The following is a 140,976-nucleotide window of genomic DNA, read 5'->3' on the forward strand; positions in this document are numbered from 1 at the left end:
AAACTGTTAGCTAACCCCTGTGTCTTCTACCAGACCCAGATTGATCGATACATTGATCTGATTCGCTCTCGGGTGGAGGAGACCATGGCCAAGTAAGACCCCCCCCCCCGTCTGTGATTGGTTAGGAAAGCTGTCTCTCGCTTTGGATTGGTTGGGAGGCGCATGTCTCCCCAGTGATTGGTTAGGAGACTTGTAAATTGATTGGTAATTGATTAGATCTTTTTTTAGTATTCTTGGATTATATGGTTGCTAACATTCTGCTCCTTTGTGTTCCTCATCTCCTCCAGGCTTCAAGACAAGCTCCCAGGGGCCATAAAGCGCACTAAAGCAGAGTGATTCCTCATCCCTCCACCTATCCCCCCCCCATCCTCTCCTCTTGCACTCCTCTCGTCCATCCCCCATTCCTCCCCATGCTTGTGAAACAGCAGAATATAATACTAGTGATCAACCCATCCACCACTTGAATCCTGTCAACCACCAGAACCAGTCTGAACCTGTTTGAACCGGTGTAACTCTGTCTGTAACTAGCCAGTATAGTATAGAGTGCAGCTCACCTGTCTGTCATAGCAGCTCAGCACTACTGTCTCCCTGATTACCTCTGTCTGTCTATATGTATGTCTGTGTGTCTGTGTCTGTCTACCTGTCTGTGTGTGTCTCTCGTCTGTTTACCTGTCTGCCCGCCTGCCTAGTCTCTGCCAGCTGCTACCTGGATGGTGTGTATGTACCGAGTGTGAATACTGTTACAGACATGGGCCCTGTTCAAGCAATGTACACATGCTCCCTCCCCTCCTCTCCTCTGATGTAATGTGACTGGGTGGGTGTTAGCCTGTGCTACCACACATCTGCTACCTGTCCTGTCCTCACACCATTACCCGGAGGATTGAGGGAGGAACGGATGCAGTTGTAGAGCATGTGAACTGGGCCCTGTGTGTGCGTGTCAACGTTTCAAGTGACCGGGCTACTGGGCCCGGGAGGTTCCCCTACCGTTGCGCCTCTCAAAGCAAACGTTTGTACTCATCTGTTTAGTGTCTGTGTGTGGAGGAAAAACAAACAAAAACAAACGCAAAAAAAATGACAACCAATCTGTTGTGGTAGTTTAGTTGTAGTTTGTAAAAAATTGTCTTGGAAATAACGATCATTTTTAATTTATATGTATGAGAGATGAACCCTTGTGGTCGTTCTGTTGATTTGAGGTGGAGCTTCTGTGCACTGAGGGTTTGGAAAACAGCTCATCAACTTGAAATAAAAGAGAAGGAAACCATGAGAACTGTCTCTTTTCCCCCTTTTTCTCTCCTCTCTTCCCTCCGTTTACCTTCTCTCCTCTCCCCCCCACCCCATCTCTACCTTCCCCGCTCTCTCCTCTCTTCCCCTCCTCTACCATCTCTCCTCTTTCCCCGCTCTCTCCTCTACCATCTCTCCTCTCTTCCCCTCCTCTACCATCTCTCCTCTTTCCCCCCTCTATACCTTCCCCTCCCTCTTCTACCTTGCCCTCTCTACCGTCCTCTCCCTCTACCCTCTACCTTCCTCTGCCTCTATCCTCTCTGCCTCCCTTTCTACGACTCATACATTCCCCCTCTCTCCCTACCATCAGTCTCTCCTTTCTCTACCTTCCCACTTTCTCTCTTCCCCTCCTCTACCTTCTCTCCTCTCTTCCCCCCCTCTCTACCTTCCACTCTCCTCCCTCTCCTCTATACCTTCTCTTCCCCTCTACCTTCTCTCCTCTCTTTCCCCCCTCTACCTTCCCCTTTCCTCTCTACCTTCCCCTCTCTCTCCTCTACCTTCCTCTCCCTCTATCCTCTCTGCCTCCCGTTCTATGAGTAAACCCATGTCCTCCTTGCCTCCCATGCACCCACCCCCCCTTCCTTTCCTCTCCCTATCTTTTCCCCCAACCCCCTTCTCTCCCACCTGTGTCTCGCTCTCAGCACAGCGTAAAATGAAGGGTCAAAAGGGCATAGTGTTTCGGTGGTAAGTCAGGGAACGTTCTGTACCTGGGAACGATCTGTAACGTGTCACGGTGCACAAGCACCACATCTCAGATATCAGGCACGCGTCAACAATGTCTCAACCATGGTATCACAGACCGTAATGTAGCATCAGTGTCTTGTTCAGTGCGAACAATTTTAGACAAGTGTGGATGAGTTCACAGCCCCGACACACACACACACACACACAGCTGGGCGTGTGCACGTGTGTGCAGCACAGGTTGTGAGATGAATGAAGGTTCCTTCTTTAGCTTCACACACGTATGCGGTACACACGTAGTTATTTACACAGTAGCCATGGTGTAATAAAAATGAATGACGAAAGACCAATACAACTTGGACATTAGAAGTGCGAAGGTGCAGATGACGCGACGACATGGTCAAAATGAAATGGCACCGGCCTCTGCTTTCATTCTGAAATGTATCAACACTAGGGCCCAAGACTTTGTGTGATTAACATTGTATAAGGAGGTGGTAAGTTCTGTCCGAAGACAAGATACAAATGAATGATGCAGACTCGGCTGGCAGCTGTAGAAAACTGTTCACGCACAGAAAACACGCACAGACCAAGGCGCATACACACAGCTAGCTTAACTTCAGGGAGGCACCATGGGGGACGTTTCAGCATTACAGACATCCCAACCTGCAGAGACTCATTTCAGGGAGGTGGCTGAGCGGTTAGGGAAGCGGGCTAGTAATCTGAAGGTTGCCAGTTCGATTCCCGGCCGTGGGAAATGACGTTGTGTCCTTGGGCAAGGCACTTCACCCTACTTGCCTCGGGGGGAATGTCCCTGTACTTACTGTAAGTCGCTCTGGATAAGAGCGTCTGCTAAATTACTAAATGTAATTGCCTCATGCCCTCAGAGACACATCCAGACAGTCATACAGGCACACACATACACACACTCAATGACACCCACCACACACACATACATGCAGGGCAAGTGGTGAGGGGGGCTGAGAGGAGTTCATCATGGACTGGGTCAGACGTGAACGTTTAATCCATGACTCAGCAGAATCTCAGGAGCAGGAAATGGATAACTAGGCAGAGACTGATTAGCAGAACAAACACTGGTTCAATCCCCAGTCCACACCCTTGGCTCTGCTCTGACAGTGTATAGCTTCTATACTTCCTAACAGCCATTTCCTGTTTCCTGTCCATCAACTCCTCTATTTCCTGATGGTCATTTCCTATTTCCTGTCTGTTGGTTGCTCTATCGGGGGAGGGGGGGGGGGGGGGGGGTAGAGGGGCCTGAGAAGAAGGAGATAGGGAAGGGAGGGGGTAAAAAGAGGACCCTCACCGGATTAGTAGTTTATCAGATCCATTTGTCCAATAACAACTTCTTCAGTTAACACCTAATCACAGCCTTACTGCCTGGTTACTTCCTGGTTACTGCCTGGTTGCTGCCTGGCAGCCTGGTTATGGCCTTACTGTCTGATTACAGGCTGGTTACTGCCTGACAGCCTTGTTTCTGCCTTACTGCCTGGAAACAGCCTGGTTAATGCCTTATTGCCTGCTCAAAGTCGTACTGCATGTTCACAGCCTTACCGCCTGTTCCATCTAGTGCAAACCTGGGCATTGTACGGCCCGCGGGCCACAGCCGGCCAACGGGCTGTCCCAGTCCGGCCCGCATGAGGAAAATCAAAAACTAAAAATAAATAAATGTGTTGAGCGGTAGTAAATCTGTAGTCGTGAAAGACTGCAGTGATCAGGCGATTTACATATGTGCGCTTACGCAACCTCACCGACAGGAGAGTTAGCTGTTGGTTAGCCCTCGAAAATGTCCGCGCACGGTAAAAAACGACAGGTTGATAGAATGTAGAGTTGGACATAGACATGGACTTCTAAGTATCTGTCAACATTGGGGGGGACGAAATCTGCTGGGGAGTCCGAGGTTCCCCCCCTGAAAACTTGTTACGTTTAGTTATGATTAAATTTGTAATGATAATTTCGGACAGCATGCGTGGTTGCCTGTCGTAGCGTAGCACATTTATATTTTATTTATAATTTTATATCAATATATTGGGGAGTACATTTTGACCAGATTTGAATATTGGGGTGATGGCACACTGGATTTCTCACTGAACAAAATGAAGTGAAAAAAAGCATGTTTTGCTTTTTGTATAAAGTTGATCAATTGCATGGGCCTATCTTTAACATAGGCTAGGGCCTATACTGCAAAACAACTTTTCAGTGTTTGTGAAGATTAACTAGGTTCAAATTAAATTAAACACAGATGTAATGATTGTTTTTGTTTTTACTGTTCATTACTTAAGGTCTTTTCCTATTTGATACACCACAATTTCATAGCTATTTACAGAATATCCTTATACTTCTGATAACCAGTAGCACCTAATCAACATATACTTTGCTTTTTACAATGGGAAAAAAATGAATAGTGTGCAGAATTAAGTTCAAGTTATCGTTGATGCGGCCCTCCAACACATTTCAGGTTTCTCATGTGACCCCTTGTAAAAATTAATTGCCCACCCCTGATCTAGTGGGAACACAGCCTTACCACCTTATGTCTTACCACCTGGTTACCGCCTGTTTCGGATCCTAGTTGCCACTGACAGATAGGCTACACTGTAGCACGTTATCAGACATGAACTCTCTCACGCGAAGGTCTCCATGGTGAGACATGGTCTGGCCATGTCCTATTGGACCAAGACGGAGGCGACCCACGATTGCGGGCTGCATACTAAGCAGTCCAGCGCCAGCGCTACATGATCATAAAGCATGTCTGGGACCGGACCGGACTTGGGCTCGGTACCGAGATTAGCATGTCAATGAGGTCTCCTCTGAGCCTCGCTGTTCCCGCCATGCTGGCACAGCCGGTAAATCCTCCACAGGATTTAACACCGCGGAGGTGCTAATGACCACTAACCCTGGCACGTGAGCTGAAGTTGTGGAGAGAGCTCAGTTTTGTATTTGAGTTTTTATTTATGCGTCTATATGTTTGTTTGCGTGTATAATATCCTGCTAAAGATGCCAGGATCTCCGTAATTATAGCACTAAGGTTTAAACTTAAGGCTTATATGAATCAAAATTGAGGACGAGCAAGTAACAGAGGGCTCCAACACTGTCCCCCAACCACCTCAGCTGCAAACGCACACATGACCACTCGCCCCAGCGGGCCCGCGGTGTCGGAGGCTGGGGTCCGTCCCATACATGACCCAGTACGACGGACGCTTGACAACCATTAACCGCTCCATGAATGATTGCACGGTCGGATTGGTTTTATCTCCATGTCGTAACACCGTGACACTAAAATAAGTTGTCAGGCTCCGCGAGGAAAAACTATTCAGGTGGAACATTAACTTCAAAGCTGACAACAAGATTTGGAGTCGATGCGCTCCGGGTCTCCGCGCGGTATCCACACTCAGCCATACAAAGACCACCACAACGTTCCCGGAGCTTCTCAAGATTTAGGACAACTTCTACTACTACTCGGTGTAACGGCGTCCAGTGTCTTTCGCCGGTATGGGGTTTGCGGACCTCCTGAATGACGTTGGCGGGTTCGGACGGTTTCAGTGGCTCCACGTCACGCTGATCTCGATTCCCGGTCTGCTGATGGCTAGCCAGAACCTCCTCAACAACTTCACGGCGGGAACGCCGTCGCATCACTGTACCATCCCGAACAGAACTTCCATCGCGAGCACTCACAACATCTCCCTCGAGGACGTGGATGAGAGTCAACTGCTGCGCGTCTTCATCCCGACCGACGCTGGCGGGAACAGACTGGACAAGTGTACGCGGTACGTGGAGGCGCAGTGGCATCTCCTCGAGGGGAACGCGAGCACACCGGTAACGTTCGCTAATGGAACGGAGCCCGAGACGGAGTTGTGCCTGGACGGGTGGACGTACGACCGGACGGAGTTCCTCTCCACCATCGTGACAGAGGTGAGCAATTGGGGCTGCGCGCACTATGGAGAGGGTAAATGTCTTTGCGCGTGGCGCACTTTTGGCACGGATACGTTAGTAATGTGTATACCGTGATGAAACCCTCATAAAATGAGTGATTTAGTGGTGTAGGTGATAGAGAAGATGATGAGGATGAGGATGATGATGTGTGTATTTGTGTGTGTGTGCTTGTCCGTGCACGTGCATGGATTTGCTTGCATGAGCATGCTGTGTGTTTGCGTATGTGTCTGTGGTGTCGGTGTGTGGGTGCATATCTATATGGTGTGTGCATGTGTGTGAATACGTGTGTTTATGGTGTGTATGTGTATATGGTGTGTGTATGCATGTGTTTATGGTGTGTGTGTGCTCCACAGTGGGACTTGGTATGTACGTTGCGCCCTCTGAAGCAGATGAGTCAGACCGTCTACATGGGCGGAGTCCTGACAGGAGCCATTATTTTCGGAGGGCTGTCGGACAGGTGAGTAACCTTTGACCTCTCACCCCTGACCTCTCACTTCCAACTTGTCACTCCTGACCTCTCACCCCTGACCTCTCGCCTCCAATCTATCACCCTTGACCTTTCACCCTCTCTCAGGGTTCAAGTTCAAGTCTTTTATTGTCAGATGCACAGAACAACAAAAGGTCGGACTGGGCACTGAAATTCTTAGGACAAGACAACGCAAAGCAACCTGGCATAACATACATAGCATGACATATAATTACTTAGAACATAAATTACATCTTTGATAAGCTCAAATATAATAAACCTCCTAAATATACAAAATAATATACAATATACAATACAGCATACTAAACCTCATAGTAACCTATACATAAGAAATAAAGTACGTGTTCAAGGTACTTTATCGCCAATAAAGTAAGTGTTCAAGGTTGAACACGTACTTTATTGGCGATAAAGTACTGCCTCGAGTACCTTATTGCTTTTATAATACGGTTGCCAGCGAAATTATAAATAGTAACTAGAAAAGGCATTTCCTGCTGAAAATGCGTTGGAATGCTGAAATCTGAAATTATTTTTTTTAAATGGCTGAAAATACAGAAATGAGAAAATACCCGCAAGCTGAAATGAATGTCAAGAAATGTGTAAGTCACACAAAAGAGGCAGTGTGGAAACTGAACTGCATCATCTAACAACGCTAAGAGCTGAAATACAATGCGGGAGAAGCTGAAAGCTGAACTGTTAAACAGAAGAAGAAGTAGGCCTAGGCTAGCTAGTCATAAAAAAAATATTATTGTCTTATCAGCTGAAATTATAGTTGGGATAGTAATAGCAGTAGCAGATGTGTGCATTGAGTGCGTTTACTCGGCTTTTTTAGTAGGATTCAATGTTTTGATGGAATGAAACATACAGCAGTATGCAAATGTATGTATGCAAAAGTACAGCAAATGTAAACAGGCGTACTGTAAACACCTGTACACCGTACAGTACTTTATGCTCAATAAAGCACACCCCGTGACTCACTCAACCAATCAGAATGCTTGATTTCAACCACCCGTATTATAATAACCTTATAAACCTAAACTAACCTAAAGAAGGTTCTGGTCAGGGTTCTGGTTCTCAAGGGTTCTGTTCAGGTTTGTGGGTCAGGGTTCTGGTTCTGCAGGGTACTGGTCAGAGTACTGGTCAGGGTTCTGGTCAGGGTTCTATAGGGTTCTGGTCTGGGTTCTGGATCTGGGTTCTGGTCAGGGTTCTATAGGGTACTGGTCAGGGTCCTAGTCAGGGTTCTGGTTCTAGTCAGGGTTCTACAGAGTTCTGGTCAGGTTTCTGGTCAGTGCTGGTGCTGGTGGACAGAGCAGCTGACAGGAGGATTAACATTCCTCAGAGAACACAGTTCTGTTTGTTGTTTCACTGTTTGAGACTTTCACAGCTTCACTCTGGGAGACCCTACTTGTGAGCACGCAAACAAGCCAGCTAGCAAGCTGTGTATGTGTGTGTATTAGAAGCAAGTGTGTGTGTGTGTGTGTTAGGAGTGTATGTGTGTGTGCAGGTGTGGACACGTGCACTCCAAGCCCCCTGCTCCCAGTGTGACAGAGGGACTCCGCTGTTTACGTAGAAAGCTTTTTATTTTGTTGTGCAGGCCAAGGTCCACAAAGCAGACAGACTGAGACTAGCATCCAGGTCCACACAGCAGAAAGACTGGAACTATAGAATTACTACAGTAGAACTACATCATATAAAAGCATAATGCTAAAGTGCTACCATAGCATTACTACAGTCTTCCACAGTGCTGAATTACTACATTTAAACTATAGAATTACCTCAGTAAAACGTAATACTAGTAGTACGAAATACTACAGTACACTAGAGAATAGGATCAGTATAACAACAGTATAGAATACATAAATGACTACATTACTACCATGAAATTATTAAAGAACAACTAGAGCATAGAATACTACAGTCCAACTACATTATAGAATAACTACAGTACAACTACATTGTATACAGGACAGCTGAAGTATTGAATAACTAAAGAAGTTAAGTACTTCTAGTGAGCGATCTCATGTAATGTCATTGTTTCTTTCCGTTGTGTATGGTAATGTGTCTATGTGCGTGCGTGACTGGGCGTACCTGCGTGTGTGCGTATGTGTGTGACTGTGTGTGAGTGCGTGTGTGTGTGTGTGTGCAGGTTTGGTCGTAAGGCTCTGCTGGTGTGGTCCTACTTCCAGCTGGCTGTGCTGGGTTCCTGCACGGCCCTGTCCCCCTCTTACGTGGCCTTCTGCACCTTCCGCTTCCTCGCCGGCATGGCCGTGTCGGGGATCATCCTCAACGCTGTCTCCCTCAGTGGGTCCCTCGAACACACACTCCCACACACACTCTCTCTCTAACCCCCCCCCCCCCACACACACACACACACACACACACACTACCCACCTAAACACACACACCTCACACCTAAACACACATACACGTACACACGCCATCTCGTTTAAACTCTCACAGACCTGACTCTAACCCCCCCTCCCCCCCCCCCTCTCCACCCCTCTCCACCCACCCACCCCCTCCCTGACCCCCCTCTGTGTGTGTGTGTTTCCAGAGGTGGAGTGGATCCCCACCAAGTCTCGGACGGTGGTGGGCACCCTGACCTCCTTCTTCTTCACGTTCGGTCAGATGCTGCTGGCAGGGATCGCCCACAGTCTCAGAGACTGGCGCCACCTGCAGATTGCCGTCTGCGCACCGTTCATCCTGTTCTTCCTCTACAGCTGGTGAGCAGCACACAAACACACACGCACACACACACAAACACAGTCAGTGAATACACACCCACACACACAGACAGTTTATACACACGCTCACACAGACACACACACGTGTGTACAGAGACACGCACACACACGGCGTATGCACACACTCACACAGACACACACATTGGGTACACACTCTCACGCACACACACACACAGTGTGGATTCTGTTTTGTGACAAAAAAGTGTCAAAGCAGTGTTCCTGCAGAAATATTCTGTGTGCATTAGTCCAATGCATCCATGTCCACCTTCACTTCCCCTCTGACCCGCACATCACTAACACACACATTAATAAAAACACATGCATATATACACAAACTACTGTCACAAACACTCAGACCAATGTATGATCTAACAATAATATCTGACCATCTCTGTGTTCCTGTGCTGTCCTCTTGTTGGCTATCTGCTCTCGTACTGTCCTCCTATGGGCTGTGTGTTCCTTTGCTGTCCTCCTATTGGCTGCGCGTTCCTGTGCTATCCTCCTACTGGCTGTGTGTTCCTGTGCTGTCCTCCTATTGGCTGTGTGTTCCTGTGCTGTCCTCCTGTTTGCTGCATGTTCCTGTGCTGTCTCCCTACTGGCTGTGTGTTCCTGTGCTGTCCTGCTATTGGCTGGCAGGTGGTTCTATGAGTCGGCCCGTTGGCTGGTTCTGAACCGGAGGACCAAGGAGGCTGTGAGTCTGCTGCATCGTGTGGCTCGCACCAACGGCAAGCCAGAGATGGTCGACAAGATCACCGTAGCGGTGTGTGTGTGCCGCATTTGATGTGCTGCGTGTGTGTGCGGTGTGTGTGGTGTGTGCTGTGTGAGATATGTCTGTTTGCACCACGTGTAGCAAGTACTGTAGGTATCAATCATACTGAATGCATGTGTGTGTGTGTGTGTGTGTGTGTGCATGGGCGTGTATGTGTGTGTTTGTGTAGGTGGTGGAGTCTCACATGCACAAGGAGATCCAGTGCAGTAAGTCTGTGTACACGGCCTACAACCTGGTGAAGACGCGGGTCATGAGGAGAGTCTCTATCTGCCTCATGGTTGTCTGGTGAGGAATGATGAATGAAGTATGTGTTCTGTTTGTGGTCCCTATATAATCTAAATAAGGTCTATATTTGGTCTATAAGTGGACTGTATGAGGTATGTATGTGGTATGTATGTGATGTGCCAAGTCTATATGTTTTGAAGTCTCTGTATCTACATCTTGTCTATAACTGGTCTCCCTCTGGTCTGTACGTAGTCTGTAATTGGCCCCTCTCTGGACTCTCTAGGTTCTCCACCAGCTTTGCCTACTATGGCATTGCCATGGACCTGCAGAAGTTTGGTCTGAACATCTACCTCATGCAAATAATCTTTGGGTTTGTCGACTTCCCTGCAAAGTTGGTGGCACTGGGCATGCTCACTTACCTCGGCCGGAGGGTCACCCAGGCCACCTGCCTCATTGTGTCCGGGCTTATCATCTTTGCTAACATCTTTGTCCCTTCAGGTCTGACACAACATACACACAAACAGATACATTAAATCAAATCAAACTTTATTTATATAGCGCATTTTCACACCAGAATGCAACACCATGCGCTTCACAGAAGGGAAGGGGGGGGGGGAGTGGGGGGGATGGAATACAAACTGCAAATATGGACTTTTCGACAGGTAGGCAAACGCCTTTGTAAGCAGAGATTTGTTAAAACATTTGTTGACCGAGACCTCGTCCAAAGTCCATATTTGGTTTCTTATATAATACAACAATAATCTGGCAGAAAAACGAAAAAGCAGACGCCATGTTGTCAACATCTCCAAGGCAACCGCTTGTTGCTAGGTCCGTAAAACTGTTTGCAGACCTTTCAAAAGTCTGCAAACGGTTTTCGCTGACTTTTTAGAACTTCTCTGGACCAATAAGAACAGCGTATTGGTCTAATTATAATAATAGTATGGAAGAAACACTTATGTTTCACACTAATTTTCCAGAGGGAAGAAAAAATAAAATAAAAAAAATCGACAATCTCTCCTGGAGTATGTGAAGTGACAATATATTACAAAGAACACACAAAGCATGAATGAATACTACATCATAGGAAACAAAAATTAAAATATAAATTAACATACATTTCAAAACTCACTTAGCATTTAAAAGTAACCAACTGGAAAATATTGGATTAACGAGAGGCCTATATACTTACCTGAAAACACCATAGGACACAAACAGACATTTAACATCAAGCTTGTAAAGCTAGTTCTGCAGCATAGGTAAAGAGCTATTGGAGATGCTACTGCCTTGTAAAGCCCAGTCAGCAGCAATAGTAAAGAGACAGTACAGACCACAAAGTATCTATCCATGCTGCTGGATTTGAGAGATAGAGACCCTCACACACACACAAACACACACACAGAGACAGACACACAAAGATTGAGAGAAACACACACAAACATTCACATGTATACACACACACACAGACACGTACACAGACACAGGCGTGTGTATTAGTTGTAATGGCTGCCGTGTGTATTGCTGCCTTCTCAGACATGCAGACCGTGAGGACCACACTAGCCTGTCTGGGGAAGGCCTTCACCTCATCTTCCTTCACCTGTGTTTACCTCTTTACTGGAGAACTCTACCCTACTGTCATCAGGTAACCCTCCTCTCCCCTCCGCTCCTCTCCTCCCTCCCCCAAATGTCAACCTCCCCACCATCTCCTCCCCTTCTCCCCCCCTCCTCTCTACCCGCAGACAGACGGGGATGGGTTTCACCTCCACCATGTCCCGGCTGGGCAGCATGGCGGCCCCGGCCGTGCTCATCCTGGACGAGGTCCTCCCCGCCCTGCCCGGCATGGTGTACGGGGGCGCCGCCCTAGTGGCTGGGGTGTTTGCCTGCTTCCTGCCCGAGACGCTTGACGTGCCGCTGCCAGACACCATCGAGGACGTGGAGGAGAAGTGGTGAGGTTGCTGGGGGTCGCTGTGGGGTCGCCGTGGGGTCACCGAGGAGTCGCTGGGGTCACTGAGGTTACTGGGGACTGGGAGGAGAGGGAGGGTTTTGCTCCACAAGGCTTGATATGGCTTCATTACCTTGCTGTGTTTAAATAAGACCAATTGTGTGTGGGTGGGAATGTTTGCATGTTTGTGTGTGTGTTTGTGTGCTTGTGTGTGTGTGCAGGGGAAAGAGTCCGTCAGAGCAGAAGAAGCAGGAGCTCAAGGAGAGCATGGCGTTGCAGGATCTGAAGGAGACGCCCGGAGTTGAAGAGGATTCTGGAAAGGCTGCAGGCCTAAATGCTCTCTGACCAACTGATGCTCTGACTGCCTGTTTTACCGCCTGTTCATCCACTGTCTGGCTGATCTATGCGAGACATGTGGCCTGGGTTTTATGACATTCTATCATATTGTCATATAATAAACTAATACAGTACTGGACTGGGACTGGATAGACTAGAACAGTACACAGTAGATAGACAGACAGCCAGTATCACATGCAGGTAGGTAGACGGACAGACAGACGGACAGACAGACGGGCAATAGCACAGACAGATAGATGTGATAGATAGATAGATAGATAGATAGATAGATAGATAGATAGATAGATACATACATACATACATACATAAACTGCAGATGTTTTCATAATCACATTTTTAAGGTACACAAATATATGTGACCTAACATGAATCATTTTGCATGTGTTCACAACTATGAACTGAACTTATTTTCTGTCACATTGTCTAACATAGGGTCAAATTATATTATATACAGTATGTGATTATAACTGGAAGTTGTAATCATGCATATATTACTGATCAGTTATGAGTGCCAGTGTCTAAATGAACTGTCCGTTAAAAGCTTCATTTGTTACTGTGAACTGTTATATTAAACTCACTGAAAAAAACTGTGTAGGCTAAATTGTTATTTTTGATATTTAGGATACTTTTCTGGTACCTTACAACCCTCAACCGCATTACCTTTTAACCTTATAACCTTATAATACTTAGAACACTAGTATTTCACTAGTTTAAACAAGTAGATTGAGTATATTGGTCTTCTTGCTGGCTGTGTAGCTGTGTGGGAGTCAGGTGGCTGAGCGTTTAGGGAATCAGGCTAGTAATCTGAAGGTTGCCACTTCGATTCCCGGCCGTGTCAAATGACGTTGTGTCCTTGGGCAAGGCACTTCACCCTACTTGCCTCGGGGGGAATGTCCCTGTACTTACTGTAAGTTGCTCTGGATACGAGCGTCTGCTAAATGACTAAATGGAAATGTATCCTGCGCCCTCCTGCCCAATCAATGCATTGCACTGAGTCACAGTAATCATGTCATAAGCCAATCCCCAGTTTTTTCTCCAGTGACTGCAATCATATATTCATTTAGCAATCACATTAATTTTGTAGAAATCTTTATCCAAATTGACATACACTCGAATTCGACCCTGGCAACCTCCATCCCCAGAACCCCACGGAAGGAAGCTATTATAGCTAATAAACTGAATCTAATCTACATGTTTTCGCTAGAAGTATCTCTAAATTCTTTTGTGTTTCTGTACTTATTATTAATAATGAGTTTTTTATTTACTTAAAAAAGGAATACAATACAAATACGTTGATGCTGATGGTGACCCTACGTGACATGGCCAATTTCTTACTATCTTCTCCGCGAGGTAAAACACCGACTGATTCGGTGAGCTCCCGGAAGGATATTATTAGATATACTGTTATTTAGACTTGTGCCGTGCCCCGAAGTTGTACCCAGCCCGCACACCCGCCTCCTTCCCAGAACACACCTGTTCAACTGGTTAGACAGGTGAACCGCATGGACTTGTGATATCACAACCAGCCAGGTGAGACTGAAACGCAGTTTCACGTTAACAAAACAACGCTGACGCACAGCAGAACAGTAGTCGCCTATACGGTCTATACCCGGCTTCACGAATATCTCAGAACTCCCTCCACTACCGTGGTCATCACTCGTACGCCGATACACCCCGGCAACCGACAAGGTAAACATCTGATTTACTAATGAAAAGTTTTTCGTGGGTATAAATGTAAAAGTGAAACAATTGTATTTTCGTTGTTATTCTTATATTGATCACACTGTGTGTAATTGTTTGTTTTGGAGATTGATGTTTATTACTTACCTTGTTCATGCTACTTACTTGCTCATGTGACCTACTATCAGTGTGTTTCAACCTTTGAACACCTTAAGCAGCGCATGCAGTGATTCTTTATGTCACTAAACTGCTGGTTGGATCCCAGTTTCGGTTTAATATTTTCTAAGTCTAATTTGGTGCCAAACCGTCTCGGGTAGCGTTATTTATTTGTCATATGATTCACCCCTACAGGACTACATTATCTGTGTGTTCAAATTCAAGTTTATTGTCAAACATATCAAGTTTCATGAAATGCATGATTGAGCTATGAGGTTAGAGAACAGACCGGTTCTGATGTAGGACTTAATGTCTTATAATACCTTGGGGTGTGTGTCCATGGTGGTGTGTTTGTGTGTGCGTGTTGATATGTGTGTGTGCCCCCTCAGATGTCCTCAGAGTTATATACGGACCTGCCGGTCCCAGTGCCTAAACCTCGCAACCGGTACAAACGCTGTGGAATCACTGTACAGACTTCCACTGACAGGTCAGACTCTCCTTCTCTCCCTTCTATAGTCCTCTTTTTCTCTCCTCTCCCTTCTCCTCTCCTTTCCTTTTCTCTCTCCTTTTCTCCTTTTCTCTCTCCTCTCCTCAACCTTCTCCTCTACTCTCATTTCCTTTCCTCTTCTCTCCCTTTCTCCTTTCTCCCTTTCTCCTCTCCTCAGCCCTACAGGTGTGTGTTGTTCTTCCTTTGCAGTGCTGTCCCGTCCTCAGAGATGGACAATTCTGCATCCTCCCCTGGACGTCACAGCAACGGTGAGTCAGGATGCTTATTGCCATGGCTGCAGTACCTGCAGTTACAGCTGACATCAGAGGCTGGTGTTATGTATGAGGACATGATTCCGTGTTTTTTATTGTGTAATATTGGAATTGTTGACATGGTGCTATCCTGCTTGGCTGCAAGGTTGAACATACAGTCATATGAATACAGGAAGTGCACGCTTGTGCTGTTCATGTACAATAGTCAAGCTTGGCTGTGGCTCTAACCTGTACTAAGTAGTTGTCAACTGTACACACCTGTCACCTGTCACCCAGGTAGTGAATGACTGGCTGATCTGGTATTCAGACAGGGAGACGGGCAGACAAGATAGGCAGACAGACAGACAGGCAGACAGACAGGCAGGCAGGCAGACAGGCAGGCAGGCAGGCAGGCAGACAGATGTGTTTTGTTTCACTCCTAGCCTCTAGCCTTTTAGCCTCTAGCCTTAACCGTAACCCCAGCTTTAAGCTTTAGCTGTCATCTTTAGTGAAACATTCCTACATGTGTAAATACAATCTTTATGGTTCTATCACGCCAGCACATGACGTTCCTTCACTAAATGTTCCCTCTTGTTACTGAAAACTGGTTTGGAAGAATGTACAGGCGATTCAGGCACATGTACTTTGACACTGTGAACATCTTTGTCCTGCACATGCACATACTGAGACATGACAAGAGCAATTACCTGTCAAAGCTAATTTTTTGTCTATCGCGCTCTACATCTTTGTGTCTCTTTCTCTTTCTTTGTCTATCTCTTTGTCTGTCTTTTTTTTTGCTTTTTCCTCGCTCCTTTTCACTCTTTCTTTCTTTCTTTCTTTCTTATTGTCTTTCTTTCTGTCTTTCACGCTCTCCTTCCCTCCCTCTCTATTTCTCTCTTTGTCTCTGTCCCTCTCCCTCTTTTCTCTCCTCCGCGGATGCAGCTGTTATCCTCCAGACAGCCAGGAGTTTTGACGAGGCGAAACCCGCCCCCCCCACCTCCCCGCCCCCTAGCCCAGAGGCGGAGCTTGACCCCTATGTGAGGGTGGTGCCTAACTGGGGCGACGGCTCTGGGTCCGGGTCCCTGTCGTCTGGGGGGGAGGAGGACTGCCCCACAGCCCCCTACACCCCCCCACGTCCCCTGCCCCCCTGCCCTGGGGAGGGGAACACTGAGCTGCAGAGGAACAGCAGGTAGGGACACAGCTGTCTGGTGTGTGTGTGTACGGTGTGTGTATGTCTCTGGATTGTTTGTTTGTGTTTGTGTACGATGCGTGTGTGGTGTTTGTGTATATTGTGTCTGTGTGAGTGTATGGTATGTTGGTGTGTCTCTCTATTGTGTGTGTGTGTGTGTGTGGATGGTGCGTGCATGTGGATGGTGCGGGTGTGTGTGTTAACGCTACCCTGTGTGTGTTGCAGCTCTGCCGAAGTGCATGTTAGTTCTATTCCCTGTAGAGAAGCCCCGCCCCCTCCCCTGAACCGGGCACATTCCACGTCCAGAGCCCTGAAACAGAAAGCCCCACGGTACACACACACACCACACACACACATACACCCCTACACTATACACTATACACACACAGTCCACCTCCAGACCCCTGCAATAAAGAGCCCCACACTACACACACACCAACACTAGACACACACCTACACTAGACACACACGCACTCCACCTCCAAAAGTCACACACACACACACGTGCACACACCATACACACACTCCACCTCCAGCATACTCACACACACACACCATACACGTACACCATACACACAACCACACACCTGCACATACGCAACTCACACCCACCGTTGCACCCCAACCCCATCTGGATGTAGTAGAGGTGGTTGGGTGACTGCTGTCCTGTCTGAGACTTGGTCTGCTGTGTTCTCAGAGCTGCCACCATCCGCGTCAGCCGCAGGAAGCAGCGGGGGGCCGGGGGGGCCGGGGGGCCGGCTGACCCCACGAGGAAGGAGAGCGTGGTGTCTCGCTCCAGCTGGCTGGACGTCTGGAAGGGTCGCAAGTAGGTACCGACATCACTGATGATGTCACTTCCTTCACTAACCCTGTCCCTGACCCCTGAACCCTGTCTCTGAAGGCACAATGTCGTGTGGGCCAGCCTGGACGGACAGCTGATGTCTCTGTGGAAGAAACGCAACGTGAGTCAACTCTGTTAGTACTCTTGTATCACTCTGATAGTATCTCAGTGGTACTTCAGTAGTACTCTGGTAGTACTCTCATTATACTCCAGTAGTTCTCTCATTATACTCCAGTAGTACTCTGGTAGTAATTGTTTTCTAGTTACACTCCAGTAATACCCTGGTAATTATCTCTTAGTTCTATGGTAGTACTTTGACAGTAATTGTATTCAGGTGGTACACCAGTAATACTCTGATAGTAATTGTACCCTGTATCTCTCTGCAGGACAAGTTCTCGGATGTGGTGTTCCATGTGTCCAGCGTGACCACGGTTAAGAAGCAGGAGAAGAGGCGCTTCTCGGTGTACTTCAAGAAGAAGCACTTTGAGTTCATGGCCCACAGCGACGGTGAGGAGAGCAGCCGCTGCCCCGGCACACGGCTCACAGCTGCTCTCCTCCCGCCTCCCTCCTGGAGACGACGGGGGGGGGGGAGAGACTTGCCACTTATCTCCTCTCCTGTGCTCCCCCTTCCTCTCCTGTCCTGTCGTGACTTCTCCTCTCCTCCCGACAGTGGTGCAGGAGGGCTGGGTGGCATCCCTGCTGGCGTCCCGGGGTCGTGACCCCCCCGCCCCCCCAGAGCAGCAGGGTCACCTGACCATGAAGGACCCTCGGAGCCGCGTCTACGCTGCCGTGTACCAGCACCGCCTCTGGATCTACAACAACAAGGAGGTGTGCGTGTGATCTGAGGATAATCGTGTGTGTGTGATCTGAGGATAATCGTGCGTGTGTGTGTGTTTCTGATCAGAGGATGATCTTGTGTTGGACCTGAGGATGATGTGTGCGTGACCTAAGGATGACGTTGTGTGTGTGAAATGAGGATGATGTTATCTGCGTGTGGTCTGAGGATGACGTTGTGTGTGCAGGACTTCCAGCTGGGTGTAGGTATGACCTATGTCTCCATGGAGGTGGCGTCAGTCAAGCCGACAGGACGTCACAGCTGCAGTCTTATCACCCCATACAAGACCTTCAAGTACGGACCTGGAACTTCTCTCTACCGCTATCTCTCTAGCTGTCAACCTCTCTCTACCTCTTTACCTCTCTACCCCTTTCTTTCTCCATCTACCTCTCTTCTTCCCTACTCCCTCCCTCTATCCCCTTCTCCCTTTCTCCTTCTATCTCACCTTCTCTCCCCCCTCCTCTTTCCGTCCCTCCTCTCTATATCTCTTTGCCAAATTTGAATGGTTTCATAAAGTAAACAACCTTTATAACAGCCAGCCTAATGCTGCGCTATTGCAGTGTTGCCCCAGGCTCTTTTACGACGTGCTTGACGGCTGTTGTTTTGCCTGTTGCTCGTCATGTTTTCAATGAGTCCAAAAGCCGGCTAAAGAGATCATCCTTTATTCCAGGGATTGGTGCAAACCAAACATCCATAAAAATAAAAACCATTTGCCCTTCCGGGGTCAACACCTCCCACTACCTGTCTCCCCCTGGCTCATATAGCCGAGCCAAACAGCGCCACCCAGTGTACAGCCTTAACCATTGCACCACAATACAATTAGATATTTGGCTCTTACAACCTTAATAGACTTTACTTACGACATCCAACCAGCAAACCTGGTCCTTTCCATCAGACCAAGTCTCTGGACAGGAAGTCACCTAAAGTCCTCTTCCTGTCTAGCTTCTCGGCGGACTCGTCGAGAGACCTGGCTGTGTGGGTGGACTGCCTGGGGAAGGTGATCCGCAGTGCGCTCTCCTGCAGCCAGGTGGCGCTACAGCTATGGGCCAGCCCCTGGAACAAGGTGTGTGCCGACTGTGGCAGTGCCAGCCCAGAGTGGGCCTCCGTCAACTTGCTGGCTGTCATCTGTGAAGAGTGTGCCGGTAGGGGGCGTACCGACTGGTTTATTTCGTTACTAACTGGTTATGTGGTTGATGTGTGGTTATCTAGCTGGCTAAATGGTTATCTGGTTAGCTAACTTGTTAGCTGGTTAACTGTCTGGTTAGTGAACTGGGTAGCTGGTGAACTATTTTGTTAGCTAGCTGGTTAACTGGTTAGCTAACTGGTTAGCTAGTTGGTTGACTATCTGACGGGTGTGTGTGTGTTTCTCAGGTCAACACAGGTCTCTGGGTATCGGTCTCTCCAAGGTGAGGAGTCTGAAGTTGGACAGCAAGGTCTGGACCGACCCTCTCATACAGGTGAGACAGGAAGGTCTCACACACATCATCTGCTCCACCACACTCCTCACCTGCCACACACACACCTCACTTGCTCTCCCACACACTTTACACACCTCACCGGCTCCCACACACACACACACCTCACCTGCTTCCACACACACACCACACACACACACACCTCACCTGCTCCCACACACACATCACACACACACCTCACCTGTTCACTCGGTAAGGATCAACATGATGACCCCCCCCTCTCTCTCTCGCCCCCCCAGTTGTTTGTTCTCCACGGTAACCAGGCGAGCGGGGATGTGTGGGGTCACAATGTCCCGGCAGCAGAGCAGATCCTGCCTGACTGCTCGTTACAGCAGAGGTCAGAGTTCATACAAGCCAAGTACCGCCGGGGGCGCTACCGACGCCTGCACCCGCTAGCCTCCAACCAGACCCTCCTCTACGAGGTCAGACTGGGGGAGGGGGGTGTTTGGGGAAGGGCGTTCAGGTGGGGGTGGTATGTCCCTGCTCCACAGTGGTTGTGTGAAGTGGTGTGTGTTTGAGGTGTTGTGTGTGATGTGTGTGTGTCCTCTCCTCCAGAGGTGGTGTGAGATGGTATATTTGTGTGTGTGACGTGTGTTCTCTCCCTTCCAGAGGCTGTGTGAGGTGGTGTGTGGTCCTGATGTGGTGGAGACCCTCTCCCTGCTGTGTTCTGGGGCCCGGGTCCACACTGGCTCCGCCTCCGTCGCCTCCCCCCTGGCACGGGCTGAGAGGGCGGGGCAGGCCCTGCAGACTGAGCTCCTCCGACACAACGAGTACACAGGTACACACAAAAACACATTTGCACACTAGTACACAGTTCAAGTTCAAGTCTTTTATTGTCAGATGCACAGAACAACACAGGGTCAGACTGGGCACTGAAATTCTTAGGACAAGACAACGCAAAGCAACCTGGCATAACATAACATATAAGTACACAGAACATAGATTACATCTATGATAAGCTAAAATATAGTAAACCTCCTAATATACAAATAAGACACAGGTACACACACACCACCTCACACACATGCACAGACACACATGCGCAGACACACATAAACGCACAGTGTGAGCTGATTTCACTGAAATCTCTGTTGTCATGGCATCTTATCTTCCAGAGTACCCAGCCTATCAGCACGAGAAGCTCAGGAGTGACCCCGCCTCTGACCCCGCCTCCACTCCAGGTACGCTCCACCTGAGACGCCATCATTCCCCACAGAGACACAAACTGACACTGTCGGTGTGACACAAAGTTGACGAGAACGCTATGACTGAAATGTTTTGGGTTGTCGTCGACTAAAACTAGGCTCCAACTATGAAGGCAGGGCTTGAAATGAACTTTTGAACTTGTTAGCATTAGTGCACCGAACTTATAAAATATTGGAGCACCCACTGAAAATGTTCATATTGACTTTTCAGCTCTTCAAACTTTTAGCGCGAGTTAGCTCCCTGTCACGTGACAACGTAGCGCAGTGACAATGGAGTGATTGACGGTTAATTTTAACCAATGTAAAATTTGCAATAAAGTTAAGAACGTAAAGATGAAGTTTAACTGGTTATGTAACGTTGGATAGAACGGTAGACCGTTCACTGGATCAGCTCACAGCAGGCACATACTGTGCAGTAGGCTAATAAGCGAGCGTTTTGTAAAGAAATTAAAACGGGTCGCTGAAATATCTGCTCAAATTAACACTGTGTGTGTGCGTGCGTGTGCGTGTGTGGGGGTCAGATGGCTGAGCGGTTAGGGAGTCGGGCTAGTAATCAGAAGGTTGTTGGTTCGATTCCCAGCCATGCCAAATGACGTTGTGTCCTTGGGCAAGGCACTTCACCCTACTTGCCTCGGGGGAATGTCCCTGTACTTACTGTAAGTCGCTCTGGATAAGAGCGTCTGCTAAATGACTAAATGTAATGTAAATTTGTGTGCAGGGGAGGAGGAGCTGCATGGGAAGCTGGAGGAGGACCGGTTCTTGTTCTCCCAGGAGAACGACGATGCAGCCTGCGACGTTCTGGACCTGAGAGAGGTCGTCTCTGTGTTCGACCGCTCTGCCGGGTATGGCACGCACGCACACACACATATACAGAACACACACACAGACTGTCACTGTGTTGTGATAGAGGTTGTTGGTTTGAATCCCGCAGGTCCAACCATGAGTTTGAGATTGTGACCCTGACAGACAAGCTGCTGTGCAGCGCAGACATACGAGAGACACTGGTGGCTCACCTCACACACATCCTCAAGGTACGCCTGTCTGTCTGCCTGTCTGTGTGTCTGCCTGTCTGTGTGTCTGCCTGCGTCTGTCTGTGTGTATCTGCCTGTCTGCAGAGTGCAAATTATACAATGACAATCGGGGGGGTCAACTTCTTCTCCAGGGCGTAACTTTTCCTAGTAGGAACGATATATCGACCCCCCCCCTACCTGTTTTGGGGGGGTCCAAGTCATAATTAGGGGGGTCAAACCCCCCTAACCCACCCGTAATCCGCACCCTGTCTGTCTGTCTGTATGCCTGCCTTTTTTTGTTAAAAAGTTACAAACTTGTTGAAACTAGAGAGGGTCCCATTTCTGTAACCTCAACTTTCCTACACTTTTAGCTATGGTACTAATGCTGAGGGCTCGCTGATATTGCTGTCTGTCTTACTAGCACGTTGTATCTATGGGTCGTTGCTAATGTGTGCTGACGTGACGCTCGTAAACTGTGCAACGGAATGGAAAATTGTTTATATAGTGTAAAAACATTGTTTATATAGTGTAAAAACTAAGGGACGAGTTAGGGTGGGAAAATAAATAATAAATATGTACATGTTATATATATGTGACATAACATAGTGTGTGCCTTGCTGACCCAAGCACACCCAATTACTAAACCAAGGCAGCAAACGATTTACTAAAACAACTTTCAGCTCAACTGTAAATGGCTATGTGACATAAGAATCTCATATTCAAATTATTCACCAAAGGAAATGCCAGTGCCTAGTTGCTTTTATGACAGGATTTGGTCTTAATAAAATGCATGAGTGATATATTATATTAAATAGTGTACATACATTGGAAACTACCATGTCTCGTTGCTTTGTGGGAATTTTTTTTTGTTGGAAATCTGTCCTTCTGTCAGTGTAAATAACTAGTTATAGGAACCCCTCCAGAAAAGTACTAATTGTGTGTGTATGTGTGTAAATGTGTGTGCGTGGCTGTATATATGCTTGTGTGTGGCTGTGTGAATGCATGCGTATTTGGTGTACGTGTGTGTGCGCAGGTGGTGCTCCCGGGCCCAGTAGAGGAGGCTGATCTGGGGGGCCTGAAGGCCGTGGCGAGGGTCTCCCTCCGGGAGGAGGGGGGCGACCGCCATCACAACGAGGTGTGGGTGGGGCTACAGAGGGGAGGGGTCATCCTCTACTGCTCCGACGCCCAGAGACACCGAGAAAGACTGGCCCTCACCTCACACATGCGCTACAGTAAGACACACACACACACAAACTACAGTACTTACCACACATACACACACACACTACAGTACGGACCACACACACACGTAAGACACACACACACTGACACAGAGCAGTATGTTGTGTAACTGTGTGTCTCCTCTCCAGATATGTCCTCTGAGACCACCATAGAGCTGCAGACGGAACTCAGGTTAGTAGGTGACACGTGACCCTGGTCACGTGACCCTGTCATAAACGGCATACAGGGTAGGACCTGAGCCTCTCCTCTCTCCCTTTTAGGACCCTCTCTCTGCGGTTCGAGGGAGAGCACAGCTGCCAGTCGTGGTTTGAGGGGCTGGCACAGGCGTCCGTACCCGCGGAGGAGGGCAGGGATGCGGCCCGGCTGCCCTCGGCCACCCTGGGCAGGGTTCCCCCTGCGGTGGAGCGCTGTATCTCACACATCACCCTGCACGGTGAGAAGGGGAGAAGTTACACTATTTCTGCGTTTTGACTACAAGAAAGGCACATTTTAAAGTCACATTTATTATTATTATTTATTAAATGATATATAAGTGCGAGAAGTCCGTTCATGGCTAGGTACCTACTGTTGCTAACTCGAAGGTGGTGTATATTGTGTTCTCAATTATGGTTTGGTCTGCATTTCCATTCAAAATCTAAGAATGGGACTGCATTATTTCTGCTGTGTCACAATCTCACATTGTAAATACCCAGCCACTCTCAATACCATTTTCACATCTGTTTGGTAGTTTCTACATTCCTTCAAATATTTAGCTTTCTGGCTAGCTCCATTTTTGCACACAACTACAGCTAATTCTGCAACTGGGACTGCTCTCATGTCAAATGATTAGCCGCGGTTAGCCTAGCCTAGTAAGTTTCTCAATGCTTGGCATTTCATTCTTCTCCCCCATTCTCTCTCCTTCCTTCCCCTCTCTCATCTCAGGTCTGAAGGTGGAGGGCGTGTACCGGCGCTGTGGCGTGGCCACTAAGGTGAAACGATTGGTGGAGGCCCTGTGCGCGTCGCCGGGCTCCGCCCCCTTGGAGACAGACGAGCAGGGCGTGCTGGACGCGGCCTCCGCCCTCAAGATGTACGTCCGCCAGCAGGAGGCGCTCATCCCCCCCCAGCACACACAGCTGTGGGTGGAGGCTGCAGGTGAGGCTGGGGTAGAGGGAGGCTAGGGAAGGGTGGGTTGGAGGTTGGGGGGGGAAGGCTGGGAGGAGGGTGGGGGAGGTTAGAGCCCCGCCTTCTCTCTATCTCACCACTCTACTTGTGTGTGTGTGTGTGTGTGTGTGTAGCTGAACCAGTGGAGGCTGTGAGGCTGGCTTCATACAGGAAGCTCCTGAAGCAACTTCCTACAGATAATAGAGCCACCCTCAACACGCTGTGCGGACACTTCTACATGTAAGAACACACAATAATACACACATGATCATACACACATCAGTTCACACACACACACACACAGACATCAAACACATACAAAAAAACACCTCAAACATTACACACACACACACCTTCAAGACATCTTTCCATGCCTCCCCTCTCTCCTCCCCTCTCCAGAGTACAGCTGTACAGTGGGGATAACAAGATGACGGCTCAGAGCTTGGCTGTGGTGTTTGTTCCCACTCTGTTCCCCGACCAGCTGAGCCTGAACCAGGCCTCCAACTCCAACATGGTCCGACTCACCCGCGAGCTCATCATACACCACACACTGCTGTTCATGGTACGCTCTCTCTCACACACGCATTATATACACACACATCCTACACCATACACTGGTGTTCATGGTAAGCTCTCTCCTACACACACACACAGCCACACACTATCAGGGAAAAAAAACTAAGATCTGTCGCTTTTAAGTTGTCACCACCAGACTCATACTAACATACTAACCACCAATAACCATAACCACCAAGCTGTTGGGCTCCAAGGCTGTAGAACGCTGTTTGGTACCAAGGATCTACAACATAGCGTTTGGCACTAAGGTTCTAGGACACTGCGCTTAGTACCAAGGTTCTAGAGCACGTTTGGTATGCTCCAATCACACGTGTTCCTCCATTTCTCCCTGTCAAGAGTGTTCTGCTGGCTGGCCTGGAGTTAGACTGACCCTCGCGGGCGACCCCTAATCTCTAACCCCCGCAGGTAACCCCTTAACCTCTAACCTCCTAGTTCCCCTCAAGGCTGTATACCTGGCTGGCTGAAAGCTTACCTGGCTCACTACTGATCTTGCTGGCTGACTGGCTACCTGCTTACCTAACTGGCTGATTGCTCACCTGGCTGACTGCTTACAGAGGCTGGCTTGCTAGCTGTTTACCTAGCTGTGACCCCGTCTCTCTGGCTGCAGGGCACCAATGTGGAGGAATGTGAAGAACAGATCACCGTTCTCTGACATCTTTCCACCTCCACCCTCCTCTTCCTCACCTCACCACTTAGCTATGGGCTGGGAAGAAAAAGAACTCTACATTTTAAGCTCACGTTTATTATAACATGTGTATAGTGTATGTAATACAACATATTCGACTTTTTTAAACTTTATTATACAAACTTGCTCGGATCTATACAAATGTGTTCATAATCATGTGTTGTGTTAAAAAAAATAAAGCCAAATAAATCAGAGGTACTGGTTGGATTCACTGCTTCTGGTTCATCACTGGAGGGAGGGGCCCAGACTAGGATATCACACTTGACCATGGCAGGAACAGAAGTAATACGTATAATAATAATAATGTTACATAAGAATAATGTTGAAAGAACATAGTATCTTATAATGGTAGTAGTAATATTAATTATAAGAACGGCAGCAATACTAGGAGAGGCTGGAAATGGAGAAACTAAACATCCGACACGTCCTAAATTTACAAGCGGGGTTTTGTGGAAGATGGGGTGTGCAGGAGGAGCTCTCAGTACTTGGGCCTCTTCACACTGACCCTGAGGAGAGAGGGAGAGAACACCAGACATCAGCATAGAACCAGACTGGGACTACAACAACCATACTGCTAGATCTACTCCCTCCCATCACATCCCTGGAGGAGATGGAGGGATAAGAGGGGCAGGTGGAAGAGATGGAGGGACGAGAGATGGAGGGATGAGAGGGGCAGGAGGAGGAGGGATGAGAGGGGCAGGAGGAGGAGAGATGGAGGGATGAGAGGGGCAGGAGGAAGAGATGGAGGGATGAGAGGGGCAGGAGGAGGAGAGATGGAGGGATGAGGGGCAGGAGGAGGATGGAGGGATGAGAGAGGAGCAGGAGGAGGAAAGAGGAGGGATGATAGGGGTAGGAGGAGGAGAGATGAGAGGGGCAGGAGGAGGAAAGAGGAGGGATGATAGGGGTAGGAGGAGGAGAGATGAGAGGGGCAGGAGGAGGAGAGATGGAAGGATGAGCGAGGGGCAGGAGGAAGCAGGAAGGATGAGAGGGGCAGGAAGAGGAGAGATGGAGGGATGAGAGGGGCAGGAGGAGGAGATGTAGGGATGAGAAAGGGGCAGGAGGAGGCATGAAGAGGGGAGATGGAGAGATGAGAGAGGTAGGAGAAGAGGAACTTACCCGTCAGCCTCCATCTTCTTCCTCTTCTCGATGATCTGTGAAGGAAGAGGCACATGGTGAGCTCACATCCTCCAAGACCTCTACGTATGACATCACATCCTGTGAGGGAGCCCAGAGTGACATCACATCCTGGTGTACTCACTGCGCTGATCTTCTTCCACTGGCGGTCCAGCTCTGCTTTCTCATTGGTCTCTTTGAAGCGCCGCGTTTTTCTCCCCTCGGACATTTTAATGCCGTACTGGAACGCCGCTCTGCACACACACACACACACACACACTCTTATTACTGCAGTTTGACACATAATCTTAGGAGGGTGCATTACTTGGGCAGGGCCTCTTTGTTGTTAACACAGTTGGTGTGTGTGTGTGTGTTTGTATAGTGTGTCAAGAATGTGTGTGTGTGTTTGTATTACTTGGGCAGGGCCTCCTTGTTGTTCATGTAGTCGCTATACTCCTCCTGAGTATCAAAGTCCCAGCGCCCGAGAGGACCCTTCTTGTTACCCTGGAAACACAAACACACACAGCCAATGAACACACTGAACTGTGCGACGGGGGGGGGGGGGGGGAGGGGCCTTGGATGATCTTTGGCATTGTATGGTGCATTGTGGGACGTGTAGTCAGACCTGGTCCATTTTGGTGTAGTCCACTTCCTCGTCACTGTCCACTGCCAGGTCATCCATGCTGGAGGGGAGGGGGGGGGGGGGGGGGGGGAGAAGGGAGAGACCAGAGAAGAGGACATGGTAGAGAACAGAGATCCCAGATGTTAAATTCTCAGTAACAATGTGAAATTTCTATATGGACCAGAAGGTCCTAGGGTTCTAGCAGGGACGGATTCTAACGGGGTCCAGTTCTAGGGAGCTAGAAAGGTCTGGTGCTAGTGTTCTAGCAGGCTGAGACGTACGTTGCAGGGTAACACTCTGCGTAGCTGTTGGACATCCCAAAGAAATCTCCCAGTTGCTGCTTCTCCTCACGACGACTACCTGCAGTGGAGACGAGTCAAGGAGAACCAACACTCTACACACACACACACACACACGCCAACCAACACACACAAACTCTCCCTGGACAGAGGGATTGGCCAATGAGCATTGAGAAGGATATGTCTCCTCGGCCTGCCATTGGGCAGTGGTTCCAGCAAACTTCTCATTGATCAGCTTGATCTGGTCCTTGATAGACACTGGGGCTGTAAACGGGAACACACACAGGGAGAGGGGTCAGGGAGAGGTCAAGGAGGGTTAGGGGACGAGGTACGGTTAAAGACGAAGAGGGGTTTACCTGGCTCGATCTCCAGGGCCTGCAGACAGACAGACACACACACACAAACAAACACAGAGATGACAACATTAGTCACTCCATGGTCGAAAGCTCGTCAGAGGGCTAGGACCATGTGATCAGGTATCAACAGTAACGGCGCCAGAGGCGGCGCGCGGTCATGTGATCCGGCGTCAGCGCTCGTGAACCGACCTCGTCGTCAGCCCTGGGCTTCTCAAAGTAGCTGTGTCGCCTCTTCTCCTCCTCCCGCTCCCTCTCTCGCTCCCTCTCCCGGTCCCTCTCTCGCTCCCTCTCCCGGTGGCGGTCCTTCTCCTTGTCCCTCACAGCCTTGGACGTGGAGGGGATGTAGTCGCCGATGTCCTCGAAGATGCTGAGGAACGCGGGGGGGAACCGAGGGTTAGTTCCGTACCAAACCCTTTTCCTGCACTTGGTTGGATTCATGTGGTCTACTTTCTAGACAGTACATTTGAGTACAATCTGGGATTATATTTATATATCGTGTGTGTAAAAATCCTTTTACAGACACATCGTAACTCGTGTTGGGGTTTTGTTTGTCGTTTCTATTTTTGTGATCACGATGATGATCCGATGTTCGATAGCGAAACGTCATCGGTAGGTGTGCCTCTTGATTTAGTCCAGGAGGGAAGGGATTACACGGGAGCGGAAGGGCAAACGTTTTTACTACTGCGCAATCTCTAGTCAATGGTGGTACGGAATACGAATCCTTCAAAGTTGGATTTATCATTTTTCATAAATTCAATCAAAGGTGAATCGCTGGAGGAGGAGAGAGGAGGCCAAGAGGAGGAGAGAGATTCACCCAATCAGGGGTCTGGAACATGCAGGATTAGGAAAGAAGGTGCGCGTCTGAGCTGGTCTCACCTGATGTCTGCTTCCGGAGCCTTCTTCTCATCCAGCTTGCCTGTTCACACACACACAAACACAGAAAGAGAGGTCAACACTTCACACACACACTAGGTATATATACTAGGTACAGTATTCTGCAGGTAAACACATACAGTTAGGTCCATAAGTATTTGGACATTGACACAATTTTCATCATTTTGGCTCTGTATACCACCACAATGGATTTGAAATGAAACAATCAAGATGTGCTTTAAGTGCAGACTTTCAGCTTTAATTTCAGGGTATTTACATCCAAATCAGGTGAACGGTGTAGGAATTACAACACATTTTATATGTGCCCCCCCCCTTTTTAAGGGACCAAAAATAATTGGACAAACTAACATAATCATAAATCTAATTGTCACTTTTAATACTTGTTTGCAAATCCTTTGCAGTCAATGACAGCCTGAAGTCTGGAACCCATAGACATCACCAGACGCTGGGTTTCGTCCCTGGTGATGCTCTGCCAGGCCTCTACTGCAACTGTCTTCAGTTCCTGCTTGTTCTTGGGGCATTTTCCCTTCAGTTTTGTCTTTAGCAAGTGAAATGCATGCTCAATTGGATTTAGGTCAGGTGATTGACTTGGCCATTGCAGAACATTCCACTTCTTTGCCTTAAAAAACTCTTTGGTTGCTTTCGCAGTATGCTTCGGGTCATTGTCCATCTGCACTGTGAAGCGCCGTCCTATGAGTTCTGAAGCATTTGGCTGAATCTGAGCAGATAATATTGCCAGAAACACTTCAGAATTCATCCTACTGCTTTTGTCAGCAGTCACATCATCGATAAATACAAGGGAACCAGTTCCATTGGCAGCCATACATGCCCACGCCATAACACTACCTCCACCATGCTTCACTGATGAGGTGGTATGCTTTGGATCATGAGCAGTTCCTTCCCTTCTCCATACTCTTCTCTTCCCATCATTCTGGTACAAGTTGATCTTGGTCTCATCTGTCCATAGGATGTTGTTCCAGAACTGTACAGGCTCTTTTAGATGTTTTTTGGCAAACTCTAATCTGGTCTTCCTGTTTTTGAGACTCACCAATGGTTTACATCTTGTGGTGAACCCTCTGTATTTACTCTGGTGAAGACTTCTCTTAATTGTTGACTTTGACACAGATACGCCTACCTCCTGGAGTGTTCTTGATCTGGACAACTGTTGTGAAGGGGTTTTTCTCCACCACAGTTGTTTTCCGTGGTCTTCCGGGTCTTTTGGTGTTGCTGAGCTCACCAGTGCGTTCTTTCTTTTTAAGACTGTACCAAACAGTTGATTTGGCCACACCTAATGTTTTTGCTATCTCTCTGATAGGTTTGTTTTGATTTTTCAGCCTAACGATGGCTTGCTTCACTGATGGTGACAGCTCTTTGGACTTCATATTGAGAGTTGACAGCAACAGATTCCAAACACAAATATCATACTTGAAATTAACTCTAGACCTTTTATCTGCTCCTTGTCAATGAAATAACGAACTCCCTTTATGAGGGAATAACATACACCTGGCCATGGAACAGCTGAGCAGCCAATTGTCCAATTACTTTTGGTCCCTTAAAAAGGGGGGGGCCACATATAAAATGTATTGTAATTCCTACACCGTTCACCTGATTTGGATGTAAATACCCTGAAATTAAAGCTGAAAGTCTGCACTTAAAGCACATCTTGATTGTTTCATTTCAAATCCATTGTGGTGGTATACAGAGCCAAAATGATGAAAATTGTGTCAATGTCCAAATACTTATGGACCTAACTGTATAAATGTATGCTGAGGCCTGCAGTAGTGCGCGTGACCAGAAGCACGCACACATACACACACACACACACACACACACACACACACACACAGGCCTACCCTTCTCCTTCCTCTTCATCTTCTTGTTGCGTGTTCCCTGGCGCAGGTAGGACAGGATCTGGGTCAGCTTGCTGATCACAATGTCATTGGTGGTGAGGGTGGTCTGGGCCTGGGGGGGTTACACACACACACACACACACACACACACACTTGAAGACAGACTCTAGTGAGAGGTGCGTGTACCTCCATGGTAGGGCATTCAGCCTTGCTGCGTATGAGCGTGGTGGGGATGTGTGTGTTTACCTCCATGGTAGGACAGTCAGCCTTGCTGCGGATGAGCGTGGTGGGGATGTCAGTGTCCGCGTACTCGTCCTCCAGGTCGACCACGTAGGCCATGCGGCCGGGCAGGAAGAGCTCGTTACGCTCCGTCTGGCGCCCCTTGAACAGGATACGGTAGATGTTCCTTCCTGTGGGGAGCGACGGCAGCCGGCGTTAGCCACAAGCTTACCAGTGAGTGTCAGCCACATGCCTGCTAAGTGGCTAGCATTAGCCACATGCTAACCAATAAGCGTTAGCCACATGCCTGCTCACACAGCTAGGGTTAGCGACATGCTAGTCAGGCCAGTTCTCTGGAACATCACTAACGTAAGTAGGTTTAGCTATATGCTAACAGCAGGAGAGCATCTGGCCGGCTCAACATGGCGGCGGCCCTGGAGACCTGTGGCTCACTCACCCATACGAGTCTTGAACTCAATCTTTTCCTCCGGCTCCACCTCTCTCCTGGGGGGGGGGGGGGGGGGGTGATGTTAGCTCAGGGGTTAGAGTGTAGTGGAAAAATGAATTTTAGAGAGAGAGACAGACATGGGAGAGACACATACAGAGTGAGGGGAGAGACAAATAGAGAGGGGGACAGAGAAAGGGAGAAAAAGAGACAAACAGAGATATAAAGAGAGAGAGACTAGACAGACGTACTTGACTTCTTTCTGGACTTTCTCGATCAAGTCCTCCTCTTCCTTCTCCTTGCTGGTGATCTCAGCTCGCACCTGGAGACACACACACACACACACACACACACACATCAGTATCGTGCCTAAAGCAAGGAAGTCAGTGTTGCATTTGTCAAGTGGACGGTCATTTTGAACAATGAAATTCTTAGGTCACATGGCAAGCAACAGCTACGTAGTACATTAAAAAGAGTCCAAATAAGGGCAAGAAAACCTAAAATAGCAATAAACACCAGCAGCACTTCCAGAGCCAGGAAGAAGACCGTGTTCAAGCACTACGTTATATTTGAGTGATTTTGTTTGTGTTCCCCTGAGGCGTCTGGGGGGACAGAGAGGACAGACTGGCCTAGATGATATTTATACTCTTCAGAACAGAAGGAGGAGGAGAAGGACAAGGAGGAGAGGGAGGGGAAGGAGGTGAGGAGAGTAGGGCATCTAGAACCACCATATTTCACCATCTTCAGTCTATCAAGGCGTTAGCCAGTGGGAGCTGGCTGGCCATCTCTGCTCCATGATGACACCATTCAGGAGGAGAGGAGGGAGAGGGGGAAGAGGGAGAGGGGAGGACAAGAGGGCAGGAGACGCTTTTCCACCGCATGGTACTGGCTCCACTCAACTCTTTCAGGACCAAGTATTTTAGTTTTCCACTGCAGAACTGTACACCCTCAATGTAGCTGGTCGTCTTAGCGATGTCGCATGAAACGGACGTGACTTCATCGTTCTGTACCCGACACCGCTGGATCCTTTGGTCGGCAACCAAACAGAGAACGTCCGCACCTCCTCAATTGACCACGTGTAGTTTTGCGAGTTGCTATTTAAATCGAGTAGTAGGCGGTAGTCAGTGGGAGCTAGCTTGCCATCTCTGCTTCACAGGTATGAACATGGATCACACCAACACTATCTTGCATTTGTAGAGGACTGGCCGAGTGGACTTCAAGAGAAGGGAGGAGGGGAGAAGAGGAGGAAGGGAGGAGGGGAGACGAAAGCACGAGAAAAGGAGGAGGGGAGAGGAGGAGAGAGAAAATGAGGCGGGAGGAGAGCAGGGCTCGGAGTCTGACCGTCTCACCTTCTGCAGCAGGGCAAAATCCAGCCCCTTCACCAAGTGAGTGTGCTCCATGTCACCTCCCAAGAACTTGGACTCCTGGATGAGTTGGCGCCTCTTCTCTGCAGCCGAGTGGTCGGCCTCGGCTGTGGGGCCCACGGCTCGGTAGTTTGCCGTGGTGCTGATCAGCTCCGTCTCCTCGTAGTCCTTGTTGACGCCGTCGCGGCGCTCGCGGGCACGGTCGCGGTACTTCTCCGCCAGCTCGCGCTCCCGCTCAATCTCCTGCTGCCGCAGCTTGGCATAGTAGCTGGGGGAGAGAGGTCAGGGCTGAAAGGTCAGGACTTGAGGGGTCATACAGATATTTAGGTGTGTCGTTGTTCCTCACAGTTTCAGATAGGAAAAATATAACCCTTCATGAATATTCATGCCTGGCTGGAACGGCACCGTGGTAACAGTGCTGAAAGCTCACCTTTTCTTCTTCCTCCTGCGAGCAGCTGGATCCTCATCCTCATTGTAGTCCCGTGGCATTCTGGGAAAAACATGGAGGTTAGCCCCTGGAAATAACAACAACTGACACCAGATATAACGGATTTTCATAATCATCATCATCATCCTTGGCGTAGCCAACAGCCACACCGCTTAGCCCAACTGAGTTTTTCTACATGTCCCAATTCGGCAGTTGAACATAATTTGCACAGTAAGGAGAAGGTTGATGAATGCGCCATCCAAGAATAACTTTGAGAAACATCTGGCCCCCTTATGACACATTTTCAATTGCTGCTCGTCATCACCATCACTCACTCATGGTGTCTGGACTTGGAGGGTGGTGCTGAGGACGGCGCGGAGCGAGGGGTCATCAACAGCTTACGGAAGTCGTCATTGGTCAGCTTGGACCTGGTGGTGACGGGGGAAGATATTCAGGTCACTCAGAACATAAATACAGAAGACAACACAGCTAGACCAGCTTACACGACCGCTGCTGTTCAAATAAAAAGACAGACAGAAAGATGGAAAGAAACACTCGTCTTACTGCATCGCGGAGCGGTGGTCCTCCACCTCATGGTTGTCGGGGGCTAGGGGGTTGGAGTAGGCTTCGGCTGCGAGGGAGACACGGGCGTTAGCACATGAAGCCATGGAGACGCTGCACTAGACTGTCTCAGCACAAACTGCTAGAAGTACAGTCAATAGCTGTGCTATAGCTACATAACTCTCTACAGAGTTAAAAACTAGGTTGCTTCAACCCTAGGTTGAATATATCGCCATGATCTACATAGCTTCAACCGTCCCTCTGCGCTTGATCTAGTTAGCACTAGCTGGTTAGCTTTCAGACAGCTTGTATGATAACGTTAGAGCTCTAACTAATGCAAATGCCGAATATGATGTACTTACTTTCTCGTTCCGGCATTTTGATGCAGATGTGGGTCACACTCCCTAGAAGAGTGTACGATAAATGATCATTCAAATTTATAAACACACGAGCATTAATCTATCGCGTTCTTCCTTGTTGTCTACGACGAGGTTGCTGTGAATTCGCTTCGGAAGAACGGAAGTGACAGTCCCTTGTAATCAACAGTCGAACGACTGGTTGGCTACTCGATCACTCTATTGGTAGAGTCTAGTGTTTCCTTATTAGTGATTGGATCAAAATGCATGTCAATCTTAACCGTAGATTGCAATTGGCTACATGATCTGGGCTTCTTTGGCTGTGATTTGCTAATATCCTAAAGTAGGAGGGTCTAATCACGTCGACACAAAAATCATCATGGCTGCTGCGGTGGTACGGGGTATCGGCTCTAACCTTGCCAAAAACCTTCGCGAAATTCGTCTGCATTTGTGCCAGACTTCACCTGCAAGTCAAGGAGCTCGGTAATGTCTCAACGCACACTCAACAAACATGTTAGCTACAGGTATTAGGTGCTGATTGAGGGAATTGTTAACTACCGATTACTACTACTAGCTTGTGAAGGAGGTATTGTCAAGCTTATCTGTGTGATTATGTTTGCTTGCCAACATGTAGAAGCTTTAGGTAAGCATGTACTGTTTCACGAGGTACAACACAAGAACTGAGTCTACATCGAGGTTCAGTAGTGAGATAGAGAAATATCCTGTGTAGTTTAGCATCAGTACAGCTCACAGAATAGCAAAGGCACGCCACAATTGCATGCTATACTAACACTGGCCTATAGAGGGCGAATCTATTCTGACTCCTTAAGCCAGCATGTTTTAGATCAGTGGTTCTCAACCCTGTTCATCAGGGATGGGAACCACTGTTTTAAATGTTTCCCTAACCGATATAGGTCTGCAACAGTCTTGGTTATCGTTGCAAGATACTTTTAGCTAGCTTTAGTGTAACTTGAATCTAACTGTAGCGCACTGTCCTTCTCTCCGCAGGGACTTCGTGGAGCAGCACTATGTAGCCCTGAAATCAGCGAACCCCGGTTTTCCCATCCTCATCCGAGAATGCTCTGGAGTCCAGCCCAAACTTTGGGCCAGATACGGTGCGGCGCGACTCATTATCACAACCTCATTATAACAATAAAACTGTTAAACAACTTCAGTACGAGCACCGAAGGTATCCCTGACGCGTTGTCTTGTTTTGCAGACTTCGGGAAGGAGACCAGTGTGGGGTTGGATAATATGACGGTGGACCAGGTTGCTTCAGTGCTGCAGACCGTTGTCAAGGTGTAGAAGCTAACCAGAGAGAAGAGATCTAATGTAAATGGCCTGTATGAAACTAATATTGACCCAGTTTTTGTTGTTCTAAATAAACGTGATCATTATTCCTGATTGTATCAATCAGAGTGCTTTTTTATGTCCTGTTCTTTACCCATGTTTTAGTTTTGTGTTGGTTTCTTAGTTGTATATTATGGTGCTAAATCTATGAATGTTTCATGCCTTAATGTTAAAAGGGCCTGCTTTAACTACAGACTACTGTATGGCCGATCACCCCGTGAGGAACCACACATTAGGATAGGAGACCAGACTGACACCAATTTTTATTCAACACAATAAAACAAGTAGAAATGACAAAAGGAGAATTGTTCAGTTTCAGGAGGATAATGAACAAATGGGTTCGTAACATGAAACTCAAAGTATACATTAGAGATGGGGGGGTGGGGAGGGGTGATCTCTGAGGAGTCACAAAGCCAAGACTGGAAGTGCATCAGTTGGAAATGTCACACTTCAGCTGTAGTAGGTAGACAAGACATTGTTGGGACAAACGTCAGGGTTTCAGCAGTCAAAAAAAAGACATTTAACAAAGTTGTCGTTAATGACTCAGCCCCATCTCTTCGTGTGTGTGTCTGTGCGCGCACTAAAACAGTAAAGTAAGGAGCTCAACGTTAGGGTCTGTGAGGTGCATAGATAAAATACCGGAGTACAAAAATCCCTTTCCTAATTCATGAGCAGGTTCACAGCTTTGAGAAAGTACAGCAAAGAACTCATCAGAACACAGATAACAGCTGTATCAACTGTATCAGCTGAGCAGGTAGAGAGGAACACATTATGTGAAGATGTGGTTCCCGCTGGTCACATTTACTCCAGAAGAATCAACCGGAACAGACCCAACACTGATGTGTCATCATTTCCCTTTGGATTATCATCACCTGTCCAGTTTAGCAAATATATCATTTCAAGATAAGCTCCACCTCTAAAATTCTTTAAAACTTAAAATGTAAAACTAAAGAGGGTAAAACGTAACAACGCCATGTTCCCAGAAATGTGGGATCTGAACCCTGCTTAAGACATAGGGCTCCCCCTGGTGGTGGGCTGAAGGCACTGCACTGGTGGGGTTGAGCGTAAGATGGTTGTGAAGATCCTGAGCTCCGTCAGTTTGAACTAGGACGTCCTGGAAAGCTCTCCTGCAGAAGAAAGACAACATCGGTCTCAACATTAATGGGTACAACTCGACATCAATGGACAGTTCATTTATGTTCCTTTCAATGTTGCGATGTTGTTATGCTACTTTTCACCATCTAGTTTCACGTGTGCTTCGAGAGCTTCAGAAGAATAGATAGCTATTCTTTACTGTCCTTTCCCAAGCAAATGTGTGGACACAGTCTGTACAGAGCCTCACAAACACATATATTACATAAATACAACATACTAATATAACTGTAGCACCTTTTCGGATGCAAGTTACAGAAGTGTTTTGTTTAATGAGTAATATTTTATCTTGCTATGCTGCACTGCTCAGTTGTAGAGATGAATATGTTATTATTGTAACCTATAGGAGCAAGATGCAGATACGTAGTCTGTTACATAACCTGGGTACAGCTCAATGGTAGAGCATTCGCCTGCATACATGGCGAATGAAACCAAATTCTGATTCTGATATAAAGGCATCCCAGGTTCAAATCCCCCCCGTATGTTGCTTTGAACAAAAGTGTCTCTTAAGTGAATACGTTATCATTATGATATTGCTCTGCACAGAAATGTGTTCAGAGCAACAGCAAACTCACCACAGTTTCACCACACGATGGCCTTCTTGGTCTTCTTCTGAAACAGGAAGCAGCATGTTAGGTTGACCTGCTGGTCTCTCACAAACTCCTCAGTACGTCCGACAGGGAAAAAAGCCTTAAACAGCTCGACACCATCACTGACAACAGTGTTCAACTACGCTAACCCTCGGAAACGATCGTTGCTCTTGGTCGAAAGAGTTGAAGTCTGATTTATTCAGCTTTGGTGCTGATGAAAAAGTAACTAAAATGTTTTATAAAAAGCCTTAAGGATGGAGGGGGGGGGCAGAGCTCACCTTCCCAGCAGGGGGCGCTGGAGGAGCAACAGGAGCCGCCTTCTCCTGCTTCTGTTTGTTCTTCTCTGTTAAAAAGATCCCAACACGTTAGACTTGCTCAAAGAGATGTGCTATAGTTTAGTTTAAAGACACCAAACTAACTGAACCCTGAATATACACCAACCCCAACCATAGACACACCAACCCTAACCACAGACACACCAACCCCAACCACAGACACACCAACCCTAACCACAGACACACCAACCCCAACCATAGACACACCAACCCTAACCACAGACACACCAACCCTAACCGCAGACACACCAACCCTAACCACAGACACACCAACCGTAACCACAGACGCACCAACCCTAACCACAGACACACCAACCCTAACCACAGACACACCAAACCTAACCACATAAACAAATGTATTCTGGATGACTCACTCTTCTTCTTGGCTTTCTCTGGTGTGATGCTCTGTTCTTGGACAGGTGAGGTCACTTCCTGCTGATTTTCTTTTTCAGCTTTAGCCGCCACCGACGTCTTCTTCTTCTTTTTCTTCTTCTTCTCTTGAAGAGCTGGAGTAAAGATGACCTCCTCTGGCGTTTCCTCTTCCACCGGCTCCACAAGAAGCTTCTTCTTGTTCTTCTTCTTCTTGTTTTTCTTCTCTAGGACAGGGGCCGGGGTTTGTTTCACAGTGTTCTTCTTCTCTTTCTCTGCGTTCTTCTTTTTCTTCTTCTTGGGGGTCTCTTCCTGGTCCTCCGGGGTCTGGGGGGGTGGGGGTTCCTTTGCGGGGGGCTCCTCAATGGCAACAGACTCCCTCTGCCTCTTCTTGGCTTTCTTGCTCTGTTTTGGGGTGACCTTCGTCTGAACGCTCTCCTCTTCCTCCTTTTCTTCTGCAGCCTCCTCCTGCACCTCCTCCTCTCCCTTCTTTGTCTTCTTGTTCTTTTTGTTCCTCCTCCTCCTCTTTATAGCGTTGGAGGAGAGCAGCAGGATGGTCCGGCCAGCAGGGGCAGCCTCCTCAGTCTCGCCTTCGCCATCTGGGAAACCAGTCACACCAGAGGAAACAGTCAGTCAGAGAAAATACAGGCAGTCAGACAAAAAAACAGCCAGTCAAAGAAAAGTCAGTCAGAGAAAGAAGTAAGTCAGACAAAATGGTGAGAGAGTAATAAGAGTATTGCCTGTACTCTCACCCACAAAAAAAGTTATCTTTACCTTTCTCTCCCTCTCTCTCTTTCTCTCAAACACACCACACAGTGCATACCTTCTGGTTCATCTGCTGGCTCCTTGGTGTCCAGCTGGACCTCTGTCTCTTCACTGCCCTCTAGAGGAGCTGATTGTTCCTCCTCCACCTCCTCCTCCACCTCCACCTTTTTCTTTCTCTTCTTCTTGTCCTTCTTGCCTGGGGTGTCAGCAGCATCTCTGCTCCTCTTCTTCTTCCCCCCCGCGCCGGGTGTGGCTGGGGGCATGTCGGGGTCAGAGGGCGGGGCTACCTCCTCCTCTACTTCTGGGACAGCAGCAGCAGCTACACACACACACACGCACAATAACTCCTCTCCTCCTTCTCCCAGCTGATTGGTGGAAAATATACGAGGCTTCTCTCCTTCAACCTCCCCATCCAATGAGTATTGGGGGGGGGAGGCGGAGCTAGCATGGTGTTACCTGTGGGGGCGGCAGGTGTGTCGTTCTTGTCCTCTGGAGTGGTCGATGTCACTATCTGATCCTCGGCCTTTAGGTTGCCAGCTAATACAGTCTCTCCACTCTGCAACCAGGCGACAGCATAGTATAACATATCACTCTGTACTAGAATATATGTACTACATAATACATAACTCTGTACTATAATATCTGTACTAGATAGTATACTGTATAACTCTGTGCCAGAACACCTGTACTAGAGGGTACATAACTCAGTACTGAAATATGTGTACTTGATAGTGTATTACCCTGTACTAGAATACCTGTAATCGTGTATAACTCTGTACTAGACCGTACTAGATAATATAGAAATCTGACCAAGAACTGTACTACAAAACCTGTACTAGATAGTATACAACCCTGGACTCTAATTGGTGGAGGATCTTACCTGAGACTCCTCCTCTTCCTGTACAGGAGCTGGAGAAGAGAGAAGGAGGATAGAGAGAAGAGAAGGACGAGGATGGCGAGAAAGAGAGAAGGAAGAAGAGAAGGATGGAGAGAAGAAAGCAGAGGAGAAGCATAGAAAAGAAGTTAGTATAATTTAGAGAAGGGGACACTGCAGTGTGGGATGTGAACTACAGAATCACCTACCCTCTGGGGGAGGGGCTTCAGCATCATCATCCTTGGGTTCCTCCGGTGTGGGTGGGGCCAGAGCAGCTTCTTCCGTCTGTGATTGGACGGATGGGAACATATCAGAATGAACACCCAATAGTAGAGCAATGCACACAATGTCACAGTCTTTAAACTCCATCTCCCATACTGCACCTCTTCTGGACTGTCCTCTTCCTCTGCGTCTTTCTCCTGGCCTGCAGGGGGAGGGGCCTGGGTGTCGCTGACAGGTGTCTCAGAGGCAGCGGTTTCCGTGGCGACCTTGGGGGGTTCTGAGGTTGACTCTGGGTTCTGGTAAAGAGGCAGGACAGAGAGGTGAACACACACCAATGGTTGAATATATCAAGGTTGAGACAAAGAATGCAGAAGTTTGGATTACATGGGACCATCTAGTGTCTCCATTCATCTTCCTACTTCCTGTCTACCATCACCTTCCTGCTTCCTGTCTAAATACAACTTCCTACTTCCTGTCAACCTTCACCTTCCTGCCTAAATTAATCTTCATATTCCCTGTCTATGTTCTTCTTCCTGTTTCCTGTATGCTTCCTGTTTGCTTGAATCTGGACCTGAGTCTAACTGCGAGAAACTAACCTTGACTGGTTCGTCCTCCTCACTCTCGTCACTGGAGCTGGAGGCCTTCTTGGCTGAAGCAGGGGCCTTGAGCTGAGCCTTGGCCAGGATGGGGGTGGCCGGGGTCTTCTTGGGGGGGGCCTCGTCCTCAGAGGAGTCTGAGCTGCTCTCCTTCTGGGTGGGAGCTGAGGCAGGAGGGGGCGCTTTGGCTGGTGTTTTCTGAGGGGGTGGAAAAACACTTAATACCTATTCAGAGTTACTGTTAGTGTCACCCTAATCTAGGACTAGGTCTAATCTGGGACTAGGTCTAATCTGGGACTAGGCCTAATCTGGGACTAGGAGCCCTGAGGCCTTGCGTGTCTCTGGGACTGTGGTCAGGCCAGAGCGAGGTTGAACAACAACCAACAACACCTAAATCCACTTAGAGGCCAAAGTTAGCTAATCTTGCCTTCCACCTGGCTACCAGGCTATCAGGTAGTCAAAGCAGGGGTCAGATGGCTGAGCGGTTAGGGAATCGGGCTATTAATCAGAAGGTTGTCGGTTTGATTCCCGACCATGCAAAATTTCGTTGTGTCCTTGGGCAAGGCACTTCACCCTACTTGCCCCAGGGAGAATGTCCCTGTACTTACTGTAAGTCGCTCTGGATAAGAGCTACCGTATTTTTGGGACTATAAGGCGCACTTAAAAGCCTTTAATTTTCTCAAAACACGACAGTGCGCCTTGTAATCCGGAGCGCTTATTTTTGGATTAATTCTGGTTGTGCTTACTGACCTCGAAGCGATTTTGTGTGGTACACGGCGCTCTGTCAAAATGTTTTAGTACGACTTTGGTAAATTACAAAGCCGCACCATTTGCAGCATTACGGCTACCGTAGTCAGGAGCGTCGCGGAGTAATACATTCTGTGCTTCACGCTAACGTTTGATTTAGCGGTATCAGTTTTTTTTTAACGTGTTACAACTAAACAAGGTTGGGAGTTATTGTGAATACGCTCATTAACGTTTGAACAATGTTGAGAGTTATTGTGAACACGTTTAATAAAGTTTGACTGACTGTTTTGTTTAGCGTAATGCGCCTTATAGTCCGGTGCGCTTTATATATGAAAAAAGATCGAAAATTGATCATTCATTGACAGTGTGCCTTATAATCCAGTGCGCCCTGTACTGCGGAAAATACGGTAAATGTAAATGTAAAGCAGGTCCCATGTCAGTGTCCATAATCTGCAAAGGCTCATGGGTAATCAACGTTTCTCGTCCTTCATATATGGACCCTGGGGCCAGACCCACCCCAGAGTATGAACGCCTAAGCCAGTGGGGACCCAGGTCATGTCGACTTTGTCCAAACAACCCTGGAACCCTCACGGCCCAGTGGGTCAGAACAAAGCGTGACAGAACCGCCGGTCCAGAACACACACACGGCCGGAGCAGCCAGGAAACCAGAGAGACCCAGCAATGCTGAGGTCTAGACACACATTAGCACAGTGACTGGGCATCAGATATGTCACTCCGTGACTGTAGGCCTACTCACACACGCATGCACTCAAACACACTCTCAGGCGCGCGCACACACACAGAGATGTGAAGATACGTTATGATTATTCAGTCCACTTTTTCAACCCCACCAGCAGACCAGTTTAAACCAGTTAACCTATGATGGAGGGTTAGTGTGTGTGCGTGTGAGTATGTGTGTTTGTGTATCTGTGCGTGTCTTCACCTGTGGTGGAGGAATGTCTTCTTCACTCTCTGACTCACTCTCACTGTCTGAATTCGGGGCAGGTTTAGAGGCTGGGGCAGGTTTAGAGGCTGGGGCAGTGGATGCTGGGCTGGGGACAGCTGGGGTCACAGCTGCCGCCTGTTAGAAACAGCGAGAGAGGGAGAGAGAAAGAGAGAGAGAGTAGGAAAGAGAGTGTGAAAGAGAGAGAGGGAGAGATTTTTTTTTTGAAAGAGATAAGTTTTATAGAGCTCTAAAAATAAGACATGGTTTGGTTAAGCTCCCCCCCACTCGACCAATCCCGGATCTAGCACAACTTTCTGGGCTGTCCTCTTTACCTGGGTTAGCGGAAGCTCCTCCTCGCTCTCTGATTCGCTGTCTCCATCGGAATTATGTGCTGGTTTGTCAGGGGTAGTGGCGAGGGCGGGGCCAGGCTCTGTCTTGTCTGCTTCTGTGTCCTGAATGGCTGCTTTCTGTGACGGACAGGTGGCGGGACAGAGAGAGGTCAACAAGTAGGACTGACCGGAACCTTCTAATCACGTCTGTCTCTACCGCACCGTCATCCTCACTTCTAACCAACTAGCAACCTCTCTCCCAATCTCCGTCTGCCTCTTCCTCCTCATCTTCCTCCGCCTTTACCTCCCCCTCCTCCTTCACCTCCTCTTCTTCCTCTTCCTCCTCTTCCTCCTCTGGGGGTGCCGTCTTCAGGGGGGTGTCAGTGGCGCTGGGCTGCTCAGCAGGGGGGGGCAGGAGATCTGGGGGACACCAGCATCAGATTACAACCTAGACCACAACCCATACAGAAACCACACCCCCCAACCCATACAGAACACAGACCCCAACCTATACAGAACCTAGACCACAACCCATACAGAAACCACACCCCCCAACCCATACAATCAGTCAATCAATCCATTTTTATTTATAAAGCACATTTAAAAGTAACAGCTGTTAGCCAAAGTGCTGTACAATTGTGAATAATTAGAACACACACAACAGGACACAAAACACAATCACAGACAGTGCACAAACATTTGAACATCATATGTTGATGCAGTTTTCATGTTCAGTGGGAAAATTATTCCAAATCTGTGGAGAAGGCTCAATCTCCCATCTGTTTGAGACTTGTCCTTGGAACAGTTAACCGAAGACTACTGGTTGATCGGAGGTCTTGTGATGTATTTCGATGGAATGAAAAAAGATCCGAAATATAGGGAGGAGCCAAGTTATGCAGACCCTTATAAACAAAGATGAATGCCTTAAACTGAATACGGTATTCAGAGCCAGGGTTACCTGTAACTGGTTTGGCATCTAACTCTTCTTCTTTGGTCTGCTGCAGACACAGGTTGTCTTCTTCTGTGGTGGGGGAGGGGTCGGCCTTGATGCCCTTCTTCAGCGTGGTGGAGTCCACCTCGGCCTCTTGCTTAGCTACCTGGCCTAGTGCTGAGATCCTGGAGGACACACACACACACAGGCACGCACACGTGCAAACACATACACACACAGTATGAACAATAGCCTTATTGCAACATGGTCATGACACAAGAAAGTAACTTTAAAGGTAATTTATTTAATTGAATCTATCTTTTATTTGCATTGTTGTTTTGAATATGACTGGTATTGAAGTTGTTTAATGTACAGGTTTAAGCTCATACTTGGTCCAGGCTGAGTAGATATCGTGTAGAGAGAGGAACTCATCTGGGCTCTCCGACTGTAGGGGGGCAAAAACATCTCAACGACTGCCATACTGACAAATCTAGTTAAAATATTGCATTGCATTCATTTAGCAGACGCTTTGATCGAGAGCAACATACTTGCATGTGGGTTTACATATACTTACATATACTACATAATACAGTTTGTGTGTCCATGTTTTCGCCTGAAAAACAACTCAAAAGCAAGGGGCCTAAGAGGGTCGGAGACATGCAGCCATGTGTCCCTCTGTTACATAATGTTCTTTACATGCTAGCAACCAGGACACTGGCCCAACACGCGTCCCGTTCACACAGAACCCAACCGACAAACCGACCTTTCTCTTCTGCGTTTAATTTACATCTCACCTGCAATTAATTAAAGGTATAACACGATTTGACGTCCGAGATTGCATAACATGACAGATGTCGACTTAGCATATAGGGGATTGCAACGCACGTTGCAGCCTTATTATATTGAGCTATATTTAAGTATTTTTCTGCGTTCCACGGGAAAATCTTTACAAACGCTGAAGAGATAGTTTAATCCAACTATTTACCTGAGCAACATGCTTCTTCAGTCCTTTTGCAGCTTTCTGATAACCGTTCTCCTTTAAATGCTGATAAATTAGGTAAAGCAAGGCACTATCGGACGCATCCGATTCCATTGAAGTCATCGTCTTAGAATAGAACGATTTCTCTACCAAATACTTGTAATGTAATGAGTTTACTAAACGGATAAACAAGGTATTACTTCATCCTCGCATAGACGTCTGCATGAATGAATCGACAACGCCCCCTTATTTCTCTCTCTCTCTCTCTCTCTCTCTCTCTCTCTCTCTCTCTCTCTCTCTCTCTCTCTCTCTCTCTCTTTGCATGCTGGGACAAGTAGTTTCATGACTCAGCTGAATAAAACAGAAAAAATGTATTTCATGTTCAAACACTGTACTTAATATAAAACATCGTTGCACATGATATACTTTCTGTATGTAGTGAGTGCCTTATGCACGTCCAATACTCACTATGTCGAATGAACATTTTATGCCAAACACGTTATTGGGTGTGCTTTGCCTTCGGCAAGGGCACAACCTTTGTTCTCTCACATATATATTATTGGGTGTGCTCAAGCCTTCTGCGAGAGCACAACCTTTGTTCTCTCACATATATATTACTATTATTATTCTTTTTGTTCCAAAAACTCAGTCAATATTTGGCCTACATAGACAACCTAGGTGTCAAAAGTTTCGTCTTGGTAGCGATTGAGTTGCTTCTATTGGGATTTACGTTCCGTTGCATGGTTTAGGCTCAAGTTACGTTTTTGTGGCGAAAAGTGAAGCTAACGGTGGCTAATTTGCTAGCCACAGTCACTGACGTTACTAAAGTCACTACGTCACGAAAACACGCGTGACTACCTGTAGCAGAACATTCGTTTCGCATCTGTTAACTTGGGGGATAGCTAGGCTAACTATAGCTTTACTGCAAGGCAGCTGCAGAAACGCCACAAGCAAAGAGGCCAGGGTGATAACTATTTACTCATTTTACTTTGTGATGTGAAACACAATTGTGAAATGTAATGTACAATATTATCTGATATTATTAAGGAAGTAGGCCCACATCTACTTTCGGAAACGGTAGTCTACTATTTCACTGAAGCATTAGCATCATGACATTAGCCTCTGTTGCCCGGGCAACACATACTACAGTGGTCTATGATGCATCTGTTTTCAATCGTTAAAATAAACATTCCTCACAAATACATTTTCGTTGTAGGATTTATTATGACATTAGATTACAAGTAAACGATTTGTGGGTGAAATTATCATTACCTGTGGTTTCAAACCAGTGTAGCTCACTGCAACGCTGTAGCCTACGAGAGACACTACAAAAACATCTAGCTACACAGCTGTTCAGGAAGTCAAACGGCGACAGAACATGTTCGGCACTCCCCTTACTTAAATCAAAAGTCTATCTAACTACTAACCTGAACTTCATTGCCACAGCCTAAACGTTGTCAATCTGTTCATGAAAATAATTAATTTCAGCTTAAACCGTACAACGGAACGTTAAATCCAATTCAACCAACGCAATCGCTACGAAGACGAACACAGCAGTAGTCTAGTACTGTACCGTAGTAGTACAATTTACCGGGGCAGCTTCTCCACACAGGGCTATATCGCATTTTGCGTTGTTACTGACAATGATCGCTACAAGTGAGCTTTTTATGAATGAGCGATTTTCCACTAAATAAATGTCAAGCTTATTTATGTTTTGGGGGGCATATTTTCAGTTAGCAGATGGTACTGTTTGAATCGCGATTCCATCTTCTACTGCCGGGTAACGTCGTAGAATAATCTTCAAAGGGGGTTCTTTATTAATGAATGAATGCAATGAGTAGGCTAAATGCCTGAAAATATCATGAGAAGGGAAAAACTTAAAATGACGTTTAAGTCATAGAGATTAGGTCAATTTTTACACCGGTCTGCCAAATGTATTCGTTTTGATTCAACGATGAGGCTGCCTCTTGCAGGGGAAATGAGAAGACATCTATTTCATTCTACACTTCACTCGTATTTTCAGTTGTAAATGAGCAGCAAAAAAAAATGCTTTTAAATCTATGTAATCTTTATAAATAATAAGTATGCATTTTTATATAAAATATACAGAAATATCAGTTGTAAAAATGTAATTCAAAAACGGACCCCTGTGCAACCGACGCAAGCAAGCACACCCTACAATTTCCCCAGAAATTGTACCCTCTCTAGTTGTTCTCGCATCTTGATTTCCTGGAACGGCCAAAGGAGGGCACTATGCACCACCGTGTAGGTTGGGCTGAAGCAACCCTGCCACTGTTGTTTGAAATGAGGGGGGAAGGGCCAGACAGGCAGGCAGGCCGGCAGGCAGGCAGACCGGCAGTCAGACAAGCAGTCAGACAAGCAGACAGACTGACAGATGAGCAAGCATGCAGACAGAAAGACAGACAGACATACATACAGGCAGGCACAAAGTCAGGCAGACAGGTGCTGTGTCCTGGTTCTGTGCAGCTGTGTAATGTGATCTACGGTGTTTCCAACCAACATGGCGCCAGCTACATTCCCCACATAGCTCTCACACACATGCAGCTCCAGCCACGGCCATGCTAACTGACCTGGGGGGTCGCCCCTGGGGTCATGGCCTCACCCAACCACCTCTACTACACTGGAGCAGGCTGTGCGTGTGTGTGTGTCTGGGGAGGAGGGGGGGGGGATTGCAAAGCTCATAAAGGACACTGATGATGTAAGGTATAATCATGTTTTTACTTATATATACCCATTTTACAAATACATGTATACATTGCCATCTACGTACACATATGCATATGTATGTATGGACAGAGAGGGAGAGGGATGAGAGGAGAAAGAGAGAGGGGGATGAGGGGGCTCCTCTCTTTCACTAACCCTGGAGGAGGGGATCCCTCGCTGAATTGGTCCTCCCAAGGTCTAGTGAGTTTTTATGGGAGTTTTTCCTTGTCTTCCTTGAGGGTTTAGGTTGGTTGAGGGGCAGTTCTATGGGCGTATGTGAAGCCCTCTGTGACATTGCTCGTAAAAAGGGTTATACAAATCATTGATTTGTCATTTGATCATTTGATTCTAATTCAAATTTTGATTTGATGAGAGGAGAGAGAGAGAGGAAAAGAGAGGAGAGGAGAGAGGGAGGCCAGGAGACTGTATCTTTCAGCAGGCCAGGAGACTGTATCTTTTCAGCAGGCCAGGACAGTGTAGGCTGCAGGACATTATGTAATTCCGGTAGAAAAGCCAACAAGCTGCTTTGAGACAGCCACACATTCCTTCATACACACACACACACACACACACAAATCTGATATATAATAAGTGTTCTATTCAGCCTCCCCTGTGAGGGAGTCACGATGCCCTCTGCATTCTGCACAGCACAAAGCCTGAAGGACCAGGCAGACAGGAAGAGGGGGAGGGAGGGAGGCATGCAGGCTGACTGACAGACAGACAGACAAACAGACAGATACATAGATATACAGACAGACAGAGATAGATAGATAGATAGGCAGGGAGGCAGAGAGACAGGGAGACAAGAAACCGGGTAGGCAGACCAACAGCTCCAAACAATTATTTTACAAACACAAGAGAGAGGGAAAGTATGTTTGTGTATGTGTGTGTGAGAGAGTCTATGTGTGTGTGTGTTTGTGTATGAGTCTATGTGTTTGAGAGATAGAGAGTATGTGTTTGTGAGTGTGTGTGTGTATGTGTGTCTGACAGGGTTCAATGTTGCATGTGAACGAGCCCGTCTCAGTAGAAGTGTATTTTCTGAAGCAGACAGGAAGTTGATGTCTCATCCACCTAGCTACAACTAATGAGTCACATCTGGCATCCCTCCTCCTGCTGTCTGCCTATGGCTCTCCATATCTTTCTCTCTACCCCCCCCCCCCCCCAATATCTCTCCATACCTGCCTCTTTCTCTCTCTGTCCTTCTCTCTATTCTTACCTCTCATCCATCTCTCCATGGCCTCTTTCTCTTCCTTCCCTCTGTTCATCTCTCTCTTTCTCTCTTCTCCCTTCTTCTCTCAATGGGTGTTCAGGCGTCCATACTGAATAAAATCACACATCAGATCTACTTCTGCCCTCATCCGAATGTTACCGACAAACAATCGATCCTAATATCAACAAGATGACTTTAGTCATACTACTGTAATAAAGTAACAAAGTTAACCCCTAAATGAACAATCATGGAGGTAATCTCGAGCCTTGGATTCTCTCGGGCCAAGATGCACCTTGCCTCGCGGCACCGAAAGGGTGCTCTCCGGTTACACGGTGTTGGGATGAGTCCACGAGAGACCCGGGCGGGGTTAGGACTTCACGAGTAGGAAGACGAAATCAATCGTTTTGGACAAACGTTGAGACAAATGCGTACATGTCTTGCGTAATATAAACAGTGTGATTTACATTTGGGAAGTGCAATTTGCGCGCGCGTGGCGCACGGTGATGGTATGCCACGTCCTAAAATGTTGCAACTTTCTGGGAAGTTGAACTGCACTCTGATAAAGAGCGAGATGTGGCTGCGTACATGCGACGCTCATATCCTTCGTGTGTAGCTTAGCAAGACTATTAGAGGAAAGTCTGTTTGTGATGCGAACACACGAGAATGTGAAGAGAAGAATGAGCCTGTGTGTAGGGTCGAACAGACGGGGTTAAATTCCCCCGCAGAACCGTTCCAGGTTGTGAGAATGCAAGCCGCGAGCACCCTGTGCCTCTTCAGCCTTCTCAGCATCGGTTACCCGTCGTTAGACCCGTTCCAACCCAATTTGCTGGACCGGGACGAGAACACACAAGACGACGACGACGCCTTTGAACCGAGGCGGCCTCCACACATCATCTTCATCCTTACGGACGATCAAGGCTACAATGACGTTGGGTACCACAACCCGGACATCCATACGCCGACATTGGACCGGCTAGCCGCGGAGGGGGTGAAGCTGGAGAACTATTACGTGCAACCGATCTGCACGCCCTCCCGGAGCCAGCTCCTCACCGGCAGGTACGGTGGGGTCCTAGGGTATTGGACGTGTGACGCTCCACATACAGTACATGAATTCCCGTACATCTTGAAACTTTGCTCTTGTGAGTGTGTGTCTGTGTGTGAGAGTGTGTGAGACTGTGTGTGTGTGTGCTTGTGTGTGTGCTGGTGTGTTTGTACTTGTGTGTGTGTGTTACCATATTCCATCTCAGTCATGCTTTGTGAACAGAAACATCTGTTTTGAAGAAGATGAGGGGGAGGGGGAGAGAGAGTGAGAGAGAGGGAAGGAAGGAGGGAGAAGAAGAGAGAGAGGGATAGGGGAAGATTGGGGGAGAGGGAGATAGGGAAAGGGGGAGAAAAAGGGGGGGGGGGGTAAAGGAGGGAGGGGGCGAGGGGAGGGATAGGGGGAGGGCTGCACTTTAAATGCACAGTGCAGTAGTTTTGGCTGCTGTTGCTGTTTCATACACTCAGTAAGCTGAGCCAAGATCAATAGAGAGGGAGGAGGAGAGGATGAGAGTAAAGAAAAGGAGAGGAGTGGAGATGGGGAGAGGAGAGGAAAGGAGAGGGAGAAGGGGGAGGACAGGAGAGGAAGGAGAGGAGGGTGGCAGCAGAGCCAGTTACTGTTTACTCTGTACAGCATCCATCCAGGAATGTAGATGTTCACCTTGTGGAACAAGTACGGCATGCACACACACAAACACCCCCACACACACGAATGGAGCTTGTTCTCAGGAGACAGGAACTCACCACGCCATGTAACACCTCTACGATACTCTCTGGAGGCCGGGTGCGTGTGTGTACGTGTGTGTGTGTGTGTGTGTACACAAAAGCGATTAAAGTGTGTGTTTGTGTGTACAGAGATCCCTAGCCTCTTGTTCCAGTGGTGTAGCTGTCTACATGCCAGATTAGCATCCAGCACAGACTGGTGTATCCGACACCCCCCCCCCCCCCCCACACACACACACACACACACACACACACACACAGTCACTAAGCGTTGTGTGTCTCCAAGGTACCAGATCCACACAGGCTTGCAGCACTCCATCATCCGTCCCCGCCAGCCCAGCTGTCTGCCCAGGGAGCTGCTCACCCTCCCCCAGCGCCTGCTGGACCGCGGCTACGCCACCCACATGGTGGGGAAGTGGCACCTGGGCTTCTACAGGTAGGACTAGGGGGTGCAGGTCGGACTGGAGGGTGCAGGTTGGACTGGGTAGGGGGGTACTACTGTATGCACTGGAGGAATGGGTCATGACTTCCAGTCTCTTCTCTCGTCCTCTCTCCTCCTCCCCTCTACCCGGCTCGCCTCTCCTTTTCTCTCATCTACTCACCTCACCTCCCCTTTCCCCTCTCTCCTCACCCCTCCTCTCTTTCCCTTTCCCCCCCTCCTCCCCTCCCCGCCTCTCCCCCCCCCCCCCCCCCCTCTCCTCAGGCGTTCCTGTCTTCCTACCCAGAAAGGGTTCCAGAGCTTCTTCGGCTCGCTGACAGGAAGTGTGGACTACTACTCCTACGGGTCATGTGACGGCCCCGGTCTCTGCGGTTACGACCTTCACGAGGACGAGCACGTCTCCCGCGGTTACGCCGGCCGCTACTCCACCCACCTGTTCACCCAGCGGGCCCGCGCCATCCTATCCTCCCACAATGCCTCGCTCCAGCCCCTTTTCCTGTTCCTGTCGCTGCAGGCAGTACACACGCCCCTGCACCCCCCCAAATCCTACATCTACCCCTACCGCCGCATGGGCAACATAGCAAGACGCAAGTACGCCGCCATGGTAACCACGGTGGACGAGTCGGTGCGCAAGGTCACCTACGCCCTCAGGAAGTACGGGTTTTACCGGAACAGCGTGCTCATCTTCTCCACGGATAACGGGGCTCAACCCTTCACGGGGGGCAGCAACTGGCCCCTACGTGGGCGGAAGGGAACCTACTGGGAGGGGGGGGTGAGGGCAGTGGGTTTCGTCCACAGCCCCCTCCTCAGACACAGGCGTAGGACCTCCAGAGCCCTGCTCCACATCTCCGACTGGTACCCCACCCTCGTGGGCCTGGCTGGGGGAAATGTGACGGAGGCGGAGGGGCTGGACGGCTACGACGTGTGGCCCACCATCAGCGAGGGGAAGGAGTCCCCACGCCTGGAGATCCTCCATAACATCAATCCCCTGCACAGGCGGGCTGGGCAGGGAACGGGGCGCAGGCCGGCGGGGAACACCTCCAGGAAAAGCCCCGGTCTCGCCAAGGCCTCCAAGAAGAGTTCCAGGAGAGCAGCAGGCCTCCGTAAGGCCTCTGGGAAGAAAGCCCCCAGTACAACCCCATCCACCTCTTGGGGTACTTCCAGGAAAGGCTCAAGCCGGGCCTCCAGAAAAGTCCACAAGCAAGACAAGGCATTTTCGGGGAAGGATTCCAGGAAAGTTCCTGGTCCCACTAAGGCCTACATGGAAAAGGGCTCCAGCTCCAGACAGGGGCCCAGGCGCGGCTCCCGGACCCAGGTCCCCAGCCCTGGTCCTGGGGGGCCGGTCCAGGAAGGCCTGGCTGTGTTTGACACCTCGGTGCAGGCAGCCATCAGGGTGGGAGACTGGAAGCTGCTGACAGGAGACCCTGGACATGGAGACTGGGTTCCACCCCAGGTTCTAGCCACGCTCTCAGGAACCTGGTGGAACCTGGAGAGGAACATCGAGGGAATCGACAAGAGCGTCTGGCTCTTCAACATCACGGCGGACCCCTACGAACGCCACGACCTGGCCAATCAGAGGCCGGATGTGGTCCGACAGCTCCTGTCTCGTCTGGCGTTCTACAACCGCACGGCGGTGCCCGTTCGCTTCCCCGACGACGACCCCCGTGCGAACCCTGACCTCCACGGAGGGGCCTGGGTTCCCTGGGTGGGAGAGGAGGAGGAAGAGGGGGGGGGGAAGGTCTCCAAGAAAGGCAGGAATAAGACAAAGAGGAAGAAGTGTAAACTTTGTAAACTGAAGTCCTTCTTTAACAAGCTCAACACACGCATGATGTCTAACAGGATAGACAGATGAAGGGCGAGAGGGAGGGGGGGATTGAGAGATGGAGGAAGGGAGGGATCGAGAGATGGAGGGATCGAGAGATGGAGGGATGGAGCTTGAGATTACTGTTTGAGATACGCACACGCAGACACACACACACTGTAAATATGAGAGTTGTGTAAAGAGAACTGATCCTCAATGCAGCCAAATAAAATGATAAAACCTCCATAGTCGGACTCTTTCTCTTCTCTCCAGCATTCCTCCCTTTCCCTCTCACTTATATCCAACATCCCCCACCCCCTCTCTTTCTCTCTTTATATCTTTCTGTCTGCTCTCCAAAATCCTTTTCTCTCCTTTTTTTCCTCCCTCTCTCCCTCTCGGTCTCTCTCTTCTTCCCCCCTGCCAGCTACTCTCTTTCGTTCTGTGAGGAAACCCTGAAGGATAACAGTCAGGTCAGTGTTTATCTACGTTTGACATTTTCTTCATCTAGCAGACGCTTTTATCCACAGCGGCATACAAATAGTGTGTGTAAAAAGTACAGCAGAAAATCAGGCATCAGACGTGAGTAGTTCGAACAGTGTTTCAGTGGTCTGCATCAAGGAATGGTCTGTGTTTACCACGCCCAGTGCAACAATAACCCAATCTCATCTACCAGGCCCAGTGAATAATAACTGAATCTCTACTGCAGTATGACAGGTACACTAAGTATAACATAAAACAGTGCAACATCTCAACTAGAGTAGAATGTAGTACAGTGCAACAATAACATCATAGGTTTTTTCTAGTCTTTTTCAGCATAGCTACAGCTGCTCCGTGTTCAGGGACTGCATCCAGTTTGGCTCACACGTACACACACACACTCACACGTGCATACAAATACAGAGACAACAACCTGAGCTCCTGTGGAATTTCCTTCCTGGATGAAAACACTTTTAGAGGGAATTTCCGGAGAGTTTAACTGTCGTCATCCAAACTAACACGACCTGGAAAAATACGACCTGGACACATTACAGACAAATATGAAGGTGACAGGAGTTCAGGTTGTTGTGAGAATTTGTCTGTGTGTGTGTGTGTGTGTGTGTGTGTGTGTGTGTGTGTGTGTGTGTGTGTGTGTGTGTGTGTGTAGGTCCATTGCATACCAGTGCAACTCTCGTCCAGCTGCGGAACCGGACAAAATGTTCTTGAACAATGATGTTGTTCCTCACAGGGCAGAGACAGCTCTGAGCATGCTCATACGGCACTTGGTTCAAAATACATTCAATATCTGTCTGTGTGTGTGTGTGTGTGTGTGTGCCTGTGTGTGTGTTTGTGTTTACCCAGGTTGTGAGGACCCATATCACAGTGACATCATCTGTTACATCATCCTTGACGTCATCTGTGCCTTAATCAAAGAGAAGGAAGACCCCTCTGTGTGTGTGTGTGTGTGTGTGTGTGTGTGTGTGAGGAGGGGCAGAGGGCAGCTGTGTGGGTGTGTGTGTAAGGCAGAGTAAGAGAGAGAGAGGTAGAGGCAGAAACATCCAGAAAGAAAGAAACACAGTAAGTTCTCTGTAGTAAATAAAGTTGTATCATCTCTAGTCGAGGTGGAACTAGACAAGATGGTGACTCTCCTCATGTCAGCTCACTGGTTCAGTCTCTCCCTCAGTCTGTCTTTCTGTCTCTCTAGGTCTCTGTCTCCCTCTCTTTCCTGCATCTTTTGGTCCAATAGACATGTAGGCAGTCAGACAGGCAGACAGACAGGCAGGCAGGCAGGCAGACAGACAGATAGACTGACACCCAATCAGAGAGACAGACAGACAGCTACGCAGACAGACATACACACAGGCAGACAGACAGAGGCCAACGATGATGACGCATACCTATGTGTTGCCATGGAGATTTTGGAATATTCCCAGGAGAGACCGTAAGAACAAACGTTACCGCAGTTGAGATACACACACACATACACACACATACATGTACATACACTCACACACAAAAACATGCATACATACTTGTAAACACACTTGCACATGCATACACACTTACACACACTTACACAAATGATCAAGTGCACCCCAACTAGAGTCATGTGTTTGTGTGCTTGGTGTGTGTGTGTGTGTGTGTGTGGGGGGGGGGGGGGGGGTTTGGGTTGTGTGTGTGTTTTTGCTTGTGTGTGAGTGTTTAGTGTATGTGGTGTGTGTGTGTGTACGTTGTGTGTGTGTGTGTGTGTGCATTGTGAGTGTGTGGTGTGTGTCCAGTTCCAGTGGAAGATGCAATAGCGATGCTCACATGACGCTGCATTTCCGAGTTGTGCCACCAGGAGGCAGTGCCTCTCCTCTGACCAGGAGGGTTAGAAGACTGATCTTCCTGCATCGCTGAACAACTTTGAAAAAGCCACCAGGAGCTTCGATTGGATTCCCTTAGGTCACATGACCCCCTTTGTGTCCTCATGTGACTCATTGCAAGTAAGAATCCACAGGAATCGCTCACCCATCATTGGTCAAACCGTCTCTCGCTCTCTTCCTTTCTCTTTCTATCTCCCCTTTCTCCTGTTAATCTTCTCTTGTGTCTCTCCTCTCTTCTCGCCCCTCTCTCTCTTTCTCTTTCCTCCCTCCTCCCCCCTCTCTCTTTTCTCCTGTCACCCCTCTCACCTCTCTCTCCACTCTTCTCATCCCTCCCTCTCTCTCTCTCTCTCTCTCTCTCTCTCTCTCTCTCTCTCTCTCTCTCTCTCTCTCTCTCTCTCATCCCTCTCTCCTCTACCATCCATCTCTCCCTTTCTCTCCTGTCATCCCTCTCTCTCTCCAGTCCCATCCATCTCTCTCTCCCTCTCTCTCCTCTCTTTCCTTTCCTCACTCTCTTCATCCTTTCCAATCTTCACTTTGCTGTCCTATTTTGCTCTTTCACTTCATCCCTCCCTCATGCCATCCACTCCAGTCCCTCCCTCTAATTCTAGGTTTCATATCTCCCACCCACCCACCCACCCACCCACCCTCTCCCCCTCCTCCTCCCCTCCTCCTCCTCCTCCCCTCCTCCCACTCCACCTTACCCCTCCCTCATTCTCCAGAGTCCTTCGTCTGCGTTCGGAACCTATTCTGTGCATCTAAGCGTGAACTTAACATACAGAAAAAGCTCAAGCATTCTGTTTGTTTGGGCATGCGTGTGGGCATGCGTGTGCGCACCGGCGAGTGTGTGTGCGTGCAAATGTGGATGTGTGTGTACATGCATGTGTGGGTGTGTGTGTGGATGTGTGGGTGTGTGTTTTAGCGAGAGAGAGAGAAATCAAAAGGAAGTCAGAGGGTATAGAAGTAAACTACACAAGAGGAATTCGAGGATGTCTTTGAAGAGATGTGGGGGGAGAGAGGCAGGGAGGAGGGGAAGGAGGGGGAGAGAGGCAGGGAGGGAGGAGGGGAAGGAGGGGGAGAGAGGGAAGAGGAAAAGAGGGGAGAGGAGCTTGGAGGAAAAAAGCAAGAATGAAATCTTGATGAATCTCTAGAAACAAGCCAGACTCTAAACGTTATATATTTAATATCTGTGTCATGGATGAGCCTGTACTGTGTGTCTGTGTGTGTATGAGTGTGTGTGTGTGTGGCATGTGTGTGTTACGGGCGCTCGGAGAGAGTGTATGAGTGTGTGTGTGTGCTTGAATGTGTGTGTGTGGCATGTGTGTGTGACGAGCGCTCGGAGAGAGCAGGAGGGAGGCGGAGGGCGGACGCAGTTGCCATGACGACGCAGCTGTGTATTCAGAAGGCTCGCAGGCAGAGGTGCGATTGGACGAGGCTGTGTGACGGAGGAGGGGCCAAAGCTGTCATCCAGACTAGGAACCCTCCTTCACTCCCGATACAGAGAGGAGAGAGAGAGGAGAGAGGAGAGACGATAACAAGAAGAGTGGGATACCATCACCAAAGCTTTGTGCTGTTCTTGTTCCACCACCGCCACACCAGGCAGTGAACCAGCCAGCCAGTCAGCCAGCCAGTCAGTGAACCAGTCCACTAGCTCCAGCATGGCCACCATCACCTGCACACGCTTCACTGAGGAGTTCCAGCTCTTTGAGGAACTGGGGAAGTAAGTTACTCTCTGTTTCACTGCCCTGTTGACTGCCTGGTTTACAGCCTGAAGTAGAATAGAGCTCATGTTGCTCTGCAAGTCTGTGTGCTGGTTCTAGTAAGACTAGAGCAGCTGTTCTAGAACACTGAGAATAGAACTGCTGCTGTTGTTCTAGAACCATTAAAAAACTACTGGTTTTGTTCTAGAACACTGAGAATAGAACTACTGCATTGGTTCCAGAACACTGAAAATAGAACTGCTGCTGTTCTGGAACACTGAGAATTGAACTGCTGCTGTTGCTCTAGAACCATGAAAATAGAACTACTGGTTTTGTTCTAGAACACTGAGAATAGAACAACTGCAGTTGTTCCAGAACACTGAGAGAATAACTGATGTTGTTCTAGAACACTGAGAATTGAACTGCTGCTGTTGTTCTCGAACAATGAGAATATAACTTCTGGTTTTGTTCTAGAAAACTGAGGATAGAACTGCTGCTGATGTTCTAGAACACTGAGAATAGAACTGCTGCTTTTCTTCGAGACACTGAGAATATAACTGCTGCTGTTGTTCGAGAACACTGAAAATGTAACTACTGGTTTTGTTCTAGAACACTAAGAATGGAACTGCTGCTGTTCTAGAATGTTGAGAATAGAACTGATGGTTTTGTTCTCGAACACTGAGAGCGCTGAAGTAAAAAAAAAGTAAGAGAGATGAAAGGAGAGAATGTGGAGGTGTGGAGGAGTGAAGGAATGGAACAGGGGGTGATAAGAGTAGAAGAGGTGGACTGGAGAGAGAGAGACAGTGACTGAGTGCATGAGGCTTGTTGCTGTATGTTGCCGTGGGAACAGGTGATAGTTGACGACAGTTGATCGTTCAGCCTGCGGATGTTAATGATCCTCCAGGACACACACACTCACACACACATATACACACACTTACTCATGCACATATAAAACATGTCCTTCGGATCCTGTAGATCAGAAGGACAAATCAGAAGGTTATGTCTCTTTGTGATGGAGAGAGAGGGCGAAAGAGAGGGAGGGAGATAAAGATAGAGAGAGGGAGATAGAGAGATGGAGAGAGGGAGAGAGGGAGAGGGGGAGGGAGAGAGGGAGAGAGGGAGGGAGAGAGGGAGAGACAGACAGAGAGTAATGATATTACATGTTACAATATAGTTCTGTTTTTGGTTCGGTCCACTTCAATGGACCAGGTTACAGAAGGTCCTGGTCACTATGACAAAGACACACACATACACACACACACACACACACACACACATACACAAAAACATGCACACACAAGCACACACAAGCACATACACGCACACACAAGCACACACACGTACACACTCTCCCTCCCCTTTCCTTTCTCCTTCCCCTTCCCCTCAACCAGACTGACAGCAGTGTCTCTGGGGATAGCTGCCTCCTCTGGTGTGTGTGTTTGTGTGCGGGTGTGTGTATGTTGCGCTTTTGTCTTCTTCAGTGGAGCTATCTACTGCCCCCCCCCCTCCCCTCAGCCCCCCAGCTAGTGAAGGGAGTCAGGTGGCTGAGCGGTTAGGGAAGCGGGCTAGTAATCTGAAGGTTGCCAGTTCGATTCCCGGCCATGCAAAAATGACGTTGTGTCCTTGGGCACTTCACCCTACTTGCCTCGGGGGGAATGTCCCTGTACTTACTGTAAGTCGCTCTGGATAAGAGCGTCTGCTAAATGACTAAATGTAAAATGTAAATGTAAAGTTGTGTGTGTCTCTCCCAGCAGAACATACTGTATAAACACAGACTACGGTGATACTGAAACATGATAGAGGACTGTACTCTATCTGCAGGCTGCGGAGAGGAGAGGAGAGGTGAGGAGGAGGAGAAAGGAGAGGTAGAGAAAGAGAGACGTGGAGGTAGAGGTAGAGAGGTGGAGGGGCGGGAGAGAGAGAAGAGAGAGAGAAGGGAGAGAGACAGAGACAGAGAGAAAGAGAGAGAGAGTGAGAGGTAGCGCGAGAGAGGGTCTACTGAACGTCCCTGACCCCAGCCCACACTGTTACTCCCACACACACACTCTCAACATCACACACCTCTCTCTCACACAAACACACACACACGTCAAGCAGCCAAAGATGTTACATAATTCCATTTGGGGGTGGAAACACAGTAGTACATCTGATACTTGCTTCTCACCCACTATCGCTATAAAGGTGTGTGAGTGAGTGTGTTTGTGTGTATGAGTGTGAGCAATGTGTGCCTGAGGTGTGTGTGATGTGTGAGGTGTGTGTTCCTGTGTGTGAGGGGTGTATGTATCTGTATGTGAGGTGTGTGTGAGGAGTATGTGTTAGAGGTGTGTGTGTGTGTAACAGATGTGAAGGGGTTTTTACAACAGCAAACAGAATGGATGACACAGACTAGAGTCCAGGCCCAGGTCTGCGAGGAAAGTTCCTGACTGTGTTCTTGTTTCCAGGGGAGCCTTTTCAGTGGTGCGCCGCTGCTTGAAGGTGCTGTCAGCACAGGAGTACGCTGCCAAGATCATTAACACCAAGAAACTCTCAGCCAGAGGTCTGCTTGTCTACCTGCCTGTCTGTCTGTCTGTCTGACTGTCTGTCTGGATATCTGTTTGCCTGTCTACTTGTCTTTCTGTCTACTTGTCTGTCTGTATGTATGTCTGTATGTCGGTCTACCTGTCTGTCTACCTGTCTGTCTGTCTGTCTGCCTGTCTGTCTACCTGTCTACATGTCTATATGTCTGTCTGTCTACCTGTCTTTATGCCTGTCTGTCTGTTTGACTGTCTTTCTGTCTACCTGTCTTTCTGTCTACTTGCCTGTCTGTCTGTCTGTCTGTCTGTATGTATGTCTGTCTACTTGTCTGCCTGTCTGTCTGTCCGTCTACCTGTGTATCTGCCTTCACAGCACACACACACACACAAGCACACACACATACAGAGCCGAAGTTGCTAACAAGCAGTCTGTCAAAAGGAACTGTCCTTCTCTTTGTATCCTGATGGGTGTGTGAGCGTGTGTGTGCGAGTGAGTGGGTTCATGAGTGGCCGTAAGTGTGTGTAAGGTAAACAAAAACGAAAGCTTTCAAACTAAATTCTTCTTCCGGGTGGGAAAATCGCTTTTAACAAGCCCTCATAGCAGGCATCGGTCAGGCAACAGAGAGCAGAACAGAGTCACACACACAAAAAAAGAGGAAGAATTCTCTACCGGCTTCCAGTCCTCACCCTCTCTCACTCGGTGGTCGACTCCTGTGTGAGTGAGTTGGCTGACAGAAGCTGGCCTTGTCTCTGCTCTGCTGACTGGGATGAGGGGAGGTATCAAACAGGCTGTCCGTCATGGCTCCCAGTGGTCGTGTGTGTGTGTCCGCGGTCCTGACTCGGCGGAGGCAGTGACTTGGCTTGTCAGGCTGTGTGTGCTCGAGGGTTCAGAGAGAGGCGGTCGGTTTCAGATCCATCTGGAGTTGCTGGCGTTTCTTCCTGGGGTCTCTGCCCTGCTTGTGTGTCTGCTGCTGGTGCACTGGGTTGTGTTGTGCTGTGGTTGTGTTGTTGTTGTTGTTGTTGTTGTTGTTGTTGTGTTGTTGTGTTGTTGATCTGTGGTTGTGTTTTTGAGCTGTGGTTGTGGTGTGGTCGTGTTGATGTTGTGTTGTGATGCAGACGGAATGGGTGCGGTGAACCAGTTTGAGACAGACAAAGCTCATCATAAAATAACTCTCCTCCCTGTCCTGTTGTGGATTCCCTGTGGTGTGTGTGTGTGAGGTTGGATTCATGGGGTGTGTGTGTGTGTGTGAGGTTGGATTCATGGTGTGTGTGTGTGTGTGTGAGGTTGGATTCATGGTGTGTGTGTGTGTGTGTGAGGTTTGTTCATGGGGTGTGTGTGTGTGTGTGTGTGTGAGGTTGGTTCATGGGGTGTGTGTGTGTGTGTGAGGTTGGTTCATGGTGTGTGTGTGTGTGTGTGAGGTTGGTTCATGGTGTGTGTGTGTGTGTGTGAGGTTGGTTCATGGGGTGGGTATGTATGTGTGAGACAGGGTTCGTGGTGTGTGTGAAGGTTGGATTCATGGTGTGTGTGTGTGTGTGAAGGGCTGGTTTATGGGGTGGGTATGTATGTGTGTGTGAGACAGGGTTCGTGGTGTGTGTGAAGGTTGGATTCATGGTGTGTGTGTGTGTGTGAAGGCCTGGTCCATGGGGGGTGTGTGTGTGTGAGGGGGTTTGGTTCATGGGGTGTGTATTGGTTTCCCTGTGGTGGCATCCAGGTGTGTGTTTGTGTTTGTCAGCTTTAATTACAGTACTATTAGCTGTTTGGCATCAGTGATTCTGTGTGTATGTGTGTGTGTGTGTATTTGAGTGTGTTAATGGGTTTGTGTGTGTGTGTGTGTGTTTGTTTGTTTGTGAGCAGTCATTAAGGACATTCTAACCAGCTGCTTGTTTGGCTTTCTGCCAAAGAAGGAGGCAACTATACGGAATACCCCTCGCTCCTTCTTCCCACTCTCTCTCCTTACTCAATCCTCCCCATCATTCCCTTCCTCCCTCCTCCCGCTTCACTCCATCCCTCTCTTCTCTCCTCTCCTCTCTTCCTTCCTTCCTTCTTTTCTCCCTCCCTGCCTGCCTCCCTATATCCCTCTTTATACAAACTTTGGAAACATTGTCCCCCTTAACACAGCCATTGTCACGGTAACAGCTGTAAGTGGGTTAGTGTGTGTAACAAGCTGGTTCTGCTCAATAATTGGCTCATCAGACAGTTCCACAGACAGACAGACAGACAGACAGACAGACAGACAGACAGACAGACTGAGAGACAGACATACTGGGAGACAGACAGACAGACAGACATACAGGCAGACATGTATTCTTTGTAATTTCTCTTTCTTTCCATTTCCCCTCTTTCTTTTCCCTTCTCTCTCTCTCTCTCTCTCTCTCTCTCTCTCTCTCTCTCTCTCTCTCTCTCTCTTTCTCTCTTTCTTTCTTCCTCCCTCTTTCTCTCTGCTTCTGTCTGTCTGTCTCTACTTCTATATCTTTGTAATCCTGTTCTTAGTATATTCAGCAAGGTTGCTTAGCAACACCATTTTTCTGAGTTTTCAGCATAGCTTTACCTATAGTGGTACAGTAGCTTACAGGAGTGTGTGTGTGTGTGCGGACAGGTTATCAGTGTGATTAAGTTAGTTTGAGAGGGTATACATGTGTGAGAGTCTAAGTGTGCGAAAGATAGAGAGTGGATGAGAGAGTGTGTTTTGTGGTTACTCAGACCAACAGTGTGTGTTTATTGTGTGAGAGAGTATGTGTGTGTTCTGTGTGCATAATAGCATGCGTTCTTTGTGTAAGAGTGTTTGTGTATATATGTGTGTGTTAGTGTGCAGGCTGCGGGTGTGACTGAATTAGCTTGAGAGGGTATACATGAGTGAGAGTGTCTGTGTGTGTTAACAGTGTGTGTTCTGTGTTTTAGACCACCAGAAGTTGGACCGGGAAGCCAGAATCTGTCGACTGCTGAAACACTCCAACATAGGTGAGGTCACACACACCACAGACATGCACACTAATACACACAAACACCTCTCTCTCTCTCTCTCTCTCTCTCTCTCTCTCTCTCTCTCTCTCTCTCTCTCTCTCTCTCTCTCGCTCTCTCTCTCTCACACACACACACACACACACACATGTGTGGATGCAGACTCTCAGGTCTTTAGAAGTGTGCCCCGCTGAGCTTCTGGAACCCTCCATTATTAATAGTGAGGTATTCTAGTCTAGGAGAGAGAGAGGGAGAGGGAGAGAGGGAGAGAGGGAGAGAGGGAGAGAGGGAGAGAGCAAGAGAGCGAGGGAGGGAGGTGGAAAGGGAGGGAGAGGGACAGAGAGAGGGAGTGAGAGGGAGAGGGAGGGAGGGAGGGAGAGGTGTAGAGGGAGATTGAGAAGGGAGGGAGGAAGGTGGAGAGGGAGGGAGGGAGGAAGGGAGGGAGGGTTAAAAAGAGAGGGAGAGAAGTGGAGATAGAAAGGTTGCGAGGGAGAGAGCGAGCGAGCTCGAGGAAGAGAGGCGGAGAAAGAGAGGTGTAGAGAGGGAGAGAGGGTGGCGGAGACAGAGAGAAAGATGGATGGAGATAGAGGGAGAGAGAGAGAAATAGAGAGGGGGGAAAGATATTGAGAAAGAGAATGAAAGAATGCTCAATACATGACAGGTCACAGTGTCACAGTTATAATGAATCCTGCGTGTGTGTGTGCATGTGTGAGTGTGCGCGCGTGTTCCTGCAGGTTACTTGGGAGTGACCTGCAGGGGAGCCCATCCCCCCACCCACTCACACACATGCACTCAGTGAGATGTATATAATTCTGGCGTGGCAAACGGAGCTGTCTCTTCCCACACACAGCCAGAGTGTGTGTGTGTGTGTGTGTGTGGGGGGGGGGGGGTGTCAGGAGGGCCATACAGAGCTACATTATGCACAACTATCTGCTAAGGATCGACCCCCTTGGCAGCCCAGATGGGAAATGATCTCTCTCTCACGTACACACATATGGACACTCACACACCCAGCCCGTAGCTTGACAGGATAAAGAGGCTTGCGTAACAATATTGTGTGGAGCGCTCACAGAAGGAGTCCCCTGCTCTGGGAGGGGGGGGGGGGAACTGGGAGGGAGGGAGAGAGAGAGAGAGAGAGACAGAGAGCGAGAGAGGGAGGGAGGGAGGGAGGGGGAAAGACAGGGAAAGAGGTAGGGAGAGGGAAGGATATGAAGAGGGAAGGAGGTAGGCAGAGAGGGAGAGGGAGGGAGAGAGAGTGGAAGGGATGGTGAGAGAGGGAGAAAGAGAGAGATTCCTTTTTTCTCAAAGCCTTTAATGGGCAATTAAAACTGCCACATTCCGACCAGTTACACCACTATAGACATTACAGTAACGACTTGATCACACTGATGCAGGACAGTAAACACCCATAAACAAACCTAATAACAACCCTGTTTACAGCACTAGAGCCCCACTGGAGAGAAAGAGAGAGGGACGAAGGGACGGAGAGACGGAGAGAGGGTAGGAGAGATGGAGAGAAAGGGAAAGAGAGCGAAAGAGAGATAGAAAGGGGGAGGAAAGGGGGGAGGAAGACAAAGAGAGAGGGGAGGAGAGAAAGATGGAGAGATAGCGGGAGAGAGAGAAAATCTGAGAGAGAGAAAGTGAGAGAGAGAGGGATGCAGGGAAAAAGAGCGAGAGGAAAAGAGGAAGAGAGTTATGACTCTTTGTTTACTGACACCTTCTCCAGTCTTCCTCGCTGGAAGCGGGGGTTGCTATTCGTCAAGCATCCAGAGCCCGCCCACACACTGACAACCACAGCAGAGTCAGCCAATGAAAGCACAGCCTGCCCACACACTAACAAACACAACAGACAGAGCCAATAGGAGAGATGCCTTCAGTTTGCTGTTAAATGTATCTGGCAAGGTGGTTGATACAGGTTGAAATCGTTAAAGGCAGAGTAGAATGGTTGTATGAAGTCTAGAATGGTTGGATGCAGGGTAGAATGGTTGAGGGCAGGGTAGAATGATTGGATGTAGCCTAGAATGGTTGATGGCAGGGTAGAATGGTTGGATGCAATCGTGAATGGTTGGATGCAGTCTAGAATGATTGAGGGCAGGGTAGAATGGTTGGATGCAGGGTCAAATAGTTGAGGGCAAGGTAGAATGGTTGGATGCAGTCTAGAATGGTTGGATGCAGGCTAGAATGGTTCACACAAGTGAAGCGTGTTGGAGGGGTGGAGGAGGCATGGGGGAGGAGGAGGCAGAGAAGGAAAGGTGGAGGAGGGGTGGTGGAGGAGGAGGAGGGGGGAGGGAGGGGGACACACACCATGCTAACACTAGGCCAACGCATTGAAAACAAAATGCTAACACCATGCTAACCTGCCGTCTTTTAAAGGACATGCTAGGTATAGGTGAAGACATGGTACTCATGAATGATGACGAGGTAAACCTGGATGAAGCTAAAGTACACAGGAAGAATTCAGCCATTTGGACCTGTCTAAGGGACTGTAAATGGCAGTAAACACACGGTGCATACTGCACAAAGCCGTCAGAATATTGATGTTGTTGTTGCAAACAAACCTGTGAAAAACCCCAATTGCGATATTGAGTGGAGTTAGGAGTGTGTTGCAAATGTAGCGTGTAGTGTCCTTCTGCAGCTGGACTCTCCAATGGAGGAGCACTCCACTCTTTGTGTCCCTCTCTATCTGTCCTTCCTCCTCTTACTTTCTTTTTTTCTTTCTTTCTTTTTCTCGCTCTCAGTTCGTCTCCATGACAGTATTTCAGAAGAGGGTCACCATTATCTGATATTTGACCTGTAAGTATCTATCTTTCTATCTATCTATCTATCTATCTATCTATCTATCTATCTATCTATCTATCCATCTATCTATCTATCTATCTATCTATCTATCTATATCTCTCAGAATATCTCCATCTCTCACAGTTCTTTACAATCACTTTGACACTAATTTCAGAACCTTGATGTCCTTTTTCAAAACTCTAGACACAAAACTCACAACTGATGATCAAAATGCACATTTTTCAAAACGCTAAGACAATCTTCAATTGCTTGGATACAATACACATACACCTTAGATCATTTGTTGCTTGAACTATAATCATCTGTTTAAAATGACAAAACTAAACATCAAAGTATCACCATTTTAAAATGAAATTCACACAACATCTGAAATGTCTGTCATTTTCTTACATTACAATGATTTAACTGTCAATTGATACTACTGCTCAAAATGATAAGTAACTGTTGCATTACTCTTACTGTAATGCATAGTTTTATAGAAACTGACAAACAATATTCCAAGTTTAGAACATGAAAGTTTCAGTATGACAAGATCCATTGACACCATGCTCAATTGGTGCAAGCATGGTTTCAGGCCCATCCACAATGTACAGCCTTGTACTTGCTCCCATACTCTCCCTTCCTCAACCCTATTGAGGATTCTTCTTCACATGGAGGTATGGAGGAAGGTGTACGATAAGCACCCTCATGAACAAGTTACCCTTCTACAGGCCATGGATGAGGCATGCAATTGAATCACGGCAGACCAGTGTCAGGCCAGGATTCGCCATGGCCGGAGATTCTTTCAGAGATGTTTGTCAAATGAAAACATCCATTCCGATGTGGATAAAAACTTGTGGCCAAATCCACAAGACAGGGTTGATGGAAATGTAGGAGAGTAATCAATCCTTTGTTTTGCTTTGTTTGTTTGTTTTTTGAGCCAGGTGAGGAACACTGCAGTACATGTTTTACGTACAGTAGCATAGTTTTCCTTTGTAGCTAATTATGTTTGCTTTGATACAAAAAAACGAAGAAACATTGGAATTTGATTGTAGTTGATCAAGAAATTTCTGATTTTGCTCAATGACTCCACTGTCTGTAGTATTCTCTCTTAGTCCATTTATGGTGATGTAGTGACTTATGAAACATGTATCACATATTTTGTAATACAATATTTAATGATTGTACAAACAACTACATGGTGAAACTATGGGTATCTTGTGTGTGGATGATCTAAGTGAATGTTCCTATGGTATTTCATGATAAATTCGTTTTTTGAACTAATGATTCTGCATGCGCAAGGTGTCTTTAAAGATATGAACATACAATGCTATGCTTTGAACATGTGACAGTGTGTGTTACAAGTAATGATTGTTTCGAGTTTTGTATCTAGAGTTTGGAAAAAGGACATCAAGGTTCTGAAATTAGTGTCAAAGTGATGGTAAAAAACAGTAATCTCCATTTCTGAATCTATCTATTTCTGTGTGTGCATGCTTGTTTGTAATAGTGTGCCTGTGTTTGCGTGTGTGAGTATGTTACAGTACTGTGCGTGCTAGTGTGTGTGTTAGTGCGTGTGTGCGTGTGTTACTGTGTGTGTTAGCGTGTGTGTTAGTGTGTGTTAGTGTGTGTTAGTGCTCTGCTCTCCATCTCCCATTCTCTCCATGGTCTACTGACCATCTGGATCCTCTTCAGACAGCACCGTCCCGACCGCCACCCCCCCCCCCCCCCCCAGTCTCCCTCGCCCCCTCTCCTCCCACATCCCTCCCCCCGCCTCCCCTCAGACCGATTGACAGAACCTTCCCCCCCCCCCCCCCCTCCCTCCTGCAGGGTGACAGGAGGAGAGCTGTTTGAAGACATTGTGGCCAGAGAGTACTACAGTGAAGCAGACGCCAGGTAAGTCTGCTCTCCTCTGATGAGATGAGGATGAGATGGGAGGAGGAGGATGAGGAAGATGGGGGATGAGCGAGAGGAGGATGAGGAGGGGGACGAGAGGAGGAAGGGGAGGTGGAGAAGGAGGGGGAGGTGGAGGAGGAACAGAGTCTCACACGTCTATGACCTTCGGTCACTCGCAAAAAAACACAAAAACGTACACACGCACACGTACACACACATAACCTGTGTGCTCCAGCGGCAGATCACAGCTCTTCATTCTTATTTGGTCTCCAGAGTGCGTAGGATGCCAGGATTAAATGTTCAAATTTATTCTCAATAGCCTTCAATTCAGCCTTCTAACTTCCTGCCCACTCCTCTTTCTCTGCTCTCTTCTGTCCGTTCTCTCTATATTCCTCTGTCTCTTTCTCTCTGTCCCTCCCTCCCTCCCCCTCTCTCTCTCTCTCTCTCTCTCTCTCTTTCTCTCTGTCCCTCCCTCCCTCCCCCTCTCTCTCTCTCTCTCTCTCTCTCTCTCTCTCTCTCTCTCTCTCTCTCTCTCTCTCTCTCTCTCTCTCTCTCTCTCTCTCTCTCTCTATGTCTGTATCAGTCATTGTATTCAACAGATTCTGGAGGCGGTGCTACATTGTCATCAGATGGGAGTGGTCCATAGAGACCTGAAGGTACCTTAAAGACATACAAGACATACAAACACACACGCATTCACACACACCCTAACACCTACGCCCACTCAGCCACCCGCCCACCCACCAACACACACACACACACAGAACCCTTCTCTTTAAGCGCTCCTCGTCTGTGTCTCAGTAGACCATCACGGCAGAGATCCTCACGCCCACACGCTCTAGTAATAAAAAGCAGAGGAGGGGGGAGGAGCGGAGAGGGGAAAGGAAAGGTGAGAGAGGGGAGGGAATGAGGGGGAAGAGTGGAGAGCAGAGGAGGAGAGAGAAAATTCTAGGCATGAGAGGAGAAGTGGGGAAAGGAAAGAAAGGAGAGGAGGAGAGGAAATGAGAGAGGAAAGGAGAGGAGAAGAAAGGAAAGAGAGGAGGAGGGGAAAGGAGAAAAGAGAGTAGATGAGATGAGAGAGAGAAAGATAGAGAGAGAGAGAGAGAGAGAGAGAGAGAGAGAGGAGGGGAGAGGAGAGAGAGAGGAGAGAGAGTACTATTACATACAGTACAATTCTTCACTATTACAGTAACAGGTATTACATAATAGACACACACCTCAACCATTTAGCATGTGAATATGTTTCTGTTACCAGAGATGCTGTGATAAACATCACTTTCTCTCTCCCCCCCCCCCCCACTCCCTGCCCTCCCCAGCCGGAGAACCTCCTCCTGGCGTCCAAGTCTAAGGGAGCAGCAGTGAAGCTGGCAGACTTTGGCCTGGCCATAGAGGTGGAGGGGGACCAACAGGCCTGGTTCGGTACATCACACACACACACACACACACACACACGCACACACACACACACACGCACACACGCACACACACACACACGCACACACGCACACACTCATCCACTTACACACACTCACTCATCCACTCACACACACAGACGTGTCCACATACACACACACACACACACACACACTCACTCATCCACTTACACACACACACACACACACACACACACACACTCACTCATCCACTCACACACACAGACGTGTCCACACACACACACACACACACACACTCACTCATCCACTCACACACACACATGTTGCTTCATGTAGGTGTTAAATTGGAGAGGCTTGAACCAGTGTGTATGTGTGATGTGACACATCAGAATGACACAGAAGAGAAGCTGCGCCTGATGATGAGTCGTTAGTCTGTTTATTGTTGGAGCTTTTATAACGAGGTCAAAAAAGTCAGGGTCCTGGTCAAGGTGAACTTTTAGAAAGTTATTTAGAAAGTGCCGGTAAAAGCCATGATAACCGATTAGTAAATTGCAGCTTTCACTTTGCGTAGATTCCAACACATTCTCAGCGTCTGAGTGATTAGCTGCACCTGTTGTCTTGTTAAGTGTGTGAGCTTCAGTTTGCTCTTCAGCTGGAGTGGTTTCACCTGTGTCTTGTTTGGTCCTTGTGTGCAGTTACGGTGTCGTCCCTGGTGTGTCTTTGTCAGTTAGTTGGTTCGTTCTGGGTGTCCAGTCCTTAGGAATAAGTAGTCTGTCCTTCGCGTTCCTCCGTTTCGTTCAAAGAAATACTTTCTCGCTTTTTTGTTTTGGGTTTCCCGCCCTCCTTGCCCTGCATTTGCGTCCCCGCTGATTCAGATACAGACACGTAGGCCCATGCACGTTTATTTTGGACACAAATGCAGGACATCTGGGTCCAGTGTACTTCTAGTGGATGGCGTGAATGGGAATGGGTGGGATGAATCATCGCAGCCCTCGCTCCACAACTACAGGTAGCAGCTGTTCTCTTTTCAGTCCGTTTTTAAATAAAAAAACGAAACGATTTGTACTAAAAAGATTTTGTTCAGAGTAGGGAATTGATCTAAGGACTCCACTGAACTCTCACATTTTATGTGATAAAAACATTTGGGATACAAAGGTTATAAAGTAAAAACAGGAAAACCATTAGTGTTAGATGGAAATATGTACCGTTTTTTCATTTATGTAAAGACATTATTACAGTATTAAAATGTACAGTATATACAATAGCATATTTAATCCTAGCTGAACAGCCACAAACTAGAGGACAAAGATTTGTAGGTTCACATGAACTGACACCTCTTCTTTCTTTTAGGAGAGGGAGGGAGGGAGGGGAGAGGTATGACTTGGTCATTACTTCAGTCTCCAGGCTTGATAAGGGATCTAACGTGTACGTGTGGCCGTCGTGTAATGAGGTGCCGACTACGCCACCTAGTTGTAAGTCTAGGAACTCAATTGGTTCGTTCTGAGGGGGAGGAACCCGTGTGTTTGACCAAAGGAACAGTCGACAACCATGCCATATAAACTATTGTACTTTAATAAGTAAAAGGTATTTCCAAGCTTTCGGAATGTCTAAAAGTCTAAAAGAGAGAATGTCTCAGTCCAACAGCGTCACCCGTGTGTGCTGACTGGTAGCCTCATCCGTAGGGCCTCGTCCGTAGATCTCCCTCCGTAATCCGGATCACTGTCTTTCGGTCCTCTGATTACCTCGGTTCCCGTTTCGTTCCCACAGCGTCACCCGTGTGTGCTGACTGATAGCCACGTCCTTAGATCTCCCTCCGTCCTTGATTTGTCCCGATCGGGTTCTCCGTGACTTCGTCGGTCGTCTATCTCCGCTGTTTCCCCGTGACTTCCTCGTTTTATAGGCCAGGTAGCCCACCCCAACTGCGCTCCAATTGGTCCCTTCCCTTATTGTCAATTAGGCCCAATTGCACTCCAATTGATTCCTTCCCTTATTGTCAATCAGGCTTGGTGATTGCAGAGGTACAGCTCCGCTGTCAAAAGCAAAGCAAAACAACCACACAGCAACCAAACAAAGCACACCACTGCAACCCAAATAATAACCCAGTTAACTAAATATACAAATACACCCTGTACCTCACTTTCAAGCCTGTGACATACGCACACACATACACACACAAACACACACACACATGTGCGCGCCTACACGCGCAGACACCTACACACACACCTACACACGCACACCCTCTGGGGTGTGTGGTGAAGCCCTGAGTCTAATGACAGGGTGAGCAGAGTGGAGGAGAGAATGGGTTTCCAGGCTCATTAGAGAACATTATCTCTGAGTCACACTGTCGTCTCTCACAAGCCCTGCCGTAGTTGTGTGTAGGAGTGCAAACATGTAGGGGGCGTAGGTGTGTGTCGACCTCTCTGCACACTCTAGGTGTCTGTGTGTGTGCGTGTACGGCAGGTGTGTGTGTGTGTGTGTCTGTATCTGTGCCGGTATCTCTGTGTGTGTGTCTAGGTGGGTGTGTAGGTGCGTCCTTGTGTGTCGACGTGTCGATATGTAGGCGTGTATCTGTGTGTAGGTGTCTCTGTGTGTATGTGCAAGCGTGTATGTGTGTGTGTGTGTGCATCTGTGTATAGGTGTGTAGGTATCTGTGTGTGTGTATCTTGGTGTGCGACTTTGTGTGTAGATGTATAGATATGTAGGTGTGTATGGGTGTAGGTGTCTGTGTACAGTGTGTGTTCAGGTGGGTGTGAGTGTCAGCGTGAGTAGGTGTTTGTGTCTCTGTCTCTATCTCTGCGTTTGAGTAAATGTGTGTGTGTGTGGGGGGGGGGTGTGTGTCTGTGTGTATATTTATGTACTTGTAGATGTATATTTGTGTGTAGACGTGTAGATGTGTACGTACAGGTGTTTCTATGTGTGTGTGTGTGCACTATTTGTACTATTATAACATTAAACGTTAAATGGACTGTGTGTATGCGTGTGTGTGTGTGTGTTTCTGCACGCGTGTGCTTGAGTGTGTGCGTTTGTGTGTGTGTGTGTGATTGTGTGTCCTCGGGTGTGTGTGTTTTGGTGTGTATGCAGGCTTCGCTGGAACACCAGGGTATCTGTCACCAGAGGTTCTGAGGAAGGACCCATATGGCAAGGCTGTGGACCTGTGGGCATGTGGTAAGTACAGGAGTGTGTGTGTGTGTGGTTGTGTCTGTGAGAGTAGGTTTGTTTGTGTGTGTGTTTGTGTATAACATATGTGTGTGTAAGTGTGCGTGTACCGTATGTGAGTGTATATATACGTGTGTGTGTGTATTTGAGTGTGTGTCTGCCTGTGTGTGTATAGCACTTGTGTGTGAGTGTGTGAACTGTGTGTGTGGATGTGAGTGTGCCCATGTGTGAGAGTGTGTGTATGTTCTAACATGTTGCATGTTGTGTGGGTTGCCAGGTGTGATTCTGTACATCCTCCTGGTGGGTTATCCCCCTTTCTGGGACGAGGACCAGCACAGACTGTACCAGCAGATCAAGGCGGGGGCGTATGACGTGAGCTACTCCATAAGCCTCTCTCTGTGGATATATGTCATCTTATGATATCACAATCATGTAATAGCATCTCTAGAGATGACCTGCTAGAATGTGCCCCCTTCCTCAACCCTCCCTCCCTCCCTCCTTCCTGCCCTGCCCTGCTCCTCCTCCTCTCCCTTCCTCCCCCCTCACACCCCCTCACACCCCCTGCTCCCCTCTCCTCCCCCCTCCTTCCCCCTCTGCTCCCCCTGCTCCCCCCTCCACAGTTTCCGTCTCCAGAGTGGGACACAGTGACTCCCGAGGCCAAGGATCTGATCAACAAGATGCTGACCATCAACCCTGCCAAACGAATCACTGCTTCTGAGGTCCTCAAACACCCCTGGATCTCTGTAAGACCGGGGAGGAGGAGAGGGAGGGAGGAGGGGGAAGGAGGGGAGAGCAGGAGGGCAGGGGGGGGGTGGGAGAGCAGGAGGGAGGAGGGGAGAGCAGTGGGGGAGGAGAGCAGGGGGGAGGAAGGGGAGCAGGGGGAAGGAGGTGGAGAGGAGGGGGAGCAGGGGGAGGAGGGGGGGAGGAGAGGGGAGCAAGGGGGAGGAGGGGGAGAGGGGAAAGGAGGAGGACGAGAGGGGAGACGGGGAGGAAAGGGGGGATGGGAGGCAGGAGGGAAGTCATTGTTTAGATGATAATGAGGATAATTAACATGATGTAGATCTTTTCACATCCTGGAAACTCTGTTGAACCTTGTCTTGTTAATGAATAACATTATCTCTTTCTCTCTCCCACTGTCTCCCTCTCTCCTTCTTCCTCTTTTTCCATCTCTCTCCCTCCCTCTCTCTCCCTCTGTATCCCTCTCTTTCCTTCCCTGTCCCTTTGTCCCTCTTTTTCTCCCCCTTTTTCTTCACTTCTCTCCCTCTCTCTCCCTCTCCTCCCCTCCTGCCCCCTTCCCGCTCCCCCCCCCCCCCCCTCAGCATCGCTCCACCGTGGCCTCTTGTATGCATAGACAGGAGACAGTAGAGTGTCTCAAGAAGTTCAACGCCCGACGGAAGCTCAAGGTATGTCCTGTTGGTCACCATGGTAACCTGCACCCCTTGTTCCTGCTTTTCTGGGATTGGCCCCAGGATCATCACCCCGCGACACACAGGAAACACATCGTCAACTTGCGGCACACAGGAAACACATCATCACCCTGTTGGCAACAAAGGAAACACAACACTCTCAACCCCTCTCAACAAATTGACTAAAGGATTAGTGGGGAATGGTGATATATTGTCAGTGATTGATGGAGTGGGATGATAACTGTTGTGTGATTGGAGAAGAGGGATGATAACTTGTCTGTGATTGGTTACAGGGTGCCATCCTCACTACCATGTTGGCCACCAGGAACTTCTCTGGTAAGTTCTGTCCCTCCCAGGAACAACCCCCTACCTGATAACCACCTTTCTGCTCATGCTCAGTGACGTGATCACGGATAACGTTCTTTTGTTTCATGTAATCATTTGAATTGTAGTCACATGGTTTACTAACAGGCGGAGAATTTTCACCGCAAAATAGAGGTGCGCTTTCACAGGCGGTTTTTGTACATACTGCGGAATACATAATTAGGCGCACTTTACGCATCCCCTCCTATCTCTTTATGGGAAACTCCCACTTTCCCCTAACCCTCCCGTGAATGCATATGCATGACACGGAAAAGCGCAATTTGCTATTTTCAGTTCCCGCGACAGGCAATCTGCGCTTTTACCTCAGTGCGGCATGTTTGTACATACCTCGCCATGCTTTTACACGCAATTGTGAAACAAATACGCCTGAAGTGGGCGCAAAAGCGTTAGTACATGAGGCATATAGTATTCTGGAAAGAAAACATCTACTACAGTAACTGTAGCACAGTGCACATGAGGGATATTTCTAAGGTCCACTGCCATACTGACAAAACATCTAAACATTTTGACCTGCAGTGTTTACACAATGCCAAAGGAACTTCATTTTGGGGGCACTGACTATTTGTATGAGAAAAGGTTAAAATTTTGACTGATGAGTTGTCTGTTTTGGGAGAGATATGACCTTTTGCAGGTGTGCCATGGTGTTTTGCTGAACCATCTAGGTTATTTTGGCAACTGTATTTAAAGCTTTGAGAATGTCTTTTTTTTCGAGAGAGAGATGAATCACAGCAATCGAGAAGGAACTTTTCATTTTGGGGGCACTGACTATTTATATGAGAAAATGATTTGGTTTTGAAGCATGAGTTAACTGTTATGGGTGAGATATGACATTTTGAAGGTGATCTATGTAGTTGTGCTGAACCATATAGGCTATTTTGCCAAATGCACTTAGAGCTTTGAGAATGTCATTTCTGTTTCAAGAATTGAGCCAAAGCAATGGGGAAAAACTGTAATATAGGCTATATTAGCAACAAGAAATATTTTATTGGGTTCTGTTAGGGTCCACATTCTCATTCCAGTCTAGAATAGAACACCAGCCACAGACCTCCCTCCCTCCCTCCCTCCCTCCCTCCCTCCTCCCCCTATCTCCTTTACTCCCTCCCCTCCTCACCCTTCCTTCCCTCCCTTCCCTTCTCCTCATCCCTCTCTCCCTCCATCTTTCCCTCCCTCCCTCTCTCCCGACCCCCCTCCTCTCCTCCGTCTCCTCTTCTCCCGCCTCCTCTTCTCCCATCCCTCCCTCCTCCCCTCCTCCTCATCCCCCCCAGACGGGAAACACCAGGCAGATTTATGAGCAGATAACATATCACAAGTCTATTTATACAATCTCCGTTCTGTACATAGACACACACACACTTTTCCATGTCATTATAATTACAACAGTAGCACCAATTGTCTTGAACACAGTTAATACTACTACTTGCAATAATAATACCACTACTACTACTTCTACTAACAATGATGTACAGTACCAGTCAAAAGTTTGGACACATTTTCCCATTCAATGTGTCAAAACGTTTGACTAGTACTGTATGTAGGTCTGTAGTATGTGTGTGTGTGTATGTGGGTGTGTGTGTGCGGGTGTGTGTGTGTGTGTCTGTCTGTGTGAGACCAGGACAGACCACTGCTAAAATTAGACGCATGTTGATGAATGAGGGGAAACCACCCTGCCCTTCATGACCCCCAACGGACCCGCAAACCACCCTGCCCTTCATGACCCCCAACGGTCCCCCCCTAGGCCCCTCTAACCCCCCCGATGCCCCTGATCCCCCCCCGACCCCCCTGGTCCCCATGCCCCCCTCCTGATAGTTGAGGTGTGGTGGGTTTTCAGAGGGTGAGGCAGGGAAAAAGTCTAAAGGGGGAGAGGGAAAGAGAGAGCATGCTAGCGAGAGAGAGTTCAAGTTCAAGCTCATTGTCAAAAGCAGAGTTCTTTGAAATAAAATCCAGGCTTTGCCAATAAACCTGACAAGTACACCAGTGGAGAACACGAGAGAGAGAGACACAGACAGTGATGGTGAGAGAGAGAGAGAGAGAGAGAGAGAGAGAGAGAGAGAGAGAGAGAGAGAGAGAGAGAGAGAGAGAGAGAGAGAGAGAGAGAGAGAGAGAGAGAGAGAGAGAGAGAGAGAGGTATGGAATGTGCCATATCTCAAGTGCTCCTATATCTGGCCTCTCTGGGGGAGGGAGGAGGGGGGCATGGCAGGAACGTGGGGGGATTGGGGTGGGTGAGAGGGACGGTGAGGGCCCCTCCTCCTTTCTCTCTGCTGGGTGGTGGGGCTCCTCAGTCCAGCCAGTTTTCTTCTCACCCTGCCTGCCTACTGCTTCTCAAGCCTGTCTGGTCTGGGTGTGGGTCTGGGGTCTGAGAATATCGGAACACGCTCGCTCTGTTGAACGCTAATCCACGGAGCTCCGCGGCCTCCACCGCAACGCCCATCTGACCCCCACGGTTCCGGCGACGCCCTTCCGGACCTCCACTCCTCCTCTCCTTCTCTCCTCTCCCGTTGCCATGGAATCTCCTCTTTTCTTCCTCCCCCTTTGAAGGCGGTCTCTTCCAAGAGCAAGGGTCAGGGGTGAGGGCTCGGGGGTCAGGGGTCATGCCCTTCGCCCTCCTCTTTTGGGCGTTTGTGCCCGTCCTCATGGCTGTGTTCTCCCTCTTCCTGTTTCTCTCTCGCTCAGGGGGGAAGAGCGGAGCCAACAAGAAAGCTGACGGTGTGAAGGTAGGGCTCACACACACACACACACACACACACTGACGCACACACCCACTCACACACACTGACACACACACATACACACACGTCCACTCACACGTACACTTACACACTGACAGACACGCCCACTCACACACAAACACAGATCTCCTACCCTGTATGGTTGACACAATGATGTCCAAAAGGGCATCAAAACTCTGTATAAGTGTGGTGTGTCTGTAGGTGTGTATATAGGTGACTGTGAGTGACTGTTTGTGCATCGATATACTGTATATATGTATGTGTGTGTGTATGTATGTGTGAGTGTGTTTGAAGATATGTGTGTAAGTGTCTGTGTATAAGTATGCGTGTGTGCATGTGTATATATGTGTATGTGTATGTATGTGTGTGTGTGTATGTGTGTATGTGTGTATGTGTGTGTGTGTGTGTGTGTATGTGTGTATGTGTGTGCGTGTAGTTTCTGTGTTTTAAAAAGGGTCACAGGTGGCTCTCCAAGCTCCCTTGATGCTTTGCAGCGGCTACCCACAGGAGCATAGTGAGAGGAATGCTGTAGGAATGCACACACATGCATACACACAGACACACGCTCACACACACACATGTTCACCCTCACACACAAGCATACACACATGTACGTACACACACATGTACACACTCACACATACACACACATGTACACGTGTACACACACGTACACACCCAAACATTCACACACACATACTAGCGTGTCCTGCCTGGCCTGTCACCGGCCCTCCATCCCTCCATCCCTCCATCCGTCCATCCGTCCATCCCTTCTGTCGCTCCTTAACCTCTTCTAACTTCTCTTCCAGAAAAGGAAGTCCAGTTCCAGCGTGCAGCTGATGGTGAGTGATGTCACTTCCTGTCGACCGCGCGCCCCCCCCTCCCCCCAGTGCCGCGCCTGGCTTTATCCCGCCCCCTAACACTCGGGAAAGTGATTGATTAGCGCACTGGCCAGAAGAAACTCTAGAATAACTCCCGTGAAAAAAAATCGTCCAATGAACGCGTGGCTAACAGCTGTGGTTCATTCAGAATGGAGCTGGACTTTCTTTTTGTTGATTTATCTCTGTGGACATCCCATCGCACACAGACACACAAACACACAGACAAACACAAACACATATACACCCCCCCCCACACACACACACACACATCCCATCCTCTAACCCAGCCTCACCGCTACTGTCTGGGGCTGGCTCTAACATGACGGGTCTGTGAGACACCCATCCTCCCAGTATAGGTGTGCCCCCCCTCCCTCCCCCCCTCCCTCCCCCCCCCTCCCTCCCCCCCCTCCCTCCCCCCCCCTCCCTCCCCCCCCCCCTCCCTCCCCTTCTCCCCGTCCTGCTAACCACCTGACTCTCTGACTGGTTTCTCTTCTAAAGGGGCAGGACGCCGGCTGCTGTAGACCTGTGTCACTCTCTCTGTGTGTGTTGTTAGGCGTTTGTGTGTCTTGCGTTTGTGTTTGTGGGTATGTGTGTGTGTGTGTCTCTAATGGAGTGTCTGTCGTTCATAGGAATCTTCTGAGAGCACCAACACCACTATAGAAGATGAGGACACCAGGGGTAAGCCGACACACCCTCACAAACACTCGCACACACAAACACACACACACACACAAACACACTTTCGCCAACACATACTCGCACCCTCACAAACACTCGCACACACAAACACACACACACACACAAACACACTTTCGCCAACACATACTCGCACACACACAAACACACACACACACACACACAAACACACTTTCGCCAAACACACCCTCGCACACTCACAAACTCACACAAGCACATAAACACTTGCTGACATACACACACACGCTTTCACAAACACACACACAGATATCTGTTGGGACGTGTCTGTCAGTGGCTGGGAAAGGGACACCCTGTAATGCTATATATAGTATAGACATCCACCATAACTGGAAGTGCAGAGCTTAAAACTGGAGAGAGTTGCACTGGAGTTACACTACAGTTACACTACAGTTAGACTGGAGTTACATTGGAGTGACATTGTAGTTATACTGGAGTTACACTGGAGTTACACTAAAGTTGTATTGGAGCTTGACTGAAGTTACACTGTAGTTGCAATGGAGTTAGACTGGAGCTGCACTGGACTTAAACTTATCAAACCACATACTACAACTATCCTATGGTTTCTGATTCTGATCTGGTCTGATAACCGACCTTCTTCAAATACACAAGGAGGAGGAGAGGACAGGAGGGAGAAGGGAGAGGAGAGAGAAGTGTAGGAGGAGGAGAGGGCAAAAGGAGAGTGGGCGAGGGAGGCTAGCAAACTCTGGACTGAAGGGATCGAAAAAAACGGAGACAGTGAAAAAGAGTGAGTGGGAGAGAGAGCGTTGAAGAGATGGATAGATGAAGGTTAGAGAGGGATGAGAGAGTGGGAGGGCAGGTGAAGAGTTGTGAGTGTGTTCCAGCCATGGTGGATCACTGTCTGACGGAGTCTTGGAGACCCGGTCAGCCAGACAGCCATCCAGGCAACCAGTCAGTCAGTCAGTCAGCCAGCTAGCTAGCCAGCCAACCTGCCAGCCAGCCAGCCAGCCAGCCAGTCAGCTAGCCAGTCTGTGAATCAGTCAGTCATTCAACCAATCATTCAGTCAGCCAGCCAGCCAACCAGCCAGCTTGTGAATCAGTCAGTCATTCAACCAATCATTCAGCCAGCCAGCCAGCCAACCAGCCAGGTAGCAAGTGAATCAATCAGTCACTCAACCAGTCATTCAGTTATCCAGTTAGTCAGTGCTGTGTGATGTATCGTACTGTTATGTAGGCCGCTGATGTTTGAAGTTGGGTTCAGCTGTTTCATCTGCTTTTATTGTCATGACAACGACAGAGACTGAAGTTGGTACAGTGATTTATTCTCTCACTTTTTCTCCTTCTTCATCTCTCCCTCCCTCTCTTTCTCTCTCTTCCTCTCTATCCCTATCCCTTTCCTTGTCTCTCCCCCCTTCTCTCTCCCCCTTTCTCTCACTCCCTTTCCCTCTCTCTCTCTTTCTATTATGTGGAGAAAATGAGAGAGGGCAACCTGTTTAGCTGGAAGTGCCACTGTCCTCCATATGTCTCTCACACACAAACACACACATACAAACACACACGTCCATTGACACACAGACACATACACATACACACACAGGCACACACACAGACACACACATAGACAAACACAAACACACACACACATCCATATGCCAGTAGCAAGCCCTCCCTCTCAGAACTGAGCTGGGTGGGAGGAAATTATTCTCTCTGCTGGCGCTCTCAGCACTCAGTGTGGGCAGATCACACCCCCCCCACACACACACACACACACACACACACACACTTAACGCGCTGAGACACACACACAGACACACAAATATACATATGCACATGTACACACATACACACTTAACAACTCACCAAGATACTCACATACAACAATAACAACGCACCGAGACACACACACACACACACACACACACACACACACACACTCAACAACGCACCAAGAGATACACACCTACAGTATCTTATGAAATGCTGCTTCACATGTTGCAGCAGCAGCTGCTGCTGCGTTTTTGGTTATGTAAGCAGTCAACCATCAATCGAAATATCTGAGCTAGGCTGATTATAGCCAGTCTATCATCATCAGTTATCTCTGAGATAGGCTGAGAAATATACAGCCAGTCAACCGTCAACAGTTATCTCTGAGCTAGGCGGATTACAGCCAGTCAACCGTCAACAGTTATCTCTATGCTAGAATGATTACAGCCAGTCAACCATCGAAAGTTATCTCTGAGCTAGTCTGATTACAGCCAGTCTACCATCAACAGTTATCTTTGAGCTAGGCTGGGCCAAATACAGCCATCAATAGTAATCTCAGACCTAGTCCAGTCTAACAAGCTAACTGGATCAAATCTGTCTCAGAGCTAGTCCAGTCAAACAAGCTAACAGGCTAACAGCTTTATCAGAGGTAGTGTAGCCTAACAAACAAATAAACAAACAGGCTAACAGCTATCTCAGAACTAGTCCAGTCTTACAAGCAAACAGGCTAGCTTAACAGGCTAACAGCTATCTCAGAGCTACTGTAGTCCAGTTTAACAAGCTAACCAAATCTCACTGTCAGAACACCACTAATGATCATTTATCTTCCTGACTGAGCAGCAGCTATACTGGGAAATAATGAACTCAGTGGCAGTCCCATTTATCAAACTGGCTAATATGTGTGTGGTTATGTGTGCCTGTGTGAGTGTGTGTGTTTGTAAGATAGAGGATGAATACATATTACATTGTGTGTTATCAGTTCGCAATAAATAACATAATTGGGCATGTGTGCATGTGGTTGTGAATGTGTGCTTGTGTGTGTATGTGTGTATGTGTGTGTTTACAGTTAGGAAACAGGAGATCATCAAAGTGACGGAGCAGCTTATTGAAGCCATCAGCAATGGAGACTTTGAGAGCTACACGTGAGTCACACTCACTTCTAACAACACCTCTACCCCCACCCCCACACACTCACACAAACCCCACACACACACACACACGTACACAGGAATAGGGTGGATAGGTCATCTTGACACCTGTTCACAAGGAGAGGAGAGAGAGGAATGTAGAGGAATGGAGTTGAGAGAGAGGAGTGGAGAGTAGAGAAAAGGAGGACAGGAGGGGAAGGGAAAGTCTTGTGCATTCAGACTCATGTATTTCTTTGGAAGGATAACTGTGTGAGACATCCATACAAAACACCATCTACTTCCTACGTCATTCTTTCTCTGCTCTCATCTGCTCCTCCTCTCCTCCCCTCCTTCCCCTTCCCCTACTCTCATCTCCCTGTTCCTTTCATACCCTTCTTTCCTCTCCTCTCCTCTCCTCCTCCTCTTCCTTCCTTCCCTCCTTCCCTCCCTCCCTCCCACTCCCTTCCATCCCCCTCCTCCACTCCACCTCCTTCCAAACCCTGCCCTACCTCATCCCCTCCCTCCACCCTCCTCCCCTCCCTCCAACTTCCTCCCCTCCCTCCACCCTACTCCTCTCCCCCTCCTTTCCTCCCTCTCCTTTCCTCCTTTCCCCTCCCTCCCCCCCCACCCCCCTCCCTCCCCACAGGAAGATGTGTGACCCCAGTGTGACGGCGTTTGAACCAGAGGCTTTGGGGAACCTGGTAGAGGGCCTGGACTTCCACCACTTCTACTTTGAAAACTGTACGCACACACACACGCTCACACACATCCGCACATATGCACACCCACTCTCTCTCTCTCTCTCTCTCTCTCTGTCGTCCTGTCAGAGTTTTAGACAGCGACCAGACAGATATAATGATAACATCCATTATCCCTGCGCCTTGTCTAATTGTCTGATATGTGTGTGTTTGTGCGCCTGTGGGCGCATTTGTGTCTGCGTATGTGTGTGTTTGTGCGTGTGTGCCCGCTGCGTTCATATGTTTGCGTGTGTGAATTGTTGCGTCCCTGCGTGTGTGTGCCGTGTGTGTCCCCCCCCCCCCCCCAGTGTGGTCCAAGAACAGCAAACCAGTCCACACCACCATCCTGAACCCCCACATCCACCTGATGGGCGAGGAGGCGGCCTGCATCGCCTACATCCGCATCACCCAGTACCTGGACGCCCAGGGCATGCCCCGCACTGCCCAGTCAGAGGAGACGCGCATCTGGCACCGCCGCGACGGCAAGTGGCAGATAGTCCACTTCCACCGCTCTGGCTCACCCTCCGCCCTCACCAAGTAAGACTGGGAGGGTGGTGGCGGGATGTGTGTGTGTGAAGCGGGGGGGTGGGGTATTTGGAGGGGTGTGTGTGTGTGTGTCAATGATGGTTGACTGTGTTATTCACCACCGGTCAAAGTTTTAGAACAACTTTTTTTAAATTAAAGGACTAAACAAATTAACAATTGGAGATAAAAAAAACTAAAACACATGCAATATATATATTTTTTTTGCAGAAATCTTTCTCTTACTGATCAAAGTAGCCACCTTTTTCAGATGTAACACCCAAACACACTTGTGCACTCTTTCTACAATGGAAATCAAATATTGTTAGTGAAGTTCTTCACAGCAAGTTCCTACTAATATGTTGCACTTCCAGTTCATCCCAAACAGGCTTAATGGGGTTTAAAGCTGGTGTAGGCAAGTTTTGCGAAGCTAGCTATTTTAGCTTCTATTCCAAATGATTCAAACCATAATATACCACCGCCTCCCTTCAAAGTCACTCCCGCAAAACACATGAACGCGCTACAGAACGACTACAGAACTGCCGGGGAGACAAGTCTAGTTCCACGAGTCTCAACGAGAGAAAGAGCTTTTGAGAGAGTAGCATCGATTTTGTCGCATTCACATGTAAGAACACACACAACACTATAATAACGAATATAAACATGGCTAACGTTAGTACTCACTACTTTCAAGCTAGCATGTAAGTATTGGGAAATTCTATAATAGAGTTTAAACGGTGAAATATGGAACTGGATTTATTGCCTGCTCTTTCTCCGCCAGTCTTGTGCCTCTTACTCGGTTGTTTAGAATACCTCTGCCTAGCCTAGTTGAAAACTACAGTAGTTGAGTGCAGGGGCAGAGTGCGAGCGGTTAGGTAGGTAGACAGACAGGTAGCCCATCCAATCATTAGCCTCAAAACGGTCTTAATGATTTGTCGTGTTTATTACGTGCGACGCCCACAGATGTCAGATTGATTTCATATTACCGTCAAACCTTTAGATGTATTGGTTGCTATCAAGATGTGAAGTTTATTTAGGCAAATATGACAAAAAGTGCTTCTGCCTACATCATCTTTAAGCCTGGAGACTGTGCTGGCCATTCCATGATACGAAGTTACATCTTGTTGTTTCCTTCCCAAGCTAGTTCTAACATAGCCTGGAGGTATGTTTGGGTCATTATCTTGCTGTACCCCTGACCAACTAGACAGATACCAGTGGCTATTGCATGGCACTACAAAATGCTGTGGTAGTTTCTTTGGTGTCTTACTCTGTCCTTCCTTCTCTATGTTTGACATTTGGTGTCACACACTGAGGAACCATTCTTTCAATCCTTGACGCCATACAAAAACCTTGCGTGATGAATCGAAGATCTCCGATGACTCACCGGTCCACAAGACCGTCTTCCAGGTGCCTAATGGCCTCCTGTTCTTCTTTGGCTTCCTTACTGTCACTCAAACCTGCAGCTCTGAGTCTTCTCTGGCAGAAATGGACACTTGCTTACTCCCACCAGTGTTGAGCTGTGCTTGAAGCTGGACTTGACTATCAAGAAACTCAAGATTTTTTTTTTTTCAGGCTTTGGGTCTGCCAGAACTCTTCCTGTCAGAGTTTTCTCCATTTGCCATCTGTCTTTTGATGGTGTAGCAAAATGTAGGCCTACTCACCAACAACTTGGCTTTTTTAGCAATTTCCCTAAAGGAACAACCTTCACTTTTAAGGATTATACCGGTCCGTCTGTCATGCTTTGTTGATAACCTTTTTATCATAATCAACATAGCAATATACTACCTCCTGCGGTACCATACTTGCCAAATAATGCTTACAGTAAGTGGGTGTTGTAACGAAGTAATCAACATACGTTGGGACACGTTGTTTTACTTCCATTGCTGCAGAACAGCTGTAAATTGTGAAACACATTGTTAATTCCTTCTTTAACTCTGGCGTACTTTACTTTGTTTTGTATTTGGTAACAAATTATTATTATATATTTTTTTACCCCTCGCAGTTTACTGCATACCTTTATAACATTTAAGGTTGTTCGCAGGACTTGAAGTATAAATACATTTCATGACAAATTGAAAAATCTTGATGCTCTAAAACTTTGGAGCGGTAGTGTGTTATATTAGAATTAGAGAATGGAAGGTTTTGTTCTGAGTATTCTAGACAGATGGCTCGACACTGAATCCTAGTGGTAGAAAAGTAAACTTGCTGCATCTCCCCTCTTGCTACCTTCAGGTTTCTGTCTGCATTCATCTTCCTATTTCCTCTCTACCTTCCTGTTTGCCATCTACAGCTTCCTGCTCACTGTCTACATCCATCTTGCTGCTTCCGATCTACCTTCCTGTTCCTGCTTTGTGTCCATCTTCACCTTCCTGTTTCCTGCATGCTTCCGGCTAAGGAATGTTAATTAACCTTGTATTTCTGTCTCCCCCCCTCGTCTCTTCTCTTCCTTCATCCCCCTCTCCTCTCCTTTCCTCTTCCTACTGCCCCTCTCCCCTCCTGTCCTGTCCTTAGTTGAGCTCCGGAGTGGGAGGGGTATTGAGCGACAGTCTCTGTGATTGACAGCAGCGATGACCAGTTGGCTGAGTGGGAGGGAACACAGAAGGACCCGCCCCCCAGTGGCAGGACCAACCACCAGCCCTCTGCTTCTCATCTCGACATCATCTAGCCATCCTCTCCGTCTCGGTCATCGACCAATAATTAATCATCGCCCCGTCATCTAATTTAATCATGTACTGTATGACTATATAATCTATCTCACAGGCCAGTCACTTTGTGTTCCAGGGAGGTAAGACACCTAGACGTTCTGGTTCCTGTCTCCATGTTTTCACTTCCTCTTTTGACCTCAAAGGAGACATAAGACTGGTTTGCAGAAAAAGACGATAATTTACGATTAGTTGTAACCTCTTAGGCCTGTTCCTGTTTCCTTATTACCCAACATTTCCTTTCTGCTACAACAACTGTTAATTAATGACACACTAACATGCACACAATCACACACAGACACACACAGATACACACACACAATAACACAATAATAATAATTATACATGTTAGTAAGTTGTACTGACTGAATATGTTAGAGCCACAAATATATTTACTTTATATTAATTGTTTTTCAAGTAGTGTGTGTGTGTGTGCAATTACAGTCCTCTAGAGGAATCTGGAGGTCAATCCCTGCTAACTTGGAGGTTCTACCAGACCTTGTCAGGGGTCAGGGGTCAGGGTGTGTAGGTCTCCTGTCTGTGTTGCTGTACTGTCACTTTAGGTCTCAGAGGCAGGATGACACAGCTGTACCTGAACACAGATTAAACCCTCTGCCTGACAGCTACCCCCAGGGCCTCCACACGAGAGACCCCAAGTTCAGAATTAGGCTAAAGAAAGTACTTAAATATTGCCCTGCCCTAAATGTTAAAATGTCCTGGAGCTTCGAGTTATGTCTGTGGTTGGACCTCGCTAAAACTCAGACACTGGTTACAGGTATGGATGACCCCCCCGCCACCCCCCCCCCCAACACCACCACACCCCCCTCAAAGTCTGTAACACCCTCAGTCCCTCTAAGATTCCCTGCAATAAGCCGCTTGCTGTGTTTGACTTCCTACTGCCCCATGGCCGCAGAGATGTGGGTTTTTGAAAAACGACAGTTGATTTTCTGCGTTCTGATTCTATTCATTCGTGTTGGCTGCTTCTGTTCTAGGTGTTTATCAATCTCTTCCTAACCCTCTTTCTCAAGTATTATAGCACACACATGTATTGCATGACAATGTACAAAAATGAAAACTGATTATTTACACGTTTATGTTTAATGGCTGAAATCTGATGTCCGAAGGCACTTCAGATGTACTGTCCCAGCGATTTGAAACACTGTTCTTTCTATGGTCAAGCGAATGTACAAAGTGGTAAATGAAGGTTATTGTTATCAGCTTTATAATGTTCTTTAGAAAATATAATATATATACATATATGTTTACCCTCTGACTAAAATGGATGCTTTACAGAATGACTATGTTGTGAAACACTGCCAGTTTAGGCACTGATAATATTGTTACAGTATTGCTAGTTCCTGTTGCTGCTGTCAGCATTGGAGCAAGGTATACCACAAATTTTGTACTGTACAGTTAAACTAGTCTTCTGAAAATGTGAGGAAGGAATCTCCTGAACCAGGACACATCTATCTGGGTACTCAAACACACCCAGGACATTACACTCTGTTCCAGCTCCAGGGTAGTCTATACACCTATGGTAGTCTAGGTTAGGCTCTATAGGCTATACACTTAGTCTAGTTTAGGTTAGGCTATATAGTATATACTCGTAGGCTAATCTATATAGTCTATACCTCCAGGTTAGTCTAGATCAGTCTATATAGTCTATACCCCTAGGCTAGTTTAGGTTAGTCTATATATGTTAGACTATATACTCAACACCCCTGTCTATATAGTCTATCACTAGGCTAGTCTAGGTTAGTCATATGGTCCAGTGTGATCTATATGTCTCTAGGCTAGTCCAGTGTGATCTATATGTCTCTAGGCTAGTCCAGGCTGGTTTATACCCCTAGGTCAATCTAGGTTAGTCTATACAGTCTATTCTTTATAGCCCAAGGTTAGTCTGTATAGTCCGGGTAGTTTTTTAAGCCTAGGCAGTCTTTATACCTAGTCTATTTAGTCCACGGTGGTCTAATTATCTTTACGCTAGTCTATAGATTTAAGGTTAGTGTTCATAGTCCGGGTTACTCTATTTAGTTTAGGTTAGAATATATAGTCTAGGTTAGTCTACATAGTCCAGGTGACTCTATATAGTCTAAGGTTAATAGTTTTAGTCTAGGTTAGTCATTATACCCCCCAGTCTTTATATCAGTTTGTATAGCCTGGTCCTGGTCTTGGTTCTGGTTCTGGTCCTGGTTCTAAGAGCACAACGTAGACACCAGTCTGCTGACTGTAGTGTACATGTATGTGGCTTTGTGTCAGTGGAGGCATGCAAGTTTGTAATGTGCTGAAGTTGATGTGTGTGTGTGTTTTTAACATTGATTTTGTAAAGATTATCTGAAGCAGTAATTTGCAGTTGTTCTGTAAAACTGTTGTGGGTGTGGTCCTGTAAATAAAAGATTATGACATTAAAGACATAGACACAGTGGTATTACGTTTGTCTGTGCTTTTCTTTGTGAAGTGTGCATATTTGTGTAGATGTATTAATATACTGGAAGTGTTTAGGCCTGTGTGTCTGCTTGTGGCAGATAGGAGTTTTACAAACTCAAACGTTCTGAGGGCAGAAAGGAAAATGATTGGTTTACAGATTCAACCAATGAAATTGAAGAAGAGGCGGGCTCAAGACATTTGAATTGTGTAGGGGAATCGGACATTTGAATTGTGGAGGAAATCGTCAAGACGTTTGGAATTGTGTTTAAGTGAATATTTTATTAAAATTCAACAAACTCTGACGTTTACAAAGATAATTGGCAAACATTAATTCAGAGAACTAATAATCATCTTATCATGCATTTTGATTTGACTCCATCAATCGCACCAATGCTGCTCATGGTGTAACGTTTAATAGGGTAATATGTGCGTGTGTGAGTGTCTGCGTGTTTGTGTAGGTGTGTGTATTTATATACTGGATGTGTATAGGTCTGTGTGCGTATTTGTGTGTGTGACTCAAGCCCTCTTTAGGCTTTATATATCCTGATAGACACTCACACACACACTCACACATACTGACAGAGGTCATGGGTCTCACTGCTTGATGCCAGATCTTCTACTGTGGTTGTGCGAAGTGTTCCGGGAGGTTCTGCTTCGCTCCATGTACCGTCCGAGTGAGTCTCTCTACATCCTACAGAAAATATAAAAAGTGTTTTTAGGATCTAGTCATTTTAAAATAGATAAATAATGTATCCAAAGCAACATAGTTTAAGTTCTCAACACTGGTGTGCAGTTTCTAAAGATGATCAGGATGTACAGATTCAGGGTAACTCTGTTCCACGAGGGAGAGTGCGTTATCTGCTCCTCAAGGGTGTGAAGTGAGTTTGTTTTACCAGGGTGCATCAGAGGTTACTTTTCTCTCACCAGTTAACCCTGTGACTGTAGCTAAGTCTGCCACTCATTCTGCCCAGTCAGCAGAGATGGGCCACAGTCTGGTGCTGGTGGGGATGGTTCTGATGCTGACTGCTGTGACTCAAGGTAAGTTCCCCATGACTATGACAATCACCTATCACCTATACATGATCAATACACAGTGTTCTCTATCTACACATGATCAGCACCACCCTGTTGTGTTCTAGTGTTTTCTGCGGCCAGTCGCGGGGTCTGTCGGTTCCTTCAGGAGAACCCAGACGAGGTTCCTTTCTGCTTCGTCTCTCGAGGAGAGCCGTTGTTTCTCCATGTGAATCCTGGCCACCAATTCCTGGAACAAGAAGTCACACTGCAGACTGGAGATACGCGTATCGCACGATCCGTCCCCGGGCCTGTCTGGAATTACAGTCTGCATCCAGGGTACCAGAGCCGGGCTGAGTTCTTCTCTAATGGGACATTGCGTCTGGATCAGGCTGAGAGGAGAGACACAGGGAGATACCAGCTGAAAACCTACAACACCTCTGGATATCTGCTGTGGGACCTCAGCCTGGACCTGAAGACTCAAGGTAGGAAGATAGAGACCCAGGGTAGACAGGTAGAGACACTGGGTAAGCAGGTATAGACTCAGAATAGAAAGATTGAGACTCAGGGTAGAAAGGTAGGGATTCAGGTTAGGCAAGTGGGGACTCCCTTTCAGACGAAAACCAATCTAGTCTTGTCCTGCTGGTTTTGGAAAACGGTTTCATCAGTGTAGAAACGGATGTAAAGTTGATGTTCAAGTACTGTGTGTGTGTCTGTGTCTTGCGTTGGTGTGTATGTGTGGGTGTCAGTCCCCGTGTCTGAGCCAGCCCTGTCTCTCATCTGTCTGTCTGGAGGAAAGACTCAGGTCACATGCTCTTCAGAGGGAGAACCTGTGGAGTACCGCTGGAGTCTGGACAGCCAATCAGTAGCCTATCCGCCAATTAATATCTCCAACCTCATCACATCTCATCACAACACCAACATCACCTTGCCGGGCCATATGACAGGAAATCTGACCTGTGAAGTTCTGAATGACGTCAGTGCCAACATTAACACAATCCACCTCTCCACCTGCTCAGGTACGATGTACTTACGTATTCATACGCACTCGGGGGGATTTGAACCTGTGACCTTTTGATCTGCAGTCAAATAATCTACCACTGAGCGCTACCCATCCACAATTGCATACCCTATGCACCACCATGGTCACATTCTGATCACCATTTACTTCCAATGTAGTGACTGAGTTAGCCAGGGAACCAGATGAATCTGCCAGCTCATGTTTTATTTGCTAAGGTAGATATATCTGGCCAACGTCCCATTCGTACAGATTTCTCTTGCCGACCAGAATATGGTTGGACCAATCAAAACCATTTGAAAACCAAGTGTTCAATACGAGCGCTGCACAGAGGAGCGACGTTGAGACATTTTTAGTCAGCTCTCTCTCTCCACCCCCTCCCCCCATCTTTCTCTAGCCACTTCCACCTCTCTCTACCCTCCCATCTCCCTTTATCCACCCATCTCTATACCCTTCCCCCCTATCTTTCTCTACCGTCCCATTGCTATCCATCTTCACCCACCTCCATATCCTCACCCCCCCCATCTCTTTCTGTCTAGTGGTCTCTGAGCGGCTCCTGTATGTGGTGTTGATCAAGGGAGTGGCTGTGATGGCCGTCATCCTCCTCCTCCTCGTCTCGCTGTGTGTTTGGCTGAGTCAAACCTCCAGGCCCCGCCCCTCCGGTACAGGTGAGGAGGCCACACCTCTCTCTGGTCGTAGGACTCACACCCGGGGTTTACTGTTCCAAAGAAATGCCGTAACTCTCTGCGCTAAAGCCTGGCAGGCATTGTGGTGTAAGGCAGGATGGGCCCCAAACCATCTCTGTCACGTTCACTGGGGTAGAGTCGTCTCATGGTGTGTTCTGATGGAAGAGTTGGTACATTCGAGGGGTAGAACTGATCACATTGTGTTTCCATTTAAACTCAGTGGGCATCCACCTTGTACCGTGACACTGGTTACACAAACTGCCTATTATCTTCCAGCTCTTCAGTCAGCTGACCCTTCTACTTCCTGGTCTTTGATCATCTGATTATCCTACTTCCTGGTCTTTCATCAGCTGACTCTCTTACTTCCTGGTATTTTATCTGCTGACTCTTCATGTGTGTCCTCAGGAGATGTTGATGGGGGGGTGGACCTTGATGACATCATCTATGTAAAGGTGGTGAAGGGCTGTAAGACAGACGGAGGTCAGGCTCCACCTCCTTTTGACAAAGTCGTCTACGGCCAAATCAGGACAAAGCAACTGGAACGAGAGAGCTGAGATGAGGGGCATGTCAGCTCTTGATAGTAACTATCGAACCAAGCATTGTAGTCGACATGGTTATAGATCTAGACATAGTGGTTATGGAACTAGACATAATGGTTATAGAGCTAGACATACTTGTTTTAGATCTTTTTTTGTGCTATTTCATATTAGGTTTAAATGAGTACATTTGGTACCTTCTTGTTTACATTGCTCTTTGTTTTCTATAGCTTTTATGTTTCTTTTTTAAGAGTTTTATGTCTATCTAAAATACTGTATATTTGTGTTTGCACTGATCTAGTTTTGACAAAGTTTAAGTGAAACATATGTCTGCACTGCTGAGGAAGTCTGGGACTCAATCGTTTTTTTGCCCGTAACTCTGCTGATGTGCATCTGACAATAAACCCAAACTGGACAATGAGAAAACAAGTTCTCATGCTTTTTTCTGTTACTGTATTCAGAGAAAGCATTCAAAAATTAAGAGATGGAATTTGCATGTAAGCTACATCTTGCTTTAAATAACAAGGCCCTCTAATAAATTGTGTATGGACTCTCACAGGGTGTGTATGGCCTCTCACAGGGTGTTTATGGATTCTTAAGGCGTGTATGGACTGTTATATGGTGTGTTTCATGTATGTATAAGTGTAAGACCAGTGGACTTCAATTAACTACACTGAACTCTCTAACTCTATACAACCATGACACTGTTTAACATCCAGCCTTTGAGTTTCATGCGCGTTTCTCACAGTCTATCTTAGGTGTCACAAAACACTACATTTGCACATTATCTGAACAGGAAACAGCTAAAGCAGCTCTCTGTGTCGAGAAAGGAAGTGTCAGTGGGCCTGCGTTGAGGGATGGAAATAGCCTTCTGTTTTGTATTGAGCATCCGGAAACATGAACCCTTTTGGTTTCAGGCTAATGTTTGAAGTGTATATGCCATTTGTAACAAGCATAAAGGTACGTTGAAATTCTTGTGAACATTTTTTTTAAATTAATAATTACAAACATTTCCCTGACTCCCTTGACATGCATATGGAATAAGTGTACAGTCAATTAGCAAGCGACCATAACCAGTTGGATCTCATGTAAGGCCCTGGTGTGGGTTTCCAAATGGTGCATCTTCCAGGTATCATCTGGACAAGGAACACTTGTCATCATGAAGGCTTCTTTATCCACCTGAGGTGCAGCGTATCATTCACATCCACTACAGTGGACATTGGTCTGGGCTAATAACTTTGCAACCACACTGACCTTTGTGTTTATTTATTTTTCCCACTTGAGAAAACATCCTGGGCTTTCCTATGACGTCACGAATGTTGACAACCACAGAAATTGCAGTGTAATTATAGGAGTTCATTTATAGATGCAGAGCAATGACAAATCAGAAAATTGTGTTGTGACATCTTTTCATCTTTTTTTTAATTTTTACTGGTTAGTCTGGTTAGTTTTCTAAATGCAGATGACATTGCTGCAGTCTCAGTCTTCTGCAGGTGCTGCAGTCTATGCATCTGATGCAGCCCTCTCTCACAAGACCCCCAAATAACTCAACAAATCTCACATCTGTCAGGCATGAATACAGTCAAATTAGTGAAAGAAAAATCTGGAAATCAAGGAAAACGATTCATGTGATAAAGAAAAATACACACAAACACCTAAACAAATATCTGTTTTTCAATGCTGTGCTTTGGCCAGCATTGGCACACTTGGTATATAAATGACAGACTACCTGCAGCCCATGTCTATAAATATCAAAGACCCTTTCATCTTAGTTTGTACACTGTCCCACAAAAGCAACTCCAGAAACAGCTTCTGGTGTTCCAGTAATAATGCTTTTTGAGGTGAGTTCAGAAATATTACTTCACCAGAAAATCTGTGTAAATCTTAGAATTGTCATTGTTGCACTACCCTAAAATCCTTTACCATCAGGAGATGTTACTCTCACAGAATAACATCAGAAGATGCAGAAACTGCTATTGTTACTTTCACAGTGATGAACTATTGACTGTTATACAAAGCGGACAAAGCTTTCTATGACAAAGAGTCCCTCTGCACTGGCTATCTCTTGAAGACCTTCTAGAAGATGTTCACAATGAGGCTGACATTTTGTTTGTGTGTCCGCGTGTGTTCACACTGAGTCTCACATGAATAAGGAACCACCCTTTAGAAACCATCGACCACACCACCGAGCTCATCATACACAAAGACAGAACGATCTACTGGGCGGTTGATGTTCCACTAGGATTCTTCTGGTTCAGGCAGAACAAATGGATCTTATTCTGGTTGTGTTCTTGGTGGTCTTCAGCGCTGCACAGGGTAAGATACATGGCAGGTTGTACCTCGGCAGGGTGAGGTGGAGAACACTCTGTAACAACAACACACCCAAAGATGGAGGACAGGTCCTTTCTGTTCCCCCCATTGCTCGCTTTTTTAAGCGAGCAATTAATTTGTTCATGCCGCTTATAGATATTGCGGCTAAGAAAAGCACATTCGAGTTCACTTTAAGTGCAATGTGTGTTTTACGCACATATTATTTAAATATGAAGGTTTTAAAGCCTTATTCAAACCCTTGACTGCAAAGTAAATAAATTGTAACATATTTTACATTTTTGCAGAATGAATGTAATAAAAAGCATTAAAGTGAATGTTTAAAAGTTGAAATCAAATGTTATGACAGCTGTAGAAATCTTATGTTATCAATAGGACTACTATTCAGTTCAGCATGAATACATTGCTGCAAGCTATTGATATTCGTACCAATTGGGAGACATTGAATTAATTGTTACTAAGGTTATAACTGTTTTTGGGTACAGTGTCTGTGATGACTGATGTGAGGTCTGAGAGGTAGATTTTAGTTGTCAAAGAGGAAGTTATTTAATAATTTTATTTTTCTTTCAGGTTCCAGAAGCTGTAATCTTTCTGACACTGATGGAACTGTGAAGTGTTCTGGAACTTTAGGAGAGCCGTTCTTTCTTCAGCTGATCTTGGTCGCAACTGGAAAACAGTTTAAACTGTTTAAATTTGACAATGGCAAACACATTGTCTTTCTATTTAAATATAATGAGTCTATAGTCTTGCATCAAGACTATATGAATCGGACAACGTTCTTCCCCAATGGTAACTTCTGTCTGGACTCAGCAGTGAGGACAGACAGAGGTTTGTACCAACTTGAGGTCTTCAATTCAGACGGAATATTGTTTCAGAAAGTGAACATGACACTTGACATCCAAGGTAAGTTACAGTTTTTCTCAATTGCTAGAACACAATTTCTGAAACCTTGCTCCATTTTTTTTAAAACATTAAACACAAAACCTCATCTTCAAGCACTATTTACCAAACTTCTGACTCCTCTTGCAAAATGAAACTTTCGCCTCAAAACAGATTTACCTGTGCTCAAAATCAAACACTGCTCTCAAATCATAAACAAAGTGATCAACATGATAAACACTATCAAGCAGTCAGTAAACAATACACCAAAAAATTGAAAACACATTGTTCAAAACATATAGTTATCAGGGAGAAGTACATTTTAAATCTCAAAACAAATTTTATTTTATATTTTATATTTTATTGTATAGTTTATTTTAATCTAATTCCATTGCTAGTTATGTACCTTTAGTATAGTTAGTCCTCATATTTACGTACATTTTAGATTCCTATATGTTTAATGTTTGCACCTTCCTGCCAAAGCAAATTCCTTGTCTGTGCAAACTTTCATGGCGAATAAATTCCATTCTGAAATCCCATTCTCTGAAATTTCATATTTATCCGTCATAGTCTTTTGATGAACGAAAACATGTTCTGTCATAGTAGCTCAAAATTGATCAGAAATTACTACTCTGCTTTGCTCTTCGCAATTTTTTTGTTTTTTTGTTCTTCCTCCTCCTTGTACCCCTATTTTTACAGTACTAGACCCTGCATCTCACAAACTTGTCCTTTGTTTCTGTGATACTGTAATTCTTGTTCTTTGTTTATATGAACCTACAGCCAGTCAAAATCTATTGAGCAGTCAGTACTGTTACTGTAACAAATGGAAAGCACAATGTTCAGGGCCATACAATTTGTTCATTGTACAGTATACAGCCTACAATGCATTGTACTACAGTATACAATACTAAAAAGGACAAAAATCAAAGGAGTAAACTTGTACATTTTTTCCAACCCTCAACAGCCTGTTTGCTCTCTGAAATGGCTTATATTGGTTGTGTCACATCATTTGAAACAAGTGAAATCAATTTTGAGTGGTTGTGTTTACAGTTTTTCTCAATTGCTAAAACACTAAAACCCATTGGCTGAACAAAGTTCTCAGTTGCCTGAACTCATGTAGCTAATAGTGCCTGTCTGTTGTCAATACCTTAAACCATTTCACATGGTAAAGCACAATTTGCAGATCTCACTTAGACTGTTCAGCAAAACTCTAAACATATTCTCATTTTTAAAACACATTCTGCACTCTAATGCACATGTCATCCATACTGGTAAACACAAATGGCAAAAATCAAATACAAATAGAGAAAACATGTCATTGACTAAACACAACCACTCAAAATTGATTTCACTTGTTTCAAATGATGTGACACAACCAATATAAGCCAGTTCAGAGAGCAAACAGGTTGTTGAAGGTGGGAAAATATTGCTTGTGATGTCGACAAAGTGCTCTGCCCTAACCCAACCCAAAGACAAAAAGAAGCACATTGATCACGTGATTTTTGTCCCTTTCAGTGTTGTATAGTAGTACAGTACAATGAACAAACTGTATGGCCCTGAACATTGTGCTTTCCATTTGTTACAGTAACAGTACTGACTGCTCAATAGATTTTGACTGGTTGCAGGTTCATATCAACAAAGAACAAGAGTGAGTTGTGAGTAGTGAGATGCAGGGTACAGTACTGTATAGGGGTACAAGGGGGAGAAAGAACAAAACAATTGCAAAGAGCAAAGCAGTAATTTCTGATCAATTTTACTGTAATCTACTATGATAGAACATGTTTTTGTTCATCAAAAGACAATGACGGATAAATATGAAATTTGTTTTGAGATTACGTAAAAATGTCTCCCTGAGAACTATATGTTTTGAACAATTTGTTTTCTATTTTTTGGTGTATTGTTTACTGACTGCTTGATAGTGTATATACTTTTGATCACTTTGTTTATGATTTGAGAGCAGTGTTTGCTTTTGAGCACAGGTAAATCTGTTTTGAGGCGAAAGTTTCATTTTGCAAGAGGAGTCAGAGGTTTTGTAAATAGTGCTTGAAGATGAGGTTTTGTGTTTACAGTTTTGAGAAAATGGGTGACTGTTTCAAGAAATGTGTTTTAGCAATTGTGAAAAACTGTAATCAATGACGTTTTCTCTGTTTGTATTTTATTGTTGCCACTTGTGTTTACCAGTATGGATGACATGTGCATTAGAGTGCAGAATATGTTTTACAGTAAGAATGAGAATGTGTTTAGAGTTTTGCTGAAAAGTCTAAGTAAGATCTGCAAATTGTGTTTTACCATGTGGAATGGTTTAAGGTATTGACAACAGACTGCACAATTAGCTAAATGAGTTCAGGCAACTGAGAACTTTGTTTAGCCAATGGGTTTTAGTGTTTTACAGTTTCATTCAATTGCTTACACTCTGGTCGAAACTGAAGTCAAATTTTCAAAACTCTTCACACAGTCTGCATTAGCAATATGCAGGTCGGCCAAACAGTTAATCACTCAAACCACCAAAACACTTTCTACATGTCTCAAAAGAAGCTTGTTTGACCATAACACTGGCACTTTTCTCACTCCGAAGCAAACATTGTCCCTCACAATAAACTTACCTAAAAAACACTAACAACAGAGAGCATCACAAACATTTACAACTTTTATCTTTGCAGTTTACTGTAAATAATTTTACACATGAATCAGTATTTCATGATAGAAAAAAAAGTGTCATGATAGAAAACAATATTATACTTTTTCACTTTGACTCCAAATGTCTATACAAGAATGGAAAAAAGTGCAGCATTTGCTTCAGTATCCTTTACATGTGTTTTCCATTCTTTGTATACAGTACTGTAATATACATATACCACACCCAAATGATCAATGATATTTAAATTGCAATTACTGTATGTACAAAAAACAACAAGTATAGTGTAATCACTCATGCTGTACAGTAGGCTACTGTGATGGTTCTAGTTCTCCCTCTCCTGCATTTGGCCATAATTGTGGCCCATATCTCATCAGAGATCTCGTTCTTGGTCTTTCGCTCCCTTGTCCTCCACACATTCTCCTTTCCCCTGCCTCTTCTTTCCCCACCAACCTGTCTTTATTGATCCATGTTTCCAAACTTCCAAATAAGTCCAAAGCCGTCCCCTTTTGTCTGTTTGGTTATGAGACTTTTTTTTTTTTAAATATCGCTGAAATTCCAATCAGCTTTTTTTTGGAATGATTATATATTCTGCTAATACAATATAAAGTTTTACGCATATTTCAATCTGGTTACTGCGGACATGCACAACATTTGCCATAATTCGGGTTTGAATGTGTTTTTAACAGTTTTGGTAGAAGTGTGTTAGCATTTGAAAAATGGTGCTGCAAATACATAATGTTTAGCTGGTGGTGCAGTATGAATGAGACAAAAAGTTCATGGATTTTGGAGAATGTGGTATTGAATGCATTTTGTGTGAAAGCAATGAAAAATGATTCACAGTTTGGTCCACATACACTTTGTTTTGCTGACTGTGTGAAGAGTTTTGAAAAAAGTGGCTTCAGTTTTGACCAATGTATCGAAGCGATCTAATAAAACGGAATTTGTATTTTTTTGATCTATGGATCATTTGTATGTGTGTGTGTGTTTGTGCTTCTGTCTGTGTTTGTGTGGGTGTCAGTCCCAGTGTCTGAGCCAGTCCTGTCTCTCATCTGTCTGTCTGGAGGAGAGACTCAGGTCACATGCTCTTCAGAGGGAGAACCTGTGGAGTACCGCTGGAGTCTGGACAGCCAATCAGTAGCCAATCAGCCAATTTGTATCTACAACCAATCTCATCACAACACCACCATCGCCTTGCAGGGTCATATGACAGGAAGTGTGACTTGTGAAGTTCAGAATGACGTCAGTACAAACTTTAAAACAATCCAGCTTTCTGCCTGCTCAGGTATGGTCCAGAGAGAACCACCGAGGAAGAAGTTAAGAGCTTACAAGTTGACTAGAATGTTTACTTTCCATGAAAAATCAATGCAGCCAAAATATTCTTGTGTTCTCTCTCGTCATCTCTCAGTTGTCCCGGTTATAGTTGGCCCATCCCAGTTCCCGTACATAGTTGTGACTGTGACTGTCATCGTGGCGACCCTCCTCCTCCTGTTCTCTCTGTTTCTGGGCGTCAGAAACCTTCTAAAGGAGACCAGGTCCCAAAATGTGCACTCAGGTGAACTACGGGAGCCTTCTCTCTCTCTTATCAAATACTAGCCCCGTCCTAGACCTACCACTCTCCAAGACCTAACCCACTCCTATGCCTAACCCTGTCCTACAACTAACCCTGTCCTCGACCTAACCCTGTCTTAACCCGCAGGTGGAGGAGAGGAAGTGATCTACGCAGACGTGACAGTGGGGAGGAGGAGAGAGAGAGCCACACCCTCTCCTGTTCCTCAGGAGGTGGAGTATGGACAGGTCAGGTGTGGAGGAGGTTATGGTGGCTCCACCCTGCAGGAAGACCAGCACCTCTCCTGACCAGACGAGTTGCACACAGATCGACTGAATTTGTGAAAAAATACATTCAAATACAAGCATTCATTCATGACTGTAATTTGTCCTGTACTGTCATTCATTCATTACTGTAATTAATTACTTACTAACATTCATTCATTACTGTAATTTCTTTATTACTGTAATTCATTCATTACTGTCATCCATTCCTTTGTGCCATTCCTTGTGCACCATCTAGTCCAGTAAACTGTACAGACATCATGTAATCTGTTAGTGTGTTTTTTGTATTTGTTGGGTGGGGTTTAGCTATGATGCACACACACACACACACACACACACACACACACACACACACACACACACACACACACACAGATGCACATGCTCACCCACACATAGACTTGCACGCAAACGCACACACACAGAAACACCTACACACACATGCATGTACACACACAAACAACCTGTGTGAAAGTTTCCATTTGTAACCATAGCTGGCAGGTCAGGGTTATTTTTGTCTTCCATTACAAGTGGTTAGTGTCCGTGTGTGTGACTATGTGTATGTGCGTGTGAGGGTGTGAGTGTGGTGAGTTCCACTGAGAGATCATGAGCGAGCAGTGAAGCTATACCAGGCCAGCTGAAACCAACAGTTCTTTGTTGCTTTCAACTCACAACACAATATTTGGTGGTGTGGATGGTATGTGTTTGTGTGTTTGTGTGTATGTGTGTGTTTTTAACTGTCTTCTTCTTTCGAGCACCAACCCTCTCTGTAGGAGTGTGAGGTGTTTAGTCCTGTTAACCATTTTACATTTGACAAGTGTATCTCATGCACTGTGTAGCAACAGGAAATGACCATTTCTTAACAGACACAGGCATTGTGTACACACTAAAACACACACATAAAGCTTGCCTACACATGCACAAACATAAGAAAAACAATCCAATATTGATACAGCTTATACAATTATTAGATATGGATACATCAGTTACTCTGGGGATTTTTGCGTTAGTCTGAATGAGCCTTTAAATCAGGGGTCGGCAATTAAGTTTGGGACCAATTTTTATTCTAAGCCATTAGATGGCGGGCCAGAACATAATCTAAGGCTAATTTAATATTATCAGTGATAAAAAATGCCTCTGGAAATGCGACCGACTTTTAAAGAGTATCTTGTTGTAGCCTATGTTGTGTGTAAAGTGAAATTAGCTAGATGCTACACACTGTATCTTTAAGATAGCTTGCAAGAAAATGATTTTACTATCAAAAAGTCTAAATATGAAAGTTATTAGTGAAAATTGAGAATACAAAGAAGGATGGAAAGACAACTAGGCAATTGTGGTCATCCTAACTGGTTTGATTAATGCAAAGCCGGTGTGCAAGGGCATAGGTTTGATTTCAGCTTTGGTAGGGACACCAATAGTAAAACATAATAATTGCATTCTTTTGTGCACAAATAGACTACTGTTTTTGGAACTTCATGTAATAACAACATTTTGTTTCATTCTGCATTTTTGTTAAGGGCGATTCGTGTTAATGAATAAAATATTAGGTAGCACCAGAAAGAGAAGCATGGCACATTCAAAGTGGCCTTTCTGCTTCAACTTCGGTCAGAATTGATTTAGAATAAAAAGTCCCAGTTCACTTAGAAATAAAACATTGATGCAAAAACTTTCTGGCACTTTTATTTTGTTGAAAAAAGGACAACAAAATTATCAGATTATCAAAATAGTGTGGCAGGCCAGATATTTTAGCTGGCAGGCCCCACATCTGTCAGGCACAGATAGGGTCAAATCAGAGAAATAGAAATCTAGAGATAACGTAAAAAGATCACAAAAACACCTAAACACAATATCTGTTTTAAAATGCTGTTCTATAGCCAACATCATCAACCCTGGTCTATAAATGACAGACTTCCAGCAACCCATGTCTAAAAATACCATAGACCCTTTCATCTTACTTTGTACACTGGCCCTCAAAAGCAACACTTCAGAAACGGCTTCTAGTCTTCCAGTAGCGCTGTTTTAGGTGAGTAAAAAAATACTGCTTCACCAGATAAACATTGTATTATTTTCTCAAAGATTCACTGTATTATATGGGAGTCAGGTGGCTGAGCGGTTAGGGAATCGGGCTAGTAATCTGAAGGTTGCCAGTTCGATTCCCGGCCGTGCAAAAATGACGTTGTGTCCTTGGGCAAAGCACTTCACCCTACTTGCCTCGGGGGAATGTCCCTGTACTTACTGTAAGTCGCTCTGGATAAGAGCGTCTGCTAAATGACTAAATGTAAATATAATCTAAATGTAACCGTTTTGTCAAGCATAAGATGTTACTTTCACAGTGATGAACTATTGACTGTCATACAAAGCGGACAAAGGCTTTTGGAGTCCCTCAGCACTGGCTATCTCTTGAAGACCTTCTTGAAGATGTTCACAGTGAGGCTGACATTGTGTACGTGTGTCTGTGTGTGTTCACACTGAGTTTCACATGAATAAGGACCCACCCTTTAGAAACCATCGACCACACCACCGAGCTCATCATACACAAAGCCAGAACGATCTACTGGGCGGTTGATGTTCCACTAGGAGTCTTCTGGTTCAGGCAGAACAAATGGATCTTATTCTGGTTGTGTTCCTGGTGGTCTTCAGAGCTACACAGGGTAAGATACATGGCAGGCTGTACCTCGGCAGGGTGAGGTGGAGAACTCTGTAACAACAACACACCCAACGATGGAGGACGGGACCTTTCTCTTCCCCTCCTTGGCTCACTCTTTTAAGCGTGGAAGCGTGGAAATGTAATGATTTTGAGGCTTAGTAAAGCACACTAGAGGTCACTTTCAGCGTGTCATATCCAAACTCTCAGCTGTATCATAAATATAGTATTGTAACATATTTTGCATTATAGCAGAGAGAATGTAGTCAAAAGCAAAAAAAAAGTTGTTCAAATCATCATTTTAAAAGCTGATAATTACATAACATTAAACGTTAATTTGTGACAGATATAGAAATATTATTTAATCAATGAATATTGTAGGACTATAATTCAGATACAGTCTGACAACAATGTTACAAGATACTATTTGTATTCTTACTAATTGGGGAGAAATGTTTTAATTCTTTAAGGTTATTAGTGGTTTCTAGGCGCAGTGTCTACGATTTCTGGTGTGAGTCCTGATAGGTTGAATTTAGTTGTCAGAGAGGAAGCAATTTATTCATTTTAATTTTGTATCAGGTTCCAGAATCTGCAATCTTTCTTATGCTGTTGGAACTGTGAAGTGTTCTGGAACATTAGGAGAGACGTTCTTTCTTCATCTGACTTCAGACACAGCTGGAAAAGAAATTAGGCTGAACAAAGACAAACAAAGTGTCTTTCGATTAACAAATATTGTGTCTAAAGTCATGCATCCAGACTATATGAATCGGATTAAGTTCTTCACCAATGGAACCTTCTGTTGGGACTCAGCAGTGAGGACAGACAGAGGTTTGTACCAACTTGAGGTCTTCAATACAGACGGAAACTTGTTTCAGAAAGTAAACATGACACTTGACATCCAAGGTAAGTTAAGGTATTATTTGTATTTTTGCCTTTTCCTGTTTTCCTGTTAAGGTTGAATTCTATGGATTTTACTGTGTTTTTAACTTCTGTCTAAATCCCTTCTCTGCCGTGAATTTCTATGTGAACATGTTTGTGTTTGTCTATATATGTGTGTGTGCATGCGAGTGATGTGTGTCTGTCTTTTGTATTTGTGTGTGTGTTTGTGCTTCTGTCTGTGTTTGTGTGGGTGTCAGTCCCAGTGTCTGAGCCAGTCCTGTCTCTCATCTGTCTGTCTGGAGGACAGACTCAGGTCACATGCTCTTCAGAGGGAGAACCTGTGGAGTACCGCTGGAGTCTGGCCGACCAATCACTGACCAAAATTAGTAGCTTCAACCAATATCATCACATCACCACCATCACCTTGCAGGGTCATATGACAGGAAGTGTGACATGTGTAGTTCAGAATGATGTCAGCACCAACAGCAACACTATCCAGCTTTCTGCCTGCTCAGGTACGGTCAAGAGAGAGCCACAGAAGAAGAAGTTAAGAATCAGAGCTTACAAGCTTACTACAATGTTTACTTTCCATGAAAAATCAATGCAGACAAAATATTCCTGTGTTTTCTCTCGTCATCTCTCAGTCCCATCCCAGTTCACCTACATAGTTTTGACCGTGTCTGTCAAAGTGGCGACCCTCCTCCTTCTCCTCTTCTCTCAGTTTCTGGGCGTCAGACACCTTCTAAAGAAGACCAGGTCCCAACCTGTCCACTCAGGTGAACTACAGGAGCCTTCTCTTTCTTTGATCATATCCTAACCCTGTCCGAGCCATATCCATGTCCTACATGTAACCCTGTCCTAGATCTAACCCTGTCCTAACCCTAAGGTGGAGGAGTAGAGAAAGTGATCTGCACAGCAACAGACGTGATGGTGGGGACGAGAAAGGAGAGAGCCACACCCTCTCCTGTTCCTCAGGAGGTGGACTACGGACGGGTCGAGATGACCGTCGCTCTGTAGAGAGACGCATGTGGAGGAGGAGGAGGAGAAGGATGAGGAGGAGGAGAAGGAGGGGGAGGAAAGGGTGGGGAGGAGATGAAGGTGTGGAGGAGGTTATGGTGGCTCCACCTTGCAGGCAGACCAGTGCCTCCCCTGACCAGACGAGTTGCACACAGATCGACTGAATTTGTGAAAAAATACATTCAAATACAAGCATTCATTCATGAATGTAATTTGTCCTGTATTGTCATTCATTCATTACTGTAATTAATTACTTACTAACATTCATTCATTACTGTAATTTCTTTATTACTGTAATTCATTCATTACTGTCATCCATTCCTTTGTGCCATTCCTTGTGCACCATCTAGTCCAGTAAACTGTACAGACATCATGTAATCTGTTAGTGTGTTTTTTGTATTTGTTGGGTGGGGTTTAGCTATGATGCACACACACACACACACACACACACACACACACACACACACACACACACACACACACACACACACACACACAGATGCACATGCTCACCCACACATAGACTTGCACGCAAACGCACACACACAGAAACACCTACACACACATGCATGTACACACACAAACAACCTGTGTGAAAGTTTCCATTTGTAACCATAGCTGGCAGGTCAGGGTTATTTTTGTTTTCCATTACAAGTGGTTAGTGTCCGTGTGTGTGACTATGTGTATGTGCGTGTGAGGGTGTGAGTGTGGTGAGTTCCACTGAGAGATCATGAGCGAGCAGTGAAGCTATACCAGGCCAGCTGAAACCAACAGTTCTTTGTTGCTTTCAACTCACAACACAATATTTGGTGGTGTGGATGGTATGTGTTTGTGTGTGTGTGTGTTTGTGTGTATGTGTGTGTTTTTAACTGTCTTCTTCGTTCGAGCACCAACCCTCTCTGTAGGAGTGTGAGGTGTTTAGTCCTGTTAACCATTTTACATTTGACAAGTGTATCTCATGCACTGTGTAGCAACAGGAAATGACCATTTCTTAACAGACACAGGCATTGTGTACACACTAAAACACACACATAAAGCTTGCCTACACATGCACAAACATAAGAAAAACAATCCAATATTGATACAGCTTATACAATTATTAGATATGGATACATCAGTTACTCTGGGGATTTTTGCGTTAGTCTGAATGAGCCTTTAAATCAGGGGTCGGCAATTAAGTTTGGGACCAATTTTTATTCTAAGCCATTAGATGGCGGGCCAGAACATAATCTAAGGCTAATTTAATATTATCAGTGATAAAAAATGCCTCTGGAAATGCGACCGACTTTTAAAGAGTATCTTGTTGTAGCCTATGTTGTGTGTAAAGTGAAATTAGCTAGATGCTACACACTGTATCTTTAAGATAGCTTGCAAGAAAATGATTTTACCATCAAAAAGTCTAAATATGAAAGTTATTAGTGAAAATTGAGTATACAAGGAAGGATGGAAAGACAACTAGGCAATTGTGGTCATCCTAACTGGTTTGATTAATGCAAAGCCGGTGTGCAAGGGCATAGGTTTGATTTCAGCTTTGGTAGGGACACCAATAGTAAAAAATAATAATTGCATTCTTTTGTGCACCAATAGACTACTGTTTTTGGAACTTTATGTAATAACAACATTTTGTTTCATTCTGCATTTTTGTTAAGGGCGATTCGTGTTAATGAATAAAATATTAGGTAGCACCAGAGAGAGAAGCATGGCACATTCAAAGTGGCCTTTCTGCTTCAACTTCGGTCAGAATTGATTTAGAATAAAAAGTCCCAGTTCACTTACAAAATAAAACATTGATGCAAAAACTTTCGGGCACTTTTATTTTGTTGAAAAAAGGACAAAAAAATGATCAGATTGTCAAAATAGTGTGGCAGGCCAGATATTTTAGCTGGCAGGCCCCACATCTGTCAGGCACAGAAAGGGTCAAATCAGAGAAATAGAAATCTAGAGATAACGTAAAAAGATCACAAAAACACCTAAACACAATATCTGTTTTAAAATGCTGTTCTATAGCCAATATTGTCAACCCTGGTCTATAAATGACAGACTTCCAGCAACCCATGTCTATAAATATCATAGACCCTTTCATCTTAGTTTGTACACTGGCCCTCAAAAGCAACACTTCAGAAACGACTTCTAGTCTTCTAGTAGTAGTGTTGTTTTAGGTGTTAAAAAAAATACTACTTCACCAGATAAACCTTAGAATTAGTGTTACTGCACTGCCCTAAAACCCCTTTACCATCAGGAGGTATTATTTTCTCAGAGATTAACTGGTTTGTCAAGCATAAGATGTTACTTTCACAGTGATGAACTATTGACTGTCATACAAAGCGGACAAAGGCTTTCGGAGTCCCTCAGCACTGGCTATATCTTGAAGACCTTCTAGAAGATATTCAAAATGAGGCTGACATTTTGTTTGTGTGTCCGTGTGTGTTCACACTGAGTCTCACATGAATAAGGACCCACCCTTTAGAAACCATCGCCCACACCACTGAGTTCATCGCACACAAAGCCAGAATGATCTACTGGGCGGTTGATGTTCCACTAGGAGTCTTCTGGTTCAGGCAGAACAAATGGATCTTATTCTTGTTGTGTTCCTGGTGGTCTTCAGAGCTACACAGGGTAAGATACATGGCAGGCTGTACCTTGGCCGGGTGAGGTGGAGAACTCTGTAACAACAACACACCCAAAGATGGAGGACGGGACCTTTCTCTTCCCCTCCTTGGCTCACTCTTTTAAGCGTGAAAAGCACACTGGAGGTCACTTTCAGCGTGTCATATCCAAACTCTCAGCTGTATCATAAATATAGTATTGTAACATATGTTGCATTATGGCAGGGGAATTTAATCAAAAGCAAAAAGTTAATTTGAACAAAAGTTGTTCAAATCATCAGGTCTGATGTGAGTTCTGATAGGTAGATTTTAGTTGTCAAAGAGGAAGTTATTTAATCATTAAATTGTTTCTATCAGGTTCCAGAACCTGTAATCTCTCTGACGCTGTTGGAACTGTGAAGTGTTCTGGAACTTTAGGAGAGCCATTCTTCCTTCAGCTGACCTTGGACACAACTGGAAAAGAGATTACACTCTACAAAATCAGTAATGTGAAACGTAGGGTTGTCTTTCAATTCAAAGTAAATTTGACTAACGTCTTGAATCCAGACTATATGAATCGGATTAAGTTCTTCACCAATGGAACTTTCTGGCTGGACTCAGCAGTGAGGACAGACAGAGGTTTGTACCAATTTGAGGTCTTCAATTCAGACGGAAAATTTTTTCAGAAAGTGAACATGACCCTTGAGATCCAAGGTAAGTTAGGTATTATTTGTATTTTTGCCTTTTCCTGTTTTCCTGTTATAATGTTTACTTCTATGGATTCTACCGTGTTTTTAACTTCTGTCTAAATCCCTCCTCTGCCGTGTATTTCTATGTGAGTATGTGTGTTTGTGTGCTGAAAAATGTGTGTGTGCATGCGAGTAATGTGACCCGATGTTAGTTTCCTCAAGGATCACAATGACTCTTGCTCAGAGACTTGTTGCTCTTGTGGTTAGTGGTAACTGATTTAAATTTTTTGTACTCGCTGTGATATATTGTTTTTATTATTGTTGCTTGTTTAGTTTTTTTCCACAGGTACACTTGCACTTATAGAAGTTCATGTTGTTTAATTGTAACTTGTTTAACTACATGCTCTTATGGTTCTTCCCTTTGGCACTTACTTTGGTTGTTCACAATATGTGCTTCATGTTTTGGCTACTCGCAATGTTTTGTGGCTATCTTGTTGTTATGATCAGTGACCTATGCACTTTGTAAAGCTCTCTCTTGGAAGTCGATTTGGATAAAAGCGTCTGCTAAATGAATAAATGTAATGTAATGTAAATGTAATGTGTGTCTTTTGTATTTGTGTGTGTGTTTGTGCTTATGTGTGTGTGTGTGGGTGTCAGGCCCCGTGTCTGAGCCAGTCCTGTCACTCATCTGTCTGTCTGGAGGAGAGACTCAGGTCACATGCTCTTCAGAGGGAGAACCTGTGGAGTACCTCTGGAGTCTGGACGGCCAATCACTGACCACAATTAGTAGCTCCAACCAATCTCATCACACCACCACCATCACCTTGCAGGGTCATATGACAGGAAGTGTGACATGTGAAGTTCAGAATGACGTCAGCACCAACAGCAACACTATCCAGCTTTCTGCCTGCTCAGGTACGGTCAAGAGAGAACCACAGAGGAAGAAGTTAAGAATCAGAGCTGACACGCTGACTAGAATGTTTACTTTCCATGAAAAAGTCAATGCAGCCAAAATATTCCTGTGTTTTCTCTCGTCATCTCTCAATTGTCCCGGTTACGGTTGTCCCATCAGAGTTTCCCGACATAGATTTGACTGTGACTGTGACGGTTTCTGTCACTGTGGCGACCCTCCTCCTTCTCTTCTCTCTGTTTCTGGGCGTCAGACACCTTTTGAAGAAGACCAGGTCCCAAAATGTGCACTCAGGTGAACTGCAGGAGCCTTGTTTCTCTCTAATGAAATACTAGCCCCGTACTAGACCTAACCCTGTCGTAGCCCTAACCTTGACCTAGACCTAACCCTGTCCTAGGCCTAACCCTGTCCAAGACATAACCCACTCCTAGACCTAACCCTGTCCTAGACCTAACCCTGTCCTAACCCTCAGGTGGAGGAGGAGAGGAAGTGATCTACGCAGACGTGACAGTGGGGAGGAGGAGAGAGAGAGCCACACCCTCTCCTGTTCCTCAGGAGGTGGAGTACGGACAGGTCGCTCTGTAGAGACGCATGTGTATGTGGGGAGGAGGAGGAGGAAAGGGTGAGGATGAGAAGGAGAGTGTGGAAGGGGAGGAAAGGGTGGGGAGGAGATGAAGGTGTGGAGGAGGTTATGGTGGCTCCACCCTACAGGCAGACCAGCATCTCTCCTGACCAGAGAAGTTGCACACAGATCGACTGAATTTGTGAAAAAATACAAACATTCATTTATGACTGTAATTTGTCCTGTACTGTCATTCATTCATTACTGTAATTAATTACTTTCTATCATTCATGCATTACTGTAATTTGTTCATTACTGTAATTCCCTACTTTCTGTAGTTTGTTCTTTCCTGTAATCTCATCCAGTAAACTTGTAAATTACATATGTAATCTGTTAGTGTGGTTTTTGTATTTTTTGGGTGGGATTTAGTGACGCACACACACACACACACACACACACACACACACACACACACACACACACACGCACATGCTCACCCACACATAGATATACATGCACACACACACAAATACCTACACACCCAAGCATGCATGCACACACACAAACAACCTGTGTGGAAATGTCCATTAGAAACCATAGCTGGCAGGTCAGGGTTCTTTTTCTCTTCCATTACAAGTGGTTAACTGTGTGCACGTGTACTAGGTGTGTGTGCGTGTGAGGGTGTGAGTGTGGTGAGTTCCACCGAGAGATCATGAGCGAGCAGTGAAGCTATACCAGGCCAGCTGAAACCAACAGTTCTTTGTTGCTTTCAACTCACAACACAATCTTTGGTGGTGTGGATGGTTTGTGTTTGTGTGTGTATGTGTGTATGCGGGCCAGCTGACTATGGAGAGAGATATGTCTCAAAATTAGTCGTCAATGCAAGTACCATGATCCACAAATGTTCCACGATTTACAAATGTGTTTTGCGATCCACAAAAACAAAATTCTTAATTGTGATTTGTAAGTTGGCATTTACATAAATGTGCCATGATTTGTACACATAGATCTACACATAGGTCTATTCGTAAATACATTTTACAATACAATAAATTTATTAAAATACTTAACATTTAGTGTGTGCATTTCTCATGGTCTGTCACTTGTAAATCTACAATTCTCCGTGTGAAGTGTTGAATCTGCATTTGTGGATCGCCCAATACACGCGTTCAATCCTTCTTTCAATGATGTAATTTTAAGACATTATTTTCGATCTTTTGCGATCCACACACAAATAGCTCTTGATTCACGCACGTAGGCCCAGGCTATACAAACAGGCTATAATGAAGGAAATTTACCAATCAGGAGTAGGTGTAGCCAGACAGCAGATCAAATAGTCATTCCATAGCAATTACAGTAATAAGGTTCTGAAGTAAGATTTTTAGCTCTTCTATCCTTGTCATCTGGTGTTACATTGTTCTGTAAAATATTTCAGATCACCCAGATCAATTTTCTTGATTTGGTCCTGCTTGGCCTTCTGGAAGGCAAGACTGTTCATGATGTCCCGGTAAGGGACACAAACCTAATAGTGTAAACTTGTTGTCTGGTCTAACCCACCATACTGCAGTCCTATGTTGACTCTGTCTCATCTGTCATGTCTCTCTACTATTACCCCAGCGACCCAATGGATTCCTCCATCTTCTCTTTGGGGTCATTCTGTCCATCAAACCACTAGGACAGAGCTGGAGCCAGAGAGCAGAATACTTTTGGCTGAGAATTAAAGTGTAGTCTATTTTTCTCCCTTTCACACTATACCTGGATAGTGTTAACTGTTAGTTTGTGTCTTTGTAGAATTATAATACTAAATGTTGTTGATGTCTCAATGTGTTCTCAGAGCCAGATACAGTCATGGATGGATGCCATTTTGATTTTGAGGACCATTTATATGGCTGTACTCAAAACTATTTTTCGCTGTGAGACTCACACATTTCAAACATTTCTCACACAACACCTTGTATTTCTCACGCTGAGAATTAAGGGTTAACTTGTCCCGCAATATACAATTAATTAATTGCAGAGGAACAGGCATGCGGAGGTAAGTTTTCTGCCGAGTTGAGAGCTGTCTCGAGTCCCCCTCCAGTGCTCAAATACTCCTGTGTTTCTCAGTTCTCACAGTTGTCCTGGTTATGGTTGTCCAATCCCAGTTCCCCTACATAACTGTGACTGTGTCTGTCACCGTGGCGCCCCTCCTCCTCCTCTTCTCTGTTTCTGGGCGTCCGGCACCTTCTAAGAAAGAGCAGGTCCCAACATGTGCACTCAGGTGAACTGCAGGAGCCTTCTCTCTCTGTAATCAAATACTAGCCCCGTCCTAGACCTAACCCTGTCTGAGCCCTAACCCTGTCCTACAACTAACCTTGTCCTAGACACAACCCTGTCCTAGACCTAACCCTTTCCTAGACCTAACCCTGTCTAATCCTAAGTGGTCTATAATGGCTTTTATTGATTATTTGATTGATATAGTCCAGTAAACTGCATAGACATTCTGTACTCTGTTGTTAGTGTGCTTTTTTTAAATGTGTTGCATAGGGTTTAGCTGTGACGCACACATTCACTCACACGCACACACACAGATGCACATGCTGCATTCACAGGCATTCACACACACAAACACCAACACACACACATTTCAGTTTCATTCTGAGCCCAGTGGTTAGTGTAAGTGTGTGTATGTATGTGTGTGTGTGAATGTGTGTGTGTGACTATGTGTATGTGTGTGTAAGGGCGTGAGTGTGGTGAGTTCCACTGAGAGATCATGAGCGAGCAGTGAAGCAAACCAGGCTAGCTGAAACCAACATTTCTCTTGCTTTCAACTCACAACACAACCTTGGTGGTGTGGATGGTGTTTGTTTGTTTGTGTTTGCAACTGTCTTCTTGGTTTGAGCACCTGACCCTCTCTGTAGGAGTGTGAGGTTTTTAATCCTGTAAGCCATCTTACATTTGACAGGTGTATCTGATGCACTGTGCAGAAACAGGAAATCATTTCTTAGAAGACACAGGCATTGTGTACACACTAAAACCCTCAATAAAGCTTCCCTACACATGCACAAATGATAGGAAAAGCGATACAATATTGATACAGCTCATTTAGTTAAATTCATAGATAGGGAATACATCAAGCACACTGGATATTTTTGAGTTATGCAAACATTGTTGATGTGAGAGTGGGAGTTTGTGGTGTGTCAGGTCAAAACTGACTGACAGCTCTGAAAGAGGCAGTTCCTCCCCGAAACCTCAGACTTCACAGCTCAAGTCTCTCTTGAGCCCTCCGGCGTGGACGTCAGCATGTCGTCGGGGAAGCCTGGAGGTTGTCGGGGGGTCAGCGGTGTGTCTGGATGGACACTTCTGTTCCTCACTCTAACCTACAGTAAGATGCTGGTGCCTCTCAGATTACATTCCGTTTGTGTGTGTGCATGTGTGTGTGTGTTTGTGTGAATGTGTGTGTGTTCATGAGTGTGTGTCTCAGGTAATTACATTCCCATTTCCACACTGTACATCATTTAGCAGATGCTTTTGTCCAGTGCATAGTGCATATAGAAAGTATAGTAGGAAAGAAATAATTTGAAGTATACAGTTCTAATGATGTTTTGGTGGTTGAAGAGCAGCATTGAAGATACCAACAGCTTAAGGCTAAATCTATGCTAGCTCCAAACTAGCTCCACGTTTGTGCCAGGTTACTGCAAGTTAGCTCCCTCTCCAGGCTAGCTTCAGGTCGGCTTCAGGTTATCTCCAGACAATCCATATCCTCAGGCCGCATTACCCCCGCAGCCCGGGGGTAATGTTTTTATCCAATTTGAATTACATGGGATGTCTTATTGTCTTGTCTGTGTTTCCAGAGTTGATATAAAAATAAAGGAAAGTATATTTAATTGTGCTTTCTTTGTTAGCTAGGTAAGTGACATGACGAAGTAGGTCAGATGGTCACACAGACCGGCGAGCCCGCTTCAAATAGGTAGCTAACTGTAGCGTAGCGTAGGAAAAATGCGTTTAAAAGCGTCATATTTAAAAGCGGTGCCCAAAAGCGGCATTCAAAACAGAACATTTCTGAATTAAATGCCAAACTTCCCAAAATTACAAATTTCTTTTTCGACCAGCCGGTGAAGGATGCACTCATCTGCCAGAATAGACAGGTATTGTACTGTTTGTTATAGCTAACATTACTGTACCACGTACTGTAGCTAATGTTAGCCTATACTTTGACAGCTGTACTGCTCTGTCTGTGTTGTGCTTCCTAGCGTTAACAGAGCCTCCTTTCCAAGAGCCAGGAAAATTAGCCTTGCTCCTTTATTGACTTCCTATCAAGCTGACAACATTGAAATGGAGTGAAACTACAAAAAAAGTTACAATAAGTCATTGTATTTCAGTTATATACATATTATGATCGTGTAAAACGTACAGTCATTGCTTTCTACAAGATTCACACGACAAAAAATGTCTCCATTTATGATTTAGCGAACACGCTAATAATAAAACACAACTCCATACTATCAAGTGTGCCTGATGTAGCCACGGCCATCAAATTATTTCTGACAATACCCGTGACTGTCTCAAGCGCTGAAAGGTCATTTTCCAAGCTGAAACTGATCAAAACATATATCAGAAGCTCCATGTCACAAGAGAGGCTGTCAGGTCTGGCCATCCTTAGCATAGAAAATGAATGTGCGCGCAGTTTAGATGTAAAGAGTGTGGTAAAAGACTTTGCACACAGATTTGCTAAAAGACGCGCACATGTGTAGGCTATTCACCTGCAAACCGTTTGAGCGTTTTTTTCTTATTGAATAAATTTTCCTCACAAGACAAGCTTGAGTTTTGATATCTTGCATTTATTACACGGCTCTTCAGAATGTTCCAACAAGTTCAGTTGATCGCGTCGGGGTCCTGTTCGTCCCGTCGGTATTTGTATTACATTATCCGTTACATATGTGGTGGTGGTGGGGGGGGGGGGGGGGGGGCTCTCAGGCTTATTCTGCGGGGGGGCCTCGTGTTTCCGTTACGGGCCTGCATATCCTTCCCATATTAGTTAGCATGTCAGCTCCAGCTCTCTCTCTCTCCTTTCAGCGGCAGCGGAGGACTTCAAGCGCGTGTTCAGTCGCAGCGGGGACGCGGTGATGCTGGACGTGAACATGTCTGCGGTTGACGACCTGAGGTGGAAGCACGCTGGGAAGCTCCTGGCCAGCCACAACAAGACGAAAGATGAGCACTTCCAGCTCTTCCCTAACGGCTCCCTGCTGCTGCTCTCAGGGAGGAGCACCGACAGTGGGAACTACACTGTGGATGTGTACGATAAGAGTGGAAGGAAAATCCTAACCATGACCTACAGACTCCTCATTCTAGGTGAGTTTCCCAGAGCCCAGACACTGGTTCATCTTCTAGAACACATACACAGAGCAGTAGTCTGTGGTGGTGTTTGTGTGTGTGTTCCAGATGATGTCAGGGCTCTCAAGTGTCACGCATTGAGCGTGACAGTCACTCATTTCGGTCTTTTGTCACGCACTCCCGCCACACATCGTATTTCTCACGCGGAAAAACTTTTTATATTTAATATGCCGCAGCGCCCAACCGAAATTTCTCTGGCCGTGCCTCTCTCACTATGGAACCGGCAGGAATCAAGCGCGTCTCCCCTGGAGTTCTTAGTCGAGCCAGCCACTTATCACCCAATCAAAAAAAAGAAAAGGTCTACACAATAGCTAATCAGAAAATAGCACTATTGCTCAAGCAGCCCTAAATTTAATCTCAGCACCCCTAAAAATAATAATTAAAAAGTTCATGAAGAAAGGGACATCTTTAGTTTTTTCATTCATTCAATAGTTTGCATAATAATACATATAGGCCTAAATGTATGAATTGTTATCCAGTGAAATTAGGGATTTATAGGCATGCAAACTCTTCACCTTTTTGAAACCAAAATAACCTACGTTCGTGGCCGTGGCCAACACAGCATTTTACCCGTGCTTCCCAACTTTACAACTGGCTCTGGAACCAATGCTATACAAGAAATGTCTTTATGGTTAAAAGAACATGACATTGTTTACAAGAGCACAGATTCTACATAGATCTAGCCTCTTAATTTTGCTCTCGAAGTGCACCAGATTCATGCGTTTAACTTTAACATTTAATACATTTTCTTCCGGGGGAGCATGCTCCCGGACCCCCCTAGAGGGTCGGGGGTTCGCCGTATCCTTCTCACCTTTTTCACCCTTGACCTGTTTGCATGCCTGTTATTAGCAAGGGGTTTTTGCACTTTTGCAAGGCACTGTATTCATGTCACATTGTCATTGGGGGCTGAGCACCCCTAAAGGTCTGATCCTAGAATCGCCCCTGAGTCTAGGCCTAGTCATATTTTCGTTATCACACGATGACTGACATATTGTCACATTATAAACATATTTTTCAAAATAGCCTTAATAATTTTATTAGCACTAAATACATTTAAGTGTTTTGCATAGTCGATGTTATAGGTCACTTTTAAAATCATGTCATACTTTATCATTATATCCTGGCCATGGATGCATTAATCATTGCTGCCTTTCAAAGATGTCAGGTAAAAAGCTATTAATTAATATTGAGGGGGGGCTGGGGGAGGGGAATTGTCACTCTTGCCTGTCTTCAAAACTTAAGAGCCCTGTGATGTGTTACATTTTGTCATTTAGCAGACGCTCGTATCCAGAGCGACTTACAGTAAGTACAGGGACATTCTCCCCGAGGCAAGTAGTCATTTGGCACGGCCGAGAATCAAACAAACAACCTTCTGATTAATAGCCCAACTCCCTAACCGCTCAGCCATCTGACCCCCAGGGTGTGTTTCAGGGTGTGTCTCAGAGTGTCTCAGAGATCTGCTTGTGTATCTGTGTGTGTGTGTTCCAGACAGTGTGTATCTGTCTGTGTGTGTGTGTGTGTGTATCTCAGGGTGTGTATTCTACAGTATAGGTATGTCAGGGTGTATGTATGTGTGTGTGTGGCGGGGGGAGGGGGATTGGGGGGATTGTGTGAGTTCCAGGGGGTCTCTATCTCAGGGCTTGTGTGTGATCCAGAGGGGGTTTGTCTTCGAGTGTGTGTATGTGTGGGTTTGTGTGTGTGTTCTAGAGGGTATGTATTTTAGGGTGTATGTGTGTGTGTGTGTTCCAGAGGGTGTGTATCTCAGGGTGTGTGTGTTCTAGAGGGTATCTCAGGATGTGTGTGAGTGTGTGTTTCAGATGTCCCTGAGGTGCGTGCTCGCTGTGCTCTGGACGGCAGTCTGGTTTTGACCTGCTCTGTCCAATCAGAAGACAAAGTTATGATAAGGTGGGTTGGACCCGATGTTACAGCCAATCAGATGATGACACTGGGATTGGAGCTGACCCTGTACCTGCCCAGCATGAAGGAGAACATCTCCTGTGAGGTGGACAGCAAACTGAGACTAGCACACAGCCAGCCCCCTCTGCTGGACTGCAGAGGTACTTCACCCACAGTCCTGTCAACCCTTGAATGTGTTCATTTAGCAGATGCTTGTTCGTGTAGCGATGTGCAGCGTGGTGTGTGTGGGGGGGGGGGGGGCGATTGGATCCTGCACCTTGATATGCAGTCAAATGTTTGAAGCTACACCCATCCACATGCTCTACTACTACTACTTTGCTGATCTGAAAACATGCATATGTGTTACACTACACTCAGTCACCAGTTAACCAGCTCAGGTGGACTAGGTGTAGCTCAGTGGTAGAGCCTTTGACTTTGACTGCAGGTCAAGAGGTTGCAGGTTGAAATACCTCTGTGCGTCTCCTCAGAGTAAAAGTGTTACATACTGTATTTGATCATGGATGATAATGCATGCTGTGGTAACCACAAGTGTCCACTATGGGGCTTATACATAAGGGCTTCCTGTTCCATCTATTCATAATGTATACACCTGGTTACCCAGGTTCTAATAATAATGTATTCACCCGGTCATCCAGGTTCTATTAATAATGTATTCACCCGGTCATCCAGGTCGTGTCCCAACAGTAGTGGTGGTGGTGGTGTTCACCCTGAGTGTTCTGACCCTGGCCCTGCTACAGCTGAGGACCACCTGCAGCAGGACTCAACTCACTGGTAAAGACAGCCTGTTCTCCTCCTCACACCTCTCTCCCTCTTTTTCTGCTCCTACCTCCTCCCCTACCTCTCCGCTCTCTCCTTCCTCCTCCCTTTCTCTCCCTCTCTCTCCCTCTCTCTCTTTGTCCGTCTCTCTCCTACTACTCCCTCTCCCTCCCTCTCCTTCTATTCCCTCCCTTCTTGTCCATCTCTTCCTTCTTCTCACTCCTCCGACTCCTCCCTCTGTGTTCCACCCCTCTCCCGCTCCTCCCCTCTCTCCGTCCTCCCTCTCTCTCTCTCTTTCCTTGCTCCCCCCCCTCTCCGCTCTCCCCCAGCCAGAGGGGACCGGGTTCAAGGTCTGGTTCTAACCTGTGTTTCCTCCTGTCAGCGGGGGAGGACAGTGTGTACGTAGAGATGCACGCCGACCGGAAACCCACCCAGACGACCAGCGTCTGCTCAGGTACAGAGCCCGGCCCCGAAAACAGCCGCACGGCCAAGATGACGATCAGACCAACGTTTTTACATTACATTTACATTTAGTCATTTAGCAGACGCTCTTATCCAGAGCGACTTACAGTAAGTACAGGGACATCCCCCCCGAGGCAAGTAGGGTGAAGTGCCTTGCCCAAGGACACAACGTCATTTTGCAGAGCCGGGAATCGAACCAGTACCGGAACCTTCATATTACTAGCCCGACTCCGTAACCGCTCAGCCACCTGACTCCCTTCTTTTTACATCCAGATCAGTCCAAGGACTCGCTGTACATGAACAGCTACACCTCAGACATATACTCAGTCACAGCTACACCACAGGCACAAACCGACCACACTCAGTCATATACACATAGTGTAGCATTGTTCACAGTAGTACAGAAACACAAACAAAGATTTACTGAGAAAGGAAGTCCAGTCTTTGTTCCATATCATTCTGTTGCTGAAATTATAAACGCAAGCTGGTGGGCTGTGGGGAGGTCTTAGTGTCGCCTTCTATCATCTGTGTGTTGCGTGTGTGTATGTACGTGTGGCGTGTGTGTGTGTGTGTGCACGTGTGTGTGTCCAGCTGTAGAGTCCAGCTACACCCCGATGCAGAGTAACATAGGAGTCCCTCCGCAGGAAGGCACAGCGAACACCTATGTCTACGGTAGGCCACCACACTGGCACATGCTGACAGGACATACTTTCTTACTTAGCAGATGCTTTCATCCACAGCTGCAAATGGTGCATGTGGTAAGTACAGCAGAAAATCAAGGATCAGAAGTCTGTTGCTCTAGCTATTCCGGTGGTCAGAGTCAAGGAACAGTCTGTATTTACCAGGCACATTGCAAAGTAACCACATCGTATCTTCCAGGCACAGTGCACAATAATGAGGTCTCAAACACAGTGTAACAACAACATCTCACCTACAATATTACATAGTACAGAGCAGTGAACACATTGTCATATCTCATGTTACGCTGATAGAGAACTCTCTCCTGCAGAGTCCTGTGGATCAGGTGCTGCTGCACATGAGGGCCTGGCCAGAACACGGAGAACATCTACTGGAGAACAGGAGAACATCTACTGCTGACTGAATGGAACACAGAGAACTTCTACTGGTGAATGTCTACTGGAGAAAATATATTGGAGAAGGTCTATTGGAGAAAGTCAATGAGAGAACATGGATGAAAGATTCCTGCACAGGTCTTGTTTTGTAAACCCACACCCACATATTCTTACTTGTTGCATGCAGCCAAGCCTAAAACAGTGTTGTTTGCAGTAGACTGATCTATAATTCGATTTTCTATAGTTAGCCTAATCAAAAATGTTCAAATAGACACCAGACTTGATTTTAGAAAACATGTTTTTTCGGTAACTTTGAAATCTCCAGCCATTTTGCTTCTTAACTTTTCAACATTAATGTACTTCAATATGTGTTAATTGGAAGTAGATGTTGTTTTTAATGTGAACGTTGACTGAAGAAGGAACAGCATCTAGGGACTGTAGGACGTTGGTATCCATGTCCACCAATAGGGGGCAGCATTGGTGTGTGATTGACAGGGAGAGTGTTCCCAACGGCCACAGGTGTATGGATCAGTTTGGTAACAACACACTTGTCAGGAATAAATAACTGAAGCATTACAAAAAAAATCAAAAATAAATAAATCAAACCCTGTGACGCATTACTGTTTTTTTTTTTAAACAATTTTTCGGACCTATTTTCCAATGCTTAAGTCACATTTTCAAACCTCTTCATACAGTGAGCACAACATCAGTCTATGTCAGCTAAACTGTGGATCATTTTTCATTGATTTGGCACAAAATACATTCATTGACTTTCAAATCACATGACACAACCACCAACAAAACGTTATGTACCCACAAGCCCATTTGCAGGTTTACATACTCTTTTAAAAACTGTTAAGCTTACATTCTAAACCTAACATAACACAAAATTGAGTAGACAGCCAATTGCTACCTCCACATTGTAACATGTAACATTGACATATATTCTAAATAAAAAAAGTTAAAAAAAAACATCTAGACCAATTTGCTCCCTCCTGGAAGCAATGAAAGCTGGTTCTCTGGACATATCAGCAATTTATAGTCAGGGATGGACCAGGCATGCCAAAAGTTTTTTTCCTAGGTGTATAAGCTGACATAAGGTATGATTTGGATGAAAACCTGTGACCAAATGTAGAAGACAGGGTTGCCTAGCATTGCTGCTGTATCGGTAGATGATATATAACTTACTGTATTGTATATTTTGTACTCAATGTCCAAAAATATACACACATTTGTCTATGTCATTTTGATGCATATTGTACCATGTCTGATTCGTGCCTGTGAGATATACTGTAGTAAACAGTAGAGAGGTGTCATTCTTGTTTTGTAGAAATATTTGACAAAAGATAACATTGTGTAATGCTACCTGTTGCTAATGGTTTTTAGATCATTGTGTTGACTGATAGAGTGTGATTGTTGGGTGACAACCTTTGCTAGTGCTTTGGAAGAATGAGTTGATATGAGACATGTATGAAGTGTTTTAGTAGTTTGAATGCATTTTGTATTGGAAAATAACTGCTCTGCCGAGGTGAAATTTGGTTAGGAGAACCAGTATTGAAAAACAGGTGCTAGCGATTTATGAAAAAAAAGGTAAATAACCCTGGTTGTATAGATGTATTGTAAGGTTAAACATTATAGAAATTAAACGAAAGTTTGTTTGTAATAATGGATCAGGTTTTAAAAGTGTAAATATGTATGTGTTTCATATGAACAGGATACAATAGAGGCAGAAAACAATACAGGATCATTCACAAATTACAGTTAAATTGTTAAACACTAAGATATTAGACTTACACATTGTGAATATATCCTGAATTAATTTGGGAATTATTCAATTTGGGAACATGGTCATATACAAGTATTGTACTTTATTGTGTCAAATAATATTTCACCTTTTAAATCGAGTAAATATATAAATATATATTTTTTAAATATATCATAAATAGTTAACCTTTGTTTGAATGTATTCCTTATTAAGATTTATATTAATTTACCATTATCCTAATTCAGCAAGCAAACAAATGAACATAACAAATTATATTAACCAATAGTTAATCACCACAAATAAATTGATCACAAAGTGACAGTAGGAGTAAAACAATTTATTAATAAGTTCTTAATAAAGATAATTGACATTAAATATTACGTCAGTATATACAAAGACGCAAATAATTTAAAATAATAACAAAAACAATTATAATAATAAAATAATTAAACAAATTATGGATACACACCAATAAAGTAAAGTATACACATCAATATGTTTTAGTGTTAGAAATTATAATTACAGTGTAAACTAGTAAAAAAAAAGAAAAAAAGTTCACCTGTCAAGATCTATGAGCATGTTTTGAAAGGCAGTTATTCTGCCAAGGAAATGGACCCTAGACCTAACTTCCTCCTCGCGTCAGCTGACAATCTGTGAAAAACCCCACACAACGCCCCCAGTCACGTAGCATTTGCCACGGCAACCACGGAACCCTGCATTAGACGCACGCCTAACGACGGCCCTGCCATATGGACTTACGGTCAAGTAAACAAGCGTAATCAGGAAAGTGTTTGGCAACAACAGTTTAGAAATAACGCTAACGTTGGGAGCCGGATAGCTACACCACTTAGAGCAAAATAAAACCCAGATTTTCAACAAATACTATCAAACACACAGGATATTTTGTTGTATGTTTAAAACGAGTAGGAGGTGTGTTCTCCAGTGTTCTGGTCGGGGGCTCCGGTGGGGTTCCAGGGGCCCGAGACGAAGGATCACATACAAATGGTGTCAAGGTGAGACCATGCTCCAGTCCCCCCGGGCCATAAAACCTCACAATCTTTACGACCCGCCATGATCAAACTTTCCATAAACTGCATCTTTATGGCGGGGCCGGGTTAATGGTTACAGAAACAGGTGACAGAGAGAACATGGCGGCTTTTCCCTCCTCCTTTATCTGGCCTTCATTCCTCTTTCTCATGGGAAACCAGACCCAGGGCGAAGACGGGGATGCCGGCCGTGTTCAGCTGTGAACTCTGTTACCTCGCTCAGCGCTAGGAACATACACCTCTGAAGACCAACACTGTATTATGTTTAGTATGCACTTCTAAGCACTGACACGGTATGAACCCAGTATGCTCCTCGAAGGACTAACACAACGTAAGTATAGTATGATCCTATAAGGGTTCAAACGGCATACATAAGATGCTCCTTACAAGGGGGGATGAGGTATTTCAGTGGCAGACCATGTAGAGATTCCCTGTAGATCAAGAGGTTCAGATGTCCGTTGCTTTGGATAAAGGCGTTCGCTAAATGAATACCTTTTAAAGACGAACACTGCTATATGTGTATGATGTATTTGTCATAGACCAAACCCTTCATCACAAATTTACATTTCACCTCCATACATCCAGGCCGAAGTACCCGAAGTACAGTAAAAACAAAGCAGGCGGGCTAGAATTCACACCTCCTGTCATCACCAACCCCAGATTTATGACGGTACCATGGTGGTAAATTAAAAACAGGTAAATAGAGCCGCACATATTCTTGTTTACTCATCAGTCAGCTTCCCCAGAACACACAGACACCTGTGTGTTCTGGGGTATGCATGCGCTCAGATGCACCAAAAAAAAAACGTGTTCCGCTTAATTGAATACAATAACATGTAGAAAATCATTATTTTTTGGAGTGAAGGATGACAACTGACTGAAGGACTTAACCATGTCAATGAAATGTTGTAATTAGTTCCTGTTTTGTTCTATGTAGCTGCACCACAGTGTTGCCTGGAAAGTTCAAAGTTGTGTAACTACATTCCGTCTCAAAATCATTAAAAAGTGAATTAACTAAAAGTGAATTAACTTTGAAATATGTTAAGATGATATGTCATCCGTAGTCTGGTTTGTAAGTGTTTGAAACTACAGCACACATTCATGCACACACACACACATATGCACTCACACACACACACACATACACACCCGCATACACACACACACATTTTCAGACACACAGGCTTACACACACAGACATTCACATACACCTACACACACGCACATACAAGAGCACCCACACACCTACGTACGCCTGCAAACACACACAAACATAGCATGTCCAATCGTCTCTTGTGATGCTCCTCTCTCCAGCACTGAAGCTGATCAGAGTAAGGAGCCATAATAACAAGGACCAATAACAACGCTTTCACTCAGATGATCCCATCATGCTTCTGGTTTTTACTGCCGGGCGGAACGCGTATGGGATTGCGCTGGCCTGCGATGCTCTCCGAGGTGAACCCTTCATTCGGGAGCTTCGTTCAGTCGCCCTGGCTCTGGAAACAAGAGTAATACAGGTCTCAGTAAAACAATAAATATACCATAAACTCATAAAGAGCGAGATAATCCCACCAGACAGGGCATCTCTGAGTGGGAGAGCCCCACCGCCCGCCTCACAGGGCCTCCTCCACGGGCCTCCTCCACGGGCCTCCTCCACGGGCCTCCTCCACGGGCCTCCTCCACGGGCCTCCTCCACGGGCTCAGCTGGACACTTCTCATCAGCGTCGATGCGTTTGAATTCAAGTTCCCTTGAACTCTTGAGGGGTCAAACGAGCTTCGGCTCGTTGGGCATTTTTCTCGTGTCCGGTTGTGACGGCCACTTCTTCGACGGAGGAAAGGTGTTACTTCGTTTTGATTCGTTTTTGTGTGGTTTGAGAAATGTGGTACGCTATATATGTACCCTGAATCTGTAATTTCTCACATATAGAAGCGACAGAGGAGAGGGGAGGAGAACAGAGGAGAGGGGACGAGAAGCAAGGAGGACAAGGAATGGAGAGAGAGAGGAAGGGGGGCAGGAAAGAGAGTCTGTGTGAGCACGGACTCAGGGCTATTCCCCAGCTTCTGCCATGTAGACCGTCTCAGGGCTTTTGTGGGGGAAGGGGGGGGGGGCGCACGGGTGGCAGGGGAAGTGCTTTGATGTTTGCATCTGAAGAAGAGCTTGTGTTCGGAGGAGGAAGTGGAACAGGGACCACACAAATAAGGATTTTTTTTATTTTATTTATCAATATCTGACTATCTCTAGCCACATCCCGAAACTTCTACAACTTAACATCCATATATATAGATAATCTACTGTACATCTCTAAATATACTAGTAGATAAGCATATCTACTTCTATCCACATTTTAAATATCTAAACTATATAATCTCACACAGACACTCCTTTTTCACAGTAGGCCGTTTTGATGTAGGGAACTACTTTTTGCGTTGGTCTGGTATACATATCGTTCTCTAAACGCTAACCTAAGCTCCACTTCTTCCACTGTGATATCATTGTTAGCTCAGTTAAACTAGGAAGCAGAAGATAGTTAACTAGGAGCTTCCTCCGCACTGCTGCAAGTTGAGCCGGTGTGTCACATGACCACTCCAACCCAGTGCATCACATGACTCCGCTCCATCCCGGTGTGTCGTGCTGTCATTCATGGAGGTGCTTTAGCCCAGCTTTCCCACCAATAACTCTCCCACCTCCCTGTACTTAAACATCTCGATCAGCTCATTAAAGTTGCGTTCCTATTTGTCTAGAGGTTTGCAGCAGTATTGACCCAGCACAGCTCCATGCAGGCTGGGAACCAGATAGAGTTGTGATGAGAGCGGGCGGGGCTCTATGTGAGAAGACTGTAACCTTGCCAAGATAATGATTAATCCTTGTGCGGCGTTCATATTTGTGTTACTCACCCACTGTTCACGGTTCTGATGGACCCACAACGTTTTAGGGCTTTTGAAAACAATACGCCCATTCCAATTTCTGTAAACAAACCATCAATTTGCAGCTGGCTCTGATAGCGTGTTTATTTCTATTTATTTCTGTATCGAAGTACTGTTAAGACGAAAGACAGAGTCCAGAACAAATTTCTTTACGGGGTCATTGAAGTAAATCTTATCTTAATAAATTGAATAATGTCTTGCAATGACATTGTGCAGGTTCCCACAAAGCGTTTTGTGGTTTCACATACTACATAAGGATTGACAGTGTGAGAAAAGCAGATGTTCAGATAGGCAGGCAGACAGACAGGCCCTTGGTGCTCTGCAGCAGACCCAGGGACAAAGTAAACAGAGTGAAAACATACAGCAAACCTTTTTTGTATAATTTGTACTTTTTTTTTTACTAAGAGACACAATTGTTTTTTACCCCCCAGGTTAACAAAGCACCACGTCATAGAAATGTGCAGAGGAGAGTGTATAGTGTGCACTGAATGAAAATGTGTCATTTTATATGTTCTTCCCTGAAAATGACGAGGCCAGTGAGTCTCAGTTTGAAAAATATTTTGTATATGTTCTTTTAGTAAACATTAAAAACGGGTACCACAGACCCAAACACCACACAAGGTGATATGCTGAATTTCTGTCAGAGAGAGGCTTCTCTCCTTCTTAGGTCAAGAGGGCAATCTCTGAACCAGTGCCCCTTCTTTCTCTCTCCATCCCTGTGACACTTTATATCCATTCTTCTCTCTCTCTCTCTCTCCCTCTGGCATGTCAAGTCAACCCTCAAGTCAACCCTTAAAATTGTCGTCCATCTTTCCGGCCATTGATTTCCATCATCCTAACACGACGGTGCTTATGAAGTCCTATCTGTAATCCCACTTGTGTTCCTTCATTGCCTGTAGCCCTACCTGTAGTCACACCTGTAGCCCTACCTGTAGTCACACCTGTAGCCCTACCTGTAGTCACACCTGTAGCCCTACCTGTAGTCACACCTGTAGCCCTACCTGTAGTCACACCTGTAGCCCTACCTGTAGTCACACCTGTAGCCCTACCTGTAGTCACACCTGTAGCCCTACCTGTAGTCACACCTGTAGCCCTACCTGTAGTCACACCTGTAGCCCTACCTGTAGTCACACCTGTAGCCCTACTTGTAGTCACACTTGTGGCCCTACTTGTAGGTAGACCTGTAGCTCTACCTGTGACCCTACCTGTGTTTCCTACAGTGCCTGTAGTCCTACCTGTAGTCACACCTGTAGCCCTACCTGTGATCAAACCTGTGTTCCTACAGTGCCTGTAGCAAGTGCCTTGCTGTGGCGAGGTGTGAACTCTGACTCCCTGGGTAGGGGACGGGGGGGTGGCAGCAAAACCCCCACTACACACACACACACACACACACACACACACACACACACACACACAAGCACACACACAGTCTCTGTCTCTCGCACACTTCACACTTACCCCCTACTCATTCCAGTGCCAGTCCTAGTCTAGTGTAGTCTCAGTCTTTGTCTACCTGTAGTCCTACATGTAGTCCTACCTGTGTTCCTAAGGTACTTGGGGTCCTACCAACCCGGCATGATGCAAGGCCTGCGGTTATAAACCTGTGCATGCTGTGGTTCACAGCACTTAGTCACTAGAAGTGTGTGTTGCCATAACGACTGCTGGTGGGATGTGGTTTAGTTAGGGTGGGTAAGGATTAGATAGGGTAGGTTAGGGTTAGCTATGGTGGATTAGGGTTAACTAGGGCGGGTTAGAGTTTGCTAGGGTGGCTTAGGGTTAATTAATGTGGGGAGGAGGGCAGCTTTTGTTGCTGTTCACAGTGACATCAGTCTATAGTCACCATAGCAATCTCCAGCTCTACCTGTGTGTGTGTGTGTGTGTGTTTGTATGTGTGTGAGAGAGAGAGAGAGAGAGAGAGAGAGAGAGAGAGAGAGAGAGAGAGAGAGAGAGAGAGAGAGAGAGAGAGAGAGAGAGAGAGAGAGAGAGAGTGTGTGTGTGTGTGTGTGTGTGTGTCAGCTACATTAGAGGACAGAGGGGTCATAAACCTCAGTCAGCCATGATGCCCACCCTGGCTTCACATCTGCTCTCCTTTGCTTTCTCACACATACACACATACATGCACACACGGACACACACATTTACAGAGACACAACACACACACAGAAACAGAGAGAGAAAGAGAGAGAGAAAGAGGGAGAAGGGGAATGTGTGTGTGTGTGTAGGCCATTGTTCCCTGCTGTCTCTTCAGCCTGATTAACAATGGCTCATAAAACGGTACGACCTCAAAGAGACTGATCTCACGTCCTGTGCCCCTCCCGCCTGCGCTTCAAAGGCCAGGCCACAGGAAGTTGGGACATCGCCTGTCAGCACCACGTTATATATGACAACACACACAGTACCTGCTCCCTCTGGTCAGGTTGGACTGCAGGCTGCAACTCTCTCTCTCTTTCTCTCTATACCTCTCTCTCTTTCTCTCTGTCTCTCACACATTCTATTTTTCCCTCTCTCTTTCAATCTCTCTCCCTCCCTCTTTTTTATCTCTGTCTCTCTTGCCCACTCACTCTCTCAGTCTTTCTCTTTCATTTTCTCTTTTTCTCTCTTATTATTTCTCTATCTCTCGTTTTCTCCCTCCCTCTCTCCCTCTCTCTTTATTTCTCTCTCTTTCATCCTCGTCTAGTCCAGCCACACTAGTAACCATGGTCATCATGCTAGTAACTATGGTGACCATGCAAATGTCCAGTGTCTCTCCTGTTCCCACCAGTGTTTACCCATAGTGCACCTGTGCCAGAGACAGAGGAGGGTGAGCCTTGCTGTGGCGAGGTGTGAACTCTGACACCCTGGGTAGGGGGCGGGGGGTGGCAGCAAAACCCCCACTACACACACGCACACACACACACACGCACAATCAATCACACACAGTCTCTGTCTCTCTCACACTTCACACTTACCCTTACTCATTCTAGTGCCAGTCCTAGTCTAGTGTAGTCTCGTCTCAGTCATAATCTAGTTTCAGTCTTAGTGTAATGTAGTTTAAGTCTTAGGCCGAATCCCAATACTCTGTCTTACCCCTACCCCTTACCCCTAGCCCTTAGTTTACCCCTAGCCCTTGTGTCTCGAAACTGAGGGGTAAGGGCTACATAGCCCTATGAAATGAGACACCACTTGATTACGATTACGTATATCGATGTCTCCAAAGCAAGTAGTGTTATGCACTGATATCAAACAAAATTCTTTTAAAATTTAAATTGTAGTATTGTATTGGGATTGTATATGTAGAGTATTGGGATTCGGCCTTAGTCTAGTGTAGTTTCAGTCCTGGTCTAGTTTAGTCTCAGTCTTAGTTTAGATTTGTCCTTTTCCTAGTCGAGTGTAGACCCAGTCTTAATCTAGTGCAGTCTCAGTCCTATTCCAGTAATCCTGGTGCTATTCTAGTCCCTGTTCCAGTCTTGCTTGAGTCCTTGTCCCAGTCCCAGTACTAGTCACAAGTCCAGCAGGAAACTCCAGTCTGTGTACTTCCTGTTGTTTCCTCATTGGTTAACCATTCACCTTTACAGGCAGGGTCCAGCAAGGGCAGGAGGGCGTCTCTATCATCCACCAAACATGAACTTGCTGAGGGCCAGGGTGCTGCAATGTCATGAGGAAATCTGGAGGATCATTATCAACAAGACAAAGGTTAATTACCTGGAGGAAAGGTGAGGTCTGTCACAAGGGTGAATGCTCTCCGCCCCGACGGCTCCTCTCACCTCAGCATGCCAGGTTACACACATACGCACATGCACCTACACACATATATACACACGCACATACAAATGCACACACACACACAGACACACACATACAGACATGTGTGCACACACACTAAATAAGAAAAACATGAACACAATTCCACTTTTACTACTATCATTTTGCTAGGTTATGCATTCCTCATCAATTTTGATTCAAACTAATTGTAAGATTGAAATATTGAGATTGGGTCTATAGGTCAGATAGCAGAGCCATCATGCCATCATCACCTAGACACAGACACACACCACATACCCTCTACACGTACACACACATAGTCAGACTTGTAAGATATAGGCTAATGGACTAGTTATATATAGCTATCAATAATGACAGGGCAGCCAGACACATGGCATCAGTGCAGACTGATAGGACTGCTTTAACAAACAACCTGTTATATCATACAATGTCATCTAACTGATCTACACTAAAATGTTTGTCACAACTTACATGTCTTTACAAAATTAAATTTTACGTGGAAAAATGTTGTTTTGTAAAGTGTATGCAGTATATCAGTATGTCCCAGTGTACAGCATTAAAGACCAGTATGTACCCATACACATCAGTATATACCAGTGTGTACCTGCATGCATCAGTATGTACCTGTATACCAGTGTACATACACCAGCATGAGCCAACATATACAGTACCAGTATGTACCAGCACACACCTGTATTCAATATATCAGTATGTACCAGAATGTCTCTGTATATACCATATACCAGAACACGTTATACTGTTTATATCAGTATATACCAGTGTACAACAGCATGTACCATTAAGTACCAATATGCATCAGTATGTACCAGTATGTCATTGTTTACACCATCGTATACCAGTATATACCAGTATACACCACTACATGCCAGTGCATAAGTATGTGGGATGTGCAGAGTGGAACACCAGTAGTTTCATTAGCAGACAAGGGCCCTTCAGGCTATCAGCTCTTTATAGATGGGCTACTGGTTTGACATGGTTCAACATCAGGATCACTTGACAGCCGCATGTTTATTCAGAATCAATCCGCCCGTAGTGGGGGTATTAGGGGGCAGTTAGACTATTGTAAATGAAAGTTTATGGTAAAACTGGCCCATAAACGTGTGGTTGTATAAGTCGGAGAGAGAGAGTGCAGTAATAGGTTTTTATGAGGTGGAGATATTTACCCTGGTCGCTTTCTGCTTTTATTTACTTTAATTAATTGACTGTTGACTCTGATGATGAAGTCATTTTGATTGGCTGTGGTGGGATTCTGTGATGGAGAGTTTAGGTGTTTCCTGCAGGAGAGGTACTCAGGAGATCGCCTGACGCCACATCTGCAAGATGCCTGTTTAGGTGCATTTGTTTTATCAAACAGGGGAGTCAGGTGGCTGAGCGGTGAGGGAATCGGGCTAGTAATCTGAAGGTTGCCAGTTTGATTCCCGGCCGTGCCAAATGACGTTGTGTCCTTGGGCGAGGCACTTCACCCTACTTGCCTCGGGGGGAATGTCCCTGTACTTACTGTAAGTCGCTCTGGATAAGAGCGTCTGCTAAATGACAAAATGTAAATGTAAACATCAGACATACTTTCATAACTGCGCCATCACTGACTGTCAGGTCTGGACTGGGACTGAAAAACGGCCCAGGACCTTGAAACGCAGACCGGCCCAAGATCGTGTATTATTATTATCTATATATGAATCTTCCGACTCTCCCGACGGCCAGTCCAAGCCTGCTGGCTGTCCTTTCTACTAAGGGCATCATCGACAGTACGGGACTGTAAAAATCATTAAAGAGTTGTGTGTTAGACACACACACACACACACACACATATAAACACATATATACATACACATGGGCAACACGCACACAAACATACAAACACAAACAGAGTGTCTACCATCCCTGCACTCACGCATACACGCACCACCGGCCCACGCACACATGCACACCACCAACACACACGTACACACATTCCACCCACACGTACACACACAAACACCCCCCCACACACACACCCCCACACATGCACATACACACACGCTATCAGAGCGTCATCCTGCCCTTGCCCGGCATATCTGTGTTTCTGTGGTGAGTTGGTTTTACAACATCACCCCCCCCCCCCCCCCCCCCGCCCCCAATAAAGTTTACGACCCACAGAGAGCTCGGGACACAACTGCTGTCGTGTCGACAGATTCCTTTCTGTTTGCCTAAACATGAGGCTTAGCTCATTGCTGTCGAAGGCCTAGGTAGGGCTAGCTAGCGTTACCCTCCCCAGGACGGCAGGTAACTTCCTGTTTCCTGTCCGGCATGGCAGGTCCTCCAGGTTCCAGCTGTCCTCCATTTTAAAAAGAGTCCATCCAATTACTGTACTATTGGCCTATATGAGGCCTGTTTTCTTTCGTCTGAAGCCAGAAAGAGGCTAGTATTTGCTACATTTATTATTATGTCAACTATTAGTTGACAATAGTGACATTGTATATATGCTTCTTTTTAATTAGCATTATTATATGCTCTGTAGCACTTTGAGATTGCTGTAATGTAAAGTGCAATACAAATAAAATGTATAATTATTATTATTATTATTATAGGTGATTTTTGAGACAGGCTGCGTGGGAAGGATCAGGTTGTTTCCAGTACAGGACTATCATGGATTTCATGTTAGTGAAACAGATAGTGTTTTCATTCATCCAAAGCAATGTGCTGGGGGGATTTGAACCTGTGACATCCTGATCTACAGGCCACTGCTGTAAATGAGCTACACCCATGCCCATTGGGGTGTTGTTGTGTTGTTTTCTTGAACTGAAACTCAAGCAATGATAGGCCTCTCCCTCTCTTTCTTCCTCCCTCCCTGTCGATCCTTCCTCTCTCACTCTATCTCTTTCAGATAGCAGGGGTGTTTGGGGGGGGAAAAGATACAGGCTCAGGGGGTAAAGGTTAGAATCATCGTAATTTATGACTTACTGGATGAACATGCAAGTCGACCAGGAAACTCAACAATCCCCCCCACCCCCCTTCCCCCCCCCCCCCCCACACACACACACACACTGTGTGGAAGAAGCACTCCCACTACCTTGCCCCTTTTCCTGCTGTCACCCTCTTAGCGGTCCCCCCTGGTCCAATCAGGAAGGACCCACTCCTCTCTGCTGTCCTCCCCGTCCATCACTGGTGCAACGGCCTAAGAACTTCCCCCCCACACACCCCCACCCCAGCCTAGCTTCACCCTACCCCCTCCTCCCCCCCTCCACCAGGCAGATGGGTCCTGGTGTGTTTGCCCAGCCTGACCTTTGGACGACACACCCTGCCTCAGCTAGCTCCATTGGCAAATATCTGTGTCTGTATGTGCATCCGTGTGTGTCTGTGTGTATGTGTGTCTGTGTATGTGTGTGTGTCATACAGCAGATTGTGCTTCTCTGACTGCGTCTCACTGACGCTGGTCGCTGATAAGACCCGGACAGAGAGGAGGAGGAAGAGATGAAGGAGGAGGAGGAGGAGGAGAAGGCGGATGAGAGGGAGAGAAGGAACAGGTGGAGAGAAAAGAGTAGGAGGAAGAGATGGAGGGGGACAGGAAGCTGGATATTGTTTAGTAAGTGTTTCATTGTAGCTAATCGCTCCTTATCCAGCCACTAGGTTTAGCTGTGCAAACATCCTTGTGTGTGTGAGGGTGACTGCTGTCTCTATGCTGCCAGTGTCTGTCAGTCTGTGAGGGTGTATGGTGTGTATATGGTGTGTGTATGGTGTGCATAGTGTGTGTGTGAGTATGTACTGTGTGAGTATGTATGGCATGTATGGTGTGTATGGTGTGTGTGTGTGTGGATGTGTAAGGTGTCTGTGTGTGTGTGTGTGTGTGTGTGTATGATGTGTGGATGGTATATGTGTATGGTGTGTATGGTGTGTGTGCTGTATGGTGTGAATGGTGGTCTTGTTGAACTACCCTTGTGGGGACCAAATGTCCTCCTAAGTATTATGAAAAATGTAATGTTTTGTCCATTTCCCTCATTCATTTCACCAATTAAATAATATGAAGTTCCTTAGCTCTAATGTTGTGTTATGAAATAAAGCCTCTCCCTCCAAAATGAACAAGCACATCCATCTTTACAATAAAGCTTTTAATACAAATTACTTTGAAAATATACACATTATTCATATTCATGCGCAAAATCAGAACCATTTACAAGTATTTCCTGTGGGCGGGGCTTCACGTTGGGAGCAGAGCAGGAAGTGACCTCACAGCAGAAACAACAAACCAGCACAGTCCAACAGTCGCCGGTTCATAGCAGTCATTTTGAGATCCTGTGCTGCGTTGGGCCTTGGGCGGGATGGATGGCACCAGAACCAGCTCCACATACCTTCTCTCTCTGTGTTCTCTGTCCAAAAAGGTGTCATTGTTTTCTACCAAACAGGTACAGGAATCTGTCCTCTACCCTCTCTGGTGTTCTGTCCTCCAGAGGTGAAGCTGGGTTGAGTTTCATTGTGTACCGCTGTGTCCATTGGTTTTGTCGTGGTTCTGATTCTGGTAGCGGAACCATTCACTGGGCCCAGGTTTGGGGATTGAAGGTAAGTAGAAATGCTGATCACAGAGTCAATGAAAGGATTTCTTGGTGCAGGTCCAGGCCCAGGCCCAGGCCCAGGCCTAGGTCTAGATCCAGGTATAGATCTTGGTCCAGACTAGGTCTAGGTCTAGGTCCAGGTATAGATCTAGGTCCAGGTATAGATCTAGGTCCAGACTAGGACTATGTCTAGGTCCAGGTCCAGGCCCAGGCCCGGGTCCTCAGTACTCCTCCTTGATGGTCATGGGGATTGAGGGAGACACCAGGCCGCTGCTGCTGCTGGTCACCATGGCAGCGTTGGGTGGGAGGCCATTGCCGGGCGGGGTGGGGGTGGTGGTGGAGGCGGCTTGGGGTTGTTGCATCTTCTTCTTGTTTACCTTCCGCTCCTTGGCCCGTCTGTTCTGGAACCAGATCTTCACCTGGAGAAAAAGAGGATCAGTTAGAGACTGTGCGTGTGTCAGAGAGAGAGAGAGAGTTTGTGCATTTGTGTGTGTACGTCTGTATGGATGTATTTACCGTATGTGTACATGTGTGGCCATGCTTGTATGCGCGTGCGTGTGTGTGTCTCAAGAGCGTGAGAGAAAGATGCACATGTGTTTGTGTGTACATGTGTGTGCGTGCACATTTACGTGTGTATATGTGTGTGTGTGTCATAAAGAGAGATGCCTTTGTGCGTGCGTGCATGTGATGTATGTGTGTGTGTGCATTCGTACGTGTGTGTGTGTGTGTGTTTGGGTGTGTGTGCGTGTACCTGTCGTTCTGAGAGGCTGAGAGCTGTGGCCAGCTCAGCCTTCCTCCTGATGGTGATGTATCTGCTGTAGTGGAACTCCTTCTCCAGCTCCAGCCTCTGGTGGTCTGTGTACACCACACGGTACTTGTCCTTGGTCCGCGTCTTCCCGCCTGGAACACGAAAGGTCACAATTTGGTCAGATTTGGGCCTATTCAAAATAGGGTCAGGATAAGGTCATGGACAGCCAGTAACTTATGCTCAAGGCAGGTCAAGTTATGATGTCTAGAGCCAGTGCTCAAACAGTTAGTCCTAGAATGGCACAGCACGGTTGAGTTGTGGTCAAGTCGTGGTAAACCACTGATCATGGCATGGTCACAAGGTAGTGTTCACATTTGTAGGGTCAAATATCTAAATATGTTTGAAGTTGGCATGTAAAATGAATTACTGATTGAAATGTTCTCTGACTCCTGAGGTGCAGTTGATGTGATCTCCTTGTCGTACCAGGTGGGCTTGGTTAGCAGCAATTCTAATGAAATTCTCCTGGTTCACAGGTAGCTAGCAGGCTAAATATAGTGCACCTCAGGTCTTGACAAGAGCCTTAAGGAAGGAGACAATCCTAAAACACTGCAGTTGAACTCTACTCTGCTGACTGACTGATTGGTGCTGTTTGACATTCAAATGCAGTGCACAACTGACTAGAAGTAGATTTGCATGAAGTACAGATGGGGTTCCCTGTGTTCGAGAGAACACAGATATCTGTGTTCCAAAGACTTGGCTGGCCTTGGCTGGCCTTGCTCCAAACTGACCTACAGACAGACCTACAGACAGACAGACCTACAAACAGTCCTAACTGACCTACAGACTGACTGACTGACCTTCAGATTTACCTATAGACTGTTCTATGGACTGGCCTAACTAACCTACAAACTGTCCTAACTGACCTACACACTGTCCTAACTGACCGATAAACTGTCCTAACCTAATTGACCTACAGACTGTCTAAACGGACCTACAGACTGACCTGCAGACTGACCTACATCACATTAACAAACACACCCTAGCTTTACAGCTGGCTGACGCCTGTCTCACAACATCTGTGACTCAACAGATAACTAATACAGAGCACCTCAAGAAGTTCAAATTCAATCCATTAAACAAACTGTTGCACATCTTTGGAGGACGTTCCACACAGAGAGTTATGAAACCATTCAAGAAGGGTCTTCTCGGCGTCACGTGAGCACCTCAGCACAGCCAGGTTTCTCATTAGGAAATTAAACACCATAAACGCTCGGCCAGATAACGGTGTGAGGATGATTAAGCAGGTGGGCGGAGAGAGAGGACATCTGGAGCCTCTTTGGGTCTTCTGCTCCAGCGACTCACCTGTCCTCTCACGAAACCACACAGCAGGCCTCTAATGAAGCACCGTAAATCACAGCTCCCTCACTGCTGGCCATGGTCATGGCATGAGTGTATACACACACACGCACAAACACTCACTCACCCACACACACACACACACACACACACACACACACACACACACACACAGACGCCAGCTAGGCTTCTCCATGTACCACTCCCTACAGGGACTAACCCTTGTTATCCCATCACTCACACTACAGTACACACACACACCATTAATGACCATTCTTCACTAATGACAAGCGTTTACATAGAATTACACCACTCCTAAAAGACGCCGTCTGTGTGTGTGTCTGTGTGTTTCATGATAGTCATGCCATGTTAATGAATATACTCTACTGATTGGACTGCTGTCAATTATGAATGAAGAGGGAAGAATAAACTGAAGAGAGAGAGAGAGAGAGAGAGAGAGAGAGAGAGAGAGAGAGAGAGAGAGAGAGAGAGAGAGAGAGAGAAGGAGAGAGAGAGAGAGATGGAAGGAGGGAGGGAGCGAGGGAGGGACGGAGGCAGGGAGGGAGGGAAAGTAATGGAGTTTGAAAGAAAGAGAGAAAGAGCAAGTGAGAAAGAGAGGGAGGGGCAAGAGAGATCGAAAGAGAAAGAAAGAGAGACAGAGAAAAAAAGGGAGGAGGGGGAGGGAGAGAGAGGAGAGCGGGGTTAGCCATGGAGGCTAATGAGAGGCTAATAGCAGGCTGGTCAACACGATTAAGAGTCAAGACTCTCCACAGAGGTTAATATGTAACACACACACACACACACGCACACACACCACCACCCCAACCCCCCCAACTCCCCTAACCCTTCTCTGTCTGGGCCAGCTCGACAGCAGCAGGGGAACGGCCTACTTCAGGTCACAAAATGTCTTTTTAACCCCCAGAGGTTGGTTAACCATCCCCTCATTACCCACTTTATGGCAGACTGCATGTCTATTGGTTACTTTCTCCGGCGTGCTAATCTGAGCTGTCACTGTCAGATAGCTGGGGCTGATTTCTGACAGGACCCAACCCGGGGCTCCAAATACAGAGTTCACTTGCATGTTTGTCAAAGTTGAACTCCTGTACAGATAAGATAATGAACAATCATAATATGTTTGAATCCAACTGTCAGTTAACCCAAACACAAACACACACACAGACAGGTAGTGGGGTAGCTTGTTGCTTAAGGACAGCAACCATGGCACTCACATCCTCACAACTCAACACATTCAACAGGAGATTACACTAGTTATAAGTCATTATTCATTCCATATTAAAATGTATTGATTATACTGTTTATTGTAGTTATTAGACAGTAAATAAACATGGATGGGGCCCTCTGTTTGCACACAATAGCTTTTAGAGTGTGTGTGTGTGTGTGTGTGTGTGAGAGAGAGAGAGAGAGAGAGAGAGAGAGAGAGAGAGAGAGTGTGTGTGTCTATGCGTTACTGTGTGTATGCTTATGTGTGCATGTGTGTGTTATGCTGGTTTTAAATCTATTCTTAACACGAATTTATTCATTGTTGCATAGTGTTTTGTGTCATATTGTGTGTGTTTTAATTATTCGCTATTGTACAGCACTGTGGCTAACAACTGTTATTTGTAATGTGCTTTGTCAATAAAATGGACTGACTTACTGATTGTTATGTGTATGTGCGGAAGGGTTTGTGTATGTGTCTATATATGTGTGTGTTTGTTTGTGTGAGCTCCAATACCAGTACTCTACTCAGACGTATCCCACCATTGCATTCCACATCCAGTCCAGCTCCCACTAAAAAATCCTGAAAGCACGTGAAGGGGTCTGGGCGGTTCAATTCATAGGACGCACGGGCCCTAACTTTCTCAGGCAACATCAAAGAGATTGACACCCAGGTATTCCCGCCTCAGGATATGTAACAAAGAATGACAACGTGGCCAGCAGCCCTAGCGCCCTATGTCACATTCAACGAGACAAAACCCCGCATTTACATGACAACGTCTTCAAACCGCTCCCTCTATTTGATCCTTCGCGACAAGAACATCTCCAACTTGCAGGCGCACGTCACAGGCTCCACGCGCTATCTCCGCGCTATGAAAATCATTTTTCAGTCTCTAACTAACTTTGAAAATTATTTTTGAGCGAAGAGCATTATTATGTACCAAACGTGTTTGTAAGTTGTTCATGGGTTCATTGTTTGATTGGTGTATAGCCTATTAATGTGTGATTTAATACATGACAATCCATCATAATCGAAGAATTCAATCATTTTTGTTGATTAAATAGGCCTGCCGCGTTTGAATGTGTGTATTATTTGAAATCAATCTCTGCTCCAAACCAATAAAATCAATGCATCGATGAGCTCTTCCTAGTTCATAAATCTGTGTTAAGATAAAGTTTAAGATAAGCCTAATGCGCCAAATAACAATGACAATGTAGGGTAAAGAATATTGCCGGCAATTATGAGTAATAATATAGGTGATCTTAAGCGTGTTAAACAGGCCATATTGTCTCCATAAACTCGACGAGATAGACACGCATTTATGAGGTGAGATTCACGAGCGCAACCATAACTGTCACTGCCTGGAGTGGTCTGAAAAACTCAATGAAGTGTAGCCTAACCCAGACCGTGACTGATCCTTAGTTTTGGATGTTTTTTTGTCCAAACAATTAAATGGACTACAACATTAAAAATGAATAAATTCGTTATAATTAATCATCCACTCAAGTTAAACGTACTTTTTAACGACCCTATACACTTATGTATAGTAGCCTAAATCTATAAGTCAGTAAGCATCTGGATATATAACTTTTCGGACACATTGAAAAGAACATAATCCTATTCAGTTCAACCCGAGCACACATTTAGCCATCGTCAGTCATAATCGGTGTCAATTATGTCAATTTACCGGTAGTGGTCGGCGGAGCGCTCCGTCTCATCCAGTCGTAGGGATTCCGGCGCTGGGAGTTGGGGGACAGTTGACCCACGGTGTTGATGGAGGACGGGAGGAGACCCGGCGGCTGGACCGGGGAGAACTCTGGCGGGCTGAAGCCAATGGGCCCGGGGTTTGACGTGGACGGCCCCGTCGCTGCCCCGTAGTGTGACCAATCGTCCCTCGGCGGCGCGTAAACCGGGTTCCAGGCCCCAGTCTGCCCGTGATGGGGGTCATTGTTAATCCCGGGAACGTGGTATCCGGGGAAGTCCGAGTACTGCTGCGGAGCTGACACGAAGTTCTGGTGGTTGAGGTTGAGCCCTGTGTGACGCACCGGGTTAGGGTACATGTTGCTGTCCTTATCCAGTAGATAACCCACGTACATCTTTCCAGAGGGAACCTCCTGCGCATAATGCGTCTCCAGATCGGCGCTGCTGTCTACCCTGGCCCGGGTTTCTGCTTAACTAGGCGGCTACCTGTGGGACTCTACCTGCGCTGCTCAACCTGCTGTCCGGTAGACTGGCTGCCAGCTGAGAGAGTTACGCTGACGTACAGGTTTTATTGCTCTCATATCCCTCCCTCCCTTGCCTCGCCTTATCCCGCGGAGCATTTGCATGGGAGACGGGCCTTGCATTTCAAAGGCGCATGGGGAACTTTATCAAAGGACCCCGCGGTGTTGAGAAGAACGCTACAAATCGCGCAGGAGTAACTAACATCACGTCACGCGGGGTTTCTCAACGGGAGAACCTGTCTCGGTATTGTCCGCGCGGGGCCTAGCAAATGCACGGGCCGGGCCACAATGGCGCCGGGGTCACGGGCTATAGGCACAGAGACCTGTTCCAAACCCATCATGTTTAGAGACCAAACTAGCAAGTGGTTTTCTTTAAGTTGTTGTATTTGTTTGTGATGTGGAACATTCCCAGGCTTCTTGGAATTGCAACGTTATTTGATCAGCATACATTTGTGCTTTGGCCTATATGTAAATAAATAGGAATAAATCATATGTATTATTATTCCCAAATTAAGTCTGTGTGATGATTTTGTGATACAATATTTGAGTTGTCACGGGCCTACCCTTGGTTATAGTCAGTAAATATGGTACATTAATATAGCCTACGACACGTTTACTTTAGCCTTTCTCTAAATATAAGGATCTGTTTCACTCATACCAACAACGTAAAGACATAAATTAAGACCTAAATAAAACATTTGCTGTTGTTCTGCTTGGCTCTGACAAGACAGCACGAGCTCAGTTTAGGATCCTAACAGACAGAGAGGCTCCACGCGCCTGTTCTCTGGGGCTGAACTTCAAACAGATCACGGGGGGCGATAGGCCGCTCTCCGTCTCGTCTCGAGCCCAAGCACCTCCTCGCACTGCGCCCTGAAAACTGTCAGTCTGGACAGGGAGGGGACCCCGGCGCGAGCCCCGGAGGTGAGCGTCTCTGGGAACCAAGCCTAATTTAAATACAAGTCGCTGCCCTCCGCTTGCCCCCGGTTTTACACACGGTCACTCCACTTCCTCCCAACTCATTCAATAGAATAGAAGAAACCTTGAATTAACCGGCGGGTAAAGTCGCAGACAGGTTACATTTAGCCTCTGTTAAAACCGGGTCCTTGAGAGATACAAAATATGTCCCGGAAGATTCGTTAGCAAAAAAATATGCCCGACAACTTAACGTTTTGAATAAAAAAAAAACTCCTCAATTAGACCTACTTCAGGAATTTATCAATGATTATACGTGTATTTAGGATAGCCTACATTAATGACTGTTTTTCTCGGCGCGCAGTTTCAAGCTTGCTTCCTGAGATTTCAGTCGAATTTTAGTTTTTAGTATTTACTATTTCGTTTTCATTATAATGTAAAATTATTTAATAGATTTGTTATGTAGTCAAATAGACCTTCATATTATTGAAAACATTTAAACTAAACTATTTTGAGTTGTGAGTAAATGATCACAACTTGAAAAGATAGACAGCCTATGTATTTATTTATGTTTATTTATTGTCTGTGTGCAAAATGTCTCGCACCATATTAGAATAATAAATGTTGAATGAAGAAAGCTTAAACACGACAACATCGATTGCAGCATTATTGATTGATTATTGATCATAATTTGTACTATTTAATTGTATTGTGTTGGCATAATAATAATAATAATAATAATGAATACAATAATATCATTGTTACAGGATATGATTTGTATTTTTTTATATATAGATTCTTATTCATGATAGAAGGGTTCACAGCCTCAAATGGTCATATTCACCTCAAACACCATACTCATGTTGTCAAACTCATAGGTTCAGAATCTGGAAGAAGGAGAGGAGGAGGCGAGAAATGGGATAGGAGGAGTAGGAGGAAAGGAGAGAAGGGAGAGGTCCACTGGACCACTGGAGAGGTCACAGCTTTTTTTCACCGGGGTCTCTTTGGCTGGGATGATGCCCCTCAGAGAACAGGGATAGAGACACAACCCCCCCCCCCCCCACACACACACACACACACTCCACCCCACCCCACACACACACACACACTCCACCCCACCCCACACACACACACACACTCCACCACACCCCACACACACACACTCTGCACCTCCTCAGGCTGCCAGCCCTGTCTCTGCCCCCCCACACACACACACATTTGAACCCAGACTGCCCCCCCCCCATTGGACCTGCCTCTCCCTTCCTTTCCCTGCCTCTCCCTTCTTCTCTCTACCTGTATCTCCCTGACTCGCCCCGCCTATCCACCCCTCCTCTCCCTTCATCCCCCTGCCTCTACCTGCCTCTCCCTCACTCTCCCTGCCTCTCCCTTCCTCTCCCTCCAACACGTCTCCATGAAAAAGAGAACGTGTGTGTCCTTTCTCATTAGGTTCAGGGGGTGAACAGGACTTGTGGATATGGACAGGAGGAGAGCTAAAGACCAGCTCTGTTCAGACTGAGGAGGGGGGAAGGGGGGGGCAGGAAGGTGTGAGGTCACACTTCACAACCAGGTGTGACTTCCTCGACAACAAGGGGTGCCATGGAGACAGTGGAGACAGTAGAAGTGCTGACCAGCTGCAAGACTCTTTCCCGTATGGGCCTCTAATATGTTGTCACCCCCATACACATGCACACACACACAGATACATACACACGCACACATACAGCCGTGCAGACACACACTCACATACACAGGGACACGCACTCGCACTTAGTCACACACTCACAAATACGATTAATGACATTTGTAATGAATACATTACAGAATACATTTTGTCTACGAAATTATCGAAATTAGTTGAATTTAATTATGTTCATTTAGCGGATGCTTTTATCCAAAGCTTCATATAAACAGAAAATACTGTAGAAGATCAAAGATTAGAAGTGCATTGTTCTAACAGTATTTTGTTGGTGAGAGTCAAGGAACAGTCTGCTTTTACCAGGCACACTGAAACGTAACCACATCTTAGCTACCAGGCAAAGCGTAACGTTACTAATAAAAACTAAAGTGCAACAATAATATCTTGACTACAATACTCTAGAGTACAGTGCAGCAAAGTGAAAGTAATATCATAAATACAACATCAAACAATTAGATACAATTTAACAACAATAAAAAAAGTAATAAAAAAATAACTTCATAAAGCGTAATTAAAAGTTATTACCTTACAGTCAGCTCAGAATTTTACAGATGAATTAGAGTCTTGAATTTCCTTGGGGATTAACAAACTGCATTTCTCAGCAGTCAGCCTCATTCAGCTTGTAATTGTCCAGTTTCTGTCGTGAACTCTCCTGCTTTATAACGTGTTATTATTGACATATTGCACAGTATAATAAACCTATAAAAGTGGACATAATGATGATGAATTCAATTTATTCGATGGGTTTATTGCTGCATTTATTACATGAGTTCAGTGCAGGACAAGCCTAAAGAGCATCTCTGTTAGCCTTGTCCTAATATATCAACAACATTCCATATGTTCTTAAACAGGAATTTCACAACACATCATCTCTGAATTATTTATTGGTATGAGACAAGGACATTTTGTTCACGTTCTTAAAGCATCTTAACCTGCAAACACACCAAAAAAATTTAAGTATTGGCTACATGAAGAAATAAAATGATATTTACATCCCGGCGTTATGAATAAAACTACCAGGGTGGTCTTTCCTCAAATATGATATGTGATGAGAATATAAATATAATACGTATTATCCCCCTGTAGGAATGGTGTTGGAGTTAATCATGTAAGGCTGTTCATTCCCTGAAATCTGGACAGGGAGGTCCTCTGGCGCCTCCTGCTGCTAGTTAAGATAATTGCGATGGGTAATGTTCTTGTTTGCACTGAAAGGATTCTCTCTTCTCCTCTCCTCTGTCCACCACTCCCCCCTCCCCTCCTCTCCTTTCTCCTCCCCTCCTCTCTTTTCTCCTCCCCTCCTCTCCTTTCTCCTCCCCTCCCCTCCTCTCCTTTCTCCTCCCCTCCTCTCTTTTCTCCCCCCCTCCTCTCCTTTCTCCTCCCCTCCTCTCCTTTCTCCTCCCCTCCTCTCTTCCCCCCCCCTCTCCTTTCTCCTCCCCTCTCCTCCCCTCCTCTCCTTTCCCCTCCTTTCTCCTCCCCTCCCCTCCTCTCCTTTCTCCTCCCCTCCTCTCTTTTCTCCTCCCCTCCCCTTCTCTCCTTTCTCCTCCCCTCCTCTCCTTTCTCCTCCCCTCCTCTCCTTTCTCCTCCCCTCCTCTCCTTTCTCCTCCCCTCCTCTCTTTTCTCCTCCCCTCCCCTTCTCTCCTTTCCCCTCCTCTCCTTTCTCCTCTCCTCCCCTCCCCTCCCCTCCCCTCCTCTCCTTTATCCTTTCTCCTCCCCTCCTCTCCTCTACTCTCTCATCTGTTCCTGCTGTTCTCAGAAGGGTCACATTCTGGGCTCCAGAACTGACGGTTTCTATGTGAACGAGAACGTACAAACACACACATGCAGCTGAATGAGTCCTGTGTCTGTGTGCTCCCAGTTTAGTCCTGGTTCCGGCATACTCCATGTGTGTTTAAATATGCCACATGTTGACAGGAGTGCTGAGTGTGTGGAGCTGGTCAGTCGGCTGCACAGCAGACATGCTGCACACGCATGCACACACACCACACACTCGCGCAGCCATACACAAACACAATGTACGCACACAGGCGCGCATACATCCACATCCACAAATAGACGCACGCACGCACAGACACACACGCACACATACAAACAAACACACACACATACACAAACACACATACATGCACACAGACACACACAATACCTTGTAATAGATACCTTGTGTGTGTACACCAAAAATCCACATGCAGGCACACACACACCCACAACACGAATGCACACAGATGCATACACACACACACTTTATCTTTTTACAGATTCTAGTTGAAGGCCGCCCCCCTGACCCACCAATAAAGACAGAGCAGAATGTCTGAGCTCAGCTCCTGGCCTCAGCGCTGCACTCTAAAGTCTCACACTCACTTCCTGCCTGGGGAGGGTGGAGGAGGAGGGGGAGGAGGAGAGGGGAGGAGGAGGGGGAGAAGGAAGGGGAAGAGGAGAGGGGGGAAGGGGAGGGAGGAGGGGGAGGGAGGAGGAGGGAGAGGGGGAGAGGAGGAGCGTGCTGGCGGGCTAGGGGGAGAGGGAACAGAGAGGGGGTGCACGGAGGGAGAATAAGAGAGGGAAAATAAGGAGGGGGGGAGACTAAGATTGAAAACAGACGCCGGCTCTTTCTGCTAAAAGGAGACTTCTTTACCAGAGCAGCTCAGACTTCCAGAGAGAAGTAGAATGCTCCCTCTCTTTCTCTCTTTCTGTTTCACCGATCTCTAGGAACGAATAGATTTCAAGCATTGGAGCTGGAGGACACAGAAACCCTGGTCAATCTTTGATCACCTTCTCGTGTTTGGATTATGGTCAACAGGACCAACAGTACCAGAACCCCCCTGATCCTGGAGGATTACAGCCTGTTGTCCAAGTCTGGGTTAGGATTACGTTAGGGTTAGGGTTATCCAGGCTGGAAGATCCACAGGTAGAAGATCCACTGGGAAGGTGCGACCACAGAACAGCTCTCCTTCTTCTAGGAGCATCAGAGACTGAGAGAGTCTATTCCAAACCTGCAAACTGAGGGAGTCTTTGACAGACCTGCAAATTGAGGGAGTATATTCCAGACCTGCTGATTGAGGGAGTCTATTCCAGACCT

The 140,976-nt window shown here is 46.2% G+C and overlaps 11 protein-coding genes across 17 annotated transcripts in view; 8 read left to right on the forward strand and 3 right to left on the reverse strand.

The window, feature by feature from the left end:
* Window positions 1–1,267, forward strand: part of LOC134014070 (reticulon-3-B-like) — a 4,835-nt gene extending 3,568 nt beyond the window's left edge. The window contains exons 6-7 of the mRNA XM_062453934.1: window positions 34–92; window positions 288–1,267. Of these exons, the coding sequence (XP_062309918.1) occupies window positions 34–92; window positions 288–336 (108 nt within the window). The 3' untranslated portion in view covers window positions 337–1,267. The remainder of the gene's footprint in view (window positions 1–33; window positions 93–287) is intronic.
* A 3,266-nt stretch (window positions 1,268–4,533) lies between these two features.
* Window positions 4,534–12,918, forward strand: oatx (organic anion transporter X). Its single transcript, XM_062453859.1, has 10 exons — window positions 4,534–5,886; window positions 6,261–6,364; window positions 8,538–8,692; window positions 8,946–9,114; window positions 9,772–9,895; window positions 10,074–10,189; window positions 10,413–10,627; window positions 11,660–11,768; window positions 11,866–12,072; window positions 12,290–12,918. The coding sequence occupies exons 1-10, from the start codon at window positions 5,467–5,469 to the stop codon at window positions 12,411–12,413; spliced, it is 1,743 nt and encodes a 580-aa protein (XP_062309843.1). The 5' UTR covers window positions 4,534–5,466; the 3' UTR covers window positions 12,414–12,918.
* A 961-nt stretch (window positions 12,919–13,879) lies between these two features.
* On the forward strand, window positions 13,880–25,391 carry LOC134013473 (arf-GAP with Rho-GAP domain, ANK repeat and PH domain-containing protein 1). 2 transcript variants are annotated; one of them, XM_062452982.1, is made up of 25 exons: window positions 13,880–14,114; window positions 14,651–14,748; window positions 14,959–15,017; window positions 15,942–16,188; window positions 16,414–16,518; window positions 16,886–17,014; window positions 17,090–17,150; window positions 17,416–17,536; window positions 17,700–17,857; window positions 18,052–18,158; window positions 18,807–19,006; window positions 19,236–19,321; window positions 19,579–19,761; window positions 19,949–20,117; window positions 20,455–20,520; window positions 21,263–21,386; window positions 21,476–21,575; window positions 22,588–22,786; window positions 22,925–22,967; window positions 23,057–23,229; window positions 23,718–23,927; window positions 24,071–24,176; window positions 24,336–24,498; window positions 24,849–24,917; window positions 25,120–25,391. In XM_062452982.1, exons 2-24 carry the CDS (start codon window positions 14,651–14,653, stop codon window positions 24,879–24,881), a joined length of 2,940 nt encoding a protein of 979 aa, XP_062308966.1. In that variant the 5' UTR covers window positions 13,880–14,114; the 3' UTR covers window positions 24,882–24,917; window positions 25,120–25,391. The 2 variants fall into 2 exon arrangements, with proteins under 2 accessions (XP_062308966.1, XP_062308965.1); XM_062452981.1 differs by lacking the exon at window positions 24,849–24,917 and having other exon boundaries at window positions 13,882–14,114.
* ik (IK cytokine) lies at window positions 25,291–33,874 on the reverse strand. The gene is made up of 19 exons (XM_062452984.1): window positions 33,710–33,874; window positions 33,351–33,417; window positions 33,122–33,214; window positions 32,790–32,849; window positions 32,345–32,627; window positions 31,247–31,317; window positions 31,008–31,054; window positions 30,578–30,741; window positions 30,335–30,443; window positions 28,464–28,503; window positions 27,777–27,954; window positions 27,588–27,606; window positions 27,414–27,495; window positions 27,214–27,297; window positions 26,936–26,993; window positions 26,726–26,814; window positions 26,456–26,564; window positions 26,314–26,348; window positions 25,291–25,703 (listed from the first exon to the last, which is right to left on the reverse strand). Exons 1-19 carry the CDS (start codon window positions 33,723–33,725, stop codon window positions 25,676–25,678), a joined length of 1,632 nt encoding a protein of 543 aa, XP_062308968.1. The 5' UTR covers window positions 33,726–33,874; the 3' UTR covers window positions 25,291–25,675.
* Window positions 33,875–34,029: 155 nt separating this feature from the next.
* On the forward strand, window positions 34,030–35,107 carry ndufa2 (NADH:ubiquinone oxidoreductase subunit A2). The gene is made up of 3 exons (XM_062452985.1): window positions 34,030–34,186; window positions 34,712–34,818; window positions 34,923–35,107. Exons 1-3 carry the CDS (start codon window positions 34,083–34,085, stop codon window positions 35,006–35,008), a joined length of 297 nt encoding a protein of 98 aa, XP_062308969.1. The 5' UTR covers window positions 34,030–34,082; the 3' UTR covers window positions 35,009–35,107.
* Window positions 35,108–35,298: 191 nt separating this feature from the next.
* LOC134013474 (neurofilament heavy polypeptide-like) lies at window positions 35,299–44,114 on the reverse strand. The gene is made up of 16 exons (XM_062452983.1): window positions 43,895–44,114; window positions 43,299–43,354; window positions 42,937–43,094; window positions 42,283–42,398; window positions 41,982–42,116; window positions 41,647–41,784; window positions 39,957–40,154; window positions 39,522–39,656; window positions 39,348–39,423; window positions 39,145–39,173; window positions 38,721–38,820; window positions 38,323–38,583; window positions 37,505–38,098; window positions 37,074–37,138; window positions 36,781–36,817; window positions 35,299–36,180 (listed from the first exon to the last, which is right to left on the reverse strand). The coding sequence occupies exons 1-15, from the start codon at window positions 44,009–44,011 to the stop codon at window positions 36,788–36,790; spliced, it is 2,208 nt and encodes a 735-aa protein (XP_062308967.1). The 5' UTR covers window positions 44,012–44,114; the 3' UTR covers window positions 35,299–36,180; window positions 36,781–36,787.
* A 4,061-nt stretch (window positions 44,115–48,175) lies between these two features.
* arsib (arylsulfatase family, member Ib) lies at window positions 48,176–52,067 on the forward strand. Its single transcript, XM_062453813.1, has 3 exons — window positions 48,176–48,878; window positions 49,870–50,019; window positions 50,287–52,067. The coding sequence occupies exons 1-3, from the start codon at window positions 48,568–48,570 to the stop codon at window positions 51,872–51,874; spliced, it is 2,049 nt and encodes a 682-aa protein (XP_062309797.1). The 5' UTR covers window positions 48,176–48,567; the 3' UTR covers window positions 51,875–52,067.
* Window positions 52,068–55,655: 3,588 nt separating this feature from the next.
* camk2a (calcium/calmodulin-dependent protein kinase II alpha) lies at window positions 55,656–85,910 on the forward strand. 2 transcript variants are annotated; one of them, XM_062453148.1, is made up of 19 exons: window positions 55,656–55,882; window positions 58,307–58,401; window positions 61,278–61,337; window positions 64,076–64,130; window positions 65,943–66,008; window positions 66,592–66,664; window positions 67,325–67,427; window positions 70,487–70,570; window positions 70,839–70,933; window positions 71,182–71,304; window positions 71,881–71,964; window positions 72,261–72,303; window positions 75,022–75,062; window positions 75,887–75,919; window positions 76,588–76,636; window positions 79,464–79,539; window positions 80,171–80,265; window positions 80,570–80,798; window positions 83,295–85,910. In XM_062453148.1, the coding sequence occupies exons 1-19, from the start codon at window positions 55,821–55,823 to the stop codon at window positions 83,296–83,298; spliced, it is 1,470 nt and encodes a 489-aa protein (XP_062309132.1). In that variant the 5' UTR covers window positions 55,656–55,820; the 3' UTR covers window positions 83,299–85,910. The 2 variants fall into 2 exon arrangements, with proteins under 2 accessions (XP_062309132.1, XP_062309133.1); XM_062453149.1 differs by lacking the exon at window positions 75,887–75,919.
* Window positions 85,911–109,360: 23,450 nt separating this feature from the next.
* On the forward strand, window positions 109,361–116,304 carry LOC134013864 (uncharacterized). Its single transcript, XM_062453611.1, has 7 exons — window positions 109,361–109,488; window positions 111,180–111,455; window positions 113,315–113,554; window positions 114,084–114,185; window positions 114,553–114,624; window positions 115,224–115,304; window positions 115,642–116,304. Exons 1-7 carry the CDS (start codon window positions 109,407–109,409, stop codon window positions 115,728–115,730), a joined length of 942 nt encoding a protein of 313 aa, XP_062309595.1. The 5' UTR covers window positions 109,361–109,406; the 3' UTR covers window positions 115,731–116,304.
* A 13,008-nt stretch (window positions 116,305–129,312) lies between these two features.
* Window positions 129,313–135,293, reverse strand: cdx1b (caudal type homeobox 1 b). Its single transcript, XM_062453651.1, has 3 exons — window positions 134,761–135,293; window positions 130,502–130,650; window positions 129,313–130,169 (listed from the first exon to the last, which is right to left on the reverse strand). The coding sequence occupies exons 1-3, from the start codon at window positions 135,167–135,169 to the stop codon at window positions 129,972–129,974; spliced, it is 756 nt and encodes a 251-aa protein (XP_062309635.1). The 5' UTR covers window positions 135,170–135,293; the 3' UTR covers window positions 129,313–129,971.
* Window positions 135,294–140,504: 5,211 nt separating this feature from the next.
* LOC134013877 (platelet-derived growth factor receptor beta-like) overlaps window positions 140,505–140,976 on the forward strand; it is a 19,901-nt gene continuing 19,429 nt past the window's right edge. For 4 of the 5 annotated variants that reach the window (XR_009928990.1, XM_062453634.1, XM_062453635.1 and 1 more), the window contains exon 1: window positions 140,510–140,976. This exon is cut by the window's right edge. The gene's annotated coding sequence lies outside the window, so the exon portion shown is untranslated. The other variant, XR_009928991.1, reaches the window with a different exon arrangement.

The sequence above is a fragment of the Osmerus eperlanus genome, chromosome 27 (genome assembly GCF_963692335.1).
Source record: "Osmerus eperlanus chromosome 27, fOsmEpe2.1, whole genome shotgun sequence".
Taxonomy (NCBI): Eukaryota; Metazoa; Chordata; class Actinopteri; order Osmeriformes; family Osmeridae; genus Osmerus; species Osmerus eperlanus.

Bases quoted from the DNA above. Each gene is read 5' to 3' on its own strand.
- oatx (XM_062453859.1), top strand. From the start codon at position 5,467: ATGGGGTTTGCGGACCTCCTGAATGACGTTGGCGGGTTCGGACGGTTT. The intron at 10,190-10,412 runs GTGAGGAATGAT...TGGACTCTCTAG, and splicing joins ATCTGCCTCATGGTTGTCTG to GTTCTCCACCAGCTTTGCCT. The intron at 12,073-12,289 runs GTGAGGTTGCTG...GTGTGTGTGCAG, and splicing joins GAGGACGTGGAGGAGAAGTG to GGGAAAGAGTCCGTCAGAGC.
- LOC134013473 (XM_062452981.1), top strand. From the start codon at position 14,651: ATGTCCTCAGAGTTATATACGGACCTGCCGGTCCCAGTGCCTAAACCT. The intron at 16,189-16,413 runs GTAGGGACACAG...TGTGTGTTGCAG, and splicing joins GAGCTGCAGAGGAACAGCAG to CTCTGCCGAAGTGCATGTTA. The intron at 24,499-25,119 runs GTACGCTCTCTC...CTCTGGCTGCAG, and splicing joins ACCACACACTGCTGTTCATG to GGCACCAATGTGGAGGAATG.
- ik (XM_062452984.1), bottom strand. The intron at 27,955-28,463 runs GTGAGACCAGCT...CGCGTTCCTCAG, and splicing joins GCTCCGGAAGCAGACATCAG to CATCTTCGAGGACATCGGCG. The intron at 25,704-26,313 runs GTAAGTTCCTCT...CTCTCTCCTCAG, and splicing joins AAGAAGATGGAGGCTGACGG to GGTCAGTGTGAAGAGGCCCA.
- ndufa2 (XM_062452985.1), top strand. From the start codon at position 34,083: ATGGCTGCTGCGGTGGTACGGGGTATCGGCTCTAACCTTGCCAAAAAC. The intron at 34,187-34,711 runs GTAATGTCTCAA...TTCTCTCCGCAG, and splicing joins CCTGCAAGTCAAGGAGCTCG to GGACTTCGTGGAGCAGCACT. The intron at 34,819-34,922 runs GTGCGGCGCGAC...CTTGTTTTGCAG, and splicing joins CAAACTTTGGGCCAGATACG to ACTTCGGGAAGGAGACCAGT.
- LOC134013474 (XM_062452983.1), bottom strand. From the start codon at position 44,011: ATGACTTCAATGGAATCGGATGCGTCCGATAGTGCCTTGCTTTACCTA. The intron at 41,785-41,981 runs GTAAAGAGGACA...TGTTTCTAACAG, and splicing joins AGGAGCTTCCGCTAACCCAG to GCGGCAGCTGTGACCCCAGC. The intron at 36,818-37,073 runs GTGAGCTCTGCC...TTCCTGTTTCAG, and splicing joins CAGCGCCCCCTGCTGGGAAG to AAGAAGACCAAGAAGGCCAT.
- arsib (XM_062453813.1), top strand. From the start codon at position 48,568: ATGCAAGCCGCGAGCACCCTGTGCCTCTTCAGCCTTCTCAGCATCGGT. The intron at 48,879-49,869 runs GTACGGTGGGGT...TGTGTCTCCAAG, and splicing joins AGCCAGCTCCTCACCGGCAG to GTACCAGATCCACACAGGCT. The intron at 50,020-50,286 runs GTAGGACTAGGG...CCCTCTCCTCAG, and splicing joins TGGCACCTGGGCTTCTACAG to GCGTTCCTGTCTTCCTACCC.
- camk2a (XM_062453148.1), top strand. From the start codon at position 55,821: ATGGCCACCATCACCTGCACACGCTTCACTGAGGAGTTCCAGCTCTTT. The intron at 66,665-67,324 runs GTACCTTAAAGA...TGCCCTCCCCAG, and splicing joins TGGTCCATAGAGACCTGAAG to CCGGAGAACCTCCTCCTGGC. The intron at 70,571-70,838 runs GTAAGTACAGGA...GTGGGTTGCCAG, and splicing joins TGTGGACCTGTGGGCATGTG to GTGTGATTCTGTACATCCTC.
- LOC134013864 (XM_062453611.1), top strand. From the start codon at position 109,407: ATGTCGTCGGGGAAGCCTGGAGGTTGTCGGGGGGTCAGCGGTGTGTCT. The intron at 114,186-114,552 runs GTAAAGACAGCC...TCCTCCTGTCAG, and splicing joins CAGCAGGACTCAACTCACTG to CGGGGGAGGACAGTGTGTAC. The intron at 115,305-115,641 runs GTAGGCCACCAC...TCTCTCCTGCAG, and splicing joins AGCGAACACCTATGTCTACG to AGTCCTGTGGATCAGGTGCT.
- cdx1b (XM_062453651.1), bottom strand. From the start codon at position 135,169: ATGTACGTGGGTTATCTACTGGATAAGGACAGCAACATGTACCCTAAC. The intron at 130,651-134,760 runs GTAAATTGACAT...TTCGTGTTCCAG, and splicing joins CGCTCCGCCGACCACTACCG to GCGGGAAGACGCGGACCAAG. The intron at 130,170-130,501 runs GTACACGCACAC...CTTTTTCTCCAG, and splicing joins TCAGCCTCTCAGAACGACAG to GTGAAGATCTGGTTCCAGAA.